Source organism: Dendrobium catenatum, unplaced genomic scaffold (assembly GCF_001605985.2).
Source record: "Dendrobium catenatum unplaced genomic scaffold, ASM160598v2 fragScaff_scaffold_1335, whole genome shotgun sequence".
Lineage (NCBI taxonomy): Eukaryota > Viridiplantae > Streptophyta > Magnoliopsida > Asparagales > Orchidaceae > Dendrobium > Dendrobium catenatum.
This window is the reverse complement of record NW_021319797.1, coordinates 11,381-138,295: the sequence shown is the minus strand read 5'-3', so window position 1 is coordinate 138,295 and position 126,915 is coordinate 11,381. Positions and strand designations below refer to the sequence as shown.

General features: G+C 35.4%; 6 protein-coding genes and 1 pseudogene across 9 annotated transcripts in view; 5 read left to right on the top strand and 2 right to left on the bottom strand.

Moving 5' to 3' along the window:
* Positions 1-9,419: 9,419 nt before the first annotated feature.
* LOC110095045 lies at positions 9,420-9,931 on the top strand (annotated as a pseudogene).
* Positions 9,932-27,222: 17,291 nt separating this feature from the next.
* Positions 27,223-27,911, top strand: LOC110095049 (histone H2A). The gene is made up of 2 exons (XM_020820417.2): positions 27,223-27,481; positions 27,558-27,911. The coding sequence occupies exons 1-2, from the start codon at positions 27,272-27,274 to the stop codon at positions 27,792-27,794; spliced, it is 447 nt and encodes a 148-aa protein (XP_020676076.1). The 5' UTR covers positions 27,223-27,271; the 3' UTR covers positions 27,795-27,911.
* Positions 27,912-31,254: 3,343 nt separating this feature from the next.
* On the top strand, positions 31,255-32,135 carry LOC110095046 (probable histone H2A.2). Its single transcript, XM_020820415.2, has 2 exons — positions 31,255-31,573; positions 31,651-32,135. Exons 1-2 carry the CDS (start codon positions 31,364-31,366, stop codon positions 31,888-31,890), a joined length of 450 nt encoding a protein of 149 aa, XP_020676074.1. The 5' UTR covers positions 31,255-31,363; the 3' UTR covers positions 31,891-32,135.
* Positions 32,136-41,428: 9,293 nt separating this feature from the next.
* On the top strand, positions 41,429-59,864 carry LOC110095048 (ras-related protein RABE1c-like). Of its 3 annotated transcripts, none has more exons than XM_028699521.1 (9): positions 41,429-41,996; positions 42,086-42,219; positions 57,458-57,530; positions 57,652-57,722; positions 57,836-57,901; positions 57,994-58,091; positions 58,550-58,612; positions 59,264-59,356; positions 59,423-59,864. In XM_028699521.1, the coding sequence occupies exons 2-9, from the start codon at positions 42,147-42,149 to the stop codon at positions 59,504-59,506; spliced, it is 621 nt and encodes a 206-aa protein (XP_028555354.1). In that variant the 5' UTR covers positions 41,429-41,996; positions 42,086-42,146; the 3' UTR covers positions 59,507-59,864. The 3 variants fall into 3 exon arrangements, with proteins under 3 accessions (XP_028555354.1, XP_028555353.1, XP_020676075.1); XM_028699520.1 differs by having other exon boundaries at positions 41,435-41,996; positions 42,062-42,219; positions 57,652-57,752; XM_020820416.2 differs by having other exon boundaries at positions 41,440-41,996; positions 57,652-57,752.
* Positions 59,865-67,000: 7,136 nt separating this feature from the next.
* Positions 67,001-70,144, bottom strand: LOC110095040 (zinc finger protein ZAT11). The gene is made up of 3 exons (XM_020820405.2): positions 69,729-70,144; positions 67,520-67,544; positions 67,001-67,032 (listed from the first exon to the last, which is right to left on the bottom strand). Exons 1-3 carry the CDS (start codon positions 70,047-70,049, stop codon positions 67,001-67,003), a joined length of 378 nt encoding a protein of 125 aa, XP_020676064.1. The 5' UTR covers positions 70,050-70,144.
* Positions 70,145-96,233: 26,089 nt separating this feature from the next.
* Positions 96,234-100,429, top strand: LOC110095044 (myb-related protein MYBAS1-like). 2 transcript variants are annotated; one of them, XM_028699518.1, is made up of 4 exons: positions 96,234-96,392; positions 98,975-99,353; positions 99,471-99,600; positions 99,686-100,429. In XM_028699518.1, exons 2-4 carry the CDS (start codon positions 99,236-99,238, stop codon positions 100,164-100,166), a joined length of 729 nt encoding a protein of 242 aa, XP_028555351.1. In that variant the 5' UTR covers positions 96,234-96,392; positions 98,975-99,235; the 3' UTR covers positions 100,167-100,429. The 2 variants fall into 2 exon arrangements, with proteins under 2 accessions (XP_028555351.1, XP_028555352.1); XM_028699519.1 differs by lacking the exon at positions 96,234-96,392 and having other exon boundaries at positions 98,817-99,353.
* An 11,894-nt stretch (positions 100,430-112,323) lies between these two features.
* LOC110095038 (diaminopimelate epimerase, chloroplastic) overlaps positions 112,324-126,915 on the bottom strand; it is a gene marked incomplete at its 5' end in the record, with an annotated part of 16,020 nt that continues 1,428 nt past the window's right edge. Inside the window, 5 exons of the mRNA XM_020820404.2 lie at positions 112,324-112,672; positions 112,780-112,853; positions 113,305-113,364; positions 115,764-115,848; positions 123,485-123,664. Of these exons, the coding sequence (XP_020676063.1) occupies positions 112,556-112,672; positions 112,780-112,853; positions 113,305-113,364; positions 115,764-115,848; positions 123,485-123,664 (516 nt within the window). The remainder of the gene's footprint in view (positions 112,673-112,779; positions 112,854-113,304; positions 113,365-115,763; positions 115,849-123,484; positions 123,665-126,915) is intronic.

The following is a 126,915-nucleotide window of genomic DNA, read 5'->3' as shown; positions in this document are numbered from 1 at the left end:
TAAAATCTAATTAGAAGATTAATTTTGACCAATTTTATAAAAATATATATTAAATTCCGCACAATTTATATAATATTATATATATATTATTAAAACTATATCATAAGTTTTATTTACCTATAGTCTACATTTGTATTTACTCGGATCTATTACACGATGTTCTAAAATATTGAGTTGGAAAGCTTGATCAAGAAGAACTCATGAAGTCGTTCAGTCTTCAAGATTATTATTCCAAAAAATTTTACTGCTCCACCTGAATACTTATCAACTTACTAGACAGTTTTTTCCTTATAGTATCTCATCTTCCCCACTCAATAAAACCATTAATGTCATGACACCGAGTTGGATAATATCCGAACCGATCATGATCAATTGACACAGTGATCTCATCGTTTAAGCAATAGTGAGTTACTGAGCTCCTTAAATTTTTCTCGTCGAGCTGTCCGATTTGATTATAAACATGTCGAATTTGAAAATCATTTGGTCATCCAATTAATATTATGAAGCTTTCAAATATACTTTAAAACTTTGATTTCTGCCCATTGAGACTATAATTGGACCTATTTTGTTATAGTTAGGCAAAATCAGGAAAAGCTCAAGGTGGGCAATTGCCCTCCCTTAAAGTTTGTTTTTTTTGCTCGGAAGAATAAAGATTTTAATTATTTTGTTCACATTTAATAATTGTAGTAGCCTAAATTCTTTGAATTTTTTTTTATTTCATACATAAAATTATGCATTTCACAATCCTATTATGCCAACCTAAAAAGACATATAAGTTCCGACCCTACTTATAGTTTGGTTCAACTCATTGAGACATTCAATTTGAATACACGTTTTTGAAACTAGAGTTATGAGTTTGAATGATCCCAATTTAATTTGAAATAAACCAAATTATTTGGGAATAGCTCCCCTATATATACTGAGTAACAAAAATTATTATTATTGTCGATGGTCCACTCATCTTCCTACCAGCATTTCCTAGACGAGCAGTTCGTTCGTGAGTGTTCTTAGGCCATCTCCAACTGAAATATTCATTTTCAACTCCCAAATGCAGTAATTGATATCCAACCGAACGCCATTTCTTAATATAAAAAAAGAATATTGTATGTATATTCTTTCTCATCTTTTTTTTTTTATATTTATTTTTAATCATATATTTATAGTTATCGATTTTTTGAATTAGACATATTTATAATGTTTTTAACAAAATTATTCTTACTCGATAAAATAATTAGGAATACAAATATTGACTTAATAAAATTAATATTTATTAAATAAAATAAAAATTACATTAGAAAATAAAACATATAAATCTGATTGAATAAATAAAATGCACATGCAACTAAACGTTAGAATGACAACTAAATATGATATTAAAATTTTAAAAGTAATGCGTTTATGAATTATTAATTTTTAAAAGTTAATAATAAAGAACCTACACTTAATAATAGAATTTTTTGAATTCTCAAAAAAAAAAAAAAAAAAAAAACTTAGGAACACACAAATATGCAACAAAAATATACAAAATATTCTTTGATTTTTCAAGTGTTTGATATGAATTAAAACAGATATTAAAACTAATGCAAAATATTCTTTATTTTTATTTATTAAAAAATCCCAAAGCCTCTTTTTTTATTTTTATTCTCGCAGGGAAAAATGCACTTCGGGTTATTTCAAGCATTCTAATTCATAATCAAGTTAGAATGCCAGAAACGATTCTAAGCACAATGAAATTAAGATGGATGTTATTCATATTTTATTGATAATGTTAGGAACAAAATCCTTCAGCTTATTTCCTTTAACCTTATTTATGCTAAAAACTTTAGAAATTGTACTATTTTGGCTAACTACTTTGGCATTCAAAACATCAGTTCTGACATTATTAAGGCTAATCGTGTGGTGAGATGGTTTAAACCCCCTTTACCTTATGTTAAGCTCAATTCGGATGGCTCTGTAGGCTGGTATGGGCGGTATTATTAGAAACTCTATGGGTATTCCTATTGCTGTTTTTTCTGACCCTTTAAACCGGTGCTCTGTTATCTCGGGTGAGCTTTAGGGTCTTTCTCATGGCTTAAATATTTGTGTGAGGCTTGGTCTTCAGCATGTGATGATTGAGGTAGATGCTAAACTTTTACTTCGTATTATTAGGATGGTAATGCTGGTAATCCTCATGATTTTTACACTATTCGTAAGATTAGAATGTCACTGTCGAATCTTATTTTCTCTATCTCTCACATTTATCGTGAAGGCAATGCGTGTGCGGATTGGTTAGCCAAGCATGGTTCTCATAGTGAGATGTATCAGGAATTTAATGTGAATAATCTTCCTCTCTTCCTTAAAGGTCTCACTACTATGGACAAAAGTGTTCTTCCTTACCTGCGGCATGCTTGACTGCGTTTTTGGGTGTTGGTTGGAGTTATTGCTGTTTTTTCCTGTGCTGTTCGTTTTTCCTGTTTTCCATTTCTCTTTGGATCTCTACTGTTCTTGTACTGTGGATCGTATCGTTTATTCCGTTGGGTTTTCTTATGATTTGGAGGTTGTTGGTTGTGGGTTTTTAGCTTGGGTTGCTTGGGCTGCCTTCAGGATTGCGTGGCTTGCTGGCAGTTGGTTTTTGGAGAGGGTGTTGCAGGTTTGGTTGAATCTAGGCTGCTATCTATCTACCACTATATTGTTTTCTTTTGTTCTGGCATTTTTGGTGTTTCTGTCCTTGTGCCGAAGGTGTTTTTGGCTGGGTTCATGTCATTATATATGTTTTGCTGGTTTGGCTTGCTGTTGCAGGAGTTGTGGTCTGTGACTCGCATTGCTTTGGGTTACTGTATGCCGGAGGGGCTTGTTCTTTTTCGTTATCAACCTCTTATTGTCAATGGTTCTGTTCCAGCCAATTTGAGTTTCTATGGTTTTGATATGAAAAACATAATGGTGATTTTGAGGGAAAGCCTGAAGATCGTTATGGCTGGCTGGGCTATTATTTATAATTTTGCGACCATCAAGGATTTCTTTTCTGTTTTTATTTTTAGGCTAGCTAACTGGAACCACATCATTGAATATAATTGTCTAGTTAGTTTCTATTTGTCTAATTGGTTTTCTTTGAGATTTCCTTGCATGTTTAATTCACGGAGCTTCATTGACCGCAAGGCTTTTTGGGTTAGTTTTTCTCTGTTTGCTTTTAATTTTATCCACTATTTTTGCAGGAAGAATGAGCTGAACTGGACCAATCTGCTTTTCTTTTTTTGGGTGCTGTCTACTTGCAGCCCGAGTTTTCTATTATGTCTTTTTTGTAATCTTAGAAAAAGGAACCACCGGCTCTTAGGTTTTATTTTTCATTTTCTTGTAACTCTTTTGAGCAGTAGCGAGCTGGAGGATCCTTCTAAGAATTTTGTAACCGATTTTTTTGAATTAACGTGTAGGCCCCAGAGCGGGTTTTAACCAAAAAAAAAATCATAATCAAGTTAATTCTTATTTTGTTTGAGATAAGGTGAACTTTTCAGTTTTTAAGAATTTTTATTATATGTTCTTTAACAATTTTAATAAGGTGGATCGGTTTAAATTTGTTTGACATAAAAGATATGCTTTAAGGTTTTCTTGCTTTTCCTGGATGACTATGTTAAATGGCTTAAAAAATGCGGATATTTTAATTAAAATGAATATTTTTGTGCTGGTTACCAATATCATTTATAATTTAGGGCATGAAAGTCATAGACATTTATTCTTTGAATGTGATTTTTATTTTAATATTATTTCTTATGTGCCTGGGTTAAATTTATTTATGCTTAGACGGAACCTTATACAAATTTTTTAATTTATTTGGAATTCTAAATGAAATGTTGATGCAAAATATCTTTTCTTCTCTATACTTGTTGCACTCTTTATTTCGTTTTGATAGAAAGAAATTTCAGAAAGGCAGAAAACAAATTCAGTAATCATGATTCTATTTGTAAGCTTATTAGCAGGATCGGATTAGGCTTCTTTTTTCAAAGTGGGCAAAAAAAATTTTTTTTTTGGATGGAAAAAGACGCTTATGATTGATAAAATTAGGGCAAAAAAAAACAATGATTTTTGAGGAGGGGAGGGGGGGATATTACCCAAAATATTATGACACTATATAAGTATATATTGATTTCTTCAAGAACTAAATTTAAGAAAAAACATTTGATTTACATTTAAAGAGTCAAGCCAATTAAACGAGCCGAGCTCGAGCTCAAGCTCGAGCTTTCGAGTCGAGCTCGAGCTTGGTATACTCCAAACGAGTCGATCTCGAGCTCGATCTCGAGCTCGAGCTCGAGCTCGAGCTCATTAAGTCTTAAACGAGCCAGGCTTGATAAGGCAAATACTCGACTCGACTCGACTCGGTTACACCCCTAAGTCTAGCAACTAAATAGAGTTCTAAGCATTTGTGGAAGGTTTACCTTTTTACTGAGTCCTTGTTTTAAAGGCAATTTGGTTTTTATGATTGCATTTGGTGCTGTTGTGTGGTTCTTTTGTGCATGAGGAGCGGTAGCTGGTTAGATGGCCTGAGTTATGGATTATCTGAAGATTCCCTGAAGTTCTTTCTTTTCTGTTTGGCTGATTCAGATTTTTTTTGGCTTAATGGTTCTTCAGGTTCTGGCATTTGGATTGGTTGTAGTTTGGGTGGTCCAAGTTGTGGTTTATTTTTCAAGTCTTTCCGGAGGACTTTATTTCCTTCCGGTTAATTCTTAATTTTGGATGTGGCTGTTTTTGTTGACCGTTTAAGGTTATTGTGTTTGTTGCCGAAAAAGAAATGACAGTGAGGACTGTGGAGGATGAAATTTTCTACCCAAAAAAAAATGAAATGAAAATTATCTTTGTCCAAATCATTTCTTTTGCAGAAGCCGCCACTTCTTTAATGGTAATTTATAATTTTCAAAAAGAGCTAAAAAACATTGAATTTTGCTCTGAATTGATTGTTGAGTATGCGCTGGCGAGCTGATTATCACTAAGGGAAACATAAGAGAAAATTGAATTTATAATAATCCCTTCTATTTTATTTTAAGAAAAATATTCATGAAAATTAATTTTGAAGAAAATTGCTCCATCATAGTTTTATCTATGGCTTATGAAAATTCATCACAAATAAAATGGGCTCCAACTTTATTTGATTTCAACCTTGATTCTATTAGTATTGTAATCAAGCAGGGTCGGATCTATAAATATTTTTTAGTGAGGACATAAATTAATAATTTATAAATTACTGCCAATAATTTTATGATGATTTTTTTGACTTTTTATTTATTAGTTTATAGTGAAGTAATATTTTTATCTTTAAAAAAAATTAATATTAATATTTTTAATAATTTATTAAATTCTATATTTTATTAGTTGTATTAGACACAAATTTATAATTATTTTATTTTATTTAAATATAGAAGTAATAATTTTATTAAAAACATCATTATATATACACATACATATAATTGTAATACAAATGTGAGACGAATAAAAAGAGAACAAAGGATTAATACCGGATTTAAATATAGTTTAAGTTATACTCCAGATGTCACATTTTGATTTTAGCTGGCGTTCGGCAGCAGCAAAACGCGACAGGCATCGGCGGGCACGCGGCATCGGCGTCCGGCAAAGTCACGCGAGTCGCGACAAAGGGGCCAGCTGCTGGCCATTCACGCGAGCGGGAGAACCGGAGAAGCGACGCGACGCGGGATGCGACGCGTCACGCGAGCGGGCAGCGGGTCAGCCGGGCAGCGCAACGGGGGGCAGCTCGGTCAGCGGGTCAATCTGGGTTATTTTCGGGTTTCCGAGTCAACCCTAACCCGACCCGATTTTTGAAACGGGTCGAAAACTCTAACCCGAACCCGACCCGGTTCGGATTCGGGTTGACCCGAACCCGAAATTTCCGTGTCAGGTTCGGGTTGGATTATCGGTCGTGTCAAATATTGACACCCCTAACTCTGAAGTTGAATATACATTTTCACTCCTTTGAGATTTCCAGCGAGTTAACCATTCCAATTAATTAAGCACATTTTTTTAATAAAAAATAGCCATAAACGATGCATAAAGAAACATATTTTAGGATTTGTCAAAATGTCATAATGGTATGTAATATTAAAACCCTTCCAAGCAAAATATACATTTTTTAAAAATAATCAAATTATTAGAGCTAGTGCAAAATAATATTTTAAGACTTTAATTGCAATACAATATTATTTTTTTAATTTGAATTATTTTCATATAAACTATATAAATTTCAAAACTGTCAGTAAAAACTTTTAAAAAATTTCTAGAAAATATATATGATCAAAATCTCTAGAAAATAAAAAAGTTGTGCGGTTAAAATTTTGCTAGTACAAAAGTAAGCTCATTTTTTTTAATAGAAATAGAAATTTAATAAAAAAAATCTTTTATTTTTTTTTTTTTTTGAAAATTGAGATAGATAATGTGTGATCTACCTTGAGACAAACTAATTTGTTAATTGGACTGACTCACAAAAAATGACTCTATGACCTCTAAACCAAACTTTTCTTTTTTTGTCTCTCTTCTCTTTTTCTCTCTCTTTTTTTTTCCATTTAGCTCTTTATTAAATGAAATTTCCAATTGACTTTTATATGGGATTTTAGTTGATAACGATTTATAATAAAATAATCAAATAATATATTGGGCATGCATTTTTCTTTAATTTTCAACTTTTAGCATAAAATCATTTTATATGTTCAAATCTGATAATCCAAAATTATATAAAAAAAATATTCATATGTTAGTTAAGCATGTATAAAATATTTTGGCGAAATAGATTTTAAAACAGACACCTAACAATTTTAAAAATCTCATTTATACTGACATATGCTAATTTCTTAAAGAATTAATTGCAACAATGCTTAGAAATTAGAAAATTTATTATAATTAGAGCATATTAATATATCTGTTATGGCAAAGATAATTTGAAATTCGACTTATACTGACTCATGAAATAATTATTTATTATTATAGATAAAAATATACTTTGAAAATTTAAGCCTTATTACATTAAGGGAATCAAAGCGTAAGGCTTCTTGGTCCTCTAAATTGTTAATATTGGCTGATAAGTGGGAAGAAGAATGCTAGCTTTGAGCTTTGATAGAATTCTTGAGTCTCTTATGCTTCAGATAGAGGGATGTGATAGGATCAATTGTATAATATTGAGAGAAGATGAAATTTTGATGCATCCAGAATTGAGGGATTTTATCCAATAGTTTTTGTATTCAAATCTAAGATGATTGGGAAAAGCATGATATGTAAAAATGATCAATGGAGAATGATCATAACACTTTGGGCTATCAACCTTATAGTAAGAGAAAGGAAACTTTTTCAGCCACACACTATTTACAAGGACTCTATCTAACTTGAAGTTAATTAATTTGCGCATGATATGATGCTTATTATTAAATCAAGTGTAACAAAGCCCTATATAAGATAGATCCGTAAGGCCATTATAAAAAAATCTTATTATTAAAATCTTAGAGATATTCACAAGTATTCCACCACTTCTTCATATTTTCAAACCTACAGCAATTAAAATCACCCAAAACAATCCACGGTTGAGATCACGACAAAATGAACCAATATGTTTGAGACAATATCAGAGGGAACTCCTATTCAAAGGGGACTTAGCAGAATATACTACAAACATAGTAAAATTGATGTTAGCACCGATCGAAACATTTGAGAATCCATGTAAGAAAGAGTGAAGGTCAGTTTAGATGCATTCCACTTAATACAGATTCTACCATGGGAAGTAAAGAAAAAGTTGTTAAAACTATTTTCTTTGAGGAAGATCGAGGGAATGAGAAGCTGAGAACCATGGGTAACACATATGGGATCAAGATTGTTGGATCTAGCAAAGTTCTTACAATTAAGAACCCTAATCGATCAGTCCATCAAAGACCCTCACATTCCAAGAGACAAACTTTAGGTTTGATATTTTAGTATGTTAGGAGTTTGGGCCAGCTTTATGTCCTTAGTGACATTATTGGCTTTGGTTATGTTAACAGAGTTTCCATTCAGACAAGGGCTTTGTAATGTGGAAAGATCTCACTCGTTAGCTCTCTCAGCCTCGTCCTCCTGTTCAGAGAAGTCGGCAGTGTTATCAATCGGTTGCACGTAGTTGACAGTGAAAGCTGATGAGGAAGGGTTTTTGCTTGTGAATTGATTTCTTCTGTTAAGGGAAGCCACTTGCAGAAGGATCTTATTGTGTCACACAGGAAGGTACGTAGGGGGGGAAAGCCAGAGGTAACCAAACAAAAGCAATCAGCTTTAAACAAAAGCAGTTAGCTTTTATAGAAAATAATTTATGACTATTAATTCTGCAACTCGAAAAGGAAAAGCAAAGATAAAACGGTAACCAAACAAAAGCAGTTAGCTTTAACTTAGAAGTATAAATTTTTTTATCAAAATAGCATGCAAGATATGAAGCGTTAAGCACTTGGAAGGCAATTTTTCATATGCTAAGAGATAAAAGGTGTCTTTTAGTTCAAAGTTTGAGAAAATTTTAGCTTTTACACACCCAATTTTTTTTTTTTTTTAACAAACAGCAATCTATTAATAAAGAAAACCCAAAGGTTACAACAAAAGAAAGAAGGGAAAAAAATAAAGAGAAAATTACAACTTTGGAGTTTGTTTGGTTCAGTGTAAAATAAATGAAGGTTTTTAACTTTTTTTGTGGCTTGAAATTGATTGAAAGCAATGTAAAATTCAAAATGGTGGCCGTAGTTGGCCGGTGGTGTTCGGTGGTGTAATCTACGATGCATTTATTCAATTATATACTATATTCATTCCAATAAACTTTAAATTTAGGCCAGGAATATCTTGCAATTTAGAGCTAATTATTGTACTATTATAACACGTGGGTTTTAAATTATTATTATTATTATTATTATTATATATTTTTTAAAAAGTTATATCAAAATATTTTGCTCCAAAAAAACGATGATTGTATACTGAGATTAATATTGTATATAAATATCATAAGTTAAATTAATCCAGATCACATAAAATTCATTAGAATAAATTATACATTAGAATATTTTGATATATTTTTTTTTAAATTAAATTAAATTAGAATATTCTAATTAAAACTTTTATTACAATAAACTTAAGTGCTTTTGAATTTATTTGAGTGAGTGTAATATTAAAATAATTTATTTTATACTAATCTAAAAAAATATTAAATTACAATCATATTGATTTTTTATTAGAGTATTCAGAGTTATTTTTTAAATTAATTTTCCCTATATTATATTATAGTAATGAATAAAATGGTACGCGGCGCAATGCTCGATCTCATACAGATATTATTATATTCTCATCCGTACGTGTCATTTATTATAAATAGCGATCTATTTTCCCTTCACCATGCATTGACCCGCAGAACCCAACATTCCCAGCCTCCAAATCAATCCACACAGCCGGCCATGGCCTCCTCCCCCAGCTCCCCAACAATCCTCCTCCTCCTCCTCCTCTCCGCTGCCGCCTTATTTAGCCTCCTAACCCCTCCTGTCTCCGCCGACGACCGCTTGAACGCCGGCCAATCCCTTAACTCTGGACAATCACTCTCACAAGGCGGCTACTCATCATGCAGCAAGACTGTAACCTCGTTCTCTACGATAACGGCCATGCAGTCTGGGTCTCGGGGACCGACGAACAGGCCTCCGACTGTGTTCTCGCCATGCAAACCGATGGCAATCTCGTAATATATAATGGCGGCGATGCTATTTGGGCTAGCAACACCAATGGCCAAGACGGTTATTATTTTCTCATCCTCCAGACAGATCGCAACGTCGTCATATACGATAACTCTAACAACCCTATTTGGGCGACTGGAACTAACGTTGTCAATGCTGATGTTTTCGTCATCCCGCATAGCAACGGCACGGCGGCGACGTCCGGCGCTGCACAGAACAAGGTAAAGAAGTTGTATCCTTGAACGATTAACATTAATACATAGACGATGAAAGAAGTATTATAAGTATATATTTTGAATAAAAAGGCATTGGCTCCTGTGATGCTATTGCTTAATTAAACAAGTTAATTTTCTAGTGAATGTGTGTTGCTGCTGCAGTATGAATGATTGTATCAAATAATTAGTTTCTTATCTAAATTATATATTTCACGAGCTTTTGTTGGTTAAATTATTGGCTTGACACAGATCATCTTGGTCTGTTGGTTGGGAGCTTATGCTTCCAATTAAGAGGTCTTGGATTCGAGTCTTTGTGTATGCATTGTATGTGTATGAGTTTGCCTTAAATGACCCAAATATCCCAAAAAAAAAATTTTATTCGCTTTAGTAACGAATTTGAATATATATATATATATATAATTAAGAAATTTTGACTAACTTTTTTTATTTGGATGGGCCTAAGATGAGTGTAATATAAATTATTTATTATATCACTCATCTCAAAATAATTTAAAAACTTTAAAATTATATATATTTATATATTAGAGGTGTTAATTATTGACCTGATCTGAACTGGCACTGGCTAAATAGACCCATCCTAATCACTTTTTGGATAGAATAGAAAGATATGATTAATTTTTTTCTTAAATATCATATTTAAGTTTTATTTAGGATAATTTTCTAACTTTTTTCTAAAGCAGTTTTCTAGTAAAAATAATTTAGTCCAAAAAAATTTGTTCTAAAATATTATTTTAAGAAATAACAAAAAAATTATTCCAAACAAAGCCTTAGTTATTTCTATATAAATTCATATCAAAGTAAAAATAACTTGTGTGTGAATTGTGATCAAGTTTTTCTTTTTAAGTCATTTGATCTATTTTGAGATGAGTATAATATATAAATATTTTTTATTGTCTCATCTCAAAATAAATTCTAAGTGTTTCAAAGTTCATTCTGAATTTCTGATCTAAAATCAAACTAGAAGATTTTGACAAAAAAAATTCTTATAAAATATATTTTAAATTTCGCATATATAATATATATAATATTATATATATTATTAAAACTATATCATATTTTTATTCACCTATATTTTAAACTCGTAGCTAATGGAATCTATTACACGAGGATCTAAAATATAGAGTTCAACGAATTGTAGATTGTAGAAAATTTGAATAAGATTGACAGTAATTTTCAAATATTTTATGGACTCAACTAGCTAATGTCACAATCACATAACACATAAATTTTTATATTGGAAATATTAGTTAGAAAAATGCGACCAGATCAAATGAGAAGATTAAACCCAACACCTAATTACAAGGCCTGTTTTTTTTTTTTTCTTTTTATATTTTGTATTTATTATATTTTACTCTTGGAGTCCTGATACCTTAACATTTTCGTAATAATTTTTTAATGTGATGATTTCATTACTGCTGGCCAGGTCAGTGTTCGTGCAAAGTTGTATGACCTGATACATTTCTTGTGGCTTAACTAGGGGTATCAAAATTTGACACGACACGAAAATTCAATTCGAATTAGACCCAAAAATTTCGGGTTAGACGCGACCTGATTTGGAAACGGGTCGGATTTGGGTTCCAAATTCGACTTGTTTGCAAAAAACGGTCAACTTCGCGGATTGACAAGAAAACTCGAACTCAAGCCAGTTTAACCCATTTGGAAAAATGTACATGAGTCACATTTGTCCCAAATGCGCTGTCGAGTCACGTGATAACATCCTGTCGCTGCCTCGTTGGCTCGTCATGCCGCTAACGCCTCACCCTGCTTGTGTCGTCGATTGCATCTTCAAAATGTGTCCACAGGTTGGTTCGGTCAACTAGGTAACCCGCATAGGTCAGGTGCGGGTGAAATACCTTACTCGTTTGCAAAAATGGATCGGGTTCGGGTTCGAGTTGGGTTAACTAGTGTATGATCAGTTCCGGGTTCAACCCCTGTGACCCAATTTTGATAGCCCTAGGCATTATGAGGCACCAATTGACGAGGTGCAATAAGCTCAAAATAAATAAATAATTATGACTGTCAATCTAGTTTACATGTTTTCTCTTCGAAAAATCAAACAAAATGGATCAAGGTTTTATTTTTCTCGCCGACATGTATTCCATTGACAAGTGGATGTGTACTTCTAAATAAATGGGGGCTTTTTAAAACAATGGTGCAGAACTTTCTCCTTAATGAGGATTTATTCTTTTCTGCAAGAGTTTTTTCCTTCTAGTCGACTGGCTCCCGCCTTCTTACCCTCATCCTCCAACCTTGCCTGAGGATTTTCTCGGTCCCCTCATGGACCCTTCGCTCTATTCCATTGACTTCCTTTCGCTATCCACCCCCGTGGATGGGGTGAGATATGCTCCTCTAAATCGTAACTGGAAAAACATTGTGGTTTCAATAGAGCAGACCACCAATGACATTTCCCTCTCGTTATATCCTCTGAACTATAGGTTATCTCTTCCTCAGGTGAAAAGATTACGAAGGCCACTCAGGATGGGAGCCTATGTCTGGTTGGTTACTCCATTAGGCAGAGGTCATTTTATGAAGATTTGTTGGACGCTATTAGGAAAATGTGGACCCTAAAAGGTTCGTTTCAACTCCTCTCTCTAAGTGAAGGATTCTTCCTTCTGCGTTTTTCTTCTGTGGAGGATTTTGATATGGCTTGGTCAAGAGGGGTGTGATTTTTTCTTGGGAAACCTTTTGTCTTGTAGAAGTTGTCACCTCATTTTCGCCCAAAGAGGGAAAATTTCACATATGTCCCTATATGGATAAAAATCCATGATTTACCTCTGGTTTGTTGGAACTCATAGGGGATATCTCAGATAGACAGCAAGGTAGGGATCCCTCTAGCCGCAGACGTCCTCACAGCTCAAAAGACCCATCTTACTTTCGCAAGAATTTGTGTGCAAGTTGATAGCTCTTCTATGTATCCTGATGAAATCCCAATTTTTTTAGATGGAGATGTATTCAACTTGAAGGTCAAATATGAATGGAGACCAAACCCTTGGGAGTTTTGTAACTCTCTAGTTCATCTCTGATCCCTTTTCCCATCAAAGCCCAATAACTTGTCTAACCCACATAAAAGTCAAACTGTCAACACTTACCCATCGCGTGGTAGAAGCTAGAGTAGACATCATAAAAACCGAAAGCCCATAAGGTCCCTGCATCCCTCTCAAAATCGCATTGCTTCTACTAGTCTTCCAGAGCATAACACGCAACAAGCCCAACTCACAAACAACAACCCCTCTATATCCACCTCTCTTTCACTGCCACAAAATCCCCAACTAGTTGTCTCACAAAAAAAATATCAACATGTTATTGATGTCCAAGCTGTTGAATCCTCAAAGCAGGCATGCATAAGTCAGATATGATTCAGGATGCCCCTAGTCTTATGATCCCTCCAAAACCTCACATCACTATTGACCCTTCCAACCCATCCATTCCTAACCTTAACTCACCCACGGAAGATGAAAATTCTTCATCTAACCAGTCTCTATCCACTGCCTCGGATGCTCCTCTTGGGTCCTCTCATCAAATAAATTTGACATTCTACTGCATCAGGGGAATAGTTTGGAAGTTAATTCTCAAAGTATTGCAAAGGAAGCAACAATAAAAAGGGGGAATCTACATAATTCCAATCTTGCCCAACTTTCAAAAGCTATTAAAGGAAGCAAGGTATAAAACCCCCACAACCTCCTAAACACTAATTTTCGTGCCCAATATCAGTGGGTTCAATAGCCTTGATAAAGTATTATGTTATAGATGTTTGACTAGATCTTTCAATTTAGATATGCTTTGCATTATGTAGAATAGGATTCACATGGCCTCTCTTCGAGACCCCTGCTTCATATCATCTCACTTGGTCTTCACTTTTCAAGACAACTGCAATAACTTTCATCTCACTTACTCAGGTCGTATTTGGATGAAATGGAACTCAAAAAGGATGAATTTTACCCCTATTTTCATCGCGTCTCATCTCATTTTTGGTAATGTCTTCTTTGGATGTAATTCGCCTTTTCAACTCTCAGTCATTTATGCCTCCAATAGCGAAGCAGAAAGAACCTTAGTGTGGGGATAGATTAGATCTATTGTGCTGACTCAGAATACCCCTTGGATCACTATGAAAGATTTTAATTGATGTAGATATGTTTCCGAGAAGGTTTTGGTGAAGAGGAATGGGGGGGGGGTGTGCAACTCTTACTTAGAACAAACCATTAGATCTCAACTCTTGATTTTTTACACTAATATAAGGGATCTTAAATCGGTGGGAAAGCTTTTTGAATGAGGATTGGCCTTTGTCATACCATACCTCCTTTTGCTCCATACAAAGCCCCTCGTACTCTGACCACTACCCCATCCTCTTATAATCTAGTGTTCACCCGCCTTCTAATCACAAAATCCACTTTAAAATTTATTGGACCAAGTTGGGAAGTTATTAGAATATTGATCTAGATGTCTTTTTTGCTCCTTCTAATGGAAATCCTATTCAGGATTTTTGTATTAAACTTAAAAATTTAAGAGGTAAAGTTAAGGAGTATCCTTAGGCTAACTCTACCAACATTGATAATCATCTTGTTGGGCTTCATATAAAACAAGCATAATGTTTGGATAAAATAAATGTTGATCCCTAGATTCTATCTTGAATACTTCTTTAAAGTCCATAAATGTCCAAATTTCAGAGTTCACGAATATGCTTGCTTCTTGGGTGATCCAGAGAGCAAAAGATAATTGGTTGTCTAAGGGTGAGGATGAGTTGAGGTTCTTATATGCTAAAATCCGTGCTAAGAATTCTAATAAAAATATTATGGTCAATCTAGGTGCCTATATGTCAAACTCTATAAGAGATGAAGCTATTAATCACATTATTAGCCATTTCCAAACATTATACAACCCGCTACCCCCCACTTCTATGTATATGGTTATGTTCCCTACTAGTAACACATTATCCCCATCTGATGCAGCATCCCTTATCAACATGTTTTTGATGAAGAAATCAAAATTACGGTTTTCTTTGGAGCTTCTTCTTCAGCTCATGGGCCTACCAGATTCAACTTTCATTTTTATAAAATAGGGTGGAATATTTTAGGGCCTATTCTTTGCAGGGCTATCAGATCATTCTTTCTGAACAAATACCTATAATAGCCCGTATTTTGACTTTGAAATTTTTTTTGTAGTCATTATAACTCTAAATTGTAAACCATCTTTGTCGTAGTATTTTGATTGCAGTATTTTACTTACACAATTTTTTTTGAAATTTTTAGGCACCGGTAAAAATCTTTAAGGAATTGATAGCTATATATACAAGTGAGAACTTTGGGATCGTCAAGTGTCCGTTTTATAAACTAATATCATTGATATTTTTTAAATAACATGTTTTATTTTTTGAATGCTTTTCTATAATTTTGTAAGTCCTAAAATGATTTATTTGAATTTTTTATTAAAAAATTAATTAAATTAATTATATACTATTAAATTAATATTATTTTATTAAAAAATCTAAAGTCGCTAAATAGTTTTTAAACCATTTTCCCATTACATTTTCAGCAACAGAGAATAAATTAGGAATTATAGAGGAAATAAGAAGAGAGATTTTATAATTAATAGGTAATAGCTTAAATAATATAAAAGTAACTAAAAATACAGGTTTTGGTTTCAGAGGAGTTGGCAACAGCGCGCGTGGGAGAAGATTTTGGCGCGGTTCGAATCCCGCCGAAGGCAGGGGGGGCAACGTCCGCGGTTCACGCGGCAGGCGGTCCGGCGTTCAGGCGGATCGCGGTTCACGCGGCAGCCGGGGGCGGGTCGGGCGGTTCGCGAGGCAGGCGGTGGAAAGCAGGTCATTACACACTGATTTTTTTTTTTTGAATTCCGGCGTATTGAAATTTCGTCGGAAATCCGCCGGAAACATTTTCGACGGATTATTTTACGCCGGAAGTTCTTTTACGACGCGAACCAAACCGACGCACGACATTCAACCGGAAAGTGCGCCGGAAACCAAAATTTCCATCGGATTTCACATGTTACCGGCGGAAATAATCCGCCAGTAATAGTGGGTTTTCCTGTAGTGAAATATTAAGCATGTGATATAGAATACCTGGATAGTACGTATATGCACACTCTTATATGTATTTACTACATTGACATGATTTTAATAGTCTTTATTGATATTTGGATTTTATGCTTTATTTGATTTATATACAGAGATAATATTGCTTTATAAACTTGACACTCATATTGTTTACTATTTTATTGGCTTTTATATTGTAATATTTTAATATTCTATTACTATTACATGTGAATTTTATTATTTTTGTATTGATTCAATTATCATACGGATCCAATTGTTATAATTTGAATGTTGGCATTCATATTGCTCATTTGTCATGATTTGAATTCAGTTGTAGGTTTTGGAGACTTGTTTGGCTTTTTAAGCTCATTATATGTAATTAAATGAATTCATGTTAGGGCTAGCGAATAGGGGTGTGAGGCTAGTCAGAATTCTTTAGGTTTTGTTTCTTTTTTGTTCTAATTATTTTTTATACTCATAATAGAATAGTTATGATTTGATTGTGCAGTTTTTAGTATTATATCTAAATTTTAAAAATAAATATAGATGTGTATATTGATATTTTAAATTATAGAATCTATTTTGCTGTTTATTACTGATAAATGATATTAGTTACCTCTTATTATTATTTATTAAAAGATTAAAAAAATAATTATTCTAATTTAGATTTAGGGGCATCACAATAACTCCCTAGTGGTGCCAATGCTACTATTTTTACTATGATTCCCAAGTCCAATTAATCATGTTGCTACTATATCGAATTTCAAGCCAATAGCCCTTTACAATATTTTTTATAAGATTATTACTAAGATACTAGCGAATAGAATGAAACCCAGTATGTCCTTGAGTGTTAACGATAACCAAGCAAGCTTTATTAAATCTAGTGTCTTTACGGATAATTTCCTCCTCGCTAATGAGATCCTACATTCGACTAATCGTAGAGGGGATAATAGTTATTTTTACGTCAAACTGGACATTCGTAAAGCTTTTGATACTATCTCAAGATACTTCCTATTGACTAGGATGGTATAAAAAGGTTTCCCTAAAATTTGTATTCAATGGGTAAAAGCTTGTATCATTAATGTCAATTTTTCTATTTTGATAAACAGTGCTATAGATGGTTATTTCTCTTCTTCTGCGGGTTTGAGATAGGGATCTCTCATGAGTCCTTATTTATTATGCATAGTTATGGATTCCTCTCTATCCTCATAGACAATGGTGATTTTAATGGCATTTTTGTTGATGGTTTTACACTTACAGACGTTCTCTATATTGATGATCTATTGGTATTTGGAAAGCATGATTTAGAAAACTGCAGTAAGCTATCATACCATATTAATATGTTTGCTAAGGCTTCACAACTTCATGTAAATTTTGAAAAGAGCTCTATCATTATTCCCAATTCTAATTGGAATTAGTCTGCCATTTGTTATGCACTATATATTCCAAATGTTAGAAACAATATCACTTATTTGGGTATACCTATCTCTTTCAAAAACAGAAAATTGCAAATTTTTTGCCTATGATGGAAATTATTACTCAAAAGCTATCGGATTGGAAAGCTAGCCTCTTATCTTTTGCTGGTCGTTTGTAATTTTTGAAATTCACTATCATTAACCCTATTGCTTATTGGATACGTTGTTATATTCTATCTAAAACTATCATTAAGTATATCATGAAGCTTTCCTCTAAATTTCTATTTTTTGGTGATGTTGTGGCAGCTCTAATACTACACTTACTATCTTAGGACAATGCTTGTAAACTAAACAATTTTGGGGGTTTGGGTCTTCACTCTATTCAAGATCTTCAGTTTGGTTTTAACTGTTATATTATTTATAGAATGTATAATTGCAAAACCCCTCTATCCCTATGGCTTATTAAAAGGTACACATCCCCTTGGCGCCCCATTCCCGTGTATGCTTCTAAATTTTGGAAGTCAATATGTAATGCTGCTGATATTACTAAGCCATTATTTAAGTTCAGGGTCACACCTCATGCGCCTATTTCATTTTATTAGGACCACTAGAGTAATTTTGATGGGCTTTTTAATTACTATCATGGCAATTTGAATGCTTATGTCATGGAATTCATCTCCGGAAACTTTGGAACTTGTGAATTGCTTAACTTGGGGCAACTCAGATAAGGTGTTTTTTTTGTAATTATGTTAAAGAATTTCATAAAGAACTTTTTTGCTCTTGGGCCAAATTCATTTGGCACAAACGAAATGCTTTGCATTTTACTATTTTTGAGTGGTTATGTCTTGTTGATGGCTTAAATATTGCTAAAGCTCTTCAAAAACGTAATATCTAGATTGACTCGAAATGTTATTTGTGTTATTCTGATTATGAGAGCACATCACACCTTTTTTTCGAATGAAATTTTTCCTTCTCTATCATTGCAGACTTAATTCCAGGAGCTTGATCTTTGTTTTTAAGGCCTATATTGCTCAGCTCTTGGATTGGATTTGTGATATTCTGAATATATCCCCATCAGCAAAAATAATTTTCTATCTTTTAACGTGTGTTACGATTTATTATATTTGGTGGGAAAGGAATGATAGGCGTTTTGGTAAGAATGTGAATATCAAATCTACAATACTCTTAACATTAAGAGAGCTGGTTTTACCAAAGTTTGTGAGTGGAAAGGCGCGGAAACCTTGCTGGAGCGGCTCCAATGGTTCACTCCCTCTGATTTTGAGGTGGCTTTTTACCGAACCGCTGTCCAACTTTTTTATTTTGAACGAAGTTCAGATTTTTGGTTTATATGGTGGGAAATTTACTGGAGCAAGGAAGACTGGACTGCTTCTTTGTTCCCCTCGGAATGTAGGTTTTTGCTCTACCATCTGCCGCTAAAAATCTAATTTTTTAGTAGTGACTATTCCAAGCAAAGCCTTAGTAATGTTTATATAAATACATATCAAAGTAAAAATAACTTGTATTTGCTCAAGTTTTGCTTTTTAAGTCATCAGATCTATTTTATGATTAGCATAATTTATAAGTATTTTTTTATTGCGCTCATCTTAAAATAAATTCTAAGTCTTTCAAAGTTCATTTTGATCTAAAATCAAATTAGAAGATTTTGACAAAAAAATTTCTAATAAAATATATTTTTAATTTCGCATATTATATATATATTATTAACACTATATCATAAGATTTATTTACCTCTATTCTACACTCGTTAGTTACTCGGATCTATTACGCGAGTATGTAAAATATTGAGTTCAACGAATTGTGGATCGTAGAAAATTTGAATAAGATGACAGCAATTATCAAATATTTTATGTACTCAACTAGCTAATGTCAAAATCACATAACACCTAATTTTTTATATTGGAAAGATTAGTTAGAAAAATGCGACCAGATCAAATGAGAAGATTAAACCCAACACCTAATTACAAGGCAGGCATTTGTTTTTATTTTTTATTTTGTATTTTGTATTTATTATACTTTACTCCTGGTGTCCTGATCCCTTAACATTTTTGCAATAATTATTTAACGTGCTGATTTCATTACTGCTGATCAGGTCAGTGTTCGTGCGAAGTTGTATGACTTATACATTTCTTGCGGCTTAGTAATATTGATGATGAATTATTACGTGCGAAGATCAGACACAAAGAATCATCAGATTTGTCTTTGTCTGGTTTGCCTCTATGAATAATAAAAGCGTAGCAAACTGCACTTTTGTTGTGTTTTTACTGTTCATCACTACGTTTTTATTATTTATAGAGACAAATCCGAATGATTCTCTATATTCGATCTCCACATATAATAATCCGTCTTCGATGAGGCACCAGTTGACGAGCTGCAATAAGTTGGTGAAAAAATAAATAATTACGACTGCCAATATATATAGTTCACCAGTTTTCCCTTCAGAAAATCAAATAGAACGGATTTCAAAGTTTTATTTTGTTCGCCGACGTGTATTCCATTAACAAGTGGATGTGAACTTCTAAATAAATGTTTCATATAAATTATAAATAACTTTTTTTTTCTGAAAATATGTGAAGTTGACTTTTATTTTATGATCGCATTGTTAGCATTTTGCTACCGATTTCAGGGCCAAATCATAAATATTTTTTTTATCATTTATTTCTTCTTAGCGGCATGCGTTATTTTAGTTGGTTCTTGGATGTGTTATTAGTCTATTTTGGCTTATTTTTGCACTTGTTTGATTGACTTTTTTTATTTTGGCATATTTTGGTGTAAATCTTTTTTTTTAATTTTTTTTTAAATGACAATTAGTTAATTACTCTATTGTTATATGTTTTTCAAAATTTTATTTCAAATATTTGTGTGGCATCCTCGAAAATTTATCATAGTAGAAAGATATAATCTCTAGCTTTTTCTGGAAACCCCTAAGAAATCACAGGTTCTTGCTTAGTTTGAATGAATATGCTAGTATTTATTGCTAATTACAAACGATGTCTTCCACAAGGGAAAGTGTTGGCTCAATGTAGCCTATATAAATTGTTAGAGCACATTGCATAATTGGAGTTGGAAGAATATAAGGGCATGAGAGCTATTCTCAAGAGTGTTGGCCAAATCATTTGGTCGGCATGATTGTACTTGGGAAACAAAGTTCTGAAAGATTGTTGTTGGCAGGCGATGTGGGTCGAAAGGTTCATAGTTGGGTGATGGGGGTCGGAGAGACAGTAGACAACGGGCGACAGAGGTCGAAAGGTTCATATTCAAGCAACGATGGCTAGAGAGGCTATAGATGGCGGGCTACATATGTCAGAAGGACCGTAGTCGGCGGACGACGGAGGTCTGTAGGGCCATAGTCATACAACGGTGGTATGAAAGATCATTATCGGTTGGTGACGGTGCTCGAAAGGACCGTAGTCAAACGGCGGAAGCCGGAATGATCGTAGTTAGCAATGGTGGTCGAAAGAATTGTGGAACGGCAACGACTATAATCAAAGGACAATCGGGCAGTATAATATATGAATATATGATGACCATATCACATGAGAAGATTAAAACCAACACCTAATTACAAGGCAGGTTTTTTTTTTTCTTTTTTTATATTTCGTAATGATTATTTATTGTGCAGATTTCTTTACTCCTGAGTCCTGACCAGGTCAGTGTTACTGAGAAGAGAATGACTTATACTTTTCTTCCAAAATATACGACACTTCAGCTCTCTTCCTTCTTCCACTCGCCTTGAGGTAGCCGCCCTTACTTGGGCTTTCCTCCTTCGACTTGGGACGGGGTCCCATTTCTTGATAGCGCCTGCAGATGCCACTACAGGGATTTCACACCTACGACTATCTTGGATCCGACATACATTTTCCTCCTTTTTTGAGTTAGGCATTCGGAGATACAGTAGGAGGATCAGGGGATCTAGACAGTTGAGGGATTCTTTAGAACAGAGAGATTATGCTCCAGCACATGTAGAGCCATTTAGAGTTCGTGGCCGGAGGAGGAAGAGGAGTCCTGAGTCTTCTACTAGACGTGATGACCCTGGTACGTATATTTCTATTATGATTCTTTATTTGTCAATTTATCTCCATGCACATATATATATGATGGCTTGAAAAAAATTGCAGGCCCCTCATGTGGACATAGACCTGTTCCACCTCCTTTTGATAGAGGTCAGCCTAGGAGCAGGACGTCATACGAGCAGAGAGGTTAGATACATATTTTTTTTATTTCAGCAATATATATTAAACTTCTATTTTGTATTTAATATATTGCTTTTGCTTCATTTTTCAGCGCCCCAGCATACTCCTGTTGATCTACAGGACACTTCCCACACTCCTCATGTGTCTCCTGTTTTAGAGCAATTTTGCATGGGTACTGCATGTACTTCTCTTTATTGATTCATTATTATTTCTCTCCTCTCAACTTATTTTCATATATGTGTAGGCGATCGACCGGTGTCTTCTCAGCCTGTAGATGCCGTTACCGATGTTGCTAGTAGACTTGGTGTAGAACAGATTGCTTCGTCTCCCACTCTTTCAGATTCTACTTGGCTAGTTGTTAGTGACTCATTGGGAGAGCTTTCACCTGATGCTGAGTGTACCCGTAGTGGCTCTACCCAGTTACTACTTGAGAGTGATGTTGGTGACACGACAACGGAGCTGGTCACCCACCATTCCTTGACTCAGGTGGTCTTGGGTTGTTCCTCTGGGGGATCTTCACCAGGCGTCACTTCTCACCTGAGTGATTACCGATCTACAGCGTTTGCAGAGGGCTTTCACTTCTCAGGTATTATCTTCTCTCAGATTCACATTTCTTATTTTAGTATACACATAAAGATTTCTTGGTGATAGCTCCTTCCTTCTTGTTCTAGGCCTGGAGCTATCATTTTTCGAGTCGAGATCAGTGTTTCGAGCTCGTCGCCCTTTCAGTCGGCGGTGGTCGAGGGGAGTGCAGTATGCAGTTGCTGCACTACGGATTTTCTTGTTGAGAGTAGACCTTGACACTTCACCTGACTTGTTCAGCTTTCACACGGAGGCCTGCTTGCTTTTAGACTTTGCTGCCTCCTGCGGTCTTCGTGATAGTCTTTTACAGATGTGGGAGCTTTCCTGCCGTAGTGTTGAGTTTGGATTGTTTCAGTTACACTACACTTCTTGGAGGCTGTCCTGCATTGTTCTTACTGATTTAGAGACTGAGGCCAGAGCTGCTTGGGACAGCATGAGGGGAGGTCGCCTTGATCTGGATCTTGGATTACAGGCCTTGCAGCGCTGCCAGCGAGATATTTCTGAGGAGCAGATTGAGCTTCTGGGCATAGAAGCTGAGCTCAGAGCTTTGAGACAGAGGGGGCGGGCTCTCCTAGTGAGACGTCAGGAGATTAGAGCAGTGGCCACCCATACTGAGGAGGACTTTTCTTCGCTAGCTGCTGAGGTTGAGTACTTGGAGGATAGGCTGTCTTTTTTCACTGAGGAGTTCGACTCAGCCCATCGTCGGTTGGAGTTGGCAGAAGAGGAGCGAGTGATGTTGCAGGATCATTTATTCAGAGTCAGACGACAGATCAGCAGCATTCAGTTCAGGCTTTGACAGCCTTCCTACCATTTCTTTATACTTTTACATGAAATTTCTAGCCTTTGAATCTTTTGATAGCTTGACCCTTAGGTTCATAAGCGTGAAAAAATGAGAGGTTCGGCCCTTAGGCTTATGAAACCTGTTTAGAATTTCAACCCTTTAGATAGGCTGATGAAAATAGCTCGACCCTTAGGTTTGTGAGCATTGCAATTTTAGCAATTGACTATAGCGACGGATCATTTAATCAATATGCAGCTTCATTATTTTCCTTACGTCATTTGGTAAATGGGGTATTTTATATATATATATATATAATTATAAATTTAAAAGTTCTAAAACAGATTAAAAATACTAAAAAAAAAAAATTAAAGAAAATAAATTTAAAAAACTAAAAAAAATCTTGGTTATTTACGGAGGAGGGTATTATATTAAAATGTTAGGTGTGCTCTTTTGATTTCAAGACTTATTCTCAATATGATATATGGTGGTCCATTGGTCCTTTACAAATGATTGGTTTGGATGATGAGTGATTAAATTTTAAGTATGTCTTCTCTGACTTCATGTGTGATTAGCTGTGCTTAGCTCATGTCGACTCGACCGGTTAAAAGAGGTCGATATCATGGGTTAATATATCTCCTTCAAAGGTCAAGTCTGGGTACAACATGTTATTATCTTAATTTCTTTATTTTCTAATACAACACAACAACAACATCAAGCCTTTATCTGATCACTAAGTAGGGTCAGCTACATGAATCCTTTTTATCCATTGTGTCCGATTAGTAGTCAAATTCTAATTTAGATCTGATAAAGAAAAGTCATTTTTAATATTTTTTAACTAAGTCTTTTTAGGTATACCTGTACCTTTCTTAACATAGGTTAAATCTACACTCTTAACTGGGTCATCAGAAGGTCGCCGTTTTATGTGACCAAACCATCTAAGGCGAGTCTCCCTAATCTTATTTGTCACTGGAGCTACTCCTACCTTTTCACCTATATGCTTATTTTGTGTCGTGACTCTAAGAATAAAGCCACTCATCCACCTGAGCATTCTCATATATGTAAGGTTGGTTGGTTCCCTATTATCTTGCTTGCATACTTGATTAGAATATAAACCATAGTTTAGTGAAATTTTTGGCTTTCTAAATTGAGGTTTATTGATTCTGAATCCAGCTCTCATTGGGCGGCTACCTTAACAGTAATGGTAATCTGGGCTAAGTAGTCTTTTTTGCCTACGCTGTAAGGAATATTAAATTTTTTGTTATTATCTATGATGTAATTAGGTGGATATGCAAATTAATTTTTGTGATTTCATGGTTGCAAATGTGGTTATGATCTCAACTTTTGATGCAATAGAGAAAGGAACTTTGTGATCTATATTGCAGGGGTTTAAATAAAATCGAACCGTTGTGGACTGTACAGATTTGTGGCGGTTAAAACCGTCACGAATATGTAATTAAAAAATGATTCTAGATTATAATGGTATTTATGACCACAGCAATCCTGCAAATTTGTGGCAATTAAGACCATTGTTATAATAAGTGTTAGAATAATTATATATACGTTTAATTATGCGAGACGTCGCAATAATTATTTAAGTATGAATATTTAATTATATAACTCATTAAGTGGCCCATATATTAGAATTATTAAAATTTAATTATTTATGTTTAATCATATTGGTCAAGAAGAGATAATTTGATCATTTGTTTATGGACCGTTTGATCAAATAACTCCTATGCGTTTATTGTAACCAATCCGTAGGAAATAACTACCGGTCATCTCTCTCTCTCTCTCATTATATGAGGAGTTGCTTTGCTCAATAGAGAACTAACTCATGAGAGAAGAAAGTGAAGGGAGAAGGGAGAGAAACCGTAGTTTCGAATTCGGCGAATTCAAAATGAATCAAGGTATGATTTTCTTTCAATTAAGAGATTGTAAAAATCATCTTGTTTAAGATATTGAGTATTTAAGACTTATGTAAATTTCAAGTTTCCGTTTCGATTTCTTTTACATATTTTGATGCGAGTTCTTATAAAAGTTAGAGAACTCATAATGCATGTTAGGAGTTCTTCTAAAATTTAGAGAACTTAATCATAAAGAAAGTTCTTATACGAATTCGAGAACTTGAATTATATATGCGAGTAAGTTCTCGCAACATAATTAAGAACTCCATAAAGTCTTACATGTGGTATCAGAGCATGGTTGAAAACTTTTGATTTTCCGATTAAAGTTTTCTTTAAATTCTTCGACGTTTCTTTTTAATGAAATCGAATTTATATGATTTATTATCGATTTCAATTAATGTATCAATTATAGAATCATATTTTGTCATGGTTAATTCATGGCAAATTAATTATGTTTCTATTTTGTTTTTTGAAATAATTTATATTATTTATTTCATTATGAAATGATTTATCATATGAAAGTTAATGATGTAAATCCAATTTTGCTTTTAAAGAAATTTTGTTCGTATATGTAATTATATACATTAAGAAATTTCTTTTATTTGAAATAATTAATGTTATAATTATTTAATTTAATATTTATATCAAGCATAGTTTGTTAATCACCAAAGTGGTCAAACTAGAAAGTTTTCATAAATATTAATTAGATAATATTTAATTACTCGTGAGTATGCGATGCTATTAACAGAATGACATAATATTTTATAAAAATTTTATCACAAGTAATTAACATTCAATTGCTACAAAAATATTTAAGAATCGTCCAAAGGTTGATTAATCATTTTGTACTATTGGATATAAATGTGATAAATTATCATACTTAATTAAATATATTTAGTATATCCAAAGATATCAAATATATTTAATTGGAGTATGTATAATTATTAATTATGAGAATTTTACTTTAAGCATCAATTATGATTATCGTTGTATATTGTAGTATCACCCAAAGGAGAACTATATTATACATTTTACTGATTACGTGAATATTATCTGAATCTGTTTTATATTTTGAATTTAATTTTCAAATCATCGATATGTGAGTATTGTATTTTATTTTGCAGCATCTAATTCTGTAATTCTTTATTCGTAAGCTTCATCTACTATAAAGTTCAATGGGCTTAATTATTCTGAATGGAGTGAAGAAATCTAATTTCATTTAGGAGTTTTGGATCTGGATTTTGCACTACTTAATGATAAGGCTACTGCTCTTACTGATATAAGCAGTATTGAAGAAAAATCTTTTCATGAAACTTGGGAAAGATAAAATAGATTAAGCCTAATATTTATGCGAATGAATGTAGTAGACATTATTAAGCCAACACTTTCAATAACAGATAATGCTAAAGAATTCATGAAGTCTGTGGAGAATGTATCTCAATATGAGACTGCTGATAAGTCACGTGCTGGGACTTTAATGAGTATGTTGACCACCATGAAATTTGATGGTTCTCGTACTATTTATGAGCACATTACTAATATTACTAACATAGCAAAATTGAATACTATGGGAATGAAAGTGAGTGAAAGTTTTCTTTTACAGTTTATTATAAACTCACTGCCTCCTGAATATGGTCCATTCCAAATTAATTATAATACTATTAAAGATAAATGGAATGTGACCGAATTATAGAGTATGCTTATTCAAGAGGAATCAATAGTGCACTCGACCTAAGTTAAATCAGGAGATATTTATAAAGAACTTGAAACTATCAAAAAAAAGAGGAAGGTTAGTGAATCAAACACTTATGGTTATATTGTTAAGTTATCTTAATATACCAAGTATATGATTTATGTAACAATCAATCACATACACCTTTCTACTTCATTGTTTAACATGTTATTATAATGCTTGAGTTGGGCCATAAATTATTAGTAGGAAGATTTTGATAAATTTTAATTAATGTAATAACTATAATTTTTAGAAAAAATGGAGCTTTAATTTTAAATAAATGTAAAAATGATAACATCTTATAATTTTTATGCGGACATAAAATAAGCGTTCATGTAAAAGATAATTTTTAAATAATTAAATTAATATTAATTCCAACTGCAGCCAATTGACGGACCGGAAGAAATCAAATAAATATTGCGGAATGGGCGGAATAACCCATTCGGAGAAATCTAGGCGGCATTCCCCTTGTTTCTCAGACAACCACTCGTCCCACAGATACCCATTGCCAACCGTCCATCATAATTTAATCAACGGACATAAATCATCGATCCGTGGCATCACCGGCCAAACACCAGTATAAAGCCAGAGCTCAATCCCTGCATCGCTTCCATCCGCGCTAACTGCTTTCTCTAACGTCTATCCTTCTCACGTATCGAAAAGCACTTCCAAATGGACACCACCAGCAAGGTCAAAAAAGGCGCAGGCGGCCGAAAGGGCGGTGGCCCGAAAAAGAAGCCGGTTTCTCGCTCTGTCCGTGCCGGTCTACAGTTCCCCGTAGGTCGTATCGGTCGATACCTAAAAAAAGGCAGATATGCACGCCGTGTTGGTACCGGCGCCCCCGTGTACCTCGCCGCCGTTCTTGAATACCTCGCCGCTGAGGTAATAACGCGAAAGCCCTCTTTTTTAATGCACATCTCGAAAGATCTCAGCTTTCCTCATTCAATTTGGTTTGTAGGTTTTGGAATTGGCCGGTAATGCAGCGCGTGACAACAAGAAGAACCGTATTATTCCAAGGCATGTTCTTCTTGCGATTAGGAATGATGATGAGCTTGGGAAGCTTTTGGGTGGTGTAACGATTGCGCATGGAGGAGTTCTGCCGAATATTAACCCGGTGCTTCTGCCGAAGAAGACAGCGGCCAAGGAGCCAAAAGAGCCTTCGAAGGCAGGGAAGTCTCCTAAGAAGGCCGCGTAGGTTCTGCGCTGCTTGCTTTGTATGTAATTTTCGTTGTGTAGTGTTTGGTTTGGAGGAGAATGGACTATGCTAATGTAATGGTTTTTATTCGAGAAAGAAAAAAACATCTACTTGCTTTCATAATGCGTTACCATTATGTGTTTCTTCTCAATTTTCTTCTTATTTTGGCGCATTTATGTCTTTAAGATGAACAATTTGGTACCTTTTTTAGGCGTGTTTTAGGCTTTATTTGTCTACGATTCTGCCAAACGAATCTTCTGCCTTGAGGGATTCAAAAAAGAAATTTTTTTAGATAATTTAAAACTGGTACTAAATTTTTTTTTGGGACATTTAGGCTAGTTTTCAAACTGTCAAACTCACAAACACATCTTATATATAAAAATTTAGATTCTACATTTTTTAGTTGGTAAATTAAGCTGTCCAAAAACATATCAAATGAGTCGTCTATTAAGTTAATATAAGGCAACAAAAGTAATTATCTTCTCTCATAAATTTTATCCTATCTGTCGTTTAACAGTCTACATTGGATGCATCATCAATCATTGAGAGAGAGAGAGGTTGTTCTTTGGGAAAATAAGAGTAAAGCCCACCTTAATTAATTAAAAAGGTAAATAAGTACCATTCAAAAAGTGTCCAACATATAATTAGTAAGGGGCTCTAGACAAAAATAACATAGACTTTATTTGAGATATTTCTTTTTTAATATTTCTAAAAGAAGTTTTTTGGTATATAAATTTTAATTTTTGTATTAAAAAGTTGTTTCAAGAATTCTATTTTTTAAAAAAGAAATGGTTATAAATAGGGTAGGGGTAAAAGAAAAAGCTATTGGGCCATACAAATGCCAAGTGTGGGCTTTCATATTGTAGAGATTCTCATATTATTATGTTTGGATATTGAATGTGTTTGAAGGAGAATGAGGATGTGCTATGCAATACAATGCATTGTGCATTAGGTAATATGATACCTCCTCATTTGTGTTTGTCATTTGCAAGTAATAATTTAAAGTCCTAGTTGCATTAATTATGTTTTCCAATCATTTTTATGTTTGTAAAAATTAGATTAGAGATAGTATTGGAAAAGAAAGATGTTTAAGATTTATTGAATTGATTGGGAGTAAATTGAATAATTCAATATTAAAACTATTTAAATAATAAAATTATATAAAAATCATTACATAATATTTGTGGATTTAAAAGTAAAAAAAAATTATGTATGAATTTTTTATGATGCGGCTAGTGGAAGAGGTTGTCACTATAAAAAAAAAATGAGAAATAAAAATAAAGAGAGAAGAGTAGGGAGAAGATATGTAGAAGAGAGATGAAAAAAGAGGATCATAGCATAAAAGATTGCCCATTCCCTTATGCATGTAATAATTTCTCCATTTTGAACCCATGTATATAAATTTGACATTGATATGTTATCAAAAAATTATCATGATCGGGCACTAATCTCGAGGCAAAAATTAAGTTGGAAACTTAAAAAATTAAATATGTGATCATTTGAACTCTAATTTCAACAAACTTATAGTCGAATTGAATGTTTTGGAAACACAAACCCAATGACACTAAATTCAACTGAATCTGAGCCCAAATGGAACTGAATCGAATACATGAAGCATATTTGAATGGTTCAATCCAAAATTTGGATTACCAAATAGTTTTCAAATACGACATGCTCATAATCGAATCAAACAACTTGACGAGATGAATCCAACATGTACAAGATCGTTGAATTTTGATATCGTTAAGACATTCAAATGTCTGACGAACAATATACGATCAAAAAATTTAATATTGACTGTCCATTCGAACCACTCCACATTTACCCTTGATCCTAATATTTATGGGATATGCCATCCTCAAAAAATTATAATAGTCCTTCATTTCTCTTGAGAGGAGACCCAAGAAATAAGAAGAAGAGAAAAAGGAGATGAGAAGAAAAGAACGGAAGGAGTGAAAAAACACCTCGACCACAGTTGGGATTTTGTCTAAACTTCCACGGGATGCCGGAAATTTCGCCGACTTCCAAGTGATGCTAGAATTTTGCCCAACTTCCAAGGGACGCTGGAACTCTGTCCAACTTCCACGAAACTCCAAAAATCCGCCCGACTTTCAAGTGACAATAGAATTCCATTCGACTTCCAATTGATGCCTTATGACCTTCGTCGCTAGACAACAATACTTCTAACTCCAGTCACCCAGCTGCTACGGTCCTTCTAACTTTCGACGTCCACTGACTACAGTCATTCTGACCTCCGTCGCCCGCCAATTACAGTCCTTCGGACTTACGTCGCCCACCGATTACAGTTATTATGACCTCTGTCGCTCGCTGACCACGATCCTGCCGACTTATGTCGCCCGCCAACTACGATCATACTGACCTCTGTGGCTCGCCGACTATGATCCTTCTGACCAAACGAACATGTCAAGAGTGACACTTTGTATTCATATCATCTACTACATATAATATACATCAAGCCAAGACCTTCCCCTTAAGGAAGGGCAAGGCCCCGTGGTTTTTCCCTCTTCGGGCTTTCCAAGTAAAAAAAGATTTGATGTTCTACTTCTCTCTTTCTATTTGTGTGTTGGATATTCGTGCATCGCTAAGACAAAAAGTTTACTCACTCTACCGCCACGAATCTTTCAGACCGCAACAACTCTTACATCTTGTTCGTGCCTAGGGCTGCAAGCGAACCAAATGTTCGATGATCTACTCGTTGTTTGGTTCGATTAAATCTCGTTTGTGATCATTTATTTAACTAAGCAAACAAACTTGAACAATATTTTAAATACTCAATTTTTAAATAAACAAACTTGAACACTAATGCGTTCGGCTCATTTATGTTCGCGAACAACATCATTTGAAGTTCGTGAACAAACTCGACATTAAGCTTGATAAGAAGCTCGATAAAAGCTCGATTCGTGTTTGATTTTGAACTTGTCAATAAGCTCGATAAAAATAATTAATATTTGACTATATAATTAATAAATATAAATAATCACTGCCTTTATTGCACAAGCAATTACTTTTATTATAAATGTGTTTGTTCATATATATATATGTTCATGAATGTGTTTCTTTGATAGTTAGAAAAAAATTGTAAAATATGTTCGCGAACAATCTCGATAAACACTAAACGAATGAATATGAACCGAACATGAACACTCATTAATTTAAATGAACCAAACATAAACACAAACAATAAAGCTAGAACAAACATGAACCAAACTTGAATATGCTGATATTAAATGAACACAAACATGAACACTCAGATACTTGGCTCGGCTCGGTTCGTTTGCAGCCCTATTCGTGCCTTTTGCCAGAACGTGGTAACATGGGAAGCTACTAAAGAGCAATTGCTGCGAGGATCCACTAAAAACAATACTGAATACTTTATACCAAAGCAATCTGTACCGTCCATCACGAGTTAATCAACGGACGAAATCCTTGATCCGTGGCACTACGTGCCTTACGCCACAATAAAGTAAGAGCTCACTCACTGGCATCATCTCAGCACCTTTTCACTGCGTTTCGCTTCCTCTTCTCAAACGCAGCAAATCAACCTCCTCATGGATGGCACTAGCAAGGTCAAGAAGGGCGCCAGTGGCCGCAAAGGCGGAGGCCAGAAGAAGAAGGCCGTTTCTCGCTCCGTGCGTGCTGGACTCCAGTTCCCCGTAAGCCGTATCGGCCGATACCTTAAAAAGGGCCGATATGCCCGCCGCGTAGGTACTGGCGCCCCCGTTTACCTCGCCGCTGTCCTTGAATATCTTGCCGCTGAGGTAATTTCATAAAACTTTCTCCTTTCATGCCCTAATCTGAAGATCTAATCGTTCCTATTCGCTGATTTAACTTTTAGGTTTTGGAATTGGCCGGAAACGCGGCTCGCGACAACAAGAAGAACCGTATTATTCCAAGGCATGTGCTTCTTGCTATTAGGAATGATGAAGAGCTTGGGAAACTTTTGGGGAGGGTAACGATCGCACATGGAGGTGTTCTGCCGAATATTAATCCGGTGCTGCTGCCAAAGAAGACAGCAGCAAAGGAGCCAAAGGAGACCACGAAGAAGGCGGAAAAGTCTCCTAAAAAGGCCGCATGAGGTTTCAAATTCTGTGGTTGTTAGTTGCTACTTGTTCTACCTGTAGCTTTCAGATATCACTGCTGTTTATGGGGAGGCAGGAATAGATTAGGCTAATTCATGTTGTTTTGTATTGAAAGTGAAATCTTCTTTCTTGCCAACCGTTTCTGTTTTTGTACAAGAGATATTTCCGTTGTTTTTGTGGTAATTGAGCACTTTGAATAGCAAAAATTATGGCAAATCTAAGAAAATGCCTATTCTACTTATATTACTTTTGGTTTTTTTTTTTGTTTCCTTTCTGAAATGCAAAGCGACCGAGTATCAAATTTCATTCATTAGAGGGGAAAAAAATCACTTACATCAAAGTAGTTTGTTTATGATGATTTTAAGGATTCTTTTGTCATCTTTTTGCAATGCCGTTTTTTGCTGTTGGTTTTAATGAAGTTATTACGGTTCAATTGGTCGCTTGTGGTTGGAGAAGTTTTTGTTACAAAAAGAGATTTGAAGCTGCTTTGCTTATTTTCGCCTTATATCAGCTTGCTTCTTCTCTCTTACTGGTTCAATGTGATCTTTGTTTGCCTGCTCTATGTGTCAGCAACACCATTAATCCTTTTTTTTTGCTTTCCTCGAAAGAGCAGAGCAAAGCTCTTTCCTACCCTATTGCAAATGTATCCTTTTATGCTTGATTAACTTGATTAATTATATGTAACACTCAAAATATGCTTAATTATAGCTTTAAGATCTAAATATCACTATTTATTTTGGTAATATTCAAAACTTAATATAAAAAGTTATCCTCTTCGCCTTACTATTTTGTAATCTTTGTTGGTCCTATTGCCCTTTTTCAAAGCATGTATTTAGGTTCCATGAGTCTCCTTACACAATTATCTCATCTTAACCTTTTTTGTGAGATCTTGCTGCTGCCTTTCTTCCATCCTATGTCACAACTTTGTTCTGTTGCTTCTTTCTCATTTTGTGATGACCCTTCCTTTTCATGGCTTGTTCTATATGCTGTGGTGAGATCTTGTTAGAGCATCTCCAACTGAAAATCTCATTTTTCACTCTAAAATGTCGTGAAATTATAAAATGCTGTGATTCATCTCCAATCGAATTTCATTTTTCACTCTTTTGCAGGTAACGGTCGTCTCTTCTTTCCCGTGGCAAGTTTGATAGAGAGGTAAAAATGGCGGAGATGAACATGCAACGCCAATATTGTCGTCCCACTGTTCACCCGCAGCTAAATGGCGGAAATTTTACGATTTGGTTGGAGCTGGCTAGGGACGCTATTCAAATGTTTGGAGTTCGGTTGGAGATGCCCTTTTGACTTCTTATGTCTCATTGTGGTGCTTTTTGGTCTAATGAAATTTCATTGCCCTTCCTTTGCTGTGAAAAGTTTTAAATGTTAATTATATATTTTTTATAGTGAATTTTAAGTGTTAAATATGTAATTGGATGAGTTCTAAGTGTTATTCATGTAAATCTTTGGATGAATTTAGCTAAGTACACAAGTAATATATGGGGCTTTGTTCGGGATAACATTTTTATTCTTTTCTAAAATAATTTTTTAAGTCAATTATTTTTTAATTTAAGAAATTTTTGTATTGAAAAATTCTTTTGAAAAACATTAAAAAGTTGTCTCAAAGAAAGCTTTTATTAGAATTTTTAATGTTTTAAGAACCCCAATTTTTGGTAATGTAGCTAAGGACTCGTGCATCTTATGCACTCGATACTGCTGGGTACCCAATGTTTAATCGGACAGTTCTCGTGCAGTGTCCGTACATAATAAAAGCTCCTTCCTCAGCCACAAACCTTGGCCTCCACCTCCTTGCCTTGTTGCGGGGTCTAATTAGGCAATGATTATTTCTTTTTCTTTGTACTATTTTAAAAATTTTAGAATTAGAGTTTTATTTTTTAGTAAAAATTCAACATGCTATTTTTACAATCAATTAAACTACCTTTAAAAAGTCAAAAAATATTATATTTATTTTATACTAATATCTTAAAAGATATGAATATTAAACATTTACAATCAAATAGACTCTTAACACATTATGGGGATATGCAAGTGAAGAAAGAGCCTTGAGCGATCCTTGAGAATGAACTGCTTGCTCTTCCTTTGAGATGGAAAAAAATTTTAACGGGGTGTTCTACCACGGTTGAATTTCACTGTTATCATTGGAGAAATGGGTGTTTCTGAATATTCGACAGTATAAATTAAATATAACGTATTTCAAAATTTGTCTATTATTTCGAATGGGGGTGGGGAGTGGGGACTGTGGGTTTGGGTAAATTATTACGTCCGGTTTCCGGATTCGTCCGGACACCAATCCAGACGCACCATGTCATCAAAATACACAGGGCCCGATGTATTTGGGTGATGTGGCGCGTCTGGATTGGATGTGTGGACGTCCGATGACCGGACGTAATAATTCGCCGTGGGTCTGAGGTCACCCTAGTGACTTGAATACCTTAGAGTTGAGATCAAATGGTGTTTGAGTTTTGGAGAAATTATTCTGTGTGGATTCTAGACCGTTCGGAGGTAAATCATAGCGCGCCACATCACCCAGTACATATTGGTACCGAGCACCAGTACCCAACAAATGAGTGATATGACGCGTTGTGATTCGCCTCCGGACAGCGTTCGGAATCTGCACAGAATAATTAATCTGAGTTTTGAGTTCTCAACTTTACAAATTATAGGGATTTAAAATTTCTTGTTTCTTATTTAGAAACCTTTTTCATTATCTTAAATCATGAATAAGTTAAAATATAGAAACACCAAATCATTTGCTATTTTAAAATTTTTTTTACTAATCCTATTTCTTTCACTTAATTTAATAATCCATAAACTCATATTAAAAACTTTACATTTTACGCCTTTATCTAGGTTTGTCAAATTCTAATGAAATATCAAACAACATTTAAAATACATTTTAAGTTGGCAAATCGTTTTGAGGTTTTGTTCGTGACAACTTTCTTACTGCTTCTTAAAGTAAATTTTTTTTATATAAAATTTTTAATTTTTTAACTAAAAAACAACTTTAAAAGCAATAAGAAAGACATTCCAAACAAAATCAAAATCTTTTAGTAAATACTTTGATCATTTAGGACTACTTCCATCTAATATCCGGCAAACACCTTCCCCTAGCCCTAAAAAAAAAAAAAAAAGATACATATTTAAGTATCACAGCGAAAAAGATTGATAAGATTGTGTAAGGAGATACATGAAATCAACAAATAAGTGCTATGACAAAGAGTGATAAAACCAACAATCATAATAATTTAGTAACAAAGAGGGTCAAGAGAGGATGATTTTTTTATATTATTTTAAGTTCTGAATGTATGGGAGTAGTAATATTTAGATATTAAATTTATAAGTGAATTATTAGCGTTATATACATATTAATTAATCTAAAATTGAATAACTAGTTATTAGTTAATATTCGCAACAATTGTACTAAGGAACATGTCAAACTCATTACCCAATTCATCTAAAATTGAATAACTAAGATTTCGTTTGGGAGCAAGGCGGATGCCCACCAGCTGAACGTGCGTGGGAGCACTCACGCAATGCTATGCAAGCGAACAGGTGAGCTCTAGGCAATTAGACTGAGGTGTGGGTTACAGAGGGCGCCCGATCAGACCAGGGCTCGGGTGGACACGGAGGCTGCTGTCGCTGTCGCACGCTTGTGTTGCAGACAGGCAAAGGGGTTGCCGCAGGAGGATAGAATAGACTGGTGTTGTTCGTAACTTGCTCAAGAAGAAACGATTTCGATCGCGTGAGGGGAGTGAAGGAAGGAGTGGGGTAGAGACAGAGGATTGAAAGGCGCACAAGGGAGGCAGAAAGTAACTTGATCTTACGAGCCTTCAAAAATTCTTGATTAAAGAGACATGAAATTAAGTCATTCAGGCAGCATCCCGGATCTTGCAGACTAGTGTCATTGGGGCATAGATCAAACACTATTTTCTTGTTCATGTCGATGTGACAATAGACGAAGAAGATCAATGAATTATATTCAACACTATGTTGAATACATGAGCACGTAGTTGACACTATGTTGTATGGGAAGCAAACATTAACAATGAAAGAGGTAAAATTTGTCTTGAGTCAAAGGATGTTCAAAGAAAATTTGAACATAAAGAAGAAAATAATAGCAGTATTCTGATTGCAAGAGGAAGATCAAAATTCATAAGGATCAGGTCGAGCAAGAAGCGCTTCTATTGCCATAAAGAAGAACACTTCGAGAGAAATTATACTTATTTTGTTGAAACTGCAAGGAGCTGGACTCAAAGCAGATGCCAGCTTAGCAGTTGCAGTAGATTCAGGAGAAGGTTGGATTGACTCGATGTTTTATAAATCTGGACCAATGTGGATATTGTTAGTATATTGGTATAGATTTTAGCTAGTTTTCATTGTCCTTTCTTTTGGTTCTTTTATAGCTTGGTATTGAAGAAACAAAGAAAGAGATGACCATAATCAAGAAGAAGAGAAAGGGATGAGTTGATGGAAACAGAGAATCAAATTCATTATCCGAAATGTACAGATTACATGTTTATATAGATATTAGAATATCCTAATGGCCAATCAACAAATGCCAGCTAAGCAGAGCAAATAAATACAACTATATTTATTTCTGTTTACACTTTAACATTCCCCCGCAAGTTAATGGATCTTCAGAAACTGTTAACTTGTCTCGTAATTTGACAAATCTTGGTGTTGATAGAGCTTTAGTAAATATGTCAGCCGTTTGATCTATAGTGCTGATAGGTATGAGGCGAACATTGTTTTGTTGTAGATGCTCACGGATATACTTTTGATCGATTTCAATATGTTTTGTTCTGGCATGAAACACTGGATTGTTGGCTAGAGCAATAGCAGAGGTGTTATCACAAAAGATGTCAGTTGGGTCAGTTTGATCAATTCCAAACTCCAAAAGCAGCCGTCGGAGCCATATAATATCTGTCGTAAGTGCAGCAAGCGCCCGATATTCGGACTCTGTGGAGGACCGAGCCACCGTGTGCTGCTTCTTGACCGTCCAGGAGATGATTGTATCGCCTAGATAGGAACAGTAACCAGATGTCGATCGCCTTGAATCCGGATCTCCAGCCCAATCCGCATCTGAAAAAGATATGAGATGTAGATTAGTTTTTGTAATTGGAATTCCGAAAGTGAGCGTACCTTTGATATAGCGTAACAGCCTTTTGAGCATGAAAAAATGTTTCGGTTGAGGCTCATGCATATATTGGGATAGCTGATTTACACTATATGCTATATCCGGACGGGTAATAGTAAGGTATTGTAAGGACCCAGTTATCCGTCTGTAAATCTTAGGATCCATTTGTTCCGGTGCCAAAGAGTAAGATTCCGGAAATTTGGTACAGCTTGGATTGGCTAAAGGTTTGCAATCTTGAAGATTCATTTGCTGCAGAAGGGACCAAGCGTACTGACTTTGAGATAAGAAAAACCGATCTTCGGTTTTTGTTATTTTTATCCCAAGAAAATCATGACCAGGTCCTAAATGTTTCATAGCAAACCGTGTGTTGAGTTGAGTAATAACAGAGGAGATGGCAGTAGAGCTATTTCCTGTAATCATCAACATAAACTAGCAAAAAAATAGTTGTGGAATGAGTACGAAGAGTAAGTAAAGAGGGGTCCGATTTACTGTGAGTGAATCCAGTGGAAGTAAGAAATGCAGTGAACGTTGTATACCATTGGCGAGGTGCTTGTTTGAGACCATAAATTGCCTTGTTAAGTTTACAGACATGATTCGGAGCCCGTGCATCTTCAAAACCGCGAGGCTGTTTCATGAAGACAGCTTCCGACAATGTACCATGCAAAAACGCATTGGCCACGTCGAGTTGATCAACTTGCCAGTTGTTGTACAAGGCCACAGCTAGAAGAATGCGTATGGTTGGGAGTTTAGCCACCGGGCTAAACGTTTCATTGTAATCTAGCCCAAATTCTTGATGATTTCCAAGGGCTACTAATCGCGCTTTGTGTTTTTCAATAGAACCATCTGCACGCATTTTTGTCCTGAACGTCCATTTACATCCAACTATAGAGTACTCCGGCTTGGGTTCAACAAGACTCCAAGTGCCTTGTTTCTGTAAAGCCAAGAATTCTTGCGCCATGGCATGACGCCAAGCTGGTGATTTAATCGCTTGAGCATAGGTATTGGGTGTGTCTGTTTCAACAGATGCAGTAGAGTGAAGTAAGTTTAGACGTTCTGTAGGTTTTAAGTGACCTGTTTGGTTCCGCGTAACCATGTGATGAGTAGAATTCTTCGACACCATGGGAACCGGAGGTGGTTCAGGCGGTGCAACAGACATGGTTAATGGACAAGACCTGTGAGATAAATCCTGAACACAATGGTTATTTTTAGTTGTAGGCGGACTGAATGTAGAAACAGAAACAAGAATTAGTAAATTTGGAGGAACCGTGACATGAACTGAGCTTTGATCTTCAGTACTGACAGTAGCTTTGGAAAGAGGAAACATTGTTTCAGTAAATGAGATATGACGAGAACAAAAAATTTTGTTGCTTGTTATATCCAAACACTTATAACCCTTATAAACATCCGAATACCCCAGAAATACACACACAGGTGCTTTGGGTTGAAGTTTATGATGATTACGTTTTGGAGATAAAGGAAAGCAAGCACAACCAAAGGTACGTAAGTGATTATATGAAGGTTTGCTATTAAAAAATAATTCAAATGGAGTCATATTAGCAGTGTTAGAAGAAGGTAAACGATTAACCAAATAAGTTTTCGTGAGAACGGCATCAGGCCAATATTGATAAGGAACCGAAGCTGTGTGAAGAAGCGTTCTCGTAGTTTCTATCAAATGTCTATGCTTGCATTCAGCTACCCCATTCAGCTACCCCATTCTGCTCAGGAGCCAGCTGATGAACTATACCGTGCAATCTCAAGAACTGATTAATTTTATTGTTCACAAATTCTGACCCCCCATCGGACCTGAAAGTTTTGATAGTATGCATAGTATGTTTTTCTATACAGGTTTTAAAGCATACGAAAATATTAAAAACTTCGGATTTCTTCTTCATAGGAAAAATCCAGGAGAATATGGAGAAGTCATCTACGAATAGCACGTAATAGCGATATCCTTGATTGGATACGACCGGAGCCGGCTCCCAAACATCAAAGTGCACAATAGACAAAGGAGAATTGCTTCGATTATATGATTTTTCGGAAAATACAATTTATATGATCAGTATTTATTTGAAGTAAAGGATTACACTGAGAGATAGTTTTGATCACCCTCTCATGAGGATGTCCTAATCTATTGTGCCATTTGATAGAATTTTCGGAGACAGCAGCCAGGCCGAGTCCAGAAGCAGATAATTCCTTCAGCCTGATCGGGTAAAGACCATTTTCACACAGGCCTTGAAGCAGCACCTGTTGCGTCTTCATATCCTTAATCACAAAACCAGAAGGATTAAAGATAATCGAAATATAGTTTTCTTGCGTTAGCTTAGAAATTGAAAGCAAATTAATTAAACTGTAGAAACGGTGTGTGAAGAATTTTAGATAAAAATAGCTTACGATTGGGAGTCGGTAAGAGACCATTGCCTGTGTTGGCAATGTTAACCGATCTCCCGTCACCTACAGTAACAGTATCGGAACCATGATAAGGTGTCGCGATAGACAAATTGTCCAGCGAATTGGTGAGATGATTTGTAGCTCCAGAGTCAAGAAACCACTCAGAATATTGGTTTTCAGTGTTTGCAGCAAGAGCTCTGGACTGCGATTGCGGTTGTCTGGGAACGTAGCTGAGATTCGCCCGATGCTAGCATGTTGAAGCCAGATGACCTCTTCTATCACAAATTTGACAAGTGATTTGTGAGTTAGAAGCAGAACGCGGTGGCGGCACATTGGATAATGACGCTCTGCCTTTCGAGCGACAACCTCTACCACGAGGCATAAAGAGCGCCGTGTGAGGATCCGGTAGTATTTCGGCGCGAGCATTATCAGATGCAATATTAATCTCTTCACTAAGAAGTAAAAGGGTACAGCTGATCCAGAGATAGAGGGGTTAACATTGTCCGAATCGATGTTTTAAAAGATTGGTACACTGGTGGAAGACCGTTGAGAATGTAGAGAAGAACATCTTCCGGGTCCACCGTTGCTCCTGATGCAGAAATCTGATCAACAATCTTCTTTATCTCAAAGAGATATTGAGTAATGGTTTGATTCTTGAGTGAAATGTTGTGAAGAGCATTCTTGAGTTGAATCACTTTAGACCGATTAGTAGACTGAAATCTTTGTTCGAGCGTAGTCCAGATAGATGCCGTTGATTCAAGATTCACTACATACGGTAAGATGGAGGAGAATATTGTAGAGCATATAGCCACAGCGAGATTTTGATCAGTTAGCCTCCACTGAATGAAATGACAATTCAGAATAGAGCGACCATCGGTTTGAAGAATGACCGGAGCCGGAGAAGAAATGGAAGAATCAAGAAACCGATCAAAACCGTTGGCACGAATTTTTTTTGCAATTTGTGCTTTCCATACGGGGTAGTTGTCGGCATCCAGTTGAATCGAGACGATCGTCTTTAAGTTTGAGACGACAAACTTGAGAACCGATGAAATCGTTGAGTCTTCCGTCTCCTCTATCTCCGATTGCTCTCCGGGATTAGATGTGGCGGAGCTCATCTCTGCAGCGATTGTTCTTGCCTAGGTCTCTGATACCATGAAGAAACAAAGAAAGAGATGACCAGAATCAAGAAGAAGAGAAAGGGATGAGTTGATGGAAACAGAGAATCAAATTCATTATCCGAAATGTACAGATTACATGTTTATATAGATATTAGAATATCCTAATGGCCAATCAACAAATGCCAGCTAAGCAGAGCAAATAAATACAACTATATTTATTTATGTTTACACTTTAACAGGTATTACCTTTGATGTCAAGCTTTGTGTAGCCATTTGGATAAATAGATGTTATAGGCAGTAATAAGGGCTAAGCCAATCAATAAATATTTCAGTTCAGCTTTTTCTATCTCCACCCCCCATCCCGTTCTCTCACTCACTCTCTCTCTCTCTTCCAATAAGCTCAAGCTTCCTCCCAATATCCTGCACAACATCTTCCCCAATTATGGAAAGAGGCATCATTTGTAAATCACCGGCGATATACACTACTTGAATCATTTGAACTATGTAAGGCCCTATGATTTTTTTCTTTCCTAGCTTTTCACATTAAAATTTTGATGTCACTTGTAATCTTCTTCTACATAAGTTTGTACTGGATCTTCACACAACTATATCTTATTAGGTTTTTATGGGGATCACTGAATGTGAATTATATATGAGAATTTGAAAATGTGGAGTTTTTATTCACACATACAGAGATCATGTGCAGATAATCCCTCATAATACTTTTGCTTATGCTTATATCCAACATTAATTACTTTTGAAAGGCTCATGTGGAGCCTGTCTTATGGACTTCACATTACTAGATATAATTTTTATTAATTTTCTCTCCAACAGCTCATTCATCAGCAAGCTCTCTTGAGATTTTTGGTGAGGAACCTTTCCCACCCTAAATATCCTATCATTTGGGTTTAAAAAGAGAGGGATTTACATATATTGCACTCAAATTTATAGATAATGGAACTCTCGATGTGAAAAAGAAATCACGATGAAGCATTCATCGACGAATGAGAGATGAGAAAGTTCCAGCGAGATCTCACTGGATAGGGGTTTTGACTGCGTCCACTCCTTCCCCACTGCGATGGAGCATTCGTTGACGAAAAAGAGAGAGAAAAATCCCAACGAAATCTCACTAAAAATGAATAATGAGATTTATGATGCCTCTCTTTTGTCGTCCCATATTTAATTAGTTTAATTTTTTTAATGTTTATGTTTCTTTCTATTTTCATTATCAAATCAATATTATATTATTGTCATCAATTTCATCCTAATGATCTCTCCCTTATCATTGATGATTAGATTGTATTAAAAAAATGAGGGGGATGTTATTTAAATGTTGCATATGTAAGAAATTAAATTCAGAACACTGATCTCTCTTTGCTTGAAAGCGTTCAACGTCCGAACTGCGGCCATTGGACTCCTTCCGCATATTTTCATTGTCCTCGATCTGGTATTCTCTACGCCATTTCCGATCCTCGTGATAGAAATTTTCAATTAAGACAATTTCTATTATAGTTTTGGTGTTTGTTTGCATCGAAGAGCGGATCTGGGGTTTTCCGGAGGGGAGTAGAATTTCAGGGGCTTCTTTGGCGAGTCTTCCATGGCTGCTCCTCCGGCTAGGGCTCGAGCGGACTACGATTACCTCATTAAGCTTCTTTTGATAGGAGACAGCGGTGAGAGTTTCTTCTTTCTCTTCCTGTGTTGTGTTTGTATCTGATCGCTTTTTTTGTGTTGAGCTTTTGTTGGGCTATGGTTTCTGGGAATTTGACCAGTTTTCCTTAAAGTGGAAGATATCAGTTTTTATATATGGGTGGATTTTCTATCCAAACATTGTTGCATGTTGGAAGTTCTGAAAGGCGGAAGATATCAGTTTTTCCATGGGGATCCAAACAATTGCTTCATGTTGGAAGTTTTGAGATCTTCAATCTCTTCTGTAGGCTTTTCGAATTTAATATTGTTTATCAGGGGCCTACTGCCCAATATCATAAACCATCTGTTTTAGTTAATCCTTTCTAGTTTGGAACACGCAGATTGTTTTAGATAGCAATATCATGTGATCCATGCTCTTTTGTTAGTGTCACATTTCATTAACTGTTTGGACTGACTGACCTAGTTCTGTGGTCATTTGGTTTTTGTCTACTACTTCACTAACTTAACTGGCCATAAGTTCCCATCATATTTTGAACTTTGTTAGCTTTTGCAACATGGATGAATTCGAGGTTTATATGTATCTTTTCTAAAATTCCTTTTTTTATTGTACGCCATGATTATGTTCCTTATGGTTCATATATAGTTCTCACGTAGTAATTGGGAATCTGTTTATTATCATATGTTAAACCTTAGGAAGCTCTTCCTCACGACAGTTCTGGGAAGCATAGGATTATACTAAAAGTATTATAAAATACTAATAAATAATATACTTCATCTATAATACAGTTCTTTGTAATTTATTAGATTAAAAATGTATTTGACAAAAGATCCTGGTAGGCTTTGGCCCTGATTAGTAAGTCTCGTGTCCCTTTAATTAGCTCATATAACTTATGTATATTACAAAGTATCTCACAGTTTCTCTTTTATTTAGAAATATTTTTTTAATCACAATGTATTTTTTCATCTGTAAAAATTTCATCATTAATCTTATTCCAGCTACTTGAGATTGACATTATGGATTCTCATTTTTCATTTTTTTACTCAGGTAGCGAGGTCAAGGGGCAGTGCCCCCGAAACAAATTTTGGTTTCTAAGTATATTTTTGAATTCTCTTTACTATTTCTCTTTATATTTGTTTCATCATTCCTTAAAAATAACACCTCTACATAATGTGTTTAATTATGCTGGGGGCAATTGCCTAAAGACCATATTAATTTAAAACTTTTAGGAGGGTAATTGTCTAAAATCCATTGTAATAACCCATCTACACAATGTGCATAATTCTTTTAAGGGACAATCATCTAAAGATCATACTATTTAAATTTTTTAGGTGGGGCAATTGCTTAAAAATTCCTATAATAAAGAGTAAAAAAAAGATTGAGAATGACAAATTACCTAAAATTCTATGTATTAAAATTTTTTTTAATTTTTTTTATGGGGGGCAATTGCCCCCCTTAAGGGCTTAATGATTCCGCCCCTGAGTATAATCATTTCTTAATTTGGCCTTCATAGTTTGCCACACATCCATCCTAAGATTCTCATTGTTGCCACATATCATAAATGGGCGTAGTTTGAGCTAGCAAATATACTTGATCCAAAAATTCTATCACTTATGAAGTTAAATCGAAGGGTAGATTTGATATTTGGTTTTGCATTAGCTTAGTTATATCTACAAATAACCTTATTGTTGTATTTCCACTATCATTTGTATTGTTAGTATAATAGACAGCTCCAAACATGAGTTGAAGGGATGCATAGAGTTGGCAATTTTTTACTTATTATTTTGTTAGTAATTTTCATTTATTATCTCTGTGTGGTGGCTTGCTTGATATATTTTCTCTCATTTTAATTTTATATGCTTATTGGACTTCTGCATGCATTTTCTTAAGGTTAGGAGGGTATTTTGAGGTATCATGCTAGTAACATCAGTCACAAGAATAAATAAGCACTTGTTTTTCTAGTCTTTGAGTTACAATCTCATCAACAAGCATTTATTCCAAGATATAATGCCCCATTATCTTTGTTTAAGAAAATTATCATGTTGTAAGTGGTAAGGGTAACATTTAAACAAGTCTTATTTAGATTGCTAATTTTTTTTTTAATTCATTCAGCATCTAGTAAGATATTCAAATCTCTCTCATGATTTTCATAGTTTGCTATTTTATCTTTCGGGTCTTTCTTATCATATTTTTAAATTTTTTTTGGTTGGTCGAAGTCTTTCTTTGCTTTGGTGGTGTTGTTTACCTGGTGAGGAACAGTTCGATAATATTGGGGCTGTGGGGCTTTTAATGCAAAGAGTGGGGAGACATGATTTTTTTTACTAAAAATCTATTTTGTGAAACATCTAATGTGGATATGAAGATCTTCTTTGAAGGAAATGAAACAAAGAGTTGGAATTGAACATTTTTCCTTTTTTTTTTAATTCTTTTTTTTTGTGACTTTGCGTGGTAGGGGAACAATATGATATTTTTTAGCATTACAGGAAAGTTTGAGTAGATGGAATGTGATTTTTGAGGTTGGCAGGTGAGATCTGCAGAGGAGCGGAGAAGCCAATGAGATGCTTCAAAAAAATATTGGCTGAGATACATAATAAGCAAGAAATGATGATTGTCATAAAGCAAATTGAATGGTTGATGCTTATTGTGGCTTCAAACTTTTAATTCTATGGGCTAGGCACATGCCAAGTTATGTTTTAATTTTAGATTAGTATATGCAGGATGATGAGAAGTTGAAATTGATGTAGGAGGGGTTAGGATTCCTGTAACTACTACAAAGATTGTGATCAATTGACTTATTCAAAATTGGCCGACCTGCACTATTCCTAAATTAATGAGCTTCATTGGTTTCTGTCTGTATGTAAGGAAGATCATGCATCACTTCTCAATGCTTGATACCCCTTTGCACCCCCTAATGGGTGTTGATGGTCCCTTCTAATGGGGATGAAAATGAGGAAAATAACTGTTTGTTATCGAAGAAGGAAATCATTTCCAAGGTATTCTTTTGATCTAGGCAAATCTGAATCCATTGGCCTAATGGCCTACAATTGCATTGGGCCAGCTCAACGACAACTGATCTCAAAAGGAGCTATTATACCCTTGGGGCTGACCGATTTAGTGCATGAGTGATTGTCCTGTTGCATTCAACCCATTTTAGGATTTAATTTTATTTGAATTTGATGTTATATCTATTCTTTTAGATTTTAGGCTAAAGAATTTGCTAATCCTGGTATTTAATAGGTAACTTTCTAGAACTTAGTAGAGTTGGTTAGACTTTTAATCTCCAAGGCATATTCTCTCATTGATATTAGGAAGCTAGTTTAGATTTTCAAATGTTAAGTAATTATTCTCGTCTTAACTTTTGCATTTAGTTTGGATTTTGATTCTCTTTCTATACTATAGTTAGATGTATTCTAATCAATGAAAAATTAGATTGCACATATTCAAGTTCTAAACTTAAAACCTCCTTTTTCCTCTCTTATTGGCCTCTTCTTTGTCTCTTTAGTCTGGTGGCAACTTCAACGATTGAAGGTCTAGAGGTCTTGGAAGCAACAACGGGCAACATAACTTCTCTTTGAAGTTTGAAGGGCCAAATTTATCTTTTTTTGGGAAAATAGTAAATCACAATAAGGAAATGTTTCCTAATTTGAATAGTGCAGATTTGGAGGGGATTAATTAGGAAATGTTTCCTAATTGAAGATGACAGATTTAGGGGCTGATTTGAGAGCTGATTTGGGAGAAAAATAATTAAAGAAATAGGAGGGAATTGGGGGAGGGTTGTTTGGGTATTTACTATTTATTGTTTGCTTTAAATATATGATTTTCCTAGGGTTAGGGGGAGGTGTTATTTGCTGAAATTAGATTGTTCTTAGGGTGTTTGGGCTCTAGCCAATGGCTAGAAATTTGGGAGAGCTGGATCTTCAAAGAGCTGGATTTTCCTCTCCAATTGAAGATCCACTTATATCTTGTCTTTTCTTTCTTAGAACTTTCAATAAAAAAGTGTTCGTGTGTTTTATTCCTGATTTTCTTATCATTTGTTTTCTGAAATTGCTGAAACCAGATTTCAACCAAAGCTTTTCCTAAATTTTTGCAAGCGTTTCTTATCATAATTCAACCCTATCAATTTAAGAGTATTGATAGTGATATAATTTTTGTCCTGTTGTTGTGACTATGCTATTTTAATACTATTTTGAAGACTAAAAAGATGCCAGATCAGTGGAGAATGAGTGTGTTAATTCCTATTTTTAAGAATAAAAGTGATGCACAGGAGTGTGCAAATTATAGAAGAATTAAGTTAATGTGTCATACTTTAAAACTATGGGAGCGAGTTATGGAGCGTAGGTTGCGACGTGATACTAATGTTTCTCAAAATCAATTTGTATTCATGCCGGGTAGGTCTACTATGGAAGCCATACATTTATTGAGAGGTTTGATGGAGAAATATAGAGAGAATAAGGAGGATCTTCATATGATATTTATTGATTTAGAAAAAGCATGATAAAGTTCCAAGAGAAGTGCTATGGAGAGTTCTTGAAAAGAAAGGAGTTAATAATGATTATATTCAAATCATTAAAGATATGTATGCAGGAGCTATTACTTGTGTTCAAACACAAGGTGGTTTGACCAAGTATTTTCCTATTTCGGTTGGATTACATCAAGGATCAGCCTTAAGTCCATATCTTTTTGCTCTAATCATGGATGTTCTCACGAGACATTTGCAAGAAGATGTACCTTTGTGTATGCTTTTTGCTGATGATATTCTTCTTGTTGATAAGACTACAGAGGGAGTTGAAGGTAAACTTGAATTATGGAGGTCAACTTTGGAGTCTAAAGGTTTTCGCTTGAGTAGATCTAAAACTGAATTTATGGAGCATAATTTTAGTAGCAGTAGACCTAGTGAGGGGATTGTGACTTTGGACGATCAAGTCATTAATAAGAGTACACATTTTAGATATCTTGGATCTATTGTTTAGAGTGATGGTGAAATTGGTGGGGATATTATCAGCATAATTCAAGTTGGATGGTTGAAGTGGAGGAATGCATCGAGCTTATTGTGCGATAGAAAAGTCCCCCTGAAACTTAAGGGAAAATTCTATAAGATGGTGGTGAGACCTGTAATGCTTTATGGTGCCGAATGTTGGCCATTAAAAGAAAAGCATAATACTAAGTTAAGTGTTGCAGAGATGAGGATGCTTATGTGGATGAGTGTGATAGGAAATACTTGAGTTCGCAAGTAACCCTAAGGTAATAATTGAGTTCACAAGCAAACCTAATCGAAATCAGCGAGAAAACAAAGCACAAACTGCTGTTTGTAACAGGAAATCAGCCAAATGCAGCAGTTTTTATGAGAGAACAATAGAAAACTTGGAGAAGAACGATGGAAATTAACTAATAGATGCAAGAAAACAATATAAGATACAATGTTCTTCGATTCGAGAGGAAGAACAACTCTCTACAAGTCTCTAGCAAACCCTAGAGCCCAAGCACACTATGAGATCTCAAACTTTCATTCAAATTCAAGATGATCCCCCAATTACCTCCTAAGCTCCTAATTAACATCAAAGGATAATTACAAACTTCCTAAACAACCCCTTCATTTAAATTTTCCCTCATAAGTTTGAATTAATGCAAGTATGACCAACTTAGAACTTCCGCCCCCTGTGGGGCCCGCCGGGTGTAGACAAGGACCGGTCCAGCCGGCCCCTCCTGGGCCGTTACTCCCCTCCCAAAGGCTCACCTTGTCCTCAAGGTGGAAAGAAGGGAATTGATCCCTTAGTCTATCAAATGGTTCCCACGTAGCATCGAAATCATGGAGGCCTCTCCATTTGATCAATACTTCTTTGTTGCTCTTTTTATCTGATCGGACTCTTGCCAGCTCTAGTGGTTCTAAAACCACTTCTAAATCCTCCGTCATAGTATCTGGCAGTTTTTCACTCGTTGCATGCTCGCCTATGGCCCTCCTTAGTTGAGACACATGGAACACTGGATGTATAATGGTTGATGGGGGTAACTTCAATCGGTATGCCACCGCTCCAATCCTGTCCAACACTTCATAGGGGCCAAAGTACCTTCGTGCCAATTTCTCATTCCTCCTTCTAGCCACTGACCTTTGCCTATATGATCGTAGTTTCAGGAACACCTTCTCCCCTACTTCAAACTGCATGTCTCTCATGTGTGAGTTTGCCTGCTTCTTCACGATCTATTGTGCCCTCATCAGATGTTCCTTCAGTTCTTCTAGCACCTTGTCCCTTTCCTCCAGGTACTGCTCAACTGACGACACGGGTGTACTACCTCTCCCATAGTGCACTAGGTATGGAGGGCCTTCCATACAACACTTTGAATGGGGTCATTTGGTAAGCGGAATGGTACGAGGTATTGTACCAATACTCCGCCCAAGACAGTCATTTTTCTCACATCCGCGGTGTCTCCGACATAAAACACCTCAAATAGGTCTCCAAACTTTGGTTTACCACCTCCGTCTGCCCGTTTGTTTGTGGATGGTAGGTGGTGTTTCTTTTGAGGATAGTGCCATGCAATCGGAATAGCTCCCCCAAAATTGACTGAGGAACACCTTGTCTCGATCCGATATTATCGATTTAGGAATCCCATGCAGTCTAACAATCTCCCTGATAAATGCTGCTGCCACTGACACTGCGGTGTATAGATGTCGCAAGAGGATGAAATGTGCATACTTACTAAGTCTATCCACCACCACCATGATGACGATGTATCCTTCTGATCGTGGTAAGTCGTCGATGAAGTCCATGGACAGTTCCTCCCATACTCTGTTTGGAAGTGCCAATGGTTGTAGTAGTCCTCTGGGAGCCATAGCAATGTATTTGTTACTCTGACACACTTTACACCTGGCCACCAGCTCTTCTACATCTTTGTGCATCCCTTTCCAGTAAAGCTCAGATGCCAGCCTTCTATATATCTTATGTACCCCTGAATGACCCCCCACCGCGCTGCCATGAAACTCTTGTAACAAGTGAGGGATATGTATAGAAGTTCGTGACATCACAAACCTCCATTGGTATAACAATCTCTCCCCCTCAATATAGTAACCAGGATGGCTACTCCAGTTCTTTATTAGATCTTCCATGATCTTTCTCAATTCTTCATCCAGCATGCTTTCTTCCTTGATGGCCCCCCAGTCTACCATCAAGGGTACAGACACAGCTAATTCCTGGAGCTCCCTCACACATCTGGATAGAGTGTCAGCTACTTTATTTTCCAACCCTGGCCTGTACTAAATCTCGAAATCGTAACCCAATAGTTTGGATGGCCACTGCTAATGCTCCCCAGTCACCATCCTTTGCTCCAAGAGGTACTTTAAGCTCTTCTGATCAGTCCTGACAATGAAGTGTCGACCTAATAGATAGGGACGCCACTTCTGAATGGCCAAGACAATGGTCATCAACTCCCTCTCGTACACTGAATTTAGTCTTTCCCTGGTTGATAGCACTTGACTGAAGTATGCTATAGGCATGCGGTTCTGCATCAACACTGCCCCCAACCCATATCCTGATGCATCGGTCTCTACTACTAAGGTCTGGTTGAAATCTGGAAGAGCTAGAACAAGAACAGTGGTCATGGCTTTCTTTAACCTCTCGAAGGCCTGGTCGCTGCATCTCCCCAGGAAAAGTTGTCTTTCTTCAACTGCTCAGTCAAAGGCCATGCTATGGTACCGTACCCCTTCACAAACTTCCTATAATAACTAGTCAATCCTATGAAACCCCTTAACTCCCTTATGTTCATAGGCAGTGGCCATTTCTGCATTGCCTCAATTTTGGTTTGGTCCGCCCCACTCCGCAGCACAGTCTAGATGTCTGAGCCGGAAAGCTGCATTTCTTCAGGTTGGCTCTCAGCTCATGCTCCTGCAGTACTTCTAAGATCACCTTCAAATGTTTCAAATGCTCCTCCACAGTCTTGCTGTACACCAGAATGTCGTCAAAAAAGACCAGGACAAACTTCGTGAGGTGCTGCTTGAATACCCTGTTCATCAAAGACTGAAAAGTAGCTGGAGCGTTAGTCAATCCAAAGGGTATTACCAGAAACTCATAATGCCCTTTATGTGTCCTGAAGGCTATCTTTGGAACATCTGCCTCCTTCATTCTGATCTGGTGGTATCCGGATTTTAAGTCCAGCTTGGAAAACAACACTACTACATATAGCTCGTCCAATAGCTCGTCAATCATCAGAATTGGGAACTTGTTTGGTGTAGTGCCCTTATGCAGAGCCCTGTAATCCATACAGAATCTTCAACTCCCATCCTTCTTTTTGATCAGGAGGACTAGACTAGAAAAAGGGCTGACACTTGGTCGAATGATCCCAACCTCCAGCATTTCCTAGATCAACTTCTCAATCTCATCTTTCTGAATCTGTGGGTAGCGGTAAGGGCGGACGCTGATCCGTGTCTCCCCTTCCTTCAAGGTAATGACGTGCTCCAACTCCCTCTGAGGAGGTAAACCCTAGGGAGGTTAAAAATCTCGCTGAATTAGTGTATGAGCAGTTACACTGAAGAGGGAACATTGCCTTCTTCCTTTAGTCTGACCCCTTCAAGACGGTGCAACTCGACCAAGTAGCCTCCTCCCTCCTCCTGAATGGTCATGATTAGGGATTTGAGAGAAACCCCAGCCTTGGTCAGCCCAGCATCACCCTGAATCTTCCTCCTTCCCCCAATCACCAGTTCCATCCTCAGTGTACCCTAATTGATCTTGTTCTCCCCTAACATTTGCAGCCACTTCATCCCTAGGATGACGTTAGTACTCCCCAATTCCATGGGAAGAAGGTCCTCCCTCACCTAGATCCCCTGAATCTTCAGCACCACCCCTCTACAAACTCCTCTACCCATTTCCATCTTTCTCGTGCCCATCATCACTCCATAGCCTCCGGTATCCACTAACTCCATCCCAAGCAGCTCAACGATCTGGGTGGAAATGAAATTGTGGGTTGCCCCACTATGTATCAACACCACCACCTCTCGGTCAGCTATCTCTCCTTTCACTTTCATAGTGTGACTCGAAGTGAATTCCACTACAGAGTTCAGAGAGACTTCTGCCACATCCAGATGCAACTTCTCCTTCTCCTCTGCTTCAGACCTACTCTCACCTCCCTCGTCTTCATAGACAAGGAGAACCTGAAGAGTTCGGTCCTTGCACCTATGCCCCGGCATGTACTTCTCATCACATCTGAAGCACAACCCCTTTGCCCTATTATTTTGCATCTCTTTCTCCGTCAGCTTTTTGAATTGTCCCCCATTTCCCCCTCCTCTAGTTTTCTTTTTTGGCACTTCCTTCAGACTCCCTAGTGCTGCCCCTTTTGACGGTAAGAATGTGGTAGTCATCTTGTATGATCCATCTGAATAGTTCCCTCGAGCCCCTCTTTCTGATTTCTTCTGATCTTCCACCAACTGTGCCAGCTCCGTAGTCTTCCCTAGGTTCCTCGGCTCCAGCACCCTGTTGCTGTTCGTTTATCAGGTTTAAGCCTCTTCATGAAGTTCCCTTCCAAAGCTGACTCCGAAATATGATCCAATCTTCTAGCCAAGTACTCAAACCTGTCCCGGTAATCTGCCATAGTCCCCTCCCGAGTCAAGGCAAAGAATTGCTCATAAAAATCTCCTCCCCCATCGCCTCGGAAATGCTTTGATAAGGAATCTTTGAACTCTCTCTAACTCCGGATGAGCTCCCTCCTGTCACGCCACTGATACCATGCGAAGGCTTTTTCTTTCAAACATAATTCCGTTGCCGTCAGCTTCTCTTCATCTGTCAACCCGTTGACAGCAAAGTAACGCCCCACCTTATAGATCCAACCATGGCCGTCTTCACCCTCAAAGACGGGCATCTTCAGCTTCCTCACCCGTGGGTCTCCCCCGTTTCCCCCGAATCCTCCATAACCTCCCATTCCTCGAAAAGGAGGTGCTCCCCAACTGTCTCGATCTTCCCTCCGGTGATTATACCTGAACCCTTCATTGTATTCCCCTCTTCTTCCTTCGAAATCAGCACCTCGACGATGAAATTCTTCCCTTCTCCTGACGAAATCAGCACCCCTCCGGTCATTTTCCAAACTCATCTCCTCTCTAGAAAGTGGTTCTAGAGGTGGCATGTTGTCCTCTCCCTCAATGATCTCCACTACCGGATTTCTCCTCCCCCTAAACGGGTTCGGATTCCCTCATACGCCATGACCTCCGGTGGTCTCTCATGCTTCCGATGTCGTAGGATTGGTCTTCAACTCTATCAGTTTCTTCAACATCTCTTCCATCACCATTAATTTCCCTTCTATCCTTTCATTGTAGGAAGTGATTTGGTTTTGAAAATCAAAGAACTTTTCCTCCAAATCTGATTTTAATTGACCGATCTCGCCTTCCAAGACTTCTACCTTCTTCCCGGCTATTTCTCTTCCCAAGAATCACAATGATCTTCTTCCGGTTGTCAAAAAATCCGCTGAAATTTTAGAATTTCAGCCATCGATGGTCCTAAATCGATGGCTCTAAACCAATTTGATAGGAAATACTTGAGTTTGCAAGTAACCCCAAGGTAATACTTAAGTTTGCAAGCAAACCTAATCGAAATCAGTGAGAAAACAAAGCACAAGCTGCTGTTTGTAACAGGAAAATAGCCAAACACAGCAGTTTTTATGAGAGAACAATAGAAAACTTGGAGAAGAACGATGGAAATTCACTAATAGATGCAAGAAAACAATAAACGATACAATGATCTTCGATTCGAGAGGAAGAACAACTCTTCACAAGTCTATCGCAAACCCTAGAGCCCAAGCACACGATGAGATCTCAAACTTTCATTCAAATTCAAGATAATCCCCCTAATTACCTCCTAAGCTCCTAATTAACATCAAAGGACAATTACAAACTTCCTAAACAACCCCTTCATTCAATTTTTCCCTCCTAAGTTTAAATTAATCCAAGCATGGCCCACTTGGAGCTTCCGCCCCCCTCCTTTCTCTCTCTGTTTTCCGCCCCCTGTGGGGCCCGCCGGGTGTAGACAAGGACCGGTCCAGCCGGCTCCACCTGGGCCGGTGGCATATCAGAGTGGCTTGACCCGTAGAGATAGGATACGAAATGAGCATATACGTGAAAAGGTTGGAGTAGCTCTAGTGGACGATAAGATTAGAGCGAGTCGCCTTAGATGGTTTGGTCACATTAAACGGAGGCCTTCCGATGACCTGGTTAGGAAAGTTGAGGTATTAGATCTGACTTATGTTAAGAAAGGTAGAGGTAGACCTATAAAGACTTGATTAGAAAATATTAGAAATGATATTTCTTTATTAGATTTAAATGAGAATCTTTTATCCGTACACAATGTTGAAAAAGGATTCATGTAGCCGACCCCACTTAGTGGGATAAAAGTTTGTTGTTGTTGTTGTTGTTATATGAATGCATGGCCGTAGCATGCATTAACATTTACTTTCAAGGGAAAAAGGCTGACAGGTAAGATGAACCGAAACAGTTATATTTTAACAAAAATATGCAGTGGGTTGAGTTATCTGATAAAGCCAATATCCAAGACGGCATGCTTATGCCTGCCTACTTCCCCATATGCCTATGGTGCAACTGATTTCTTTTTCAGTTATTTATTCTATAGTTAAATTTATTCGATTAAACTTCATGTAAATTATTTATTGGGCCCGAATATCCTAGCAAATGCAAATAATAGTTACATTGGCCTTAATTGAGAGAATGAAGGAAGCATTCTATCCATGAGTCAATACAAGGCCATTTTTTTGGTGCAACAGAATGCATATAAGCGTCTAAATTTTGACCAAAACTTGAGATACGTTGACTTTTGAGTTCAACTTCTTTAGGCATAGATATTTGGATGAATGTTGTTCTTAGATTGTTATTATATGATTCTTTGATCTCATTATGTGGATTTTCGTGGTCTAGAGTTGGCAGCTAGACTTCTCATCTTTGAAGAAGTCCTAATGCTGATGTACAAGGTTGGGCATCAGTGTGACTTTTCCTTTAAATAGAATATGGTCTGAACTGTTTTATTCTATTTATTCTTAGAAAGGGAGCAATGGAGAGGTTAATTCATATACATTCTAACATTTACAAAGCATTAATGGAGATGGATAATCCCATGATATGATCTAAAAAAAATGTAAAATTCACAAACGAAATATATATATATATATATATATAAATATATTGTTTTGACATTGTTTTGTCTCGTAATAGTCAAGTTTTTTTAAATACAAAGCCTAGTTTTTCTTTTATTTTCGCTCTTCTTCTGTTGGACCCACTGAACGGCCTGCTTCTTGTAATTTTATTAGTCCTCTTCTAATCTAATTCTATTTGTCTATCTCAATTGCTCTTTATTATCTATCTCAAATTCTATGTTCATCTCTTTATTCTCCTTTGCAATTTTTTTTTTGAAAAGTTCTTTTGTGCTTTTATCTCTTTTCTTTTGCTCTCTTCTTGAGCTTTTTGGCCTTTCTACCGCTCAATTTGTTGGCATTGCCACATCATAACCTTGTTATGATTTTGCATTTGTGTTGACTCGCCGTTGCTTTAAGCCTATGACATTTGTGGCCGTGATTCCTTGCAATATATCTTGGTATGGTCCCTACGCTGCCATTACATTACTTGCAAATGATTGTGTTTTGTTTCACAAAATCTACTCTTTAGAATAGAGTTTTCTACTCTTAGTTGGGAGAATGACCGCCTTCATGTTCATAACATATGAGGGTTGCACATAATTAGAACAAAATATAAAATACGATATATCTCTCCATTATAATGTCATTATTATTGAGATCTAATGGATGTCTTATATTTATTAGCTTAGTATGGGTGTATGATATCGCTCAGTACTGTTACCATCCATAGAAATTAACAGGCATTCTCTATTGCGGCTTTTGTTCAGTGACTTTCTTCTTAGGTGTGATCAGATTTTGATTCATTGGCTTTTCTGTTTCTGTAGTTCTTTATTCCTTGTATGAATAGTACATCTTTTTGTTTGCTTTCTATGGTGCCACCTTATGCAGCTTTCTATTTGGCGTCCCTTGCGTAACTTTGGCCAAGTCTTGAAGATTTTGCAGCTTTTATAACTGAGACTGGATTGTAATTGAGATCAGGTCCAGTTGAAATTAGTATTCCCGACTCTACTCAGTTCCACTGTCATTTGAACTTGAACTGGCCTTGAAAAGGAGCACCGCTTGATATATTCCTTAACATGTTCCTTTGAATGGAGGTTGATGTGGTAGACTTTTTTGATTGCATGTGTCATGATTTTGTACTAGGAGGTGATCTTGAACAAATTTGGAAGATTTTATGAATTCTCTCCACAATAATGGCATGATTAATTTTTATTCTTTATATAGCCCTACCTAGTCAATAGCTAAATAGTTTAAATAATAGTTATTATGTCTTTTTGGACGTTAGCTTTGTATTTCCTTGCAACGGTCGAGGTTATTTAAATACATAGTTTCCGTTTTTGTTCTCTCTTTTGCCCTTTGTCTCACTCCCATTAAACCCCCCCTCTCCCCTCATATCTCTTTTCTCTTAATCCAATTCTATATCTTTAACTCATTTATTTTCAATATCAATCTTGATCAGATGTTCTTCTCTTTATTCTCCTCTTAACTTTTTTTTCCCCAAAAGTTCTTCTGTGGTTTCATCTCTTTCCTTTTCATCTTCTTTCCCTTTGAACTCTTCAATTCATTGGCATTCCCACATCGAAACCAACCACAGCTTGGCGTTTGTGTCAATTTTCCATTGTTTTAAACCCATCACATTTGTGATTGCGATTTCTTGAAAGTTTACCGTTTGTTTTTTTACGCTATAATTACCTTATGCTTGCACAGCATGATTTTTTGTTTCACAGAGGAGACTTCTCATCCGCCTTATTGGGAGCATGATATGTGCCTTATTAGTAAAGCATTCATAACATTAGGGGTGTCAATATTGGACCCGACCTGAACCCGACACGAAACAAAAAAATTTTGGGTTGGGTCAACCCGAAACGGGTCGGGTTCGGGTCCTGATTTTCAACCCGTTTCGAATTTCGGGTCAGGTTCGGGTTGACCTGGAAACCCGAAAATGACCCGTTTTGACCCGAAATTCTTGTTGTTCTGTGTATTTACGGGATTTGGCCATGTCCGTGGAGCGAAGTTGATCAGCAACGGCGAGAAAAAGAAGATAAAAAGAGCGAGGGAGCTCCCGTCGTTCCGATCAAAATGTTGTAACTTCTGATCCAATCGGAAGGAAACATCGTCAAAGGAGCGAAGTTACCTTCACAGCCAGCGAGCTCCCCTCGTTGCTTCTGATGAAAATGTTGTAACTTCCGATCCAATCGAAAGAAAACATTGTCGAAGGAGCGAAGTTAACTTCACAGCCAGCGAGCTCCCCTTATTGCTTCCGATCAAAATGTTGTAACTTCTGATCCAATCAGAAGGAAACATCGTCGAAGGAACGAAGTTACCTTCACAGCCAGTGAACTTCCCTTGTTGCAGAACTAAGCCGAACAACAACGACGAAAAAGAGAAGATAAAAAGTAAATTTGGGGTCGGGTTCGGGTTCGAGAAATCGACCCGTTTGTAAAAATGGGTCGGGTCAAATAGTCTTGAGTCTATATATCCCTTATAATTTTTAGCTTGATATGAGTTTATGATCTGACCCAATATTGTTGCAATCCGTAGGAATCCAAGCATTGTCTCTCTTTTGAATACACTGTCTTCTGTCTTCTAGCTTTTATTCCTCAGATTTGATCGAGTCTTTCTTCAGTGACATTGCTGTATTTGTGATTCTCATGATTTTGCCACTAAAGTAGAAAATAAGAGGATAAAGGCATAGGGTCGATTTCAATATAGATGAGTTTGTGAGATGGAGAGTGATAGAGAGAATGCAGAGCTAGAGAACGGAGGTAGTGGGCTTAAATGAGTTGTAAGATGGAGGGAGGGAGGGAGAGGGAGAGAGAGTTGTAATGAGGCATGGGAACTAGAGGGAACATAGGAGAGAGAAAACGAGGGAGAACGAGGGGTTATGCATATAATCAAATCTGAGATTTTATATGTAGCTTCAAACTTGCTTGTATTATTTCTATTCTTTTTTACTTGCTACCACTTCCAACAACAGTTTGTGTGGTACTCCATTTTTTTTCTTTTTTCATTTGGAATCTCTTTGATGGATGATAATTCATTCGCAGGTAATTAAGAAATGATTTCATATAGATTGAAATTGATTTGGTTGATATATACTGTCCCATAGCAAGTTCACATTTGATGTAAACTGATTTTGTCCTTTGTAGGCGTCGGCAAGAGTTGCCTCTTGTTACGGTTCTCAGATGGCTCCTTCACTACAAGTTTCATTACCACAATCGGGTAGGTTCTACATAGTTTATTATTGCTTCCTAAAGACAGATTCGTCCGGGTTTAAGTTGTCAGTTGTTCGTATCTACTTTTTTTGGCATTTCTGATTGCTTTTTGTTTGCTTCTTATGTAGCATTGATTTTAAAATAAGAACAATTGAGCTGGATGGAAAGCGTATTAAATTACAAATTTGGGATACAGCCGGTCAGGAACGTTTTAGGACTATTACTACGGGTGTGTCTTCTATAATCTGTCTCCTTTTCTTGTCATTTGGAGCTGCCATTGAGCTTTTCTTACCTTGTTTTTTTTACTTGCAGCTTACTATCGAGGGGCCATGGGCATTTTACTTGTTTATGATGTAACTGACGAGTCATCTTTCAACAGTTAACAGCTACAATAATGTCCTCCTGTGATGGTTTTCTTCAGTACCATTTTCTTTCCAATTTCTCATAATTCTGGTATTTGCAATTTGCAGACATAAGAAATTGGATCCGGAATATTGAACAACATGCCTCTGACAACGTTAACAAGATTCTAGTGGGTAACAAGGCTGACATGGACGAAAGCAGAAGGGTACTCTCTTCTATTTTCCCTCTTCTCTTTCTATATGTTTTCTTCCTCTTTTTACTCTCTTATTCTGTGCGGACGACGAACGTCGCTCGGAGACCAATCATAATGCGCCACATCACCCATTCGCTGGGTACCGCGGCTCAGATTGCTTGGTACCACAGCTCAGTACCGCTGACGTGGCTGCACCTGATTTGCCTCCGAACGTAGTGCTGTGTCCGGCCTCCGCACAGAATAATTTCTTCTACATTTCAGTTCGTGCAATGTGTTTGCTGCTAGGCTCACATGGTTCAAAGTGAAAGGGTATTATCAGCTGGAAATCGTTTTGTTTCTCCATTTTTTAAATTCATGTCTTTAATGATGTGCTCCAATCATAAATATGCATCTGAGATATAGTTCCTTGAAACTGTATGTTAACATGTGATCCGAGTTTAGCACTGACACTTCATATAGAAATTGCTCAGGCTGTTCCTACCTCGAAAGGACAAGCACTGGCTGATGAATATGGAATCAAGTTCTTTGAAACTGTAAGCATTTAGAATATTCATTTATTTTTTGATTTCTTATTATTTTTTGGAGTAAATAATCAAAATGATCACTAGACTTTGTAGATATGTTCCTTTTGATAAAATTTTTTCATAGAGTTCAATTTAATCTCTCAGCTCATTAAATTTAAACAAAACTACAGTTCCTATTGTTAATCTTGTCATTTATTTGGATACAATTTGTTGGATCCATTCTTTGTATGAGGATATTTTGGATTTCTTTTGGTCAATCTGACTACTTAGTACCAGTTCAAATGAATGAAATTGGCTCCATAAAGTCTAAAACAATCTTATGATAAGTTGACTATAGATTCTCTTCTCCAATTGTTGTCGAAAGAGACGGTTAAGTTGACTATAGGACTAAGGTTTTGTTTCGGCTTTCTTAATGCTTCTTAAAGTAGCTTTTTAGTATAAAATTTTTAAATTTTAAACTAGAAAACTGTTTTAAAAAGCAATAAAAAAGCCGTTCCAAACGAAGCCTAAATTGATTCAAATATGATGAGTTAAGGGATCAAATTGAACACAAAGTTTGGAATTAAAATGACGCATCTCAAAAGTTCGGGACCATTTTATTTATTTATTTATTTAGCATTTGAAACTTCTAACTTTTTCTTGTATATGATTGCTTGCCAGAGCGCAAAAACAAATCTAAATGTGGAACAAGTTTTCTTTTCAATTGCTAGAGACATCAAGCAGAGACTTGCAGAATCTGACAACAAACCTGAGGTATGATTACTTGTTCAATTCTAAAGTTCTTTCCTGGAAACTTATTATTTGTCTTCTTACCGCCAGGAAAGGACAGTTAAAATTAACAAACCAGATCAAGCAACTGGTGAAAACAAAGCTTCAGAGAGATCAGCCTGCTGTAGTTCGTAGAAAGTAGAGGATGGGAGGTGCTTCTTTAAGATTGTTGTTGGATCTTTCTTTTTACAAATCTGATTTGATGTTCAGGTAAGTATGATTTGCATTCTTGATCCTATCATATTCTTTAAACCTCCCTGCCCTAAGTGCAATGCTATTTATTTTTCATTGCTGGGGAAGTTTCCACACTCCCAACTTAGGCTTCGTTTGGGACGGCTTTTTTACTGCTTCTTGAAGCAACTTTTTAGTACAAAAGTTTTAATTTTTATACTAAAAAGCTGCTTCAAGAAGTAGTAAAAAATCCATCCCAAAGGAAGCCTTAAACATGTTTAAATTCATCTCTATCTAAAAATAGTAGAATGTTGGCCCTTAACTCTCTCTTATTTGCTGCATTGTCATGTAATTATGGCTGTGTTATGTTTTTGATTTCTGTGATAACTTTGGCAAGGTCTATTAGGTATAAGGAGATGGGCAAAATATCTGATTTTTTAAGAGAGAAAAACACATTTTTATAGCTAATAAATGATCGAAATACAAATATAGGATGGTTACTCGGTTGTTTGTTATGAAAATGCTAATTAGTAGAACGTTATTGTTTAAAAAAACTTTCATTCAAATCAGAATTATAATTAGTATTGAAGAGTCCATTTAGGCTGTCAAACAGCTTCAAATAAGCTGCGCATCAAAGAGGGAAATACTACACCACTTGTGGCGAATTTTTGAAAAAAAAAAAAAAGACAAAAGGGTTCGTTTGGGACGGCTTTTTTAGTGCTTTTTAAAGCAAATTTTTAGTAAAAATTTTTAATTTTTATAGTTGAAAGTTATTTTAAGAAGCATTAAGAAAGTCATTTCAAACGAAGCCCAAGACTTCCTTTCAAACAATTGTAGTTTTTTATTGAGTTGATTGTAAATTGTTATGAAAAGAGTAATTTTATTAAAGATGTAGAAAATAATTTTCTAGCAAAAAAAAAAAAAAAGGGATGCAATAAAAAATTGTGATCAAATTAAAATTTTAGGGGGTTTGTCTTCTTCGCGTTATTTTTTGGATGTTCTTGCGGGCTCTTCTTCAGTCATTGATTTTCCTGAGCTTAGGACATCCTCTTTTCGTGGCTTGCCTTCCCTTTGGATCTCGGATCAGGAAATATAGGCTTTAGCTGTTTCTTTTCAGTTCTCTTTAGGTGGTTTTTTTTCCTTCCAAATGACCCTCTCTTGATACCATTCGTAGATTTTTTTCAATCTCAAGCTGAATGGGGAGGTTTCGGTCACCATGTTGGATCCGTTGCATATTCTTATCAAGATGGCAAATGACCTTCATTACTGTAGGGTCTTCTGTCATAGATCGTATTTGATTTATAATTTTTACATGAAGCTTACAAAGTGGTCTCCCCTTGTCTATGTCGGTGTTGAGTCGCCGATGATCTTGATTTGGGTATATTTTTCACAATTGTGTTTTCACATCTTTTTCCCCCACATTCTTCACGGTTTGACCTCTCTCTTTGGCAAACCTTTGAAAATTGATTCTGCCACTTCTATTTGATCCAGTCTGTCTTTAGCTCGTGTTTTAGTGGAGCTGGATATCACTAAATCCTATCTAGACAAGGTGTGATTAAGCTTTGAGAAGTTCGGCTATGTCCAATAAGTGGTTATGGATGAGTTCCCTTATTTTTGTGCTTCTTGTAAAAATATTGGACATGCGGTTGGGAATTGTCATCCTCATGTGGCTGATCTGCCTAATTCTAACAAGGTCTCTAACAAGGTTTCTGATATTCATGCTTTAATTCATCCTTCCTTACCCCTGTTGTGCCGATCTCTATTGCGGGGGATTATGCTAATGCTGTGGTTGTTATCCCTTAAGAATTAGGCCATGCTGTGAATATTACTGAGAATGTTGTGGTTTTTGAGGGTTTAATCTTGTTATTTCTAATTCTAATGTAGTCCAGATGGACTCTATAGTGGTTTCGGAGGGGGTGGCTCCTGTTGCCCAGGTTTCGCGGTTATGTTCGAGTGAGGTTGGTGTATTGAATCGTGGTTTGAATTCTAAACTTGTTTTATCTTGTGCGGATAATGTGTCTGTCCCATGCGATTTGGGTTTGGATGATGTACCTTGTGTGGGCGTTGAGCCTTCTGGTTCTTCTGTTTCTCCTAGTTGGAAATTGATTGGTTGTGTGGAATCCTCTTCACTGGTTGTCAAGAGTCCGGATGCTGTTTCTTCTTATGTTAACCTGGCGTCGAATGTGCAGGTTCATGATCAATCGGATTTAACTCCTAATGATGGCTTCGAGGGCAATGCTAATTTTCTTAATATCCCTATTTCAATTATGTCTAATGTTGAAGTGAAAGCTCATATAGCTAAGCCTAGGAAAAACTCTGTTTTGCTTCAATCAGGATTCCCTTTCTTCTCCTTCTGGCAGGAAGGAAATGGATTTTCAGGATTTTGAGGAGGAAATAGTATAATGCTCTATCAATCGTGATTTTCCAAATGCGGGTGGAAAGAAGCATAAAAGCAAAGGCAAGAAGAAATAGGGTGTGGTTTTGGTTTTTGCTATTTCGTCAGTGGTTTTAGAATGTTGTTGGATGATGAGGAGGAGGCTCCCTGGTTCCCCTTACTGGTTGGGCTGGTTGGCAACCTGGGTGCCTCATTTTGTTGCTTGGTGGATTCTGGATAGTGTTCTTATAACTGACACCTAAGGATGATCCATGTTTGACTGCGAGGTTGGTGTAGGGGGCCTCCATTCATGAGTCCCTATTCGCTGCTTCTCCTTTTATGTCTGGTTTTATAGGTTTTTACTATTTTGTACCTCGGGCTGTTGGTCTATCGTTGTTGTAACCCTCTTTTTTATTGGATAAATATTGTGCTTTGAAAAAAAAAGGGACTTATTATGCTCACCGCTAGTATTAATAGTTGTTAATATATCCTTAAAAAAGTATCTTGATCGAACATGAATCACGATACAAAATCAAGTTGGAAACTTTTGAAATTAAATTTGGACTAATCAAAACTCTCGACTAACGCCGAATTTTCGCTCGGCCACTGATCGTCGCCGGATTTCCATCCAATTTTCGTTTGTCAATAGATTTCAACCCGACAATTGACTGTTGCAACATTCAAGAACAAGCAAAACATTTATAATCTATTCAAATACTAATGAAATCATTTTAACTGAGTGTGGCCTCGTGTTTTTTCCCTTTCCCAGGGTTTACACTTAAAAAATCTTGTGTTTATAAATTCCATATTTGTGAGCTGGATATTCATATAACGTTGAGACGAAAAATTCTAACTCTATCAATGTGTATATTCTAGCCCGCAACAAGTATAAAAGTCATATTCTCCTTTCACTATTCTCCTCTATTGAAACTTCCCTTTTGCTATGCTAGTTCTTTTCTCTTGATCTCACCATCGAGTTGAGAAACCCAAATGTATAGTACATCCATCAACACCCTGCCCCTCCTCTTTCTCTTAGTGTTCACTTCTCCTTGTTTGCATTTCTTTAAGAAGTTGGTTGCTAATCTCACTCCTTTTAAGTCTATTGTGATAAATTTGTTATGGTCTCTTCACCATAATTATCTCACCTTACTATTCCTCTATCATGTCCATTGCTCATTGCTTGCGAAATCCAATTTGAGTTCAACTTACTTTGCCTCCTTTTAAAAATAATGAGATACATCACGTGTTTGTTATTAAGAGGTCTTTAATTTAAGGTTTTGCATAAAATATATATGTGAATTTACAATTAAATCCATGCAAAAAATATATATTAATTGTAATATTTATTTTCATAAATAGAAAAGGTCATGTCCACTTGGATTAATATATTAATTAGTGCAGTTGGTTTGATGTAGAAATCTCCAAGAAATCACTAATTAGTGCAATTACGTAGGGGGGGTAGCTTAATATCTCTTTCTTCAATGAAATTGCCTAACATATAATTAGTTAAATTTCTTGCTGGAGCAGTTTGCATGCGGGGGTATTTTTTCTAATTTTTCCATTTTTTCCCACTTTTTTGATAGAATCCACGCTAGAAAATTTGCTCTTTCTGAAGAACTTTTATTATGTCGTCTGACCGGACGTAGATCTATGTTTGGTCAGAGGATTGTTACTCGATTTTTACTCGGTATTTGGTCGATATTGTTAGGTATTGTTTGGTAATAACGAGGAATACCGCTCTATGAAGATCAATACCGAGTTATACCGAGCAATACCGAGTAATACCAAAAAATACCGAGTTTTTTCTAGAAAAAACTTGGTATTGCTCGGTATAACTCGGTATTGGTCTTCATATAATGCTATTTTCTCGTTATTGTGGGTATTGCTCGGTATTTGCTCCGTATTTCTCGTTTTGTGCATGCGATCTTAATGCTGGCCGAACGTAGCTCTACGTACGTTCACCGGATGTAATAAAAGCTCCTTTCTGAAGGGGTGATGAAGAATAAGAAAATGTTATTATTTAATTCGGTTTTTATTTTATTTATTCTTGCTTTCACGGAAGAAAAAGCGAAAAAGGTATTAGATAGATTTTTAAAATTTTGTTTTATTAAAATATTTTAAGAAAATATAATTAAAATTATGGCTGAAAAAAAAAACATTTAAGAATATTCTGATAGTTAAAAAAAAAATGTGGGAAAAAAATGTAAAAATGCGTCATGACTTAAGGACATGTGACACAATTGCATCTCAGAAAACATAAAATATTTCAAATTATTTTAAAATGAATATAGTATTAATCATCTAAATAATACAATAGTTTCAAAATAAGTCAAAAGACGATTCAAGATTTTCATCATGATATCATAATATTATTCTTTTCTTGAAAGAAAAAAGAAATAAGTCAACTATATGTGTAAGAATTAAAATGTTTATTATACGAAGCTTATCCTAGTCTGTTCGTTAGGAGCTTTTACTATCAACTAAGAGGTTTTGAGTTACAGACAAAACTTTTTTCCATCGAGACGAAAAGAAGGTCAGCTAGTCTCATGTGTAATATGAGATTAACTTTTTATCCTTGAGTTGTTACCTTTCCATGATGTTTCTGGGCGCTGCTAGGGCCTCCCGTCGTCGATCCTCCGTTCTCTGCTTGGGGTATGCCCTAGCTTGCTCGCTCTGGTGCCGAGGGGACTCTTCTCTTGTTCCTTTTTTTTGTTGCCATTTTTTATTCCACGCTTGAGCTTTCTGTTTGCTCCTTGCTCGTCTTGGGCCAATTCGTCCACCTTGACTAGGCAGAATGGCGGTGAATCGGCGGGTCGACCCTGATTTTTTGGCTGCTTCCATGGTGAACTTTGGTATTGCTTTGGTGACCTTTTGGCTACTTGTTATAGGATGGCTTTGTTTGTTTGCTCTCTTGTAGGTGCTTTTTCTTAATCTTTTCATGCAGGTGTGGTTGTTTGTCTCTTCTTTCTATTGATTTGCTACTGCTAGCTGCATCTGGTGCCTGTTTTATTCCTCTGTTGTTTTTCTTTTGCTTTTTATGATTGTAATGATTTTGATCCTTTAGCTCTTAGGTTTTGCTTCAATTGTTGTATTTTTTAGTGAGCTTGTAGGTCTTTTAAGAATTTGTAACTCCTTTTTAATAAACGCGTAAGCACCTATGTGGTTTTCCTCCAAAAAAAAAGAGGTTTTGAGTTCAAAGTTTTTATATGTTATTTGTATATGAGTTTGCCTTAATTTTCCAAAATGTTGAAAAAGAAAACTTGTGATTGAAACAACTAATCTTTCTTTAAGAATTGAAATATATTATTTAATTGAAATCTGTCTTAAAAATCAATGAGTATATTATTTGAACTAAAACTCCTCATCACTCATCAGACAACCTCATTCACATGAGACTAATTTTGCTTCTACTGATGGAATAATATTTAATTAGGAGGCCTCTCTCAATAACATTAATTAATTAATTTTTCATCAAATTTATATTAAATTTTTTTAAAAAGACCAGGAGAAAAATCATAAGAGATGCTAAATGCATTAGTAATTCACCATTAATACTAAATTCCCTCAACCAACTTTAACTTGATGTAAGGGTGTAACTGAGTCAACTCGTCAGCTAATTTGGACTTAATTCGATAAATGGCTCTTATGTCAGTCTGATGAGCTAACAAATCAAATTTGAATGAGCTTCAATTCTACTCGTTAGCTCTTGAGTCAACTTATTTAAAATATATTAATATTAAATACACTTAAAAATATAAAAACTGAACAAGTTTAGTTTGGAGTGATTATAAAAATTGAAGGGCTTGTTTGAGGAGAAATTATTATGCGCGGTCAGCAGACGTCGTCCGGAGGCAAATTAGCACACGCCACGTAACTTTTTTTGCTTAATATCGAAATTTTGTACACTGTGTACTGGGTGGCGTGGCGCATCTTGATTCACCTCTAGACGGTCCGGTGACCGCACGTAATAATTTCTCCTATTTGGGACAGTTTTTTTTTACTATTTTATGTTTTAGACAACAACTATAATTTCGTTTAACTATTATCTTTTTACAACTTTCTCATAACTTTTCAAAAATTTCTATGATGCAAAACTATTTTCAGTAATTATAATTTTGAAGTTATTTTTTTTCATAACAATTTAACAATCAATTTTATAAAATTCTATAGCCGTCTCAAACAAATCCTAAATTATACAAAGAAGAACTGATATCAACGATTTTATCTCACTAGAGAAGACATCAATTGCGTGACTCGTTACTCTTATGCCAAAAATTTAATATATTTATCATTGAATCTAAAGCTATGATCTTACAACGTATTGGGCTTAGCAAGTCAAAGTCCATTTTGTTAGGTGGGCTGTATTATTAGGCTGCCATTAAAGTGTGAAAAAATAGTTCAGATAAGGGTGTCAATTTTGGGTGACGGGTCGGGTTCGGGTCAAATCCGAAGGGAATGCGAGATGGCGCGAGTGCGGGACGCGCGGCTCGCTCGACTGCGCGACGGCGACGCGGGTTTGTGTTATTCCGGGTCAATTCGGGTCGTTCCCGGGTTCCGGGTCAACCCGAACTCGACCCGGTTTTGCAAATGGGTCAGTTTTCCGGACCCGAACCCGACCCGCTTCGGGTCAACCCAAACTCGAAATTTTCAGGTCGGATTCGATTCAGATTTTTGGGTCGGGTGCAATATTGACAGGTCTAAGTTCATATAGGTTGGCCAAAAAGGAAAATATAGATAACAGATAATAACCAAATAAGGCAAGTCATCAATCAATGCCCAAACAATAGTATTAGCCTATTAGGGCTATACTTTTTTACTACTACTATTCGATATGAAGTCTGTTTATGTACTCAATCGATTGTAATAAAAGAATCAATTTTTATGATAATATTCACTGAGGAGAATATGTTTATTGATAATTGTGAATTTTAATTGAAACACACAGCTTAATTGTTACAGACTAAAATATACGCAGCGATAGAGTTAGAATTTTTTGCCTCGGCGTTGTACATATATCCAACACATAAATAAGGAATTCAGAAACACAAGATTGTTTACGTGGAAAATTTTAAAAAGGAGAAAAATCACAGGGCCATGCCCAGTTCAAATGATTCCACTGGTGTTTGAATAGATTACAAATGAATGATATGTTCTATTGAGGACGATCAGATTACAACAATCAACTGTCAAGCTGAAATCTAGTGACAAGCGGATATCGGAAGGAAATCCGACGACGTTCGGTGGTCGAGCAAAAATCTAGTGTTAGTTGGTGGTCATATGAAAGTCCGGTGTCAGTCGGTGGCCGGGCGAAAGTCCAGTTTCAATCAGTGGCTGGGTGAAAATTCGGTGGTAGTTGATGAGGAGTTCGGTGGCAAGAGAACTTTAGTTTCTGTCATTCTTCTCCTCCTTACTTGAGTCTCTTTCCATGAGAATTGAAGGGTTTATTTATAGTTTTCTGAGAGTGCATGACTAATAAATATGAGGGAGGACAAGGGTAAGTTGGGAGTGGTTTGAATTGACAGACAATATTGATTCCCTTGATTGTGGATCATTTACTAGGCATTTGAATGTCTTAATGATATCAGAATTCGGCGATCTTGGGCTCGTTGGATTTGTCTCGCCGAGTCGCTGAACTCGACTATAAGCATGTCATGTTTAGAAATCATTTGGTCATATTATTTATGGTTTAAACTTTTCAAATGTGCTTCGGGTCTTTGATTTGAACCCATTTGAGCTCAAATTGAGTCGCATTTACTGTCGTTGGGTTTGTATTTTCGAGACATTCAGTTCGACTATAAGTTTGCTGAAAGCAAAGTTTGGATGGCCCCAAATTTAATTTCAAAAGTTTCCAACTTGATTTTGTCTCGAGATTCGTGCCGATTATTAGAATAAGATTTTGTTTGTGAGGATTTTTGTATTGTTTTTTTTTATTACAAAAAAAAATTAAATAAAAATTATTGTACAAAAAATTACTTTAAAAAGTAATAAAAAAGTTGTCTCAAATGAAGCCTAAAGATTAAACTATTCTATCAACTACTCTATATAATCTAATCTATAGCATTGAATTTTCAAAGATTCAAGATCATTTATTTCACATCATTTTTTTTGTTAGCTCTATGATTCTCGATTATTAGCTTTTTGTCTTTTTTTTTTTTTTTTGTAGTATTAATGCTTATCTATCTTATCAATGAAATGTTGGAAACTTCTACACGATTCATTTGATGATCAATAGAAGCTTGTTTCGTGTGGTCAAATTTTCTTTTGAAATCAATTCTCATTTAAGTTATGTGGTCCCATTTAACATGTGCATGATTTGTCTTGTTTTTTTTAAGAAATAAATATGATTTTCATATATCATATTAGTAATTAAATTTTAAATTTAATAAATAAATAATAATGTTGATATTATAATTCTCACTATGTTACAATACTTTTATATCAAATATGATTCATGATTCTTGTTATATTAAAAATAAGTAAATATTATTATTATTATTTTTACTTTTGAGTCAATTAAGAGAAACTGACGCACACAGCACGTGCTCAAACTTCAGATCCAAAATTTCTTGGTTCGTAGTCAAATCTCTCTATTAATAGATCAATGTGAGATGCATAAACAATTATTATTGATAGCATAATGAAAAATATTTATGTCAATATATTCTAAAAAAACATTTATCAAAGTTGGATTTGAAGCCCTTGGATATGCTTTAGGATGAACGTAATACATAAATAATTTAAATTATCCTCAACTCAAATATATCCAAATACTTTAAAGTTTATCTTTACAAAAAAATTTATCATAAAATATCTAAACCTCATAAATTTCAGAGTAGATAACAATCATATAAAATAGAGAAAAATTTGTGTATATTTAATTTAGTCCCAGAGTATCATATTATCCTAATTTATCTCTTGAGTGTACAAAATTAACCTAAAATAATCATGGTTTTTTATATCCGTACCCAAGTCATATAATTCATCTTATTTATTTACTATTTTGAAAATGTATGAATATTTTTTGCAATATAAGTTTTTTTTATAAATTTTTTTGGATCATATTGTTTCTTCTAGAAACAAAATTGGATCGTCTGGAGACGAATCAGAATGCACTATATCAACCGATACATAGCACCGACATATATCGTGACGCATCCTGATTCACCTCCGGACGGGCATGAAATAATTTCTCTTATCCTACCCCTTACCTGAACACACCCACCCAAATTCCAATTAAATTAAAAAAAAAAAATCTTCAAATAAAATAGCCAAGGAGATAAAAACATAAGCATCAATACATTCAACATAAGCATTGCTACATCAAATACAAATCAGCTCCTCAAATAATAATAAAAAAGTAAAATAATAAAGTAAAAAAAAAAAACAATTTTTTAGTCATATTTGAAAAACCTATATTTCCCTATATAAAATTAGAAATAAAATAATTAAAATGTTATTCATATAAAATTCTTCATAACTTGGTGTTAATTGAAAAATAATAAAAATTTACTAAATTTGCAAATGAGAGCTATAATTTACTTCCTTTTGTAAATAATTACAACTAATTCGTACTTTATGCAAGAATTTATTGAAACTCTGATAATAATATTATTGAATCTCTTTATTACAATTATGATATAATAATAAAACTTATTGCAAGAAAAATCCTTTCATTATTGTCAGAGTATCAAAAAATTTACAGTAAAGACAGAATTAGTTAACTTATTTACCAAATAAAAGAAATTACAATCTTTATTCATAAAATTATGAAATTATTATTTTTTAATCGAAGAAAAACCCAAATTATTATACGAATACCTCCGTATCATCATCCATCGGCGCCAAATTCAAATCCAACCACATCATCCCCTTCTCCTCCGTCTTCATCGCCATCGGCCGGTGGCGTCTCATGTGGCCGCCGAGTGCCTGCCCGACGGCGAATTCGAGGCCGCAGACGGGGCACTCGTGAACCCTAGCCTTCCCCAACTTCCCCTCCGCTTCGCCGGCCGTCGGTTTCGTCTTCCTGTGGCTGGCGCTGTGACCTCCCAACGCTTGGAAAGTCGGGAACTGACGATTGCAGGTCTTGCACTCGAAGACTTTCATGGATGCCGCTGCGTCGTGTTCGAGTGACATTGGTGGTCCTTTTTTTTAATGCGTACAAGGTGTTTGTTGTTTGTCTGAGAAGGAATGGAAGAGGGAAATAGTAAGGTGGGGTTATTTATAGGCTGCGAGAGGAGTGTAGAGTACGAGATCTGATTGAGGAGATGCCACTAATCACGCGCAGTGACGGCAGGCTCTTTATTAATAAATATTTATTTATTTTTAAAATTAAACTGTGGAGTCCGACCGTTACTGAAATCGGATCATGTGCTCTTTTTGAGTAGCAAAACAAAACTTGGATTATAATATTTATTATTTACTATATCCAAACAATTTTTCTTAAAACTATCCTATAATTATATAAGTTGGATTTAAAATTAATATAAATATAAGATGCTTTATAGTTATATGATGAGTATTAACTTAATTATAGATATTAAATTTATGTGAATTTAGAGAAATTTATAATTAATATGACTTCCAAAAATTCATATGATTTATATTGAATATCGAGGTAATTTTAAAATTTAAAAATTTTGAAATTAAAATTATGATCAATTGAACACAAAAGTTGACATATTTATAGACGAATTGAGCGGCTCGACGTACGAATCGAAGGAGTCTAAGTTCACTCAATTTTGATATCATTAAGAAATTTAAATTTTGAAAAAATGCTTCATAATTAAGGGAATCGATATAGACCGTATGATAAAGTTTTTTGGATTATGATTCAAATCATTAAATGTTCATCCAAAACAAAATCTATAAATTGATCCTTATTCTCCACATGAAGGGAGGAGGGAGAAAGAAACGAGTGAACTAGAGAGCTATTTTGTATTTTCCAACTATTGTCACCAACAATTATCATGGCTGCCAGTAATCACTATCAGCGATTGTCATTATCTCTAAAATTTTGACCAGATTTAACCCTGCTATTGGGTATAATTGCCTGCCTGTCGACACATGCTTTCTAAATCTCTAATTGGGAAATCAATTCTTGTTGTTGGGAGTTAAGTCTTCATATGGTAACATTGGATTTCTGTTAATCCCCTTAAGAGAAAGCTAACATCTTATTTTTAAATAGTTGTATTCTTCTTCAACTATAAGGAAGAAATAATTCTTATATCTTCTAATATATAGTGAATTTTATCTAAGCCAAGCCGAGTGGTTTTTCCCCTTTCAAGGTTTGTCACGTAAAAATTTTATGAACTTATTTATTTGCGCTTGTTGAATTTTTATACAAAATTGCGAAGTAAAACACACACTCTACCGACTCAAATTTTCTAGCACACAATATTAATAAGTATATTAATTGAAATTAATACTTAAAATAATAAACTAGAAATTGAAAAAAATTATTGTTCGAGTCTAATTCATATATGCTTCAAGATTCGTGTCTGATCAAGACAAATTTTGGCGACGTATCAAATAGCATGCCATTAAATTTACATATGTATTAAAAAAAAAATTACCTAAGGATATATATCCAGATTCAATTTGCAGCAAGATGTACTTAAGAGCCATCATATTTATTCTAAAATTAGTGTAATTTACAAGATCATATATAAGCACTAGTATAAATTTCATCAAGATATTCATAAATAATTTTTTTTTTCGCATGAAATATTTAGGGAGCAAAAATAATAACACTTAAGCATAATTCTGCCATAATAACCATTCAAATTTTTTAAAAATATTTCAATAATTTTTAAAAATATTTTCAATTAAATTAGCTGGCATGTAATTAAAAATTAAAATCGCTACACCTAAAAGATTTTTTTTCCCTTTTGTTGTAATACATGCAGTGAATTAACGCAACCTCGAAGGCCAAAACATCTCAACAAACGTGAGGTTCGCCGGTTGTAGTATTCTTTCTTCCTTCTTACAAACGTGTCAGGTCCAAGAACTGCTATGCTTTGGCCACAAATACTCTGCCAAATGGATTACTTATTCTGTGCGGACGCCAAACGTCATCCGTAGACCAATCAGAATGTGTCATATCACCTCTTCGCTCGGTCCCGCTGATGTGGCGCATTCTGGTTGATCTCCGGAGTTAGAGCTGTGTCCTACTCCACACAGAATAATATTTATCCTGCCACGTGATGCTCTCATAGTTTTTTTTAATGAAACTTGATTTTGGAGTGGCCACGAGAAATTATCACGTGTGGTCACTCGATCGTCGGTAGGTGAATCAAGATGCACCACGTCATTCAGTACACAACTATACATAACAGTGGTACACAACAAAATGCTCACGTGATACATTCTGATTCACCTCCAGATAACATCCGATGATCACACGTAATAATTTTGCTCAGATATGTAACTACACAAAGTGGGTCATATGATGAGGGCTATTACAAAAGTTTGTGAGGGCTTGTGTAACACGAGCTACTTGTTATTGATTTTTTTTTAAAGACCAGTGATATTAAAGAATATTATTAATGGATAGAATATTTATATATTATCAATAAATATATCTAGGCCTAATTGGGGAGTGGGTATTCTTGATAGTTACGTTAATAATTATTTATTTGCTGTTGCTGCTTTACATTTTTGTCTTATTCATATTGGACGTCCAGTTTAATTTCAAGCTTAATTACAAAATCAAGATTTCATTTGAGATAAATTTCTTATTTTTTTTTACATAAAAATGTTTTAAAATTAGATAAAAAGTAGTGGCAAAAAAGTATTCCCAAATGAAGTCCAAATCAAAATAAATTTCAGCAGTAGAATGATAGGATGTAAGTAGGACTAAATAAGCCGCAGTCAAGGAACAATTGACTCTCTCTCTCTCTCTCTCTCTAGAGAGTGTGTGTCGAAACATGAATAAATCAAACTTGAGTTCGATTTTTGGACTTGTTAAGTTAGGCTTATGCGCTAAGCTTATTCATAAGTTTTCGTTTGTGATAACTTTCTTAATATTTTGCTTTTTAGAGTAGAATTGCAGTTTTTATTTTGCGACTATATTTTTGTTGCTCTTGAGAAATTTATGTGCTAGGAAGCTACTTTTTATAATAAATTATAAAAAAATTACTTTCTCACAACAACTTTATAACCACATTTACAAAAAGTTGCTAATGTCTGAAACATACCTTAAGTGTAGTTTAACTTGAGTAGGCTTAGCTGGTTGTGTGAGTTTAACCCATAAGTTGAGTTGGTAGGGCTCACTTCAACTCAAATTCATATTACTTCTTCATGCTTAGGGGTGTCAAAAATTAACACAATTTTAATTACTTGAAACCCGACTTAGACTTGACCTGAAAAAATTCGGGTTTGGGTCAACCCTTTTGTGAAATGGGTCTAGTCCGGTTTCAAACTTCCGACCCATTTGAAAAATGGGTTGGGTTCAGATTGACCTAGAAACCTGCGGGTCGACCTGAATTGACTCGGATGTCACGTCAATCGGTTGCAATGCAGACTCACAGTCGCATCCCTTCACCGATGTCAGTCGCTGCCCTCCCGAGCTGTTGCTTGCGCTGCCAGCTTGCCATCCGTTGTCAAATTGCCGCCGTTGCATGCTGCTGTAGAGCTGAAGATGCCCGCGAGCTGTAGCTATCGTCCCGGACTACCGCTGGATGCCCGTGAGCTGCCGGTCTTCAGCCGTCCCGCCTGAGAGCTGAATGTCGTCGTCCCTCCCTCACGGGTCGGATTGGGTCAACTAGTAGCCTGCACGGGTTAGGTCTGGGTTGACAATCTAGATCCGTTTGCAAAACCGGATCGGGTTAGTATCGACCCGTTTAAGGATGGGTAAGGTTAGGTTCGACCTGAACTCAATCTGTTGACCCAAATTGACACCTCTATTCGTGCTCCAAAAACTCTCACATATTTTTTCTTTCTTTTATGCTCCTTTTTCCAATTTGTCTTCTTTGAGGATTTCTCCATACGTCAATCTATGTGAATACCATTGATTAGCTCCTTGATCCTTCTAAACATCAAACTCAATGAACTATACATTAAGCTTAAATTTACACTGTGCTTGACATTTCTTCACCTTTACTTTGAAAAAAGTTTTAGAGATATACTTAGGTTTTGTTTGGGACAGCTTTTTCATTGCTTTCTAAAACAATTTTTTAGTACAAAAAATTCTAATTCAAGAAATTTTTTAACTAAAACATTGTTTTAGAAAGCATTAAGAAAGTTGTCTCAAACTAACCCTTAAGCTAAAAGCGAGAGCTTTTATAATTTCATTGAGTTGATTACCCCTAATTACACCTATTTATACCTTGTTATAATATAAACTTTCACTTAAGCAGCACAAAAGACCAACTCCACAACTTAGTCCGAGGTATGTTGGACCTTTTGAAATCCTGGAAAGGATTGGAAAAGCTGCTTACAAATTGATGCTTTCTGATTCGATGCCTGATGTGCATAATGTGTTTCACGTATCCACTCTGAGGAAGTGGGTATCCGACTCTGGGAAGAAAGTATCTGCTGATGAGGTTGAGATTCAGGAGAATCTGACGTACAAGGAAGAGCCAGAGTTGATTTTGGCATACGACGTACGAAAGCTAAGAAGTAAACAGATTCCAATGGTTAAAGTCCAGTGGAAGCACCGTACTGCACGGGAAGCCACTTGGGAGAAGGAGTCTGACATGAGACGGTTGTACCCATACTTGTTTTGACTGAGTTTGGACTGGATAATGTCGAGGACGACATTTTTTTTTAAGTTGGGGAGATTGTAATATCAGTTTTTGCTCCAGGTTCGTCCGGACGAAGTCGGATCGTCCGGGACGATCGGTACAGGTTGTGCAGAGAAAATCATGTTTGGCTGTATGGTTCGTCTGGACGAAATCAGGATCGTCTGGACGAAAATAAGTCAGTGAACCCTTCGCCAGGGACGATGTTCAATTTTCGTCTGGACGAAATCATTCTCTTCATGGATCGTCCGGTACGAAGCTCGATCGTCCAGGACGATCAGTTTGGATATATATAGAAATGAGATATTTTGAAGAGAGAGAAAAAGTTGAGGAGAGAGAAAAACGAAGGAAAAAGTGGAAAAGTGGATTTTCGGGCGACGCCGAGCTGTTTTCGTCCGAAGAGACTGTTGAGGAAATTGCTGTACGCAAAGTAAGGCACAATCCGACTTTCTCAATTTTCAGAACCGTCGAGTTTGGCGGTATTATCTGTCCGGAATTAAGTTTTGTTCGCGATTTTCGTCCGTAATTTCCGACTGGTTTAGTTTCTACCGCGTAACTTTCTGTATTTTGTTGAAGTGCCGAGTGTGCACATTTTGGTTATTTTTTTTAGATTTTTGTCCGGGTATTTTTGATTCGACTGTGTTTTTAGTCGACTGGATTTTTCTGTGAACTTGGAAATTATCTGTGCAGTAGAATAAATGTTCTAAAATGTTGATATCTATATTCTGTGCGAATTTGGTGAATTTTGATTTTCAGGAAAATTGTGTAAATTCTGTATACTGCCGTTGTGCTGCCCGATTTTTGAGTAATTTCTGTTTTGTCCGGAAATCTTCTGAATTGATATGCTATCTGTATATGCTATATAAAGGGAGTTATAAGGGGCCTGGATCCTATGAGATTCAGTTAGTGTCTGGGAATTCTGAAATGAGCTCAATATGAAATCTGATATCTGTTCTGTTCCGGATCCGAGGAAACAATCTGTTTAGGTGCTATATGCACTATATATGTATTCTGGTGCTATAAGCACATCTGATCTGATCTGTTTTGGTGCCGTGAGCACAAAGGGAGGCATAAGTGGCCTGGATCCTATGAGATTCAGTCAGTGTCAGGGAATTTAGCTATTAATTAAATATCTGATATCTGCTATATGATTCTGATATGATTTGTTCTGTTCCGATATGATCTGTACGATTTTGATTCTGTTGATCTGATGTGTCTGTTCTGTTATGTTTCTGATTTGATACAACTTTCGTTTCCGTACAGTTTTGTTGATTTGATATCTGTCCGAATCTGTTTCGATTCTGTACGGATTTGTCTGCTGTGTTGGTTTTGAGATTCTGAGGATTTTGATTGGAGGTTTGTTGCTTTACTGAGCTGTTGAGCTCACCCTTGCTTTCTGGTGGTTTTCAGGTTCTGGGAAAGGCAAGGAAGTCTAGGATTAGTTCAGAGTCTGATCAGTAGTATAGGTACTTTTGTACTTTTGATTTTTGTACAGTCATGGCTTTTCTGTTCTGTATTTCTTTCTGTCGAAAGCCATGTACTGTTCTGTAGATGATTGTTTTGAGGAAATGAAATTGGATAGATGTTTTGTTCCGCTGCATTTGATGATACATAGTAGCTCTGTGTTTGTTAGTCTGTGTGAATTAATTATTTGGAAGATTCAGTTCCGAACCAAATTCCAAAACTAGATCCTGGTTAGTACAGCTCCGTCGCGATCCAGCGCGGGCGGGATCCGTCTCGTCTCGGGTCGGGTCGTGACACGTGGCTTGTTCTGATTTACCTCCATGCGGCGTTCGTATCAGCACAGAATAATTTCATTCATTCAAGACAGCTTTTAACCATTACTTTTTTGCTATTTTTAAAAAAAGACGTTATACTAAAAATTTATTATAGAAAACAGTAAAAAAAATTATCAAAAAAGAAGCAAAAGTTAGAGCTTATTGATTTTCAGACTCCTACCAAGATGCTGATGCTGATGAAATGAAATTAGTTTTTTTTTTTTTTAGGAATTTTGATTATTCGTGTACGCTTAATACACTCGAAAAAGGTAAAACAATTAGACTTTTCTTGTAAAAGCAGTACAGCCAAATTAATCATCTTCTCTGTCTACGGTTGTAAACAGCACCAATCGAAATATCTCATCAGCTTTTTCCTTTAAGAATATTTTAAGGCCCTATTCTTTTCTGATTCTCTCAAAGCTGTTATCCGTGATGCCAAACGGGCCACAAATGGATGTGAGATAGATAATAACGTGAAGAAAGCATGTGTTTCTTGATTGGTGGAACTGTGGAAGAGTAGAACTATTTCTATTGATTAAAAAGGACTTGATATATTTATTAAAAAAAAAAGACTTTGAAAGTATGATTTTCTCTTCACTCATCATTTATGTAGCGTGTTAGAATATTCACAGTGATTAAGAGATATTATCGTCTTAGTTTTGTACGAAGATCCAACATACATAAAGATAAATGAGGAGCTGCAAGAGATACTAGAGTTTTTACGTGAAAAGCTCGAAAAGGGAAAACATTGGCTAGTAAACAAGCTATATGTTTAGTAATATGAAAAACAAGATGAAAATATATAATAAGCTTCGCTTGATTTTAGTTCGAACTCAATAGGAAACTTAGTAAATAAGCTTTTAAAACTCGGATTATGTTTAAGCTCGACTCACACTTGATAAGAAAATAAACAAGTGAACTTGTACAATAGTTCAACTTAGTTTATTTACAATCGTAATAATGGTTGGGTGATGGCGGTCAGACGATGAGGGTTGCTATTGATGGCCATTGACTTCAATTGTTAGATATGCCTAAGGAGTTCTTCAGACTATGACGCTCTCTCTAAACTTAATTAAGTCCCTTTCATGTAGAGAATCAAGATAAATTTATAACTTTTTTGGAGCGGCATTTTAGTAATGTTAGCCAAAACTTTCAAACACTCCATCAGATGACCTGTGATGATTGTTTTGATCATATGCTGATCGATCGACATTTAAAAGCTTTAATAATCTCATAATTACGTGATTTTAGGCTAAGCAATTATAGCACTTTCATTTGCATCTTTTACCCACAAATAAATGCAATGATATATCAACTTTTAGTAAAGTAAAAAAAAAAAAGAGAGAGAAGAATATACTATTGAAAGAAGCCTGAGTGAACGAGACTAAGCAGCAAAACACGTTAAGCCCATGGCACAAACGGGAAAAATTATTGCGTCCGGTCACCTGACACGCGGACATCCAATCCAGAGATGCCACCTCACCCGGATGCACTGGGCCCCGATATATTTGAGTGATGTGGCGTATTTTTATTGGTGTCCGGACGAATCCGGACACCTGACACAATAATTTGCCCACAAACGGAGAGTCCGAAAGGCATTTTCCTGATGGAGTTTTCGAGAGGGAATTGTGACGTCCACAGCTTTAAATTATTCTTGGATTTTGTAAGGTGTGCTGATTACTCTCAAAGCCCTGTAGCTACGGAGTGCTGTGCTTCCACGTCTTGAATGAAAGGGCTATGGAATGTTTGTAGATTTTCACGTGTTAAATGCCCAAGGAGGGATTCGCTGCTTAAGTGCCATATAGGCATATATGACAAGGACTAATTACTTGCTTACGATGAAGAGAATAAATTAAGGCTTATACTTTCTAGAAAGATCTCTGCAGAAATATTCATAGCTAGTGCTGGTTAAGGGGTCAAGAAGATTCAAAGATTTTTTAGCATGGTTGGGTCAACAAATCAACCCATTTTAAAAAACGAATCGGATTTAGGTTGACCCGAAAACTCAGGAATGACCCGGATTGACCCCACAAACCGCGTCTGCTCGTCATGTCGTGTTGAGTCTGCTCGCGTCACCGTTGCATTCAGTCGCATGTCTGTTCGCATGAGTCATGTTGCCGTTGTACGTCTTTGTGTGTCTTTTCGCTTCGAGTCGCACTGTCGCTGCAGTGCTACTGTTAGAATTGCCCTGATACTGGGTCAGGTCGGGTCAACTCGGTAACCTGCATGGGTCAGGTCCGGGTTGAAATAATTGACCCATTTGCAAAAAATAGATCAGGTCAATTGGTATCGAGTCAATTCCAGTTTCGATCAGAACCCAACCTGTGACCCGATTTGACAGTCTTATTTTGGAGAATACCCATGTGGCATGAGGGAATTCAATAGAACAAATGAGAGGAGATTCTAAGGTAATAATAAAAAATAAAATAATAATAAAAGGAATTCAATGGAATAAGTATAAGTAGCAAGAGATTAGATAGCTATATAGTAGGGGTGTCAATTTTGGGTCACGGGTTGGGCTCGGGTCGTACTCGGAAGTGACTTGCACTACCAAAAAACGCGACCTATCGCAGCGGTTCCTTGCACCGGTTTTAAAAACCGCTGCGAAAACTTCGTTTTGCATCAGAAAATTAATCACAGATAACCGCCACAAATCGGATATCAGGTCGATTTCGCTAGCTTTTATCGCGGTTAAAACCGCCACAATTCTGTATATTTGCAGCGGTTAAGACCGCTGCAAAAAAATGCTAGAAATAAACGCTCCCCCGCCGGTCTTTAAACCGCTGCGGAAGGCCGTTGCAGCGGATGGCAAAAACAGCGGTTCAAGAATTCAAACTAGAGAGAGAATTCTTGGAGTACATTGAGAGGGATGACGATCAAAAATTTGGAATATATTTTTTAGATTATGTCATCCTCAATCATGATAAATACAACATTTTATTATTATTATTTTTATTTAAATACAACATTATTTTTACTAATACTTAGATTGGTTAATGATGAGAAATCAAATTTTGGATATCTGTAGTGTAAGTTGTCATGGGAGAGGACAATGAGAGAGATGTAGAGGCATATTATCACACCTCATAATCTAAATTGAAAAGAATTACATCATTTTATCTTCACAATCAACAACCAATCCTTACAAATTGCATCCAGGAAAACATAAACAACAGAAAATTTAATTACATTTTTATTCATTCAATATTTATACCTTTATTTAGATTCTCAAAATGACATATAAAATAATCATGATGCAACCAAAATAATCCATTACTAAATAATACATCATGTTACAACCCAATCCAAATAGGACATGTTCTACCGTGTTGGACTTTGACAGACAAATCTTAAGATCAAGTTTTGAAATGTTTCAGATTCTCTTCCAATACTCATTTAAAAAATCACAAATGGCTTATAATTTTGACTATATAATGACTCATGAAATAATTTTTTTACAGATGTATTTCAAAGCTTATCTTTTAAATTTTAAAGGTTACTACATATCATGACAACAAAATAATCATGATGCGACCAAAATATTCCATCAATAAACAATACAACATGTCACAACCCAACCGAACAAGACAGGTTCTATCGTGTTGGGCTTGGACAGACAAATCTCAAGATCAAATTTTGGAATGTTTCAGATTCTCTTCTATTACTCATTTAAAAAAAACACAAATGACTCCTAATTTTGATTTATAATGACTCTTGAAATAATTTTTTTACAATTGTATGTCAAAGCGTATCTTTTAAATTTTAAAGGTTACTACACATCATGACAAAAAAAAAGAAAAACCAACAGATACAAAAAGAAAGCATAACATGCTGCTCAAATGAATGTCATTCCATAGATTCATTATCTTTACTTGGAACATATATAAAAATAACATAATGAGCACATAACTCATCAAATATCCAATATCTACAACTAAAATAAATGCACAAAATAGAAATAATATGCATGTAAGAAATTATATTCATATAAACAATCATCAGTCGTACACATTTTTGTTATTCCTACACCAAGGGGATCAATTTTATTATGTGCATCATATATCATGTATATATAAGTAATATCTCAGTCTAGTTGCATGTTAGTCATGTCTTTATATCAATCAATTAGTCAGTCAATCTCATCACTCAATATGTCAATCATATATCATATGTCATTGATCTAATCAATCGATCATTTGTCTCCTCTATCCATCATTTATCTTATCTATTATCAATCACATCAATCATTTATATTATCTATCATATCTTTCATCTATCTTATTTTTCTATCACATATCTAATCAATTGTCTATCATCTAACTATCACATCGATCATATGTCATATTTATCATCCATTATTGATTATATATATCATATGTCATTAGTCGTATCTATCTTCTATCACATCAATCTGCTAGTCTATTAATAAATCAATAAAGATTCGTCACTCTATCTCCGCCAGTGTAATTTAATTAACCCGTTACATACTAATATCCAAGATTACACCACACACACCTTTTATTTTTAAGGAAAGATCATTATCCCACCCTCATGTATAAGATAACATATCTCCAACCAGTCACTCAATTTCTAGCTGATCTTTCATATATGTCTTTTCCATCATCAGTCTCTCATCATTCACATATCATATTTCAATCAACATACCAATTCATTCATTTTATTTGTTCTTATGCATATCACATCATTCATATACACATCTCATATATAATATATGTAATTATCATAACATGTAGATCTATACATTGTGCACATCAATATGCATGTATTATGTCATAGTGTATGTTATGCCACATATACATGTCATGTATCACATATCCAAATTTAGTACATTATCATTTGATTTATTTGAACTCAATATTCTCCTACTCATTTCATTTAAAAATGCCATATAAGTCAACCCACCCTGTGAAAATTTAATATAAGCCAGTCAAAAAATTATGAATAACGATATCTATTACATACTAAAAGTTATGCATAAAAAAGCTCACTAAAATGAGAGAAATCATAATTTTAATTAATTTCATGAGGGAGAAATATACTAAACTCAATCATAATTATTCAAAATAAATATGAAGTAGATGTCACTTGCAATAATTAGAACACTTTTCATAACATAAGTGATGGAAGAAAAAGTCCTGGAGGTCCTTCTCTTTTTTTCTCTTTCCCTTCTCTTCTCCTTCTCATTTCTTCTCTTCTCCGGCAAGCAAAACGAATTAGGGAGGGGATGGCTTATGTCGAGGATATATTTTTATTAAATATATTAAAAACACTATGCCTAGCGCCCCAGCATCTAGCGCTGCATGCTGAACCTAAATTTGCTGTAGGAAAAAGGCTCTGATGCTATAGTGATGATTCCTAGCGTCAAAGTGCACCTACGCCTCTGCACTTGCCAGCACATCGCCACAGTACAGTAACCCAGATTTTCAAAATTTTCAAATAAATTTATTTTAAGGATTTTGAGTTATTACATATATGATGCATTATTATGTCATTTCCCTAAAAAATGTCCCAACTCTGCATTATAATATGATACATCATGCCACGATTGCATTCAAATTTTGAAGCAATTCTTAATTTTGGGAGGATATTTATTGAGTTCTTTAGGGAGTGAGCATAACAAATATTGAGTTAGAACAATGACAATATGCTTATGAATAAAGATATAAACATGGATTCTTTTTTTAAATTCAGTATTTTTATTTATATAGTGGATAATTATTTTTCTTAATTAACTTCTAATTCATTCATTTTAGGCAATTGTTCATCCTATGTTGGTTTACAGAGCTGATGGGAAGGGCTTTCATAAGCATATTGTACATATTTTTACTCATCTTATCCCAATTAAAATCATTAAAAAATGGGCAAGCACCACAATTCTTTAAAGAGAAAGTAGGAGAAATGGTGAAGGCACAATCAGCTGCAACAAAGGGTTGGGCAGCTTTTTATTTTTGTATAAGGATTTAAGAGCAATCAACTTAGTTGGAGAGTAATCAAACTAATTGTCTGATGATTTTATAGATTTATCAAAAAAGAGGCAGAAGCCTATGGATTCATACGACATTAATATCCTCGGCCTAATTGAGGAGGAGAAGCTTGGTTTCTTATTACTTTGTGCTATTGTTTATTATACCTGGAGAGCCCGCAATGACAGACTTTTTGGGAACAACATTGACTGTCTTACTACCATCACTTCGAAGATTAAAAAGGCCGTTTTTTTTAAGACTTTCAAGAAGAAATGCTTTCAAACGAATCAGTTAATGTTCACTTGATCTCTGCCTTTTTGCTGTGGAAGGTATGGTGGCGCTCATGGACGGTCTATTTTGGCAACCATGGTCTGGTCGGGTTTTTGAAGGACAATGATGACTGCAATCTTCTTCTTCTCCCCTTAGAAGGTCTCGGTTCTCTCCTCGGCAACTAGGGGAGGAGCTCTACAATCCGTCTGTATTATTTTGGTAGCCTCGGTGATCTTAATGATGATTGCTTACTGAGTCCTTAAAATTTTTGTATTCTGCAAATTTTTCTTTTATGTTATAATTTTCTCTTGTTTAGCAGCTTGGGCTGATAGGTTTTTGCTCATTTGCGGCATTTTTTGTGTTCGCATTTGTTCTTTTTTTTGTAATTATGTAATTCTCTTTTCATCAATGATATGGGCTTAGACCCCAAAATTTCCCAAAAAAAAGAGGAGGAGAAACTACCTTCTCTTAAGTCTTGTATGTCATGATTGGTAGATAGCACCAAAGATATTGAGATAAGAGTGAGCAGTGGAAGCGTGCTGTAATTTTATCAAATGATTGCGTCTACTACAACGTGATTTGATTGTGGAGTGACAAATCTTTAACTTTATTAAAAGTATGAGTTCTACAGTTATCAGTTACAGCAAGGCTTCGTTTGGGAAGATTTTTCTTTATTATTTAAAAAAAAAATTAATTTTTGTACTAAATTTTTTTTAAAAAAAATAATAAAAAAGTCGTCCCAAACAAAACCTAACTTTATCTACTCTTTTATCTTTTAGCATATTGATTTTTTATATTACCTAATAAGAAAGCAAATATGGCTCTATAAAAAAACTTATGGATCATTCATAATTGTGTCAAACAAATATTAGTTGCAACACAACAAAGTTTAAGTAATTTATGTAATTCATGCACATATAGTCTAATGAGTGTTTTACATCTTATTTATAACGATGGATATAGAGTGCATGAAATACAATATTGCACTATAAAGCTGATTTTAAAAAATATTATGAAAATTACACATGATTGCATACAATTTTGTAGAGATTATTCAAATGTAAATTTATATCATAATAATATAGATTCACAAGTTCATTCCAAAAAAAAAAAAACTTATTCTTTTATTAATCCAATGTGCATTGCTTTCTTCTATTGTAAATATTAATTATTTGTGTTATGATTAGTTTTGTATATTCTTATATTTCATTAAACTTATGTTAATTTTTGTAATTTCTATCTATTATGTTATGGATGTTGCATTATGGCTCTTGAATTGTACTATTTGTGTTATGTCTGATATGTTATATCTATTAAATTACACCATGTTGTGTTATAGTTGCTATATTATATTTTGAATTCCATTCTATTTTATCCATTTTGTAATCTATTATGTTGTACTCATTGTACGTGATTGTACTCAGTCTACTATATCAACGTTACAATTTACTATGTTAAGTCAATCAGGATGCACTCGCTTACCTATGTGCCAACTTTGAACTTTGTTCGAATAATATTTAGATTTCAGACCATGATTATAATCATATTTTATTCAATGTCAAACCATATTCGATCCATGTTTGAATAATTATTGAATATTACTCTAATAGAGTGCCAACCTTTGCTCGAATAAGGTCCGAATATTGATCGAACATCGCTCGAATATGATTCCAACAATACAAGTTCATAACCTACCAGGCATACAATCGCACAGTAGTGCTCTATAGTCTAGTTGGAGATAGAGAGAGTGGAGTTTAGTGGCACACCAGACCCTGGTGCATCGACGCTGTTAGTCAGACTAGAGATAGAGAGAGTGGAGCTTCGTGGTGCTGGGAGTCTGGCTAGATAGTTTTTCTTCTCATTTTTCATGTTTAACTTGAAGGGTTGCATCCCTAAGATGATTTTAAGCATGTCTCTTTGTCCATTTTGTGTAGAGAGCGAAGTAAGGAAGTGAAGAGAGACAAGGAGTGAGAGAGAAAAGGCTTGCACACATTCTCACAATTTTTCATAACGTATTTCTTGATATGGTGTGGCTCCTTGGTTTTTTTCATGTTTTGTCACGTTAAATCCTAGTGTTATTTCTTTTCCACTGTATTTTCTCTTTCTTATTTGTTGCGTGGTTTTACTTTCCCAAATAGTTATTATTATTATTTTTACAAATGCATTTATTAATAGGGGTGGGTCTATTATAGGAATCTTCTCCACTCATACTATAAACTTTGTTGATTATGTGATGCGATTGTACGGCGAACAAATAGCATATATCATATCTACACATTAAAAAGAAGCATAAACTGATTGGAATACATGGGATTAAGCTAATTAGAGAAAATTACTAAGATTACCTTTTCCTAATGATAGAGAACCATAAGTAATTGCATTCAACAACTTTAGTAAAAATCAGTATTGATGCCAAAATGGGATATGATAACCACATCCATAAAACGAATATCTTAAAGTTAGTGAAAAGTTCAAAGTTCTTAGAGGATAAGAGAAGTTTAAAGAGAATAAGAAAATTCTTCTTTGGGTGAATCAGAATATTATATATATATATATATATATATATAATATTTTGAGAAATTTTATCAGGTTAAAGAAAAGAAACCAAAGCACAAATAATTGCTAATATTATTCTAGCTCAATTGAAGCACAAATGTGAGATTTTTACACAACTAAAAAAAAAACAGATTTTTCGCAACACATATTAGTAGCGGATTTAAAACCGCTGCCCAAACACATTTTTTGCATCGGTTTAGTCTGCTACAAAAGGCACCAGTTTTAACCGGTACTATTTGCACCGGTTTGAATCGGTGCAAATAACACCGATTTTAACCTACAAAATACCCCGCGCGCCGCTAAACATTTTGACAATCCCTAATTTTCTCTTACGCTCGCGAAGTGGTTGGCTTCCCCGTCTTCCGCCACGGTCAATGTATTAGATTTTGACTTATTATTATTGTTATGTGTAGTAATTTTTTCTCCCACTCTACTCATGATTATGAAGGCTAAATGCTACTGATGATGCTGATGATTGCAGAAAAATTAAGGACCCTTGCAATTAAATTTTGCGCTATAGTACTGTGTAGACATTCAAGTTTCGAATTTTTTAAAAAAATTTGATCTTTTGTGGCGGTTTTAATCGGTACAAGGTACCAGAATTGTACTGGTTAAAACCGCCACAATTATAAAACATGTTCAGGTTGGAAGCATTTGCATCGGTTTTAACTGGTACAAATCTGGTTAGTTGTACCAGTTATAACTGCTGCAAAAGCTTGCGATTCGCAATTGCTACACCGCCGGTTGTAAAACCGGTGCGGAATGTCGTTGTAGCGCATAGTAATTATAGCGTATTTGGAGCAGTTTTAGAACCGCTGCAAAGAAAATTGTGGCAGTTAAAACCACCGCGATAGCTCGAAATTTGTGCTGCGATTACCTTATTTTTTGGTAGTGTTAATAGGGGAAGTGAGGTAGGTCGGAGTGGGGGTTGAGACTTCATTTGAGACGGCTTTTATATTGCTTCCTAAAACGGAGTTTTAGCACAAATTTTTTTTTTTTAATTTTTTAGCTAAAACTCCATTTTAAGAAGCAATAAAAAAGCCATCACAAATGAAACCTAAGGAGGTAGCAAAAGACGTCGAGACTTGTTGTCATTCTATGAAATCGAAACACTTTATCATACAAATCATATCAATCTCTTAGATCACAAACTATTAATGACATAATAATTTGGCAGATATTTGTCTTGTTAGAAAGATCTCATGAAATTTTTAACTATAGGTCAATTTGGACTTGAATCATGACTCTCTTTGTATAATTAGGTTCATCTAATTTAAATGCATTTTGCAACTATAAATTTGCTAACAAAACAATTCAAAAAAATCACAAAATCAATTACAAAAATCTTCTATTGAACATTTGAATACAATTAGACATGAAAATTGCATCAAAATTCATACTTAATTAGATGAATTTTCTCGCAACATATAAAAGAATGACCCTATTATTTTTCGTAGTCTCCTCACCAAATTTTTGAATAAAGAATCAATCAATATAGGCTTCAAAACACAATGGTCATGATCTATATTAATTTATGAGCTAACTTCTAATAGAAAATGATGGAAACCAAACTTTTCTTCTTTATAATTTTTTTAAACAAAAATAATTTCATGTTGATGCCAACTATGTGCATGCACGTTGCATGCATGCGTCATGCTTGTAATTAACTGAGGCATATTTAGATGCTCATCCTCAATAATTTATCTTGCAATTTCAATAAAAAAATTCTCATACATTTATGCTTTGAAAGTTGTGTATTGTGTGCAAAATAGCTGAGGACGCAGCATCAACACTTCTAATAAACCCTAATGATAAAGAATAAGATTTCGTTTGGGACGATTTTATTACTATTTCTTATAATTTTTTTAGTACTAAAATTTTTATTGTTGATTGATGATATAGGCACGTATCTTATTGACATATAACACATAGTATCAAGTGATAAGAATATCATATATTTTAACATTTTACAATCTTCTATAATGTAATGTGTCTGGCCAAGGGCAAGAGAGAACGTGCAAAAAATCTGTAGGTTTTCCTTGAAGACGAAGTCGACAGAGCTCAATCATCAATTTTACCTTCGGACTTCATAGATCAACTCAGGAAGCGTCCTTAGCTGGAAAGAACTCTTTCTCCAACTGGTATTGCGTTACCTCCCCTTTTCTGTTCTTATCATCGATCAGGGTTGATCTAGTTTTTCCGTCAAATTTTCCCAAACCGAGTAGTCTGGCCTACCTTTTTCTCTCTTTTTTTTTTCTGATTAAAACAATTGATGGGATCTTCATAGAGGCGGTATTTGAGTGGTGTTTCGATCTGTTTTTTCATCTGAAATCCGCGGACCTTAATCAATGTCTATTGGCTGTTGCGCTGTTGATCTACGAGAACATTTCCCCTTGTAGCACCGTCATGGTGCTCTATAAAGCAATTCGGTTAAAATAGCAGCAACTGGAAACTTCTTAATTCAAATTGTTCATAGATTATAAGCTGGAATTTGAGTGAAGGAAAATACAGTGGTAGAAATCTGACTGATGATATGAATTGGTGTGGGGGCAGAAATGACAATTTCATTCTATAAATTTGTGAACTAGCCGTGTATTTTCTTTCTGAAGTTCAAACGTTTTATTACGTCTTCGGGCAGCATGAATGGCGTTGCTATGGAGGGATACATGCAGAGATTACTCATGTGCATTTTATTGGGACTTTTCGTCTGTAGAATGACGACTATGATGAGATTCATTATTTACGAATTAAATTTTATATTTAGTATTTTTCAACATTTGATGAGTGACTTTAGCGTTCCTGAATCATTTTTTTTTTAAGTTCTTGAACTAGATCATGTGTTAAGTAATGGCAATGGGATGCCTTCTAAGTTTGGAAGATGAAGCTTCCTGTATGTTAGATGATGAACAAAAATCAGTTTTTTTTTTTCTTAAGTTTATGTTGAAAGCCATCTAGTAAATGAATAATGACCTGATTGTGGAATAGATAATAGCATATGTTGCCTTAAGAGAGTGGAAGATTGTTGTTGAATATTTGAATAAATATCCTTTGCGTATATGGCAATACATTTTGTTCTGACAAGTGAATTTTTTGTCTATTCTGATGCTTTGAGTTCAATAGGGCACTTAGAACTGAAGGGCATTGTGAATTGGTTTTAAAAGAGAAATAAGGCCAACTAGATGTTTAAGTTTCCTAGATGATCTTGATTGGTTGGTGATATGCTAGCTTTGGTTTTTGCAGCAACTCCAAAGTACTTTATTGGATTGAGGAAACATGAGTTTTATTGGGAAATATGTGAAATCTACTCTATCACCAAGAGTCAAAAAGAAATATATATATATATATATATAATCAATGTGGAGAAACTTTTATACAAGTTCGCCCAATTGATAGATGATGCCGCTGCATATTTCACTACGATTGATTTTAGAGAATTACAACTGTAATTCCTCTTATACAACATGATGGCAGAGCCCTCCCTATTTAAAAAGAAAAAAAAATTAGGGTAGTCGAAATTACAGTAAAATTTTTGAAATGCCCTACAACTAAACCTACAGAGTGCATTTTTCTTAACAGGTAAAAAATCAAGCTCTAAAACATAACAAATTTTGCATAGCACTATTGTATTAGTTCGAGTCAAAATGCAATGAAAGCCAAGCCTAGCAATTATGTTTTAAAAAAAACTGTGCATATTTTTATGGGACACAAATCTATTTAGGTGTTCAAGTGACTATTTTCCGAAATAGAAGCATGCCAAATGACGTCATTATTGATTTGTTCATATGATTTTGGTGAGTATTCATTTGGTTACATGTTACCCGCATTTCTACAATTCATAAAAAATATTGATGGTTACTGATATGTAAAAGGTGTATGCATTGCAAGAGGCTTTCTGCCAATATAGGGTTTGGGTGATGTTAATGCACACAACCTTATCCTAAATTTAAGGGAGGTTGTTTGCATGATTTCATTCTATGGCTTCTGAATAACACTGAAGGAAATGTTACCATTACTTCAGGACCACCTTCTTGAATATTTATAAACCACTTGTGTGTTAAATATGTTTTTTTAGGGTACCATCTACATTTTTGGTATTTGCTAGTGTTGACAAAATAGCACAGAGAACATACTGGCATTCTAATTTTAGTGTGAGATGTGATAGGAATCACAAAGTAGTGAAACCGTGCCTCATGATGCTTTCCTAAAGTGCATAAAACATACCTCTATTTTTTTTAGTTTTTTCAACAACTATAATGAATGTCAGGAATATGAAATTCAAACTTAATTGGCCAACTAGTAAATAAATTCACTATCAATTTAAGTTAAATTTCTCTTTTTTTAAAGCACTAACCAATTTTATCCAGACTATCTTTACTCTATTATCCTATGTCATTTATTCTTGGAAGTCATTAATAATTAAAATAAAGGTTGAAAACCTAGTTTTCTTTTAGGATGTAACCCACTTCATGGTAATGCACTGACGCAAGGCTGTGGTCGTCTTGAACTGTCACTGCCACGACATGATATTCTTCTGATAAAATTGAAAGAGGAAACCTAGAGATGGCTCTAGGCATTTTATGCTATTGAAATGAGAGACTCGGAGACAATTGGAAGCATATTTCCATTTTTGTTTTCCCTATTTATGTCTTTGGCTACAGCCTTTTGTAATGAGATATTGTGTATAAATAGCTACTAATGTAATGAAAAGGGGTTGTTGAATAATAAAATTTAAAGAAGAGTTTACTTTGTTCGTCTATATCCTAAATCCATGTTTCAGCTGTTGGTGTTGGCCTTAGTGGGGTCTCTGTTCTTAACTTGATTGAAAAGTCTATCATGGACACAATTTTCAAGTTAGTATCAAAGTTGGCAAGATGTTAGCCTGGAGAAACAATCTAAGACTTGCCGAAGAAGTTGTAATTGAGGATTTGCAATGGGAAATCTGTCAACTACAGCAATGCCTTGTACTGTTCGTTTAAAGGGGACTAGCTGAGTATTAGAGTTGTGCAGATGGGATACCATGGTGAAAAATATATGAATTTGTTCCATCAAGAAGAGTACAACGACTAGGAACCGATCTGGCAACCTCTTGTTTAGCACGCTTAAAGATCTTTATTGGATTTTGGAATCAAGGTATACTTACCTGATTTCTAAGGAATGATAGATTCAAATGAAGTCATAAACTAGGCACACACAATCAAACTAATTATTGATTACAAAGAAGTGTCTTTAGAACGCATTGTTAAATTGGTGGTGATTAAATTAAAGAAAAATTCATCTCTATGATAGGAAAACTTGAACTGAACTCGGTATCAGGATGGATAGAGTAAGATTACTTCTTGGAAAAAAAGAAAGGAGAAATAGTGACAATAACCCTCATAGGTTTTAATCATTGCTTTAAGGTGACTTAGGACATTTTTTTCGAGCTCACTCCATACAAGTTGTCATTGATCATCAATTGAAGTCAATCCTGGAAAAGCCGAATCACTTAAATGGGCTGTGGAATTCATCAAAGTTCAAATTGCATATATGCCATGAACCACCATCAAGGCGTGGACATTATGGTCAGCACCGAGGAAATGGTGACTATAAAAAAAGACCTGCTTTGGTCACTTAATGGTTCTTTTTGGGCAATAGTTGATAATGGAATTGTTCTAAGAGTTCCACAGCTGGGATAATACTCTTATATTGTCAAAATAGGCTTTCAAATCACAAACAATATGTTGATTAAGAAGCACTGGCTACAGTCATGAGTTTTTCTACTAGAGTTGGTGTAAAGCATTTGACAGTATTTTAAGACTCTTAACTTATGGTGAGCCAAATCAATGGGCAATATGAAGCAAGGGAAGAAGTTCTTTAAAACTATTTGTTTAAAGTAAAAATTAATATTGAAAAATGTGAGTACTTCAAAATTTAGCATATTCCCAAAGATTAAAATTAATTTGTCGATTTCTTCTTTAAGATGAGAGATCCTGATGGAAGGCTAATCTTTGAGCTTACCGCCCAACAATTGAAGAAGCATAGGTTATAGAAGTCGACCCATGATTGGGGTCGAGTTGTGTGGATGAGTGCAATGCATGCCTTGATTCATTCATGAACAGAATGTAGAAGATGCACAATGAATACAACAACCTGCATATGTATTTTGCCCATAAATGATGAACAACCCACCATGGCCAATTAGTCGGTCTATAGACAGAGGCCAAGAACTCACATCAAATACAAACTCTCATGAGTGTATGACGGAGGCTTGTGGAGAACGGAACAATTCACCTACGAACATAAGTGTGAACTTATGATGCATACGGCACTCAGTCTACAAGCAACATCAGTAGAGTTATAGTGAACACAAACACCTATGATGTTAAAGAACTCGTGGAATACATAATGTTTCATCCACAACAGTAAATGAATCATCAAATGCATCAAACTCCTACAAATGGTAGCAGCGGGCATGCATTGATTGCAAATATGCCCTCATACAGTCAACACCAATCAAACATATAACAAGTGTATAAGCTCCCTCCAGATGAAGGGAATTGACATGCAACAATGACAACGAGTTGCTCGGGATAAAGCACGATTCTCATGTAGATAATGACGAGAGATTGCAACACACGCAGAATATTGTCTACGAACAAGAATAACATACGTCCAATACATACGAGCTCCTACGGACCATTGTAGAAGACCCGTCGCGCACTCAACATATCGCCTACAAGAAAATGCAGAAGGGCTACGACAAACAAAAGCTTATACGAGCTACTGTAGAAGACTCATCATATCCAAAAATCCACCCTTACATACACTACAACATGTATACACATAAATACACGCAATCATATACCCGCATGGGCCCTGGCGAGCGTGTTACGGGTACACACGTGACATATAGGGATGTTGCACGGGTCAAATTTAAGTTCAAGCCCGATCCTTCTATACGAGTAGATAGGACTCAACACGACTCGAGTTATCAAACAAATGTATGGTTTCGATGTCAACCGAGACATTTGTTTTATATGTTCGTATTAGGCCTTCAAGGCCCATAACAAGGAAATTTTACTAATTAAACCTAAAGCCTACTACGAACTCGATTCTGTCAACAATTAGACAAAGTCGGCAAGGTTCGACAAATAATTATAAAATACCCCCTAAATACCTGAATGGGCTTCGACGAGCGTGTTGTAGGTACACATGTGACGCCTGAGGATGTTGCGCGGGTCAAACAATAAATCTAAGTTCAAGCTCGATCTTCCTACGTGAATGGATAGAAGTCGACACGGCTCGAACTATTGAACAAATATACGGTCGCGGCATCGACTAAGATATTTGTTTTATACCTTCATGTTAGGCCTTCAAGGCCTATTATAAAACAAATTCATTGATAAAAGCATAAATCCAATAAAGAACCTGATCCTATGTTGGCAAATTGGTAGAATCGACAAGGTTCAACAGATAAAATAAAAATGACCTCAAAGTCACCCCAATGATGACTGTGTTGAATGTAAATCTCAATCGGAGCTGTTAATTTCAAATATTTGAAATGCCACCCATCAAAAGCCCATGAAAACTCAAAAAAAAATTCAAAAATACCAAAATCCTTAAATATTTAAAATTGAAAAAAGTCATCAAATGCTTAAAATAAAATCCATATAGTTTCCGCAACAATTAGCTAAGATGGACAAATTTGAAATAACTTTAGCTTACAAAGAGCTAATGTCTGGTCAATAATATCACTAGGATTCTTTGTCAAATAATCTCTTGCCAATAAAGACGTTGCATGTGTCCTCTAACTGGCAGTTTTGCTGTCAAATGGCACCGCAGGTAAACGATGATAACCGGGGCCCTTTGAACCTTGTGGTTTTGCCGTCAAATGGCACTACTAAATTACGTTCATGACCAGAGCTTGTATGCTCCCCAATGGCACTAAATCCTTTTGATATGAATCAATAAGATATGATCGATAAGGCATAAATCACTCTATCAGTTAAGCTTGATTTAGATTTTCCCCCTTCGAAAAACATCTACCCCAGGTTTACATGTTACTCTTGGACGACGCAACCCATGGCTGCCGACAAGGATCCCTCCGTCAGGTTGGGTCGACTACCTCCTATGACTAAGTAGACCAGGGACCATAATGACTCGGGACAATGGAACCATAAGATCTTGTTCGGGCTCATTATCCCTCCCCCCACCATCCGCTTTAAGTACAAGATGGTGAAATTTCAAATTTTAAATATCAAATTTTCAAATACCTAAACTCATGCTGCTACTATATGCCAGATAATATGTCTTTCTATGTATCTGATTGACGACTAGCCTTAATCGAAAGTTATCTCTCGTTATCGGGAGGGGTAATTAACTATAGGGGCTTGCGCCTATAGGAAACTAGAACTCGGGTCGTTAAGTCCTTGCAAAATGAGAGCAAAATCTTTGGGTAGTGTCTCATCTACAAACCCAATATGCGTTCTGAAAATTTAGCCCGGAACTTAATCCATTAAAACTCCACCGAAAGCAAGGAGGTCGGGGCTCAAATTTTCGGAGCCTACAATCCTATAATATGAATTTTGATATTCATATTTTTTTATTTCAAATCATTATTTTTACATTTTAAATTTTTTTAAAAAAAAAGCTTTGAGTTAGTCATATGAACACATCAATCACATTGAAATTTGAAATATATTTTCATCAAATGAAAGTTTCATTCGCCATTTGGACTTGACATTGGGCAATTTTAAGTTGGTCATTCAAAAGAAAGAAAAGAGTTAAAGAAAATTGGTAAAGAAGGGTCCACAACAACTTCTTTAAATATCTTTTAGTTATCAGTAAGTCAGTTTAACCTAAACTCATTGCCAATCAATAACTGATTTGATTTTGTATGCTCCGTGTATCTTGGACTAGCAATAACCTTGGCTTTGAAAGCAATGACTTCTTGGCAAAAAGTTTCATTGGCTTCAACAAATGGCAACTTCATTTCAGAAAGCTTAAAGTCGGTTTCTCCTTTTTGCAATCATCCTTCAATGCAAAAAATGAACGAATTCAATTGGTCGACTTCAGAGAATAAATATTCAACTTTATTTGAAATAATGATTTTGGAGATGCATGATTTGGCTCATGATAAAGGAAGATCATTCCTAGGCTATTTTATGAGTTCATTAGTAAGAATATCATAGGTAACTAAAGAAAGAGTGTGATTGAGTTTCATATCTAAATCGACAAAAAAGATAGACTAGAAAAATGAAGTATATCATTTATTAAATTTGTAGAAGAATTGTCAAGAACGTGAAGATAAAATTTTATCGAAGGAGTTGAAGTATTCTCGGTTAGACTTTTGGTCAACTTTAATCATATCTATCGCAGTCGTCGGCTAAGCAGCATCCATCCCAGAGAAAGTGACTGTTTAGCAAGTTGCTGGATCAGTAATCGGTGTCTCACCAGAAAGCTTGCTCATCGAGAAGATAACTACATAAAGTCATCAACAAACCACATTGCATATACATATATAAGAATATTTACCTTTACATTCTTTCCTAGTTTTGCTTCTCTACGGGTGGGAGAATAGACATTGGCATAACAGATTCTTTGACAACCTCAGTTAGTTAAAAAAGTGTTGGTCAGCCTTTTGATTTATCCTTTGGAACCACCATTTTCAACAAGAGGAGTTGCAGAGCTCAAAAGGAAATGACAAGATGAAGGAAAAACATTTGAATGAAGAGCATTGATTTCATATTTGTAGGTTAATTATTTGCTGACATAAACAAAAGAACGATGTTAGAAGTCAAATTCAAATTGATTATCAAATATCTAATATTAAATAAACATTTAGAAAAGTTTTATGAATAATTAATGAAGAATTTTTTTTTTATATTTTCTTATTTTTTTCAACCTAAACCTCCATAGATATAAGAAATTTGAGAAAATGTACAACCAATTATCCGGAAAATTATGTTCAATGCAAATCGGTCTTGTTCAAGTGAAGTCGGTCCACTTAAAGTCAAATTGCCCATATTCAAATTAGATCAACTTGGTATCAACTCAAAAGGAATTCATAAAGTCAATAAATGAATTTGTTTGAAGTAGGTAACTACAGCTTGTGAATTCATCGCAAACAGATGATTATGACCTATCAAGTTAGCTTGAGCGATTCTTCAAGTAGACGACTTCCTTTATATGGGAAATTATTAATGAGCTATTTGGCTATTCGTCAATTCATGCATGATAAGTCAACAATTTCCTATTAGCTTGACGAACGACTTCCTCAAGTCAGATATTCTAATTACTTGACAGTCATATATCATTATGAAAAATTAAGGTTGCACAACCATTGTAATTTTTCTTGTGTTTTATATAGTCATATATATAGCTAATTCTATAATGCTTAAGCCTTAATCTAAATTTATAAATAGAGGGTCAATGAGTTTTATGTAAATTCCTTATTTACAAAGGATCTCAAAACTGCTCACTCTAGAATTTTTTCTTTCTATCTACTTTGTTGATCTCTTTTCACTCAATAATCTTCGTAAGTTTAGGTGTGATTTATGAATAGTTTGTCTAGGAATATAAGGTTTATGGGAAATAAGGATATGTTTTATTGCATGAGCAGAGCAGAAAATAGGGCTTTTTGAAATAATGATTTTTAATGGGAACATAAATATGGAGAATTCTTTGACAATTAATCATGCAAAGTTAAATATTACATGAAGATTTTTTATGGTCTCATGGAACCAGTTGCAACCCTGTTTTCTATATTACTGGTGTTCTGGAACAGCTTTCTAGTTGAGAAAATGTTTGATAATAGAGGATTGCGTATCCATCTGTTCATAACAATTGGAATCCTTGTTAGTCACCTCCTGTGAAGACATTTTGGGCTTATTACAATATGAATTTTACTGATACTTTCAATGCCTATGAATTCGATTGGTATTGTTTATTGAGGAATTCGAATATGTCATCTTCTTTCCATTCAATCTCTTCCCATTTTCACACAGGTTGGAGAAGCCAGAATTGAGAAGGATAGTGAAGTAATTCATGCTTCCAGGCCATCCACTGATGCTGTCTCTCTTCTCATTTCAGTAATACTACAGTTCTTCAGAAAGCATCTGCAGATGGAAAGCACATCATGATATGGATCTATGCCTCCGCAGCGATTTGGTAAGTAACTTTTCGAACTTGCATTTTTATTGAGTCTATCCTTTTGAGAATTTGGCTATCGGAGGTGATGAATCTCTCTCTCTCTCCCTTCTCCATGGCCTTGACAAGTCGCCAAGCCACAATGGAGATGGTGGAATGGTTTAATACAAAGATCAGATTTATTTATCTAATTAAGAGACTGATAATTAATTAATTAATTAAAAAATGTTATGGATAATCTTCAGGTTTATCGAAACACCCGAACCAAAAATTTTTAAAATAAATAAACTACTTAATTTATCAAAATAATAATAATTTAGAGAGATTATATAGCCTGCAGATTTCGTATAAATCAATTTTGGTAGTGAATAATAATTACTAAATAATAAAGTGTTATAAATAGCATTTATATAAGCTTAAAATATTCATATATAGTTATATAACTTACCTTATAGACATGTAAGATAAATGTTAAGCAGTGCCAACTAGTGAGTTAATAAGGAGAGATTATTATGTGCGGAGTCCTGATGCATCTGGAGGATAATTTGGATACGTCACATCACGTAATGCATTGTGTATTGGATGATGTGATGCGTCCGGATTAGCCTCCGGACGCATCCGGACATTGCACATAATAATTTTTCGTTAATAAGTAGGAAGCAGAGTAAGCTTGAAGGGGAAAATAGAAAGTGAGAGAGAAAGATGAGAAGATGCCCTTGAGCTCATAGCAGATTCGATAAAAATAAATTAGAGAATTCTAGTAGGGCTAATTTGAGCATTCATTATGTCAACAATAATAATAAGTCTTTATCCTATCACATGGGGATGGAATTATTTTTCTCCATTGTGTTTATTAAGATTCAAAATCTAATTTAAATTTAATTAAAAAAAATCTTATTTTTAATATTTTTAACCATTTCTTTTTAAGTCTATCTCTATATTTTTTAATATATATTAAATTTAATTCATCTACTCCCCTAATAAGGTCATCAGACTCTCTTAACAAGATCATCAGAAGGCGTGACCAAATCATTTAAGACAAATCTCTCTTACATTAACTTCCATTGGAGCTACTCCAAAATTTTCACATATATACTCATTTCACATTCTGTCTCTGAGTGTAAAGCCACTCATCAACCTGAACATTTTTATCTCTGCAACATTTAATTTAATTTAATACTTCTCTTTTAATGGCCAACATTCTATGCCATAAAACATTATAGGTCTCACCATCTTATAAAATTTTCCTATAATTTTTCGTGGTATTTTTTTTATCCCACAATTGGCCCAATGCATTCCTCTACTTCAACCATCAAATTTAAATTCCTACTATTAATATCCACATTTATTTTGCCATCGATTGCATCCTATATTTTTTTTTTTAACTATTTTCAATTTGTTTGACCTTAAAATAGAAGATATGTGAAAAATCTTAGAAAGAAAGAGTAGAATTTAAACACAATAAAGGATCAATATACAAGGCATTTTTAATAAAAAAAATGTCAATATTTCTCCCTTGTACTCTAAAAATTAAGTGTATAAACTACGTGAAATCGTGTATCGATTAATGTTGAAGGATGTGAAGATAAGCTGATGCAAACTATCCATCAATTTTTTAAAAGCTATTGGAGACCCTTCCATCAACAATTACTGATAATATATATATATATATAATGGTTATGGGCCTATGGCCCTATGGGTCTATTTTGAGATAGTTTTCTCACTATTTTATTTATTTATTTTTTAATTTCTACAATAGAAAGCCATTTTTTTGTTATAAGAACAATTAAGTTATTTTCCTTGCAATAATTTCACAATCAATTTTATATAACATTATAACCATCCCAAATAGATCATTTATATGTTGTGAGCTGCAATTCAATGATTTTCATGAAATTTTAAAATGAAGAGAACTGCGCAATTTGTGATGGATTGAGGCTGTTTTGAGAAGAAAAGAATTTATTTGTGTATGATCAAATTTAGGCTTTGTGTGGGAAAGCAATTTTTTAGTTAAAATTTTTAAAAAGCATGAAGAAAATCATTCCAAATGAAGCCTCAATTGATCTTAATGTTTGCAATGGATTTCAAATAATTTGCTACACATCTATTATAGAATTGGTCGCAAATTAATACATCAACAATACAACTAAATTGATCACTAATTTTAGGCAAAATATTTTCTCACAAATTGGTACCATAAGGATGTCTTAATGCTTCATTTGGTGCAACTTTTTAATTATTTTATGAAGTTGTTGTAGAAAAAATATTTTTTTATAATTATTATAGAAAACAGTTTTTAGTATAATTTTTTTGAAGTAATAAAAAATAATAGTCAAATAATAATTATAATTATAATTTGAAAAAAAAAATTAAAAAGTTGTTTCAAATGAATCCATAGATAATTTTGTGACATCCATTTACAGCTGTCTGTAGCAAGTTGAATTTAGAGATTTCTGATGTCATCAAAATGAAGTAATTTTATAGTGTTGGAGAGGATTTGTGTCTACCTGTCTATTTTTATTAACTCAAAATACAAAAAAAAAAAAAAACTTGATATTTAGAACTAATAATTTCTCTTTCTAAAAACATTCATCACCTGCAAGGCACGTGATCCAAGTCCAGCTTATGTCACGTGACCTACATCTTTCCCACTTATAAATAATCTCCATCACCACTACACCTCCAAATCATCCAAACTCTATTTGGAGGGGAAGCAAAGAAGCCATTGAGAATAGGTACTCAAAGGAACACCATCAGTAGCAGTAGGAAAAGAAGCAAAAGCTGGAAGAGAAGGAAAAACACACCAGAATTTGAAAGCCAGAGAAGAGGAAGAAGAAGAAGAACAACCCAAAACCATTCCTCTCATGGCAGCTTCAGAAGAGATGAGGAAGGGCCCATGGACTGAGCAAGAAGACATGCAGCTGGTTTGCTATGTTCATCTCTTCGGCGAACGCCGGTGGGATTTCATAGCCAAAGTGACAGGTTGGCGGTGTGGCGGGGGCTCTAGGTATTTAATTAATTGTAGAAGGCTTTCTCTTCTTGCTTTGAATTTTACCAAGTTTTTTCATGGCTGACATCAGAGATCTCTGTGTTTTGCAGGTTTGAACAGAACAGGGAAGAGTTGCAGGCTCAGATGGCTTAATTATCTTCATCCTGGACTCAAACATGGCCGAATGACGCCACAGGAAGAGCAGCTCGTAGTAGAACTCCACTCTCGCTGGGGAAATAGGTGGTTAATTTGTTTAGAATTCATAATATGTCATCATATATGATTTTATGCTCATATAATTGTATATATTTTTGTATGATTTTAGATGGTCTCGAATTGCCCGTAGACTCCCAGGTCGTACAGACAACGAGATAAAGAACTACTGGAGGACTCATATGAGGAAGAAGGCTCAAGAGAGACAAAAAAGCTCTCAACTTTCTCCGTCATCTTCCTCCTCCTCGTCCTCCTCACTGAACTCTATCGCCGTCGCAGAGGCTGAGAACAAATGGTTCGAACAGATCAATCATGGCAGCTCAATCTCGACATCAGGGTTCGAGGCAGAAGTAGAACTCAATGGTTACTCGATGGATCAAATATGGAATGAGTTAGCTATATCAGAGAATCCATGGCTCAACTTTGAAGCACGCAAGGAAAAATTTAATGAACTGGAAATCACAGAAATGGCTTCTCCTCTGTGGGATTACTCTGAATCACAGATGTGGAAGGTTGATGATGAGAATCTGAAGCTTTTTTCTCCCATGGCTGGTCTTGTGATTCCAAATTACCAGTATGGAACTGGTATCTGATGAGCTCCCTTTCCTGAACCAAAAAAAAACTTCTTGATCATGCAGGGAACTTCGTTAGTTTCTGTTCTTGTAAGATAGAATCAAAACATGTTATATTATCATGTGTGTGTTCTGTTTCTTTTACTCTGTATGGTCAATTCCCTGAAGAGAGAGAACTTATGAAAATATTTTCAGTTCTCTTATGTAATTAAAAGAGGGAGTTGTAATATTAGATTGTTGATGTAATGTTGCTTATATTGCATTTCAGACTTTATGTTGTTCTCTGTTTTTGCCTTTCCTTTAAAAGCAATAACAAGTAAAAAATAAAATCATTAATGGCTTTTTTTTAAAAGCAAAGTAAAAGTATTTTAATTATTAAAAATAATTTAATTCATCATTGTGACAAATAAAAAATATTTGTCCGATCAATTTTTAATCAAAGTTGGGTACTTTTAGGTTTTGTTCAGGACGGCTTTTATTGTTTTTTAAAGCAATTTTTTAGTACAAAATTTTTTGAAGTGAAAATTTTTATATTAAAAAATTGTTTTTAGACGCAGTAAGAAAGCAATACCAAACGCAATTTTAGTGGATATTTCAGATTATTATATCAACAAATGAGTCGCGATTGGGTTATGACCTAAATACTCACCCTATAATCTTGTTTGAGTTGGTTTACATAAGTCATTGGGTAAAATAGTTAATTTGATCATGGGTATAAAACGGGTTGTCGTGTCAATATTTACCCATTTGCCGAACTGCTAATAAAACTATACTATAATAATTAACCCATTGACAAAGAACTAACACGAGGTTTTTGAATAAAAGTCTAACTGATAAGTTAACAGGTTTGTTAATGAGTCATATAGGTAAAATTTATAGTTTAAGTTGTGTTAGTATCAGTAGATAGTTAATGTGTCCTTAAGAGCTTTTATATTTCTATTAATACTCTCTATTGGAGAAATTATCAAAGCCCCCTTCGCTGAGTATTTTAACACAATCTTCTCCTCCACCTCATCTTTTAGAGTTATTGGCCTTCTGATTTGTATAATTTTTAAATAATTTTTAAAAGAAAATTTGTATATATTAACTAATTTATTGAAACTGTTATCTATGATCACAGCATTTTATAGTATATGAATAAACCACTGAAAAATTATGATTTAATTTTTAATGGAAAATAATTATCTAATTAATCTCATTGGAATCTTCCATGAGAATAAAAAAATAAGTAAACTTGATAATATTTACTGAGTTAGGGTTACTGATATGACATCTTTTATAATAAATGAAAAAGATATTAATAAAACAAATTACATATAATTATTTGTGAGTCAACTCTTATAAACATTATTTCACGGATGTTATTGGAAAAAAAAACCCTAGCCGCTCCACCCCTTTTGCGTCAACCTCTTTCCTCCCTCAAAATAAAAATAAAAAATAAAAAATAAAAAAAAAACCTCTTCCCTCCCTCCATTGGCTCTACCGAGGGATTGCATTGATTCTCCTACGAAATCCACCCCTTTCATCCTCTTCCTTCACTCTTGGCATCACATTTAATAAATAGTAACCCGTCTCCCTTCACTCGCAAGTTTTCTTCCTCATCAAGATTTTATATCCACAATAATGAAGAATGCATCACCTCCACCTCAATAATTAAAAAATGTGAAAATGCCCTAAACATACCATAGCCAAAAAGACCACAACCCCTCCCAACAAACCCTAATGCTCACACCATTCATAGCTTTAATGGCATTGATAGGATCCGTAATTGCAAGTATCTTATATGCTCTATTAAACTTGACATTCTCTATATTCTTGCAGCAAAAATAAATGCTCTGCTCTTTTTGACTTATGACTTTCTTCCTACGATAAACTTTTTGGTAAGAATGACAACCATCATAATTTCTTTACATCCAACCCTAGTTGAATCTAGATCAAAGGGAGTGCTTCCAACATCACATAAACCCCATCATCATTGATATCAATTAATTCATGGCATGGTCAAATTTTGGGCCCTCCCCCAACGCCTCTAATATGTGGTTTATGCTTCTAACTCTTAGATTGAGAGATCTCAACTTTGGGAGAAAACATTTGTAAGAGTATCTCTCAACTATGGGTTGTCATGGATGACTTTAAGTGCTATAGATTTCATTATGAAAAAAAAATGTTGGCAACCATATACCTAACAATTTTAGGATTTCAATAACATGATCTTTGAGACTACCTTAAATGATTTCATCATTGTAGGGCTTTCATTTATTTGGTTTAATAATAGATTGGACAACCCTACACACATCAAGCTGGACATTAGTGAAAATTCATTGGATCTTTTTCCCTAGTCATACTACAAAATGAAAAGCCCCTTCCAACCATTCACCACTAATCATTCACAGTAGCCCCTCAATCAAAAACAAGCCCAAATTCCTTTTCAAAAATTATTGGTTAAAAATGCCCTATTTTGAATGGCTTTCTCATCCTCAATTACTAGTGCCCTATTTACTCCATCTACAAAAAGCTCCATGAGCTTAAAGCTCTCATCAAAGCTAAAGACAGGTCTTAACTCCAACCACTTGGTGGCCACTATTAGAGACTTGGAGCACAAACAAAACACCAAATCCATACTCTTCAACACTAATCTCTAAAACTAGAAACTCAATGCCAATGCAAAAAACATGAGTAATTCTCTCACTCTTACTTATTCCTCTTGGGCCTCGTGGATTCTCCATAGATCTAAATATAAGCGGTTGTTTAACAAAGAATATGACATTCACTTCCAATGTCGGAAGATTAAGAAAAAAAAAGAACCATAACCACATAAAAGATATCACTACTACTACGAGCATCTTCACCGAGCCTGTTGACATTGTCCATGTTTCTATCTCCCATTTTAGAACAATCTTTAATGCCCAAAGCCCCACCTCAGGAAATGCTCTTCTAATACCACTCGGTAACATCATACACCCTCACTTCATACCTTTCGTCAATGCCCAGATCTCTATGGAAGAAATTTAAAGGGTGATTTTTCAACCTCTAAATCTGCTGCTCCATGCCCTAATGGATTTACCTTTGCATTTTTCTTTTACACCTAGGATGATATTAGGGAACAACTATGCTTTGCCAACAAGCACTTTTCTCTAACAATAATCTACCTAGAATTGCTAAAACAACTGCGATTGTCCTAATTCCTAAAAACTAACATACTACTCATATCTCTGATTTCAAACATATATCAATTCGCAACACTTTTTAAAAAATTATTATAAAAATTCTTCCTTGCAGGATGAAACTTATTATACCTCATATTATACATCATAATTAAGTTGTCTTTCTTTAACATAATGTCTCTACTTACAACATTGTACTTGCAAGAGAAATATTAAGAGAACTCAAAAAGCACTTTACATAAGGTTGTTCAACTTCATGATTCTTGGAAGGCAAAAACCCTCTCCTTGGCCGAATGGCTAAAGTTTGTTAAATTCAATATATAAAATTTCATTTTTTATGGATAAGGGAATCAATTATACATAAAAACTATAGCAAAACTCTCAATTGAGCATGTACTAAATTCCTATATCAGGGTTCCATCATCACTAGAAAACTACATCTTATCACTTGGAACAACACTCGTAAGCCTAGACAATTAGGTTTTGTGGTGTCTCTACTACTTCAATTCTCTCATGCCTTTAATTGCTCTCTACTACAATACCAGCATGCTAGTGGAAAGATATATATATTCCTCTATGGATAAATGAGGCATTAAACGTCAAACTTTTTTGGAAATAAAATTGAAACATATGACTTCTAATATGAAAATTAATTTGACCTTTACGATATATGATTTGAAACCCCCTGTGTAATGATAAATCTCTCAACGACCTAGTTGCAAATGAGGATTCTCCAACTTCATATCCAACAAATACACCTCTTAGCTAATATTTGCCAACTACAATATCTCCTATTGCCCACAACATAATCTACTCTATCCCCATCTCTTTTGAAGCAATAGAATGTTACCAAGAAGGGAATTGATAACCCCCACATTTAAAATTGTTATCAATTCTTATAATAAAGATGAGCTTGAGATAACTTGATTCTAATTTTTTTTGGAAAAAAATTATGCTCTAAGGTTCTCTACTTTTGCTCTGGTTGGTGGCTTAAAAACGGGCGGTGTTCTTATTCACCATAACATTCCCACTACAAAAGCCTGCTCTCTACATCATTCCCTTCCCGAATCAACCAACCACTTGTCTTTTTAAATGACATTTCACCTTCAATCGGCTTACCACCGCCTACAAAACATCTGTTTCGTTTGGAACAACTTTCTTATTGTTTTCTGAAGCAACTTTTTAATAAAAACTTTTTCAATTATCAATTTTTTTTTACTAAAAAACTATATTAAAAAGCAGTAAAAAAATCGTCCTAAACAAAACTTAAATTATCAATATATCACATTTTATATAAATGGCAAATATTATATATATAATTTCTTATGGAAACAGAATATTATTTGGTTAAATATAAGACTTTCTGACACAAATAATACTAATTTTACATTTAAAATATTTACTTATGGTAAAAAAAGTCATAAAAATCATTAATTTAACATAGTTTAGTAACATTATTTATAAAATTTAAATTTGATAACATAAGAATCAAGCTTCGTTTGAGATGACTTTCTTTTTTCTTCTTAAAACAACTTTCTAGTACAAAAATAAAAAAAGCCGTCCCAAACGAAGCCTAAGACGGCTTTCTTACTACTTTAAAATGATTTTCTAGTAAAAAAATTAAAAAATTCATACTAAAAAATTATTTTAAAAAACAGTAAAAAAGCCGGCCCAAATGAGTGAGAATCTATTCGAGTACAGTATGTTCCCTTTTTTAATCAAATCAGGCTTGATGAGAAGATTGGTAGTGGCCAACTACCACGGGCCATGATAGGGAGAAAAAAAGTAGTGATAAGAAAGTGGACTTTTTTATGCCTTCAACTACTTTCTTAATCCTCAAAACTAATAGATTTCATTATCTCCTAATTAATTAATCAGCTTAGTGTCATTACCACCATAAGCATAAGCTAATTAAGTTTATTTCCGAGTGCCCATTACTATGAGATGAGATAATGACAGCCACTAATACGTCATGGAGCTAATTAGCTTAAGCCCTACAGTTAATAACAATGCAGCAGAAAAGGAAAGAAATAAGTGGAGGGTGTAGACTTTTTTTAATTTAGTTTTCAATCTTATAAATAAAATCTGTGGTGAATGAAATTAACATGTTATCAAGAGATTGGCTTGAAAATTTTGCATCACAAACAATGAGTACCGCTTAAAACGTCGGCTTTCTGATGACCCCATTAGAAGAGTAGATGTATTAGATTTGGCCAATATTAAGAAAGGTAGAGATAGACCTAATAAAACTTGGTTACAAAATATAAGTAATGGCCTTTTTTATTAGATTTAATGAGAATTTGACTTTTAACAGGACACAATAGAGAAAAAAAATTTAATATAACTGACCAATATAATGAGATTAAGGCTTGATGTTGTTGGTGTAGTAGTAGTACAATCAATGAGTAATGCTACACTTACCATTAGGAAAAATTATTCTGTGCGGACATCGGACGGCGTCTGAAGATCAACCAGAATGTGTCACATTACTTTTTTGCTCGGTACCGTTATGTACCTGATGACATGGCGCATTCTGATTGATCTCTAAATCGTCCAGTGTCCACACATAAAAATTTCTCCATTGATAGTGGCATTTAATAGTATACACTAGTTGTTAGTAATTAATATATAAATGCCTATAAATTCTAATTGTTTAAGAAAATCACTATTTACTTAACAATCAACATGTATATCATATGTAAAATGCTTATTAAATCTTACTATAGCTTTGTTTGTTCGGAGGCAATTTTCTTACTAATTTTCGAAGCTATTTTTTAGCTCTAAAACTTTTGAAAACTAAAAAATAATTTTAAATAATACTAAGAAAACTATCCCAAACAAAACCTATATCATTATATTGTTCCATAGAAATGTTGTACTGCAACCCAAACTCACAAATAGGAGGTCGGATCGCGACTCGTCAAATCTTTGACTACAAATAATTCAATGAAATATCATAACTTTTCAATCTAAATTCCCTCACTCCATTTTTTTTTCTTATTTTCTAATCATTTTTGTCATTTAGAATTTGATATTGCCTACGAACAAATTTGAATTCAACAAGAAAAGGTAAGCCAAAATGTGAGACTGTTTTAAGCACCAAGCTACAAAAACCCACTATTACATGCTAAGATAAATTATTAAGCTAAATCTTGTCGTTACACAAACATTTCTTTAATAAAAAAACATACAAATCACCTGAGAACTACATAGGTAAATGACAATCATTTATGGTTTCCAGATTTGGTATGGACCAAACAGAGGTGAATGGGAACCTCCAACCATATTTCCTAATGGCTTAAGGATCCTTTTCAGTCTATAAAAATGACTCAAATGTGATCAATATCTCAAAAACTAATTCAATCCTGCATTCTTCAATTAAGCTTAAGCAACATTCAAAAAGACAGGGAGCAAGAGAAACTCCTGTTGGTCTTGCTAAATGAGGCCATGTAAATGACTAAGGCTGATCCAAAACCAGACCAAGATTGGAAAGAATTAATGGGTGGACAAAAGAGCCAATCGCGGTTTGAATCAAAACTGAAATGAGTGAGGCTTCATGTAATCGAGCTAGGTTCGTTACTTGAAATGAGCGAAACAGAGGAGAATGCGAACACTAAAGAATGCGAACACTAAAGTGGACCATCACACATCTAGATCATCCTCCATTTTAATATTAATCATATTTAGGTTTTGTTTGGGACGGCTTTCTTACTGCTTCTTAAAGTAACTTTTTAGTACAAAAAATAAGTATAAGAAGTTGTTCCAAACAAGGACTTAATTTATTAAAAATGTACTTGAAATCGCAATCATTCAATGAAATAGATAAATAACACTAGTATTTCAAAAAGAGCTCTTATGCTTTCTAAAAGGACATACACGCACACACCCTCGCACCATATAGTTGTGGGACACATTGATATGAAATGGTGCATGTCATTTGTACCTTGCAGACAGAGTCATGCCAAATGCCTGATACGCACCATCTAAGAACCTTTTTTTTACACTTTAATAAGCTAATAGTGACTAAAAACTCTCAATTACTCAATAATTGAACCACAACTAATCCAAATGGTGAGCAACTAAATATAAAATGTGATTCAAAAGCCCTAACAAAGCATAAAACATAAATGAGACTAAGGTTTCATTTGGGGCAGCTTTTTTACTGCTTCTTAAAGTAGTTTCTTAGTATAAAAATTTAAATTTTTTACTAGAAAGTTGTTTTAAGAAGTAGTAAAAAAGCTGTCTCTCAAATGAAGCCTAAATAAACATTAAAGTGCAATTATAGAACACCTTTGCTTTCTCATTCCAAGTCACGTGCAGCACCCAATCCTATCCCCAAGCAAAACCCAGATAAATTATTGCGCTTTAATTTGGTGATACAATCACACGATATAATTGAATTAGTTTCTCTAATGACACTGTGATGCCATTGAATTGTTGAGTAATAATTGGATGATTAGGGTAATAAAGATGATGAATTGTTGTTTGTTAAAGATCTAGATAGGTGAGGGAGAGGAGAATGAGGGTAGCACTAATGGTGCTTAATGCTTATAAAAAGAGAGATGATATTCAGATTCTTCCAAGATGAGCGAAAATGGAATGGGCGTCTATTTAAGCTAAACCTAGGGCACTATTTGATGAAGAAGATGAAGTTGGAGGAGGATTATCCCATAAGGGATGAAGATGGTAATGATGATGACGACGATTGATGAATAAATATCTAGTCTAGCCATCGTTTTATGTTACCAAATCATCTAAGGCGACTCTCCCTAAAATCTAATTTGCCACTGGAGCTGCTCCAACCCTATGATGCATGGACACGAACACGGCTTTTTTTTTTTTGAAAATATAAGACACGGGTATGGCGCGGACATGTCATTACATTTTTTATATAGTATATATATATTAACATAATATCATATTAAAAATGACAAACAATAATAAACGAATGACATGATAACTTGTCTAGCTTATAATGTAAAATGTTTAGTACAACTACAAAAATATAATCAAATAATCATTTACTACAACATCAAGTATTCAAATTTCAACTACTAGGATTAGCTTTTGTTGACTAGGTGTCGGTTGGCATAAGATCAATCCACCTCAATTCACCAAGCTTATGAAGAATTTCAGAAGGCATAAATAATCAATTGGTTTGCGACTTTAATAATTTAAAAAACCCATTTAACAAGCAACAAAAAGTTGATATAAACTATAACAACAAATTATAACAAAATTCTACAATAATAAAGTATTCCCCCTTTAAGTCATGGAAAGTTGCACTTGGTATAAATAAAAGAGAATGTCCAATAAAACTTGCTCATATTTGCTGGAAACGTAATGCTCTGTGGTGGTAAGGACATAAAAAAGCTTTTGCCAACACTCTTTAATAGAAAATCTACTGACAGGGAATGATGACATAATCTAATCTTACAAATAAATAATTCGAGATATGTTTTTGCAGTCTGTAGATTCCTTGTTTCCCATTCATTTTTAAGTTTATCAAGATGTGCTATACTATCAAAACCAATGCGTTTTTACCCTACACAAATGCAAAGGTGAGAAAGTGGCACCATCACAGAATAATTTTCCAGGTCCCATATTGGTGGATTCCACAACTAATTTGATAAGAATGCGCTCATATGCATCCGCACAAGAAATCCATTTAGATTTATTTATGATGCAAGCATATGCCACTACATTCGTGCATGCTTATTCAATTGTCCACTCATCGTCACTCCTTTTTCATTTCAATTAACAAACTAAAGCACCACAACCAATACAGGCTATATGTATAGAAACAATTTCCAAGTCATAGAAATAGCCAGATCAACTCTTCTTTAGATCCCGCATTAACCTTAGTTTCATGCACATAATTTTTTTAATATTTTTTAATAAGATATAATATCACAATAAGTTACAACCATTATTTAAAATTGCACAATAAGAAGTGTGCCTCGACGTTTTTTGAAGGGTTTCATCATGGAGTGTATGCCTCGTAATAGCTATGCTGAAGCTCACGGCTCAAAAAGATGAGTCATGCCTCCACATAATTTGGTCGAGGTGTGTGCTTCAAAAATTAGGGTGCTATGAACTTCGAACATTTTAAACCCTTGGTCCCTCACCGGCCCCATTAAAGCTCATGCATGCCATTCTCCATCAAAGCTTGTAACCAACTTCTCAAACACATGCTACCTCCGCAGCAATGCCACCGCCGCCGCCTCCTTGCCAAGCCTTTTTCCTTCACAATATCTCCTCTTCATCCACCAAACTTCTTGACAATAAAAATATACACTTTTCTTGTATAAACCTAAATTTTTTCCTTGGTTTAGTTTTTTTTTTTAATGTTTGCATTTTTAACTTTTTTTAATTAAAATTTTCATTTTATGGATTTCTAAGATGGCTAAAGGTAATGAGAAAAGTTATTGGAAAAAAAAAAGATGCAGCATGAAAACATAATGTGCAAGTATAAATTGGAGGGAGTGAGTAGTAGTTTGACTATTTGAAATACAATTACTTTGTTAAAGTTATTAAATGTCATAACTAAAAATGAAAGAATATATGTATGATTCTCATAAGAATATTGCACCATGCAAAAATGAAGATGTGAAAGAGAATATTTATGCTTACATGAATGAAAGATCATGTCAAAGCCTTCAAAACAACGACAATTAATAATGTAGATAGATTATCTAATTATATTAGTGAGCCTACTGAAAAAGATTTGTCGTCTTTCTCTACCACATATGTCAAATAGAAATGCAAGAACACAAAAATATATGATGAACATGGAGGATGATAAGGGTGATGGTCCGAAGGTAGCCCATCTAATGTCTCCTCAAAATACAAGAGAGGCTTGCAAGCATGTATGTGTCGAGATAGAAAGATTCCTTAAAGAAAATGTTATTCTATTTAATGTACCAACTTCAGCATCCTATATCAACAAGATACATTCTATAGGTTCCTGTGGCCAAGTCTTTAAAACTTCATCCATGTCTGAGTTCAGAACTTAAAATTGAATAAGCAACTTACAGCACAGAGAAAATTATTGAGGAAATATAAAGAAATAGGGCACAGTTTGGAGTTACTATCATATATGATGGTCAGTTTGACATTAAAAATAGAAGCTTAATCAATATTTTAATTAACCATCTCTACGGCGTTATTTTTCTAAGTCTGTGAAAGAAAAGAACCAGGTAAATAATGCAGGTAACTTTTTTGGATTTATTGATGGAGTTATAGAATAGATTGGAGAGCATTAAATGATGTAAGTTGTTCATGTCAATGCTAGTAATTATAGGGAAGCAAGAAATAAGTCAATGGAAAAAAATAAGTTTTGGCGTTAATGAGAAAGTTTATAAAAAAAGAACTCTTATGACCCTCAATAACTAGATTTGTTACGTTGTTACTTGTTGCGGCATATTTTACTCTACAAATTATCTTAGAAGCAAGATAATCTTTGGAGGATGGCTTAACATCCGCACAATGGTTAAATTATGTTTGGCTAATTGGCTAATAAATCGGACGGAAAGAAAGATAGAAAAATTATTTTGAGTGATAGGTATTGATTAAGTGTGATTTATAACAACGACTAAGCTCTTGGTTTATTTTTTGAGAATGGTTGATACGATGAAAAAGTATGATATGGGGTTTAATTTATAATAATGTGATGGGTGAGGCAAATGAATTGCTAGCACAAATCATAAGAGGAAAGGAATCTAGCTACAAGAAAAATTGAGAAAGAATTGATGCAATTGATGAGAAGCTAGAGCTTTAACTTCATTAAACTTTTGCATGTCATATGATATTATATTGATCCTCAATATCAATATGCCGAGAATAAGTCAACCAATCCAGAGATTAACTTTGATTTTTACCATCGTATGGATGGATTGATAGATGGCTCAACTGAGAGGGCAAAGTTGGTCTTGAACATGAAGCATTCGGAAATAAGGAAAGATTTTTTTGGATTACAAGTAGTCAAAGATACAATAGTGAAATGTTCTCCGTGTGAATTTTAACATTTATTGGATAAGTTAAACCAATTTTGAATTACGTAATAATTGTGTTTTTTTTTTAAATTAGTTTGATAGTGGATTCAATTTAGAGATGAAACTATAGAACTATAATGATTTGTTACCATAGCATTGGATATTAAATGCTCGTCATCAGGGTGTGATCAAAATTGAAGTATGTATAACTAAGCTCATACTAAAAAGAGAAATCGTTTGACTACCATAAATATGAATCAATGGTTTACATTATGTACAACAAGAGATTAAAAAATAATTTTTTAAAGAAGAAAGCTTAGAGGATGACCGAGATCTATTATTTTATAATGATGTGTCGTCAAATGTAGAATGGTTTATGGAGGATGACAATGAAGCTACAACATCAAAATTACAAAAGAAAGATTGCAAATGTTAACTTCTTAGGAGGATGACAATGAAGCTACAACATCAAAATTACAAAAGAAAGATTGCAATGTTAACTTCTTAGGAGGAAAGAGTACGACCAACAAGCCCATCATAAGTAAATAAAATATTAACAAAAAATTTATATAATTAAAATTGTAACCATCAACGTAATCATTATATTAAATTTTAATTAATATTTTTACTGATTAGGGAAGAGGAAGATGGTTGTAACCGAAGATGAGGAAGAAGAATAGGAGGATGTTAACACAACTGAGGGTGAGAGAGAAGAAGGAATTCATTATAATGATCCTTCTAATGAGGATCCCTGAATAATGACAGTGGTGCAAACATTTGAATGCCTTATTGTGAATTAAAATACTTGTTAATGTTGAATACGATGTGGGAGAGATTAATTGTGATGAATTTGTTTTGACTTGTTATGAAATTATAACCTAAATTTGATGTTAGTATGATACTTCTTCATATGTTTTATTAGTTTAATATTTTCATTCTAAGATTATACCTCGTCTCAATGATAAAAAAATTCAATATCCAAATGCATAATTTCAAACATTGGTTACAGCAATTTGAAGATAATGGAAAAAATCTTAAGCTAATGCCTATTTCCCAAAAAAAAAAATACTGATATTTAGTATAAACTATAGAACAAAACAGCAACAACTCATCCCTAAACAAACCTTACAAAATGATAGAACAGTTCTCAAATTGCTTCTTTTAAGTTCTATAAATTAAAAAAGTTTTCAAGAACTTACTTCCATTAGTCTAAAAACATTTAGATAACACCGCATCCTTAAAGTGGGGACTGCTAAAGAGGAATGGAACCATAAAACACTTTCTCGGCTGGGCCAGTCATGTAAACGTGGTTGTCCTCCTCCCTCCATTCAATCTCCAAAGGACCACCAGGCAAATCAACAGTGCAGATCTAAGTCAGAAAATCATAGGCTCGGTTAAATAAGAAGCAATGCAAACGGGGCCACCATAAATTAATTAATTAATTAAGCAAATGAGACCATCTAATACCAAACATACCCTCTCAGCATGCCCCTCAAGAACTGCTGCAACTACAACTGCACAAGCTCCAGTTCCACAAGCTAGTGTTGCTCCTACAGTGGGTACATATACGGCAAAGTTGGCAAATATAACCTTAGGGCTTTATTAAAGTCAGTCTTCAGCTCATTTGGTTGCTTGCGAAGAAAAAACAAGTTTTAAAGAAATAGATAAAATTTGTGTAGTTTGAAATTATTGTTGGTCACTAAATATTTCCAACAAAGTGATTCAGTAAACAATTCCACCGTTTTCAAAAAAATTATATCTAACTTCAATAAAATGAGCTCTTGACAAAAAGTTGGTCGTGATAAAGAAAATGCTAAGATTCGAGATATAAACTGATTCACAATCCAAAACAACAAAACCCAGAAAATGAGGAAAAATCAACATAAAATGAAATTCCTCACAAAATGTCGATGTTGATTCTAAGAGAGCTAGTATGCAAGCTAATAGTTTTTTTTTTTTTTTTTTTTTTTTTTTTTGTATGCTATTAAATTAAAATCTTACCAGCGCCACGTTCCCATACTCTCATCTTTAGGTGTGAACGAGAGAAGACTTGCACAAATTCTGCAAAGCAAACAAATAGTTTAGACAAAAATATAACAAGCCACGTTTCCCAAGCATGCAAACAATCGAGTAAGCCATTAAAGAGTTCTTGAGAGCAAAAAAAACAAATAGTTTGCACAAAGATGAAGAGATTGAGAAAAAAATTCTAACGATACACTATTTGAGAAAAAAACAAATAGCATGCACACAATCGAGTAGGAAACTATAGAGGAATCAGATATGGATAAAAATCTTTTCATGTTTTGACAAGGAGAGTAGAGATAAATAAAAAATCTAAAGATGCAAACAAAGAAGCAAGCAAAGAAAAAAAAATGAAACATCAAGTGCTCTCTGAGTTTAATTTAGCAAAACGAGATATAAACATTTTAGATCAGTCCAATGTTACAAAACTACCTACCATAGTCCTCGTAATAATGGAAGCCAATCATGAATGCTATTGGCATGATCGTTAAAGGCATCATTTAAATGCTTACATGATATTGAACAAATGTAACGTTGTGAAATGACTAAAGGGCATTAAACTTTCCCTTCATAACATCACATGCCACTACTAGCTTTATTAAAAGCAAATTCTCCTATAGTATCACGTACAAGGCCTCACTACAGCTTCCTCAAACGACAAAACTGAAATGGCAACTATCGAACTTTACTCATCCATTGAAATAGCATGTAACAAATCACAAAACCAGTAATTGTGTAGAATATATGAATCCAGCCTAGCAGACTTTAGCTCTGCAGCTCAGGAAAGCAATATCTATCTAGCGGTTAGCTAGATAAAACAGCTTTTTAAGTACAAGTTGCACCACTCAATGCAACCCAGTGTTACATGGTCCAATCGAAATTCAATTCTATGATGAATAAAATAACACTTGACCATGAATTGGTGACTGTCCTTGATGGCATATTCTTCCTGGTCTCCGCCAACACACTATGCAGAAATCCACATGGATAATAGCCCAATTGACTTGATTTTGCTGCCTCGGTAAGCTCCATCGCAAGAAGCTCGAGGACTCCCCCAAACCTCGAATTTCATTTCATGAAACATTGGCGAAAAAGTACTCTGTATCAATGCAAGTACAAGTCAAACAACATTGCTTAAACAAAAGGTTAAATGGTGACTTTTTATCCTGATGATGAAATTAAAGCAATGCCTTTCCAACTCAAAATATACATTAGTTGGAAAATTTTCTTATGTTGACCGTTAATGGAGGATTTTTTATAATAATTTAAGTTTGATAGGTTTGTCTGAAGTAGGACTTGTAAACAAAAAAAAATACTATTAGACTTCATGGAAATAATTACTCTAAGACTTTTTCTAGATGATCCTTTTGCATCAAGGTCTTTTAATAATTCCATTGAAAAAGACCCCCTTTCTTGATATTACTTGGGAATCTCTAGTCATTCCTAATTGGATCTCATTCCCTAATATACGTGTTCATTTCATGAATGCTAACTAGCTTACTCTTTGGCTTCTATTTACGATCATCCTCTTAAAATTGATTTTGCTACTGTCAGCCTATCAAGACCTTTTTTTGAAAGTGTTAATTGAAATTATATTTTTTGATAAACTTGGTTGGAAAATCTGGTTGGGATCAAAAAATATAGTTATCTTTAAAAGAATAGAGTTTGAGAACCTACTTGCATTTTTCAATGATTAGGGACTACATGGACATTCTCCCTATGAATGTTTTAGCTTTCATCCTAATGTGAGTAAAATCAGGGGACAAAATCAAGAAACCCATACGGCCATACCATAGTTGTTACTGAAATGGCCATCAATAAGATCAATGAAATAATCTCCAATGATGGTCCTGTGGACTATAATAACGACTTGTTATATCTCCCCAACAACACAAAAGTTCATATCACTGATATACAAGTGAACTATGCTCTATTTGAGTTTGACGCCATCTTGAATAAAGAAGTTCAAGATGATCAGATAACTAACTCTCTAATCTATGGTACATTAAATAATGAGATTTTAGAGACTTCCAGGGGCATTTCCAAAACTTGGAGATTTTTAGATAATATTTATCCCCTCCTAAAGACAATAAGATTGATTCGGATCATAATGAGATGATTGTAGTCAAGCATGGAATAAGATAACAGTTTTTCTCTATGTTTAGGTCATAGCCTAGAAACTAGAATCAAAAGAATGGAAATATAAAATGATAAAAGACTGGGCCTTAGTCTAGGCTTAGTAGGTTAAACAAGATCTTGAAAGTGTGCATAAAAAAATTAGCAGAAAGGAGACAATTGAAACAAATGGGAAGTAAAACAGCAGTGGCAAAGTGACTAAAATTATTACTAAACCATGATAATGATAATAGTTAAGACAACTGATATGTGAACTATAGAGATTAAAAAAATATTTAGATCCAAAAAAGCAATATACTGACCTGTGTTAGTACGAGAAGGAAACATTTCATGGTGCTCAAACTTTGGGCCAACCTCTTCCAACTTAATGTCTTCAACCTGCAAAGGCTGTTCAAGTCCGGTATTAAAAATTTAGGAATTAAAAATTGAAGTCCTCTCCTAATTCATCACTACAAGATATTCTATATAATATTAGGATGCGTGCTATCAATGTGTTAATTTTCATTTCCAATATGTGAATAAGAGCATGCTTTACATCTTCAATCCAGTCAGTATGTATAACGTGGACTAGATGGAAATAAATCTAGATTCAGAGTGATTACCATTAATCAGGACAAATAAATCTAGATTTTTAAGTGGAAATAAGAATTTTGACATGCTCTCTTCTGCATCTTGGAACCGGATGACCAAATAATATTTTAAGATAACAAACGCCACCAACTCTAATTCCCCTGGCCCTCTACAGAGTCAAAGTAAAGAAAGAAAAATGAAAAGTCAATCTTGGAAGTTACAAGCATCCCTGAGGCCTCATGTTGTTCGGCAGCAAAGTGGTGGTCTGACAAGTTGAATCAAAACATGAAATCTAAACCAGAATTTTCCTATGAGCTAGAGCCAATAGCATAATGCCACAATGCAATGCAACAAAATTATGTGACATGCGAGCTTTGTTGTGAGCTGGCACTTCACTAGCAAGCAATGTGCAAGGATGGTGCATCAAATAGCTTAGCTCCTAAGGCGAGTTTTTAATAACACTAGCATACTCATTGGTCCTTGGCTCACATGCTTCAATTCTATATGAACAAAATATAGTTACCAAGACAATCCTCTGCTCCATCAAGTACTTCAAACTCTGTTGGTCTATCCTAATGATGACATGTCGACCCAACAAGCAAGGCCGCCATTTCGGAATAGCTAATACAATGGCCATCAATTCCCTCTCATAAACTGACTTCAACCGATCTCTGGTTGTCAACACCTGGTTGAAGTAGGCTATGGGTCTATAATTTTGCATGAGCACAGCTTCCAATCCATATCCTGACATATCAAACTCTACTACGAACATCTAGCTAAAATTGGTTAGGCCCAGGACTAGACCTTGATCATGGTTGTCTTCAATCTCTCAAAGGCCTGAGTAGCTGCCTCTCCCCACAAGAAGTTGTCCTTCAGCTGCTCTATCAGAGGCCAAGCTATGATGTTGTATCCCCTCACGAATCTCTTGTAGTATCCCGTCAATCCTAGAAAGCTCCTCAACTCCCTCAGATTCCTAGGTAGAGGTCATTTCAGCATTGCCTCAATCTTGGCCTAATCAGCTGCTACCCCTTCTTGGGATACCACGTACTCCAAGTACTTCACACTAGCCTGTGCAAAACAACCTTTCTTCATATTGGTCATCAACGGATGCTCCTGCAACACTTTTAAGACCGCCTTTACATGCTCCTCAGTGGACTTCTTGTACACCAGAATGTCATCAATGAAAACCAAAACAAACTTCCTGAGGTAAGGTCAGAACACCCTTTTCATGAGGGATTGAAAGGTAGCAAGGGCGTTGGTGAGGCCAAACAACATCACCAAGAACTCATAGTATCCCTCGTGTGTCATAAAAGCTGTCTTCGGAACATCCTCTTATCTCATCTGGATCTGATATTCTGATGGTACCCGAACTTCAAGTCCATCTTTATGAATATTGCCACTCCACAAAGCTCATCTAACAAGTCGTCTATTACTGGAATAGGAAACTTGCCTGGCACAATCTCCTTATTCAGGGCCCAATAGTCCACACAAAATCTCTAACTTCCGTCCTTCTTCTTGACCAATAGAAAATTGCTAGAAAAGGGGCTCACGCACAGCCTAATGATCCCTACCTCCAACATCTCCGGGATCAGCTTCTCAATCTCATCCTTTTGGATCTAGGTGCAGCGGTAAGGCCTGACACTAATCGGTGATATCCTCTCCCTCAGCATAATGATGTGCTCATGTCCCCTCTGTGGTGGCAATCCCTAAGGTGACTAAAAAATTTCACTGAATTGTTGTATAACTAGTTGTACTAAAAGAGTGATGTCCCCCTTTCCTCCTCTCTAATTCCCTCCAAACTTTGTAGCTCTACCAAAAATCATCCTCCCACCTCCTGTATAGACCTTACCATGGTTTTTAGAGGTATCATGGCTTTGGAGAGTCCTGCATCTCCATTAATCATCATTCTTCTCCCTTCCACCATCAGCTCCATTGTCAACATCCCCCAATTCACTTTGGTATCCCCAAAGTTCTGCAGCCATCTCATGCTAGGATGACATCAGTGCTCCCTAACTCCAATGAAAGAAAATTATCCCTCACCTGGATCCCTTATATAGTCAGGGCCACTCCTCTACATACCCATCTACCTGTCTCCATCTTCTCAGTCCCCAACATCACCCCATAGTACCCTATGTCCACCAGTTTCATCCTCAATTGGTCTACAACCTGATTGGAGATGAAATTGTGGGTAGCCCCACTATCTATCAACACCACAACCTCCTTATTTCTCTTCTTACATTCATAATGAGAATTGAAGTGAATCTCACCACTGAGTTCAATGAGACCTCTGCCATACTTAAATGCAACTCTTCCTCCTCCACTGATGCCTTACTCCCACCTCCCTTCTTAGCTTCCTCGTCATCGCAGATAGTGAGAACCTGAAGAGTTCGTTCCTTACACCTATGCCCCCGACATGTACTTCTCATCACATCTAAAATATAACCCCGTTGCTCATTTATCATGCACCTCTACTTTTGTGAGTCGCTTGAAATTGCCCCCTGAACGAACTCCACCGCTCTTCTCACTAGGAGCTTCTCTTTGAAAGGATATTGTTTGGGTTCTGGGTGTTAGAGTAGTAGAGATACTCTAGTAGGCCCCTCCCATGATGTTGCTTCTGCTGGCATTTTCCCTCCTATATTTTTCCTCCACCCTCTGAGCAAGCTTCATCATCTCTCTCAGCCCTCTAGGCCTCAATACTCTGATCTCTGCCCGTATGTCCTCCCTAAGCCCCTTCATGAAATTCTCCTCCAATCCTTCCTCAAAGATTCCCCTTAGTCTCCCCGACAACAGCTTAAACTTCTCCTGGTACTCCATAATTGTCCCCTCCTAAGTTAAGGCATAAACTGCTCGTTAAGGTCTCCTTCCCAAATGGCTCGGAAATGTTCCAACAAGCACTCCTTACATTCTTACCATGAGTAGATCGGATACTTAGCCTCCCTCCATTGGAACCATATATGGGTGTCAATGTTTGACCCAACCGGAAACCCGACCAGGACCCAACCCGAAAAATTCTGTGTTTAGATCAACCCCTTTGCAAGACAGGTCGGGTTCGGGTTTCATTTTTCGACCCGTTTATAAGACCGGGTCACGTTCGGGTTGACCCGAAAACCCGAAATAAACCTAGGTTGAACCGAAAAACGAGCTTACCACGTCCACAGCAAGGCTCACCTCGATTCAAAGCTTGTGAAGGGGAAATTGTCGTCTGCGATCGTGGAAGCAGCCCGCGAGTTGCGAAGGGCCTTGTATTGAAAAATGTTGGCGACATCAGAATGATCCTTGTGATTCTCGAATGACATCTCCAATGGCAAAGGATTTTACAGCGAGGCCCACGTTCTGCCCGCTTTTGCCATCGGCTCAGACGAAGGTGACTCCGTGAAATCCTACATTATCGTGAACCCTAACTCTACTGCAATGCTCGCTTTCCGTGGAACCATTATCAGAGTGAAGCCCTCCCCTTCGACGCTCCCTTCTCCGGTCGCGAACCTAAGTACCTAACGATTTGACGCTAGAGGTCCTCAAGCCAAGCCTTATCGCTCTGAAGAGTTAACATCCTCGCCACTTGGACCAACGTTGTTGGCCCCACTGGACTAGACTCTGATCACTGGAAAACCGAGTTTAACATTCTTTCCGAGAATTCCATAGCATACCCTCACATCAACGAGCCATGTCCGAAACGAGGTGTTCCTGGTTCGCGGGTCAGGTCAACTTGGTAACCAATGCGGGTCAGGTCTTGGTATGAATTTTTGACCTGTTTACAAAACCGGAACGATTTCGAGTCAACACGTTTGGACCCGGGTCAATTTTGAGTTTGACCCAAACCTAACCCGAAAACCTATTTTGACACCCCTAGAACCAGGCTAGAGCTTTCCCTTCCAAACATAGACCCTCCGCCATGAGCTTTTCCCCTTCAGTAGCCCATTAATAGCAAAGTATCATCCACCTGTTACACCCAACCTTGAGCATCCTCCCCTTCAAAAACTGACATCTTTAGCTTGCTCGATCCCGCATCCATACCCCAATGGTTTCTTCCCCCGTTGGTTCCTCCCATGTAGTGGTGATGTGATTCCTTTCCTTCCTTGGTTGAGTTGGACCCCATGGCTCCCTCCAACCATGCACTTCTTCATTCCACCTCTCCCCATGCCCGGATACTCTCCCAAAAAGTTCGACCTCCCTCCTTACTATACTACCTTCGGAGTACCCCGATCCACCCACCAACGGAGCCCCACCTGGCGGTCTTTGATAGAAAACACTCTCCACTTCATCAATATCCTCCTTAAGCTCCTTTCCTCTTGATTTCACCCTAGGAATCTCTAGTGATGCTTTCGAATGTATCTAAAGCATATTTTTCATCATATCTTTAAAGTTTCCAAAGCAGTTCTTCATGGTTGAAAGTCTTCCCTCCACTCTGAAATATTTTTCCTCTACTCCGTCCTTGAGTTGTTCAATCTCGCCTTCCAATGCCTCCATTTTCTTCGCTGTCATTAATTAGATTTAGGCTCAAATCGCAAAAACAGATAAGATAACTTGTTTTTCCACCCAAGAAAAAGCTCTGATACAAATTTGTTAGGAAAAAAGTGCAGGAATCAAAGAGATATTGGCTGAAATTTGAAATTTCAATAAGGTTCAAGCAGAATTTAAGATAAATCCCATGGAAAAACACTAGGGAAACTTGATAATTGATGAAAAGTGCAATAAAACAAACAAGATACAATGGATCTTCAATTCAAGAGGAAAATCCGGCTCTCTCAATCCCTAGACGGCAGCTAGAGCCCAAACAAACCTAAGAGAAAACTCAAAATCAGCAATGTCATTGTGAATGGGAGCCTTAGTCTTCACCATGGTGCCGCTACTTAGTTCTCCGTTTTCATGGTGAGGAGAAGTTGTCGTCGGTCTTCCCCACACTCCGGCGGGGGTAGTGGTGGTAAGAAGGCTTCAAAGTATGGCTACTTTTGGAAAGTTTTGGAAGGAAAGGATTCAGATGTCTGTTATCAGGTCATGAAGGATGAGCGGCTGCATCAGTTTCTTCAGAAGTTCACGAGCAGCTGCTTGGAGATCACGACCTGGCCTGCTCTATTGGGTCTGATTTCATTGGGGACATCGTGTCGTTGGTTGCTGCTCCAATGGATTACGATCTGGAACAGTTTCCTTCATCCCCTCGTCAAGCCCGTTAATCATCCACGTGCATTCTAAAGTTTGACTGCCTTCTGCAAGTCAGTAGTCCTGAATCGGACCATCTTCATGTATCTCTTGGTAAGGAGTTGAATGTTGTTGTGGATGTTTTGGAAGATAGTTTGGCTGGTTTTTCTTCCTGCAGGTGTGTAGAAAATCCTATTGCCTCATCTTAAGAGCCCATGGCTTCAGGATGCCCATCAGATGTTTGTGAAAATATTTTTAAGAAAATTCCACTTAGCTTGGGGGCTGTTGGTGCAGAATTTCAGCCTCTATCTTCCAAACAACACTCCCCAAAGCAGTCTCGTGTGTTTGGTGATCGAAACCTGGGCCATTCTGGTTGGAGGAAGCCTTCTTATACGCCTTTAGACAAGATTCTCAAAGAGGAGGTGCTTGAGGAGGATGGCATTTGCATGAGCCTTAACATTGACAAAGTTCAAGAAAATAATTCTAAATTAAAATGTGCTCTAGTTGGGAGACTTCTTGGCAAGCAGATTTCCTTTGCTTGGCTTCATGGTGAACTTTCAAGGAGATGGTCACATGTTGGGGAGTTCCAATTGATCACCATTGCTCTAAATTGCTTTATTTGCATTTTTCAAAGCCTTGACGCTCATGATATCATCCTCAGGGGCGGTCCTTAGATTGTGGCTAGTAGCATTATTGGCCTCAATAGGTGGTCATGTTCCTTCTCTCTTGATAATATGAAGGGATTCGCCTGGCCAATTTGGGTCCGATTTCCACGGCTTCCTCTAATGTATTGGGATCCTTCCAATATTGCACATATGGCTGCTATGATTGGTGAACCTCTTTGGATGGATGAGCAGTCATCCTCTTGGGATCATATATCTTATGCTAGAGTATGTGTCTTGACACAAACTCAACCATTTAAAAGGCGTTTGAGGCGATAGCCTTGAGGCGCGCCTCGAGTTGAGGCGTTAATTGGGCGAAATAAGGCGTAAGCCTCGGTTGTTCGGACAAAACATACGCCAAGGTCTCAATGGCAAATTTTTTCAAAGAGTGGAGTATGAGAGTCTTTCACATTTATATTTCCATTGTGGTTTGATTGGACATAAAGTGGAATCTTGCCCTCGCAAGGATAAACTGCAGTCTGATAGCCACATTGACAGCACCCTTCCATCTACTATTATGGAAGTGTCAAATAATGTCACTCCTATGTCTACTCAGCAGCCATCTTATGATGTGGATCAATTCGAAAATTGGAGCGTTGTCACTAAAAGGAGAAAGCCCAAAAGGAAAGCCCAACTAGAGGTCATGGGCAGGATATGAGGTGCCCCATTCCACAGTTCGGTGTGTCCATCCCAAAGCTTTTATTGTCTTCACTGCTCAGAATTCTTAGCAGAGGGATATCTCCAACAAAATCCTGAATCTCTCAGAGCAAAAACCTAGTTTATCTCGTGGTCCCTTACAGAAAGAATTATTGCAGTTGGGGCCTATTACTAGTGCCCCAAGGCAGAGGAGAAAAGCAACTAAGGAGTCTTTGGTTACCTCAATTGATCATGGTTGAGGTCTTCTCTCTCCATGGGGGACCTCACATTGCCAATTGTGGGGTTTATTTTCTTTGCTTTTTCCCTTATTGTTGTATCTTGTTGGTTTTCTTTGTCCGGTTGTTTTCCCACCTTTTGTTTTTTGGTGTTGGGGAAGCATAGGTGTTTTTTGGTTTTGCCAGATTGTACTCTCTTGTAATTCCTTTTTTTGTCTTAATGAAATTTTAAAAAATTTGGCAAAAAAATACAATTATAATGATAATTACTAAACAGCCCCGCCCAAACTTAATGCCCCCCTAAACCACCCCCTCCTTTTAAGTTTTGAATTCAAATAATGGGCCCCTCAAGGGGGGCAGGCGACTTCTTGGTCCGCCTAGAGTAAACCATGGGCCGGCCAAGCACTTGGGCCGGCTAGACCGATCTAATAGTATCTCTTCAGTATTTTGATAATTTAATTATGCTATGAGAACTATCAAAATATTATAATGCCTCGTAATTTTTCTCTTAGTTTTAATGTTTAGAAATGTCATGAATAGTTAGATGTGCTCGTCCTTTGCACTTGAGCTTCAAAGTAGGAAAATACTTTCTCTTAGGATTGTGCTTTTCGCACTGACAACACCAAAAATGACAAATTCATCATTTACGAGGAAAAAAAATGGAGCATTATACACACTTATTAGAACATTTTGAACCAGAACGCATAAAAATAGACAAGCTATTAATTCAAATAACAGAGAGATAACAAAAAGGGTAGCAATAATCTCTTCCAATAACATTACCTCACCCTGTTTTGTGCTGAAAGTGACACAATGAGGATTCCCCATGCTGACGCATGTCACATTCCATCCTATGCCATCAACAAGAATTTCAGCCCTGACAACAGCCCCTTTATGGTTTGCTGGAAGCTTGGTAGGAACATCAGGTGCTAATAATATAGGTTGACCCATATCTACTTTAACCTACACAAGAATTGGCAAAGCTTTTGATCTTGCATGAAGCCATTGCTTGCGCATAAAACATAGTTTGTATGAAGTTATTTCTTGCATTGATAGTATATACTTTCTGAATCTCAGGTTGCTTTTCCAGTGACCTCATGCCAAGACGAAAAATGAAGAAAATTGTTTTAAGCATATTTAATGAAGTGAAAGCATATGCGTAACGTACTAGGGTAATGTGAGACATCGCTGAAACGCATTGCACCTTCCCAGGCTATTCATACAATAAGGATAAGAACCGTATAGCACCTTTAGTTAAGAATCAAAGCTTCCAGTACGCACATTTTTATCAGGCAATTTACTAAAATCATTTGTTTATATATCTCTTTATCACACGTGTGATTCATAGCATACATTACAATGATTGGAAAAATGAAGTATGGATTTGTTTTAAACCTCTTCTTTCTTGTTTTATTCATTTCTTTAAAATGGTAAAAATCTTTTCTTTTTGTTTTCATTGCACGGAAAAAAAATGGTAAGAAAGAATTAAAAATGATCTTTTTTTTATTAGATTTAAATGAGAAATTTGACTCTTAATAGGACGTAATGGAGAAAAAAAATCATGTAACAGACATGGTGGGATAATGGCTTGTTGCTGCTGTATCGAATTACCATTATATTTTTCTGAATCTTCTTTTCTCGTATTTTCAAACATTTGCTACAGTTTTCCTACCCATTTCTTTAAATGGTTATCTACTTATCTGTAATCTGTATTATGTAATTATGCTATTATATAATTTATATTATAGTTTATTAAATGCATTCTAATACTAGAACAACAACAACATCAAGCCTTTATCCCACTACGTGGGGTCGGCGACATGAATCCTTTTCCTCCATTGTGTCCTATTAAAAGTCATTCTAATGTTGGAAAAATTAAAGCATTTGTTCTAAACTTCATCTTTATTATTTTATTTTATTTCTAATAGATTGTAGTATTGTACAATATATCCTGATCTTCATTTTTCATTACATGGAATCATCATTGTCCTTGCTCTTCTGCATCATCTTCCAGTTTTGATATTATTTTTAACATTTTGATGCAAATTTTCTTGTCTACTTTCTTAATTTGTATTCTGTTTTATGTGATCGCTAAGGTTATGCTATCATGTAATACAATGTATTAATCATATTTACATTTATTTTATGCTCCTGTAAAAATGCTTACGTCTCTCTTCCTTATTTCTAAAAAAATCATAATATCAATATTTATCCATCAAGTATTATTTCAAACTGATTCTAAATTCTAATTCTTATATGCTGGCGTCCTCAATAATTGTTTTCAAAGTATGCAATATACAACTCCTTAATCTAGTGTTGAATACGTTTTTGTTGTTCCTCAATTGGCTATATGTATTATGTGTTTTGGCTGTTCGACTATAGTTTATAAAATACATTACAATATTAGAAAACGGATTTTGAACTTCATCTTTCTTATTTAATTTACTTTCTTATAGATTGTGCTATCTATCCTGATCTTCATTTTCCATTACATGGAATCACCAATATACTCGTTCTTCTGCATCTTCTAATAGTCTTGATATTTTTAAAATATTTTGATGCAATTTTTTCTTGCCCATCTTCTTAATTTGTAGTATCTATCATGTGATTGGTTATGATATACTATCATGGAATACTAAGGTTCAATGGTATTAAACATATTTGCAATTGCTTTATGCATCTGTACAGAATTGCTATACCTCTCTTCCATATTCCTAAAAATCAATTCAATTAAAATTCATCCATCAGTATAGTTCAAACTGATTATTAATTCTAGTTTTTATAATGTTAGCCTACTTAATATTTGTTTTCAAAGTATGTAATATATAACTCTGTTAATGCCAGTTGCCTAAGCTTTTCAAATAATATCTTTACAAATTGGTAAATTATGCTAAAAGGGTGGATAACAACTATCTCATTCTTACAACCCACGCCAACTCCCTACCAATCAACGCAAGATGCAATAGAGGAAAACATATGATTCCTCAACCTTTTATAACTCATAACTATCCAAAAAAATATTCATGTCACATTTCACCACATTCATCTATAAAACGGATGCATTCAAAATATTTCATTTATATCATATGTATATAATTATAGTGCAACTAACAACTCAAAAATATTTCAATAGCAAGCAACTCACATATCTCTACTCAGGATTCATCTCACAATGCTATACAACATAACATTAGTTTTAAATTGACCTGATTCTACTCGACTAAAATCTTATATTTCCCCTTTCCTGTAAAAACATCCAGAATAACAATCTAATGATTTTCATTAAAGTTGATATTTCAAGGTATAATTTAATTAAGGAAAATTTGTATTTTTACCTTATGAACATTAGGCATTATAATTCTTCCCTCCAGAATTTCATCCTAGGAATTCGCCTTATTCATACCTTTTTAAACAAGTGAGGGAACTGTTGTCTCATATTTGACTCTTTTTTCAATGTAGCACGTTTAACTGGTATTTGCTTCCATTTCACTTTCACGTAAGAAATTGTTCTACTTCTCTATTCACAAACATCAAACTCTAATATCTTTTTAGGCTCCTTCATACATGTCAAATTACTCTTGTAGCTCAATATCAAGTTACTCTCCCCCATTTTTGTCTTACCATTTTCATATCTTGCTCTAGAAGTCTAGTGCTTTCAACTAGTTCAACAAAATCTTTAATGCACAGAGGAATTAGAGGTTGTCTCAATGGATCTCTGAGGCCTTTCAAAAACCTATTACATTTCTCAGTATGAGTACTAATAAGTTGTGGAGTATATCTTGCTAAGGATGTAAACTCTGCCTCATATTGAATAACAATTTTGAATCCTTGAGTTAGATTTATAAAACTCCCCTGCATTGCTGTCTTAATGGTGGGACATATCAATTTCTAAAAACTTGTTCAAATTTTTCCCAATTAATTAGCTCCTCAAGTCTACTATCAATTTTTTCAAGTGTTTCACTCTACACCATCGTTTTGTCTCACCTTCCAACACAAAAATAGCTACAGATACTCGTCTTTCAATATGAAATTTTATCCCATTCAAGATCTTTTCAATTCTGATTACTCACTCTCTGCACCTCTGACATCTACTCCTTTTAATAAAGGTGATTTTAAACTCTGAAAGAGTTTTAAATGCTTTTCTAAATCTACGCTAATATGGGTAATTGCATCTGCACCTACATTGCTACTTGGAACTATAGGCGTGATTGGTA

Bases quoted from the DNA above. Each gene is read 5' to 3' on its own strand.
- LOC110095040 (XM_020820405.2), bottom strand. From the start codon at position 70,049: ATGTCACTCGAACACGACGCAGCGGCATCCATGAAAGTCTTCGAGTGC. The intron at 67,545-69,728 runs GTATAATAATTT...AGTCGAGTTCAG, and splicing joins ATGATGATACGGAGGTATTC to CGACTCGGCGAGACAAATCC. The intron at 67,033-67,519 runs GCCCAAGATCGC...TTCAAACACCAG, and splicing joins CGGCGAGACAAATCCAACGA to TGGAATCATTTGAACTGGGC.
- LOC110095048 (XM_028699520.1), top strand. From the start codon at position 42,147: ATGGCTGCTCCTCCGGCTAGGGCTCGAGCGGACTACGATTACCTCATT. The intron at 57,902-57,993 runs GTTAACAGCTAC...TGCAATTTGCAG, and splicing joins TGACGAGTCATCTTTCAACA to ACATAAGAAATTGGATCCGG. The intron at 58,092-58,549 runs GTACTCTCTTCT...GAAATTGCTCAG, and splicing joins ACATGGACGAAAGCAGAAGG to GCTGTTCCTACCTCGAAAGG.
- LOC110095049 (XM_020820417.2), top strand. From the start codon at position 27,272: ATGGACACCACCAGCAAGGTCAAAAAAGGCGCAGGCGGCCGAAAGGGC. The intron at 27,482-27,557 runs GTAATAACGCGA...TTTGGTTTGTAG, and splicing joins TTGAATACCTCGCCGCTGAG to GTTTTGGAATTGGCCGGTAA.
- LOC110095046 (XM_020820415.2), top strand. From the start codon at position 31,364: ATGGATGGCACTAGCAAGGTCAAGAAGGGCGCCAGTGGCCGCAAAGGC. The intron at 31,574-31,650 runs GTAATTTCATAA...TTTAACTTTTAG, and splicing joins TTGAATATCTTGCCGCTGAG to GTTTTGGAATTGGCCGGAAA.
- LOC110095044 (XM_028699518.1), top strand. From the start codon at position 99,236: ATGGCAGCTTCAGAAGAGATGAGGAAGGGCCCATGGACTGAGCAAGAA. The intron at 99,354-99,470 runs GTTGGCGGTGTG...TGTGTTTTGCAG, and splicing joins TTTCATAGCCAAAGTGACAG to GTTTGAACAGAACAGGGAAG. The intron at 99,601-99,685 runs GTGGTTAATTTG...GTATGATTTTAG, and splicing joins CACTCTCGCTGGGGAAATAG to ATGGTCTCGAATTGCCCGTA.